Consider the following 144179-nt stretch of genomic DNA (forward strand, 5'->3'; position numbering starts at 1 on the left):
GGGAATATAGGAGGAATAACATAAGTTAGGGGAGAAAGATGATGAATTTAGTTTTGAATGTGTTGAATTTGAGGTGTCTAAGTAGAACTGTCCATTGACAGTTGGATATATAGCCCTGAATCTCCTAAGTGAGATTTGGAAATAAGCAGGTAGATGGGGGTTAATAAATTGTGATTGTCAAAGGAGAAAACATTCTAGGAGTGTTTTTAACCAATGAAGAAGTTTTGATCCTTTCCTTTAACTGCCTAGCTCTGCCACCTCTCTCAAAGGCAATGAAGAAGACTCCACTTAAAATCAGACACACCGGACCTCAAATCCTAACTGGTCTGCTTACTTAGCTCTGTGACCTGGCTCAGGCATCTAACTTCTCTGACCTTCAGTTTCCCCATCAAAGAGTTGACAACCTAACCTTAGTGAGTTGTTGTGAGAATTGTAACGTACTCCACACTGTGCCTGAAAATTTTAGCTGCTCCATCAATGCTAAGGTCCTTCTCCTTCCAGCTAGAGAAGATCGGTTGCCTCATAATTTCATTTCTTGTGTGATGCTTTCATAGACGTGATGCAACATTTAAAATTAAGCCAGGGCAACAATTTAGCTTCTGCCTATTAAATATCTCTATACAACTTGAAGATAAAATTCCAGGGCAGGTCAAAAGAGATTGTATGTACATGATGGATTTGTATTTTACTATTGTATGTACTTAAGAAAACTTAAAGTGCTTCCTGGGTCTTGCTCTTGTCTACTACTTCATAAATATTAACTCATTTCATATTAATAATAATCTTATTAGGTGCTATTGTTATTCCCATATGGCAGATGAAGAAATGGTTGTACAGATGGGTTATTTATTTATCATTGCCCATAGTCGCACAGCTAGGAGCTGGTGGAGTCAGCTCACACCTGGGGCATCAGGCCAGTCCATGCTCCTAACCACTACACTAATACATAGAAGACATGAATAAATAAAAGGAATCACCCATATTGTTTACTGTTCTTTCATCCTCATGCAGCCTTTAGTCATTGTTACTTTGTCTATTTTCTTACATTTAAAAGAATAGTAATTTGTCTCTGAGCATCTCTTTATCACTGTTAGGAATAGCAATATGTATGGAAAGTTTTAGTTAAGAGCTATTTAGAGGAACAAGTGTTTAAAATTTGTGTCAATGCAGTGCTGTCCAGAGTAACTATCTCTGTAACAATAACACTGTTCTTGTTTGTTTGAACTTTCTAGGCTCCATATAATTAATTTAAACATGAGAGAGCATGCGTGCTTTTTTTTTTTTTTTTTTTTTAAGAAAACTACTGCTTACCTTCCTCGAAGAGCACATGTAGTTTCAAAGGCTCTCACTCCCTTCCTAGGAATGAGCTGCCGTAGCCAGGAAGCACAGGAGGCTTGGATTAAAGCTTAAGGAAATTCCCAAGAGGATGTTTTTAAAGGGCATAGACCTAGGTAGGAAACAAAATATAGGCTTATTTCAATGGAAATAATTCTCCATTTAATTTTCTCCCAACGGTCTTCTAGGTCCAAGAGAGATAAGATCGTATTCACGGAAAATTGATGGATAAACAATGATTTCTTTAAAAAAGATCTGAAAACCCATGTCCGATCTCCAGTGTATATTTACTGGATGATCTAAATTTGGCACTTACATCTTTCACATCACTTTCTCTCTCTGTAAATGCATGCAACTATTCCTGTTCCCTCCCACACATTGATGCTTCAAGGATAAATGAGATCATGTTTATAGTTCAATGAGGAAAGATACTAGGTATCCTAAAAATATCACTATTGCAAAGTTCTTCCTTTCCTTGGAAATGTGTAGTAATACCACATGTATACAGTGTTGTTGAAGAATCAGATTTTTCCATAGAAGTGATTGTTTTTTTCAGAAAATAGATATTTATCCCATTCAGGACTAACAGTTTCTTTTTAAAATTTTAGCCATTTTTCCAATTTTCCAATTTGAACTTGTTGATTTTTTCTTTAAATTAATTAATTAATTCTATAATTAATATTTGTTGAATGCTTACTACCTGCAATGTAGGTAATTAATAGAACTCTTTCCTTCTGATTAAACAAAATGTATTTTATCTTTTATCAATGACCCTTCATCCATATAATTTGCTTCAAGGACAATATCAGCCAACACCACAAAGCAGCTAATGCATTTTTAAGCTACAGAAATATAAGCCCTAGACCTAAATTAAGGGAACTACTAGTTCTTATTCTACACCAATCCAGATAAACCTGGACTTGAGTCCTGGATGCACAGTATAAGAACAACACTGATAAACTGTAGTATATCTGAAAGGGGGTGACTAAGATGGTGGAAGCTGTGGAAATCAAGCCATATGGACAATTAAACGAGCACTTGCAGAAGAGAATAGTTAAGTGGAGCAATAAAATGTGACTTCAAATCTCTGAATACCTATCAGAAAAGAAATTGGACCTACTCTGCATAGTCACAGAAAAGTAAACTATAAACATAGGTAGAATTTTAAGAAGAGAGATGTCACAGTTAAATAAAACTCTACCAAAAATGAAAAGGGCTGCCTTTAAGGCTTTTGTTTACTGAGATTTCTAGAACAGAAACTGGATGACTATTGGACAGAGATTTTTGTGGAGAGGTTTCTTATGGGGTGAGAAGTTGGGCTCAAAGATCCCTAAGGTCCCCTCTGATGCTGAATATCCTATATTCCATTAGGAACCTCACTCACTGTGATAAGTTATAACAGAGTGACACTTTTCAGCCTTTTGGTGCTTTGCCTCTGCACTAAAAGGCCTCACTCAGACTGCTGTATGGTTTTTTGTCCTTATTGCTACTTTTTATAGTTCTGTCGTTCCTTGTTTTAATGTCATCCCACTTCATTCTAATTTGTTACTTCTAATATGTTGTGGTCTAGGAAAACAGCTAATAACCAAACTTATTAACATTGCATGAATAATTTAAATGAACGTCTGAAGAGCTCTCCCATGAATAAGGTCTTTGGTACATGGACTTTTTGCCATCTGTTTTAGTTCTTAAAGGTCCCTTTAGCTTTCTTCCAAGTTCTTGGGGGTGTTCTAGATTTAATTTGTCAAGTATGTGGCTTCTGGAACCTTGTTATTGAAATTCCATAAGTTTGCTAAGCTTCCTACTAATTCATAAAATTAAAAAAGAAAATTCTGAATCCATTACTGAATTTTTCCAAAAATAATCATAGGTAGTGATATACTCATCACTGAGCAAGATTTTCCTTATGTAGATAAACTTCCCCCGGACAGCTTCTTCAGAATGGAAGTCGAATTTATAACTAGACTATATAACCAAATGAAATTGATTAGAATGCTAACTACTTTTATCTCCTGAGCTGCTTCATATGGAAAGTATTGGTGTAAAGGTACAGATTCCTTTAGAATATGGGGAATCATTCTGATTTTATTGGTTTTCTTCTTAATCTTGTACTTATATATAGCAATAGTTCAAACATAACTCAAAAATATTTAATGAAAACTTATATAGCTAGCAGGTGCTCTCAGTTAAGAATAATGAAGAATATAAGATAAACATCTTATATTCAGTCGGTTAAAGCGGACGCCTTCGTCTCAGGTCACGATCCCAGGGCCCTGGGATGGAGCCCCGCCTGTGTCGGGCTTCTTCCTCGGTGGGGAGCCTGCTTCTCCCTCTCCCTCTGCCTGCTGCTTCCCCAAGTTGTGTTCTCTCTCTCTTTCTGTCAAATAAATAAATAAATAAAATCTTTAAAAAAAAGAAAAACATAATAATGTTTTATATAAACTAAGTATGAAAGACTACTTTGCCATTAAGGAACTTAATGTCTTGTTAAACAACGAGTTATAGAGCAATCAGGGAACTATCTTATCCAGGCAGGACTGGCACAGATAGTAAATGTTTTTGAAATCTCTAATGAGAAATGGAGTAGTTCTGCCTCAATACAGCAGACTCAGAGGTTAATAATAAATGTGCTCTTTCTTTAATTTGCTTTGGCCATTAGGTTAATATCGGTGCCATGAGACTTTGGCTATTATAATTTCCTATCATTTATTTGGTAAAAAGAATAATTTGGAGAGGTGTTTCAGTGACTTGATGGGAGCATATCCATAAGATATGAAGAAAACCCCAACACTGCCAATATTTGAAAACTCAAAGGGTTTATTTCCTAAAGTGTTATGCAAACTGCTGTCCCGTAACTTTTGCCGCTCCCCAGTATTGGCCAGAGGAATAATTTTAAATCTTCCAAACGGATGAAGCGGACTTCATCCCAGTTCTTCTTGGGAGATACAAACTTCTTATATATCCCCAGGTGAGTCATGAAAAATGTGTACTTGACACCCTAAACTCTGAATTGCCATCATCAGTAACACAACTGAATGGTATCTGTAATGTAGTTAATTTTCTGGGAAATATTCAAAGGCACAAAATGAACATGGCAATAAACACGGTTTTCTATTTAACTTTTGCCTATCCTCCTGGATGTGTGCTTAGAATTATATTTTCATAGAACTTGCAGATGTCCCAGACTCAAGTGCTATTTAATCTCCTTCCATAAGCAGAAGTCCTGAGCAATCCTATCCACAATTAGCTGCTTCTGGTTGCTATTAAATTGCCCCCCACAACTTATTTCACAACATTATTGTTTCAGAGCACAACACATTCTGTATGGAGTGAGAGTGCTTGGAAAGACCAATTTCTCTTTGTCATGCCCCTGCCTCTAGATAAGAATGTTTTACACTGCCCATTAGCCAATCCTGTGACCCTTTTCTTTTAGCACCTTGAGTTTGAATTAGGGAATACCTTTTACATCAAAATGGATACACCTGGGATAAAGTAAGCATTGAGTGTTTAGCCCGGATGCCCTCCCCCGCACCCCTCCCCCCACCAAAGCAGCAGAGAAGCTGCGAAGGCCACTTAGCAGTTCGTGCGCTTTCCAAAGCCCACGACCTGGAGCTGGGTTGGGGGGTTCCTTTCCTGGACCGTGAGACTCCGGGAGAAGGGGTGGCGGAGATGGGGAGTGGAGGGGAGGGTTTGTTTTGCTGGGGGATGTGGGAAGTAGGCGCTAGCCTGTTTCGCGGTTTTTTAAGCCCCTTGGCATGCCCTGACCTGATCAAGAGGGAGTCAACTGCTCTCTGGAATGTTCCGGGAGAAGGTGGGAGACTGCTTCCCAGAAGAGGCCTGTGGGTGCTGGAGGGCACCAGGGGGGTCACGCAGGGAGATGCAGGACAAGCGCCGGGAGGGGCACGAGGGAAGCTGGGGGCCGACGTGACCCGTACCCGCGGGGGCTAAGGCGGGCAGAACGAGCTGGTAGCTAGGCTTCGGGGGCGGCCCGTGGGGCCAGGAGACCCCTCCCCGGGCGCGGCGGCGGCGGCGGCGGCGGCGGCGGCGGCGGCTACCCGGCTGCGCAGGCTGCACCGCCCCGGCTGTCAAGCGAGCGCGGGGGGCGGGCAGGAGGAAGGGGTGGAGGTGCAAGGGGAGGAGGGCTGGCACCGGAGCGCCGCGGTGTCGGTGCAATAAAAATGCATCCCATGGAACTGCCCATGGAGAAGGACGGGACCGAGACGCGGCAGCGAGAGGAGGTGGTAAAAGCGGAGGAGGACGCCCAGGAGGCAGCGGCGGCGGCGGCGGCGGCGGCCGGGAAGTGAAAGGTCTCGCAAAGTTCAGCGGCTGCTGCGGGCGCCGAGCCCCGGGCTAGCGGCGGAGGAGCCCGCGGGACGCTCCGCAGGGGCTGCGCGGCCAGGCCGGCTATGGTCCGGGGGCTCCCGTCGCCCCCGAGGTGCCCGGGCCCCTCCAGGCCGGTGCGCGAGGGTCACCCCACCGCCCGGCGCGGCCCCGGCCCGCGGCTCCCTGCAGCCGGCGCCCGCTGACCGAGCCTGGCGCCCCAGGAGGGGGAAGAAATAAAGAGCCCCAGTTCTTCCTGAGGACTGTTGGCGCTTCATCCCACAACCGAGAGGGCTCAGCTCCCTCGCGCACCCGCCCGGCCCGGGTCCTCCCGGCTCGTCCCGGCCATGGGGAGCTGCGCGCGGCTGCTGCTGCTATGGGGCTGCTCGGCGGTGGCCGCAGGTGGGTGGTGACGCTGCTGGGCCCCCACCCCCTTTCCCTCGCTCTTTCTGTTCCCCACCTCGGGACTCGGGGGTGCAGGGGAGAGCGGGCTGGGAGCGCCAAGCTCAGCTCCCGAGGATGAAATGAGTGGCCATGTTCCGCCTCTTTCCCCCGGGTCTCTGCCGTTTAAAATACTATTGATTTTTTTGCAACTGCGATACACATGCCCTTGGATAACCCGATATCCTGGGTGCGTCCTGCCGGAGATACCACGACCTTGGTTTCTTTCTCGGTTTGGGCTTGTAAAAACTGCCTTTCCACTTTGTGAGGGAACAAAGGACCAAGCTCGCCATCCCCCGGCACTTCATGGCCTGAGGAATGATGGGGAGGGATGGCCCAGCGACCCTGGGCGCGCGTGGGCCGCGGAAGCTCTCTCGTGGAGAGCGATCGCCCTAGTCCCCCACCTCCTACTGGGCACGAAGGAACCAGGTAGGGACACCTGGGCGGGGTGTGTGCCCTTTCACCGCGGCAGTGGCTGGAATGCAGTGAGACCCCGGGCTGGGACCTTAGGTGATCACCCTGGGTTGCACGAGCTGGCTGGCCGCCCCTAGGGAATTGGTACCCTGGCTGAGGCTCCGTGGGAGGTCGGAGGCGGGTCTGCTCCCTGTCTCGGTAACTGGACGACCGGCAGAGGCGTCGTCAGAGGCTCTCTCCCTCCTACTCCCAGCCCGGCTTTCCTGGGCTGTCCTTGGCCACCCGTTCCTAGCGCGCCGTTTCTTTAAAATTGGGAGCCCCCCTTCTGTTCCTCTCCCTCCCCCTTGCGGGTCACCTCGTTTCCAGTTAGGGGTAAGTGCAGCTCAGGGTGTGAAGGCGAAAGAAAGTGAGGGACTCTTCAGCCATCCAATCTCTCAAACGTTTCTCGTTTGCTCTAAAAAGGGGAGTGTGGGCTGGAGGGACGGACTGGTGGACAGAGAGCACTGGCGCACTGTACCTTCCCTTCGGCTTCTTCCACTCTGCCCTCAGGGACGCTGGCACACAGTAAAGCAAAGTTTTAGAATCTTCACCCCAAATCGGGCAGACTCAGGAGCATCCTTGCTATATTTGGATAGTTACTTCTTTAGGGATCTCCAAGTATTTTGTCCACCAATTTATCTGGCTCCACAATCTTTTCTGTACTTATTACTTCGGAGGCATTTAAAATGATTCAGTACTTTCCCCCAAGGAGCCATTAGAGGGCTAAGATTTTACCTTAATTCTTCTTAAGGATGCACCCCTGCCTGCATTTATGCATGCTCCCCAACCACAGAGTGAACTTTATTAAACCTTTCCCTTTTCAAACCATGTTATGGCAAAAACATGCAAGCAATCAAGAGGTTGTAAATAAATATCACAAGGCAACTGTTTCAAGTCAAAAATACTTGTACGGGCAGTATATGATTTTCCCTGAAATGCTTTGCAGGTGAGTCATGGCAGATTGTGTGTTTGGGTGATCCTGGCCACAAGCAACTGTTGCTCCAGCTAATCAGAACAGTGGCAAACAGGAGTCCAGGCATAATGCACATCTGAAATTGACATTTAAAAAAATATATGCCTAAGGAAGCCCTTTCTTTTGGTTGCAGAGGCTATGTGGGGCTGGTGATTGTCAGTCAGCATGGGAAATGTCTCTGTTCTAGTCTAAGCTGTCATTTGGGCTTCTCCAATAGCACGGTGATAACAGTTCAGAGGTGCTCTCCCTTAAGAAGCAGAAACGTTCAATTAGCCAGAATTTGGGGTTTGACTTCCTTTTCCTTCTTTCTTTCTCTGTTTTAACTTTTACAATAGATGATTTTGCTTAAGGTATTCATAATTAACATGACAAACCCAAATTAAAGGATTAAAATACGTAGTCAGGATGTTAATAAGTGGATAATGTTTATCATTTTAAGCAATTTTGAAACCTTAAAGTCTGTTGGACCTTTGTTTGGGTGGAAGCACATGTTTCTTTAAGAAGGTGTTTTAGTTCACAGATAATGTTTAAAGGTGCTCTTAGTGGCTGCCAGACTGTAAACATTATCCTGTTAAGCAAACAGGCAACTACTATATAATCTGTCATAGGTAGAAGCACTCAAGAGGCAGAGAGCATGTCAAATAAGCTTTTCTGCCATTTGGCAGTTTAGAGAGTTTTTTTCTTAGTTATATTTACTCAGTATTAAAAATAGATATTATGCCTCTGAGCTCCAGTGGTGTCTAGTTTTGCCTCCCTAAGTGAGATTCCACTGTATATTGATTAAATATCTCGTATTGCTTTTCCTAGGGAATTTGTCCCTTCACATTTTCGGATGAAAAATATAATAGAATAAAACATTTCCTCCTTGATGCATTCTAATAAGCACTTTAGATAATGCTAAGGACTCAAATTATATTTGAAAGACTAAATTGGGTGATCTTAAAAACATTATTGTTTTGGGGGATTATTTAAGTCATGACTTCAAAACAAACGTGTATATTTCAAATATAGGGAATGTTTAGAAAGCAAAGTACTTAAAAGGTTTAGGCCCATTATCTCTCCCCCAGTGTTTCCATTTTCCTTCCTCTCACCCTTTATCTGAAGTGATTTTTATCCCTTTATGTGAATTGTGTATCTGGACATGAAATGCATGCACACACACATGCATGCTCACACACTGGTATAGACAAATGCACTATAAATGCAGAACGGTATTCGTGCTCAAATTTGATAGCATGTACTCTTTAGTGGAAGTCTTAAGCTCTTTGGGGATAACTTGACTGTTGAAGACAGAAGAGCTTTCCAGATGCGTTTGTCTTGAATAACATGGGCTTTCCCTTTCCCAGGACTGAGTGGAGTAGTTGGAGTGAGTTCCCGCTGTGAAAAAGCCTGCAACCCTCGGATGGGGAACTTGGCTTTAGGGAGAAAACTCTGGGCAGACACCACCTGTGGTCAGAACGCCACCGAACTGTACTGCTCCTATAGTGAGAATGCTGATCTGACTTGTCGGCAGCCCAAATGTGACAAATGCCATGCTGCCCAGCCTCACCTGGCTCACCTGCCTGCCGCCATGGCGGACTCATCCTTCAGGTTTCCTCGCACGTGGTGGCAGTCTGCTGAGGATGTGCACAGAGAAAAGATCCAGTTAGACCTGGAAGCTGAATTCTACTTCACTCATCTAATTATGGTGTTCAAGTCCCCCAGGCCAGCAGCCATGGTGCTGGACCGGTCCCAGGACTTTGGGAAGACATGGAAGCCTTACAAGTACTTTGCAACTAACTGCTCAGCTACGTTTGGCCTGGAAGATGATGTCATCAAGAAGGGAGCTATTTGCACTTCGAGATACTCCAATCCTTTTCCATGCACTGGAGGAGAGGTAAGAGCCCACGTTTAACTCTATGCTATAAGTAAGGTAGAAAAATGTTACCAGCCCACATTTTTTTTAAAGCATGAAGGTGTACTTGTAGCAACATGAATGAAATTAGAATTTTTCATGAGCTTTATTTGTCATAAATTATTTCTCACCCTTAGATATGGATGTGTAGTCATTTTCAAGCAGGTTGTCCACTGGCTGGGTTTGCGCAGGAATTCTAAGGTTTTAATTTTCTTAATTTTAAGGAAGAGTAGACACATGGCATCATCACTATCCTCAAGGTTTAAAGGCTAATGATTTCTTCAGTTAGCGGGACTACTTACTGTAATTCTGAAGGAACAAGAGTTACCAAGACAGCCTGTTCCTGGAGTCCATGCGTGCTGGGTATCTTCCTGAAACTGTTAACATAAATAGGAAGTAAATAAAACTAAAGCCAAGGGAGAAAAAAAATCTGTTTGTCAGAAGGATACTTTTGTATAACAGTGGAGTTTTATTGTTAAGATTACAAGAATGCATCGCAAACAAATGGAGGGTACTGTGTTTTAAGATACAAAAGTTCTTTTTGGACTCACAGTTGCAGTTTAGGGACTTCTGTCCACCCTGGGCCCAAAACCATCTCAACCTCATTTTGCAAAACAGCCTTCTTAGCTACTAGTCCAATTCCTGTATGGAATGTTTTCTCTTCGTTTCATATTTCCCCTTCCCTAAAGGGAAAACAGGTCTTTTTAACTTATATGGATATACCTAGAAAGTCCCCCCCCACCCCCACCTAGCATTATGAAAACATTTAGAGAAAACTAAATTAAGTGAAATCAGATTAAGAGAATAAAATACCATCATGTAGATCAAGAAATATGGATTCAGACGTGTGCCTGGCTGGCTCAGTCGGTAGAACTCACTCAGAGTCATGAGTTCAAGCCCCATGTTGGGTGTAAAGCTTACTTACAAAATAAAATAAATAAAATCATGTTTAAAAAATGTTGATTCAGAAAAGAAGAGAGAATATAATCTTTCTAATTCTGGCAGTGTTGTGAACACACAGACTAAATAAGTGGTTCTCAAGTAGGGGTGATTTTGCCACCCCCTGGACCCTCCCAGGGGACGTACAGCAATGCCTGAAGACATTTTTGCTGGAGGGAGGGACACTACAGGCATCTAGTGGGTGGAGGCCAGGGATGCTGCTAAACTTCCTACAGTGCCCAAGATAGCACCACTCCCCGCTCCCAACAAAGAATTCTTAGCCCTACATGTTAATAGTACCAGGGCTGAGAAAGCCTGGACTATGTGTGAGGCTTATGTCCAATGTATGTAGTACAATATCTACAAAGACCAAGGTAAGCTCTCTTTTAGTAGTCCTTTGTGTTAGTATTCACCGGCTTCCCAGATGATTGTACTTAGTAAATATTTCTTGAGCCCCTACTAGTGCTAGGCACCGTAGTCAGTGCCACTAATTCTGCCTTTGGTTTGGGGAGAGGGGTGCTTGCGAGTGGCCTAATGAAAAAACTGGTTTGGGAACTTCTTCCCCCTACTACCAAAGTCACATATGGACCTTAGCCATATTATCCAGATACTTCTGTGTGCTCTCTGCGGACCAGGCACAGTGCTGCTGGCATGGAAACCAAGTGGGATGTGGCACAAACAGCACACAGATGATCTTCCTGGTCTCTAAAGTTGGCACCTGGGTGGCTCAGTCAGTTAAGCATTCGACTCTCGGTTTGGGCTCAGGTCATGAGTTGAGGGTTGTGAGACGGAGCCCTGTGTGGAGTCTGCTTGAGAGCCTCTCTCGTCCTCTGCCCCTCTTGCTCATGCTCTCTCTCTCTCAAATAAATAAATAAATCTTTTAAAAAAAATTAAAAAAAATTAAAGTTGGCTTCATATTGTAAACCCTTGTGCACCCTGTCATGATGGACATTTTTAAAGATACCAGGACAGGAAAGAGACAGATAAGTTAGACTCATTGTTTTCTTATGTGGAGAACACTTTGTGTTGCAAACAAATGAATGGCTTGAACTCTCAAATTGCTTTGGAATTGATTCATATGCTCCTATCGGTTCCCTACATCTCAGTGCTACTGGGCCATGTGTATCTATGAAGTTGCAAAAATACAGTCTTTCAGTAACCAGATGACAGGCATGCTTGCTTAGCAAATTTCACATTGAATGTATTACAGTGGCCCAGCAATTACTTACAGATAACTAAAGTAACATTTATTTAACTTAGAGTGGAAGCAAAATCGTATCTTCTTTAAAGCCAAACTACTTATTGTCATCAAGCTTATTACATCAAATTTCAAGCAGAGAGAGACTAAAATTTATGTTACTTTGCCTTTTATATCCAGTCAAAATTTTTTTTTCACAGTAGCTGTTATTTCAGTAGACTTATAATTCAATGACAAGAAAAAAAAACCCAGGAGCCATCTGGTTCCCTCTAGAGTATTTTTGCAAGTATACAGCAAACCATCATAGAATAATCTTCCCTTCAGAGGACAGGTCTGGGAGTGAATCTTTCCCTCCTGAGTTGGAGAGAAGAAGAGAGTCTTCCTCAAAGATAAGGATCAGAGGACACCTCCCTGGAGGGGATTACTACCTATGTCTCCTGTGTTGCTGTGGAATATAAGTTAGTGCTGAGCTACAAATTAATTTTGCAGTACAACTCTCTATCTCCAATCTCCATCTTTGGAAATTGATTAGAAAAATAAGCCAATTACCCTAGGGTCAAATAAGTCGTCTCAAATTTCGTTTATTGCTTCTTTATAATATTATAGACCTGTGTCTTCCCACATTCAATGTAAGACTTCTTAGGACTTCTCTAGGTATTGTCCTACTACTCAGGCTAACATAAATATATCCCAGACTCAATTTGTTTCCATTATTCATTCCAAAATACTTCTTTGGGCTTTTAGGGCCTTAGAGAGACCTGCAGCTTCATGTCAAAGAAATCAGATACCTCCATCTTCGGAGTTGAAGGCACCAGTCGTCTGAAAGAGGACTTTTAAAAATATGGGCCCCAATGGGGTGCGTGGGCGGCTCAGTCAGTTAAGCGTCTGCCTTCAGCTCAGGTCATGATCCCAGGGTCCTGGGATTGAGCCCCGCATCAGGCTCCCTGCTCAGCTTCTCCCTCTCCCGCTCCCCCTGCTTGTGTTCCCTCTCTCGCTGTCTCTCTCTCTGTCAAATAAATAAATAAAATCTTTAAAAAAAAATGGGCCCCAAAAGCTACCCGGAAGAATACTTTTTAAAGTTAAAATCAAAGTTAATCTGCTACACAACAACTTCCTAAACTGGTCAACAGTTACAATGAATGTTTCTCCTATAATGTGTCTCCTTTGCAGGAGAGGAAACTAAGGCTCAGAGGTGAAGCGATTTACCCAACAACATTGCATTAGTTAGTTATATGGCAGAAGCAGGACTAAATCATGGGTCTTCTGACTGTAAGTCTAGTGTTTGTTCCACAAAACTATGTTCTCTCATCATTATTGACTCCCAAGAACTGCTCGCAGAAAGATGTCTGCATATCTCTCTTCTTACTCACTCTGTCACAATTTGTTATTCATTTGCATGTGACATGAAGGTGGAAAAGGCGGTACCAAACAGCTTTCTCCTGAGCAGGAGTGTCCTCTAAGATATCAGTGGTGTTCTGGGAATAAACGTTTCCACGACCAAACTAGGTTGGGAAACACTGAGTGGGTTTAGCAAAATTAACATTTGTAAATACATAAATGTTCTCATTATGTGTCCTGTGTTCCCAAGTGGGAAATATAGGATGTGACATTCCCAAACTTATGTACCCAACAGAAGAACCGTCTTTTTGCAGAACTCCAATTACTAGTTTTCAGAACCCCAGAGATCCACAGATCACAAGTTGGGAAGTGCTGGGATGGAGGTATTAATGCTCCCCAAATCCTGGTAAAAGGACAAATTGGGGAGATGTTCAAGGGGTACAAAGTTTCAGTTATGCAAGATGAATAAATTCTGGAGATCTAGTGTGCAGCAATGTGATTGTAGTTAACAATACTTCCTTGTAATTTGCTAAGAGGGCATATCAAGTATTCTTACCATACATATGCAAAAGAGTGGTAACTCTCTGAGATGATGGGTATGTTAATTAACTTGAACATGGTGATTATTTCACAATGCACGTGTACATCAAATTGTCAAATCATACTCCTTAAATATATATATATATATATGTATACACTTCTCAATTTTCACATATACCTCAGTAATTTTTAAAAAGGCACAGAGAGGCCTGGTGCTTGGCATGGTTTGACATCAAGGCTCTATGCCTATTAGGGGCTTAATCTTCTACTTAGTTGGAGCAGTAGGTAATAATAACTTTGAAGCTAAAGATGAGAGGTTAGTTAGGCTTTGGGGGGATTCAGAGAAGCACCGTTGGACCCCCTCTGGGTACAGAAAACAGAAGTGAGGAGATGGAGCAAGTCATTTTAGGCTCTGCACAGTGAGGCCTCATGCAACGGGAGTTTCAGTTGTTACTGTTCAGGAGACAGCAATGTTCCAGTGACCCCACAGTACCTCTAGGGTGATGGAGTCATCATCTCCTTCGAAGTGCGCATTGCTGCCCCTTGCTCTATTAACTTGTTGCTAGAAGAGCTCTATTCAAAATTGAATAGCAACCAACCAAACCACACGGATTTTTTTCTTTTCCCCTCTGGGGCACTATGAATATAAAACATTCAAAGGGAGGCAGCAGCACAGAGAAGCCAAGAACAGAAGAAAGCTGGTCTCAAATGAAGCCCCAGGGAAGGATTGTGTCGGCCTTATTTGCCTCTGTATGCCCAGCATGTGAGCACATTGCCAGGATCACAGTAGGCATCCAGTAAATCTGTAACTGAATAAACGAGTGTGAACAGATGAGAGAGATGACAAGTAAGAGAATATCCTTAAATGACACAGAGGGAGAAATGAATACAAGCCTTGGGTAGGGGGGATAAGATTCAGAAACCCTGGTTAACATGGAGAAGTTGAACTGGTAAAAATATGAGATAAATTGTGGTTGGGGAAAGGCAATTGAGGACCTTAAATTATGTTTATTCATTCATCTGTTCATCAAATAATTTGGGGGCTGTTACGTGTCCAGTGCCATTCCAGGTGCTGGGGATATGGTGGTGAACCAAAGAGATAAAAGTCCCTGTCCCTGCGAAGCTTAGGTACTAGGGGAGGGGGGTGGAGGGAGCACAGAGAACAAATATTTAAGTAAAATATACAGTATGTCAGAGTGTGATAAGGACCGAGAAGAAAATAAAACAAGGTAGAGGATAGGGAGTGCTAGCAGGGAGGGCTTGCTGTTCCTGAAACAGATTGAAGGATTTGTGTTTGGTGGAATAGTCAAGAACTCTGAGTTCCTGCCAAGTTTCCCTGAGCGAACAAAATCTATAATTAAGGGTCCCGTGTCTTTCAATCTGTAGATATGGAAAAATGAAGTTGTGTATTACGACAAACATCGGTAAAAATCCCTCTTGCTAGTGTTTCTTAGAATGAGAGCATTTGAAAAGGAACCTAAATGTCATCAATGGAAAAACACATGACTGATGAGTAATCTGAAGCCTAAAGGGAGTTAAATGACTTGTCTATAATTACTCAGCTGAAATCCGTGTTTCCTGACTTTTAGCCCAGTGCTATTTCCACTATACTAGTCTGAAATTCCTTTGTCCCAAGTCAGGTGGTGTGAAAGATACAAAAACAATATACATTCCTTTCTTTTGCTGTCCTTACAATCCACTGGGTAAGAGCTTGAACATGATCATTGGGGGGCTGATTTATTAAATAATATGAGATGGTTCTTGATTAATTCCCAGATACATTGTGCAAATAATATGCCTTTTGGAATCTGAGTACTCATTTGTCTCTTTGAAGGATGTCTCTTTGGCCATAGAAGAGATCACATTTTAATATCTTGTGGTAAAGTCACTGGCACAAGTGTGCAGAAAATGATTAATTAATCATGTTTTTGCAGGTATTTACATTTACAATATGCTAAGCAATATTTAGGCTTTTAGCTGAAAAGATAAATACATGAGTCGGAATGCTTTCTTTTTGGTTAGCTACTTGTTTTCTTCAATCACTGAAATCTGCTTGTGCCTGTTTTTGCAGCAGCAATGGCCATGAGTCATGGGGGCAGCTAATATCCATGTGCCAGGCATTCTGTAGCATGTACCCTACCCCTTATTCTCACAAGAACCCTGGTAGTTGGGTCCAGTACTAACCCCATTCTACAGAAAAAGAAATTGAGACTTAGTGAGTCTGAGTAACTTGGTAAGACTCAAATAAGCAATGAGCCAACCCGTGCCAGAGCTGGGATTATTAGCTTGCCTTAAAATTATTTATATGATTAAGTTTTATTATATCTAAAATTTTTCTTAAAAAGTAAACTAGCTAGTAACTGCTTTAAGTAATTTTCCTAACAAAGTTATTCATCCAGTGTATTAATGTTTTGCTTGGGAGCATATTCCTAGCTATAATTTTGTTGAACTTCCTTGAAAATAAAATGTTGTATATATTTGTTTAGAGTGTTTCGATTATCAACACCCTGGGGATACTCCCTTCCTGTAGGGGTGGGGCTAGAAATTTATAATAGCGTTCTTCAAAAAAAAAAAAAAAAGCCTTTAATTTAAAGAAAATCCACAGGGTAGTTGTTAATTAAAATTATTTAAAGAGGCTACATAAGAACAGAGAACCAACCCACAGATTAAATCAATAAACTTTGATTTATTGATTTCAAAGAGTAGACTCTTCCTCCAAAAATACCTCCTTTCTAGCTATCAAAAAAAAAAGTGTGTTAGCATCTGTTTGCTTGTTCACTTTGCATTTGTTCAATTAGGTGGTTTAACTTTGCCAGTATTTCGTTAAAATATTCTGGAAACTTTGAGAAATCAGATTATAAAATGCTGAGTTAGCAATGAATGATTCACACTGAAAAAGTAAGGCCAGACAATGAAGAGCAGACGAGGAGCAGGCACCTGGAGGTCAAGTATATTAAGGCATACAAGAGGCGCTTCCTACCAAGGCATGGAGAACCCTAGAAACCAGAATGGTGGTGGTAGGGATTGGGGGCATTGGAAGATGAGGAAAATGCATCATGACAGAGAATACAGAAGTTATTGCTTCCGATCAGTAATGAGAAGTGTCTGAAAACTAGTAAATAGAACCTCTCCCTCCTCTGCACCCCCAGGTACTCTGTGTCACTCACACGTAACCATATCATGTCCCCTCTCTCTTCTACTCCTGTAGTGTTCACTTCTGAGGAACTTTGCCCCATCTATCCTTGTATATGCCCTGTGGCTCCCAGCCCCCCAACCTCTGTACCTGGCACAGGTCTGTGCGAGGCATAACTGTCCAAAATACATTTATTGAATTGAATCATATGACAATAACTACATATAAAATAATAATTCTGTTTATTAATTATCTTGGATGTTACACATCTACTACCAAGTGCTGATCTTTTCAAAGTAGTCATGATTCATTCATTATTTCTGTAAATATTTATAAAGTGTCTCCTATATGCCAGCTACTATTTTAGGAGTTGGAGATACAGAGCAAAAAATAAAGAATTCCTGCCCTTGAGCTTACATTCTAAATGTAAGATGCTAAACAAGGTAAAGTATATAGAATGCTCAACAGTGATAAGCGTAAAGGAAAAAAATAAAGCAGGGGAAGGGGCTAGAAAGTGGGGAGGAGGTTTTTAATGTTTAGAAAGAACTCCTAGGGAAAGAAAGCCTCACCAAGACTTTTGAATAAGGACCTGAAGGAAAGCAGAAGTGAGCAGTAGACATATAGGGAAAGAGCAGAGGCCCCCAAGGAAGTGTGCCTGATGCCACCAGGACAGTGAGGAGGCTGGTGATGAAGCAGAGGGGTGGACGTACAGCATAGTAGGTGAGGTCAGAGATCAGAGACATATTTAGAGTGTGGGGCCTCAGAGTAGGTGTCAGGACAGCCCAAATTTACACCTCGATCAGCCTGTTAGTTATTTTTAGCATCCCCTTTCATTCTCCAAGTAGTCCCAATTTGGACTATAAAGTATTATAAGTTGTTATGATAAGATCACAGGTTTTTACTCTGGATGAGATTGGAAGCCATTTGGAGGAATTAAGCAGAGGGAAGAAATGGTCAATTTATTTTTCATAGGATCACTTTGGCTTATGTGTTAAGAAAAGACCAAAGAGGGAAGCTGGGAGACTGGCTAGAATTCTACTGTGATCATTCCGGCTAGATCTGACAGTGCATGGACAACGGGGAGCAACGGAAATGGTGAAAGGTAGTTGAATTCTAGATCAATTCTGTGGAGAGAGCCAACAGCCTCTGCTGACAGGTGGGATGCAGCGTGGGAGAGAAAGACAGGAGTAAGAATGCTTTTAGTCTGATCACCTGGAAGAATAAAAAAGGCCATTTACTGAGGTGCAGAAGACTCTAGGGAAGCAGATTCGGAGAGGAGTGCCAGGAGCTCATTTCGGGACACGTTGAGTATGAATTGCCTATGAGACATCCAAGTGGAGATACTGAGTAGGCAGCTGGATCTGTGAGTTTAGAGTTCAGAGGAGAGGTCTGGACTGCTATAAATTTGGGAGTCATCAGTGTAGAGGTGATATTGAAAACTATGAAACTGGATGAGATTATCAGGGAGTGCATGTGGATGAAGAGGAAAGTCCAAGGACTGAGTCCAGGGCAGGATCAAACTCAGTTCAGTGATGCTGCCATTACTAAAAAAAACACTTGCAAATCCCAAGGCTTATATGAAAACCAGTCTTGCCAGTCTGGGGGTCCAATGTTTGTTTAATTAAGACCTGGCATGCAGGGATGCCTGGGTGGCTCAGTCGTTAAGCGTCTGCCTTCGGCTCAGGTCATGATCCCAGGGTCCTGGGATCGAGCCCCGCATCAGGCTCCTGCTTGGCAGGAAGCCTGCTTCTCCCTCTCCCACTCCCCCTGCTGTGTTCCCTCTCTCGCTGTGTCTCTCTGTCAAATAAATAAATAAAATCTTAAAAAAAAATGCAAAAAAAAAAAAAAAGAAAGAAAAAGAACCAGCATGCATCAAATAACATTGACTTTCCACAGTCAGGACAGCCGATGCAAATTCTAAAATGACAGTGTGAGGGAAGTCACAGGAGCTGCAACTCTAGGTTATCAAAAGACCAGAACGAATGGGGAGAAGGAAAAGTGCTGATTGTAGACTGAATGAGGATGGAAAAGGGAGAGGGAAGAGTACTGAAGGGAAAAGTTGATTTTAGCGACCTTCAGATTTTAAGTGCCTCGTATTCCATTTCATCTTAACCTGTCCCACCCTTCACCCTCTCTGACTCAAAATTGCAGCTGCAGGAGCAATTTTTTAGAATGATTATAAAAAATTATTTTTTGAGTGCCCCTGAGCCATCACAGTATCAGAAATTAAAATGTAGCATTGTACACATTTTTTCCTTAGTGTGTTGTGAAATTTGATTTGCAGAATGCGATGGAGGGCAGCTACCTAAGGCATAGGAACTATACGGTTAATCCCATTTAAGTACATGTGTTTACATTGTCACAATTTTTAAAATGTGTTATTAATATTTTATTTTATTTTAAAGATTTTATTTATTTATTCATGAGAGAGAGAGAGAGGCAGAGGGAGAAGCAGGCTCCCAAGGAACAGGGAGCCTGATGCGGGACTCGATCCCAGGACCCTGGGATCATGACCTGAGCCGAAGGCAGATGCTTAACCATCTGAGTCACCCAGGCGCCCCTGTTATTAATATTTTAATTAATGCTCACTGTATTAATGCTTAATTATTTTGCCAAGGAGGAGAAGAGAAGCCAACATTTGGAGATTATGGTAGAATGTGCCAGTTTCTGTGCCAGGCATTTTGCGTCCATCTTGCTGTATCTCTAAGGAAAAAACTCTTTTCCTGGATGGTTTGTCTTGTTAAGGAACAAACAAAAAACACCAACCCTCTTTCTACATCATATTTCTCTTCTCTTCCTAAACTTCCTGCAAATGATAGAGGAACAGAAGCCTTTTCAGGCATCAGTTGTGTTTGCTGATGTTACTTTACACTTTAAAATTACAGTTACTAAAACAATAAAATAATTGTGAAAAATACATGCTTTCTACATGACATCATGTTCATTTGTGCTAACATTATATCTTTTGGCTGCCACTGAAAAGAGCTTCTACGTTTCAAATTAGATTGGAGAAAATGTAGTCACTCTCTTATACTGTTTAATCTCCATTAAGGTCTATTGTTTCCTTTTATTCCAACCAATCTGACCCTTTGGGGGTCTTTGAGGTTTTCCATCAATTTCTCTTGTAATCAATGCTATATTTCTCTCAATGCTATATTTCTCTGGCCCTATCTCTAAACGAAAGCAAAGGTCAATGGAGGACATTTCAAACCAATGATCTATTAGAAGAACCAGGCACCTCACTCCCCAAGAACCCTCATCTTTGTTGTTTCCCACCCAAAGGGGTGCAACTCACCTCTTTGTAAGAGTAGCTTCCTCCATGATGATTATCAAAGTTCAGGAGAATGTAAGCCCACTGGGGTTCCTTTGGGTGGAGTGTAGTGAGGAGGTATAATTTGCAAAAAAAAAAAAAATCGCAAGGTGACTGTCAACACCTGCTCCCCAATTCCTTTCCTCCCCAAGTGCGCTGTCAATTCCGGTGTGTTTTCTTTCAAATTTTCATTTCTTTCCCCAAAGCGTCTAGTTCTGTCACATCAGACCAGTTCTTTTATCTCTCCTCTGGCTCAAAATAAGAACGTGTGAAATGAACATGGAGTCTGCCCCCATGATTTTTCTCTCTGGAATCTTCTATTGCTTCTCTCATCTCCATTGCCCCCTTATGTTCCCATCACATTCCAATTCTACTGTTCACCGTCTTGCTCCTTCAGCTAGACAGCTGAACTCTGCTGGGAAAAATTCAAAACACGACAGTGCTGAGAGATGCCACTACGAATTTATGTTTTCCAGTCTAATCTGGCCCTCAAACTTCCCTGGAAATCCTTTATTCTTAGCCCTCTTTCATTCCTGGAGTGAGTCTTTCAGAGCTTCTCTCCTCTCCCTGAGATCCCTCCTCACCACCACCCCACTTCCTCTTGCTTTCAGCTAAAGAGCTTGCCTCCTACCTCACTGAGAAAATAAAAACTTGTGTGAATGGCATCACAGGCTAACCCAGAAAGGCCCCTCAAGGCAAAAGGTGAGATTCATTCTCAATTCCTTTCTCTCCCTCAGCCCGTGGCAGTCATTTACCGCGACCTGTTTAGTTCTGCTCCTGGGGTCTGTTTTGAGTATGCATGCTTCTCTCCGTCCATACACAGCCATCCTGGTGCAAACCACCGTGATTTGTCACCCGTACACATTATTGCAATATTCTTCCGAATGTTCTCGCTGTTCTGTCATGCTTGCTCTCCAATCTCTTCTCTATGCCACACTCTAAAGGGGCTTTTTAAAATCCAGAATGTCACTTCTCTGCTTAAAAAGTCTTTTGTGACTCCCCAGTTCCCCCATAACATAGTCCACATTCTTTACTGTGGCCTGCCAGGCTCTTTCCAAATGCCCTGGTCTTGCCTCTCATCACTGCCCCTTCTGCCCTCCTCCAGCTGTCCCTACTGAGCTACTTGTATTACTCCAAGGCGCCAGGCTCTCTCCCACCCTCTGTGCCATGCACACGTGCTTCTTTGTCCTGATGCTCTTCTCTTCTGTTCCCTTCCTCCAGTCCTACCTCATTCACTTAGCTCAGTTGTCAGTCAAATATTTTTTTGGATGGATATGTTGAGGGATAGATTATTCATCCCTAAGGGCTGCTTAAACTTCACCTCTTCCTGAGATTCTGGGTAGGTGCACCACACCTGTGTGTCACACAGGTGCACCCATGGCGCATGCTCACCTCTGTCACAGCATTTATCACATTGTTCTGTGAGCCCCTTAAAGTAGTTCAGACTGCCCTTTGAGACATACTATCTTAGCATCTAACATGCTGCCTGACATGTTAAATAGATATTTTTTAAGTAAGCGAACTCTGAGGCATTATTGTTGTTAATATTATCAATGATAACTACTTATTGCTTTTTGTGGCTTGAAGCATTTGTATGCAGAGTCTCTGGTATGCAGATACACTAAACAGTCTGGGAGATGACTTGCTGCATGTCCCCTAAGTTACCATTTAGGATGACAGATCCTAAGGCAGTTGATCAGTACAGTTTCTCAGTAAGGACAATGTCATAGGTTCTGTGTATTTGCAAACCCAAACCACAGGCTCTATTCCTAATCTGTGAAGGCCTGACACAGATGGAAAGGTACGAATTTATCACTACCTCTCGAAAGACAGTGAAGGGTGCATGGAAGGTTAACTGGGGGATTTTGTTTAATTGTCTATCAGTGTCATTGGAAATGATTGCATAGAGGGCCTCCTGATTATGCTTCTGCAGTGTTTCCAGCTGGGATTCTTCTCACAATCCTATGTTGGGTACAGGGGTGGTTATTTCGTGATTCTAGGAAACAGTCACCTCATGGCCACGCCTCTGGACAAACTTGGGTAGCTACTTGGTTCACTTAGAAAAACTGAAAACCTTGTTACTCCCTTTCCCTGAGAATTGCTATTTCAAGTAACCTGCATTTATAGAGTTCAAAGGAGAAACTAGCTTTGAAGAAAGAAGTTTAAATATTATTTCCTTTGACAAAACAGACAAAAATACTTTTAAAAATAAGATTTGGAAGCTACATCTCTTTCCAGTTGCCTGAAATTCGTTGTAGTATATTCCTGCCTTAAGGTGTTTACAGTCCAACTGATACTTCTTTTTTTTACGATTTTATTTATTTGGGGCACCTGGGTAGCTCAGTTGGTTGGGTGTCTGCTTTTGGCTTAGGTCATGATCCCAGGATCCTGGGATTGAGCCCCACATCACATAGGCTTCCTGCTCAGCAGGGAGCCTGTTCTCCCCCCCCCCCATATTCTCTCTTGCTATCTCTCTTTCAAATAAGTAAATAAATAATCTTTAAAAAAAGATCTTATTTATTTATTTGAGAGAGCATGAGCAGTGGAGAGGGGTAGAAGGAGAGGGAAAAGCAGGCTCCTCGCTGAGCAGGGAGCCCAGTGCGGGGCTCAATCCCAGGACCTTGATCCCAATTGAGACTTCTGAATTGCTGTCTTTTAAAGGATGACTAATAATTGAAAGGTGGAGAAGGGAATTCCATGGAAAAGTGCACATGTATAAGGAAAATCAACCCTCAGAATGGTTGGAGCCTATGGCATGGTGGGGAGTGAGGAAGGGTGAGGGATGGGGGAAAGATGAGGCTGGCCTTGGAGGATCAAGTCAGACTATAAATGGTCTAGTGTGTCCATATTTTGGACTTGAGCCTATAGGTAGTGGAGACCAATCAATAGCTCTTCTGGGTAGGGATAGCCTAATCAGCACGTTTATGAAAAACAACTCAGGGAGCAGTGTGAAAAATTCTTGGGCAAAATTTATGAGATTAAACTTAATAGTGATAAATATGAATTCCTCTTTTCAAAGATCAACTGTTCTACCACCAGAGAGGTGTGACTTATCAGCCATTCATGTGAAAAAGACCTCAGGGTTTCAGTTGACTGTAATCTCTGTATGAGTCAACAGTATATCATGACTGCCATAGAAGCTAATGTAACCTTGGGCTACATTAATAGAATAATGTTTCAAACAAAGGAGAGACTAGTCCTTCTATTGTGTTTTCTCATCAAAGCATAGCTAGAATATTATGTTCAGGTCAAGATATTCCTATTTAGAGAAAGCCAAGCAGAACTGGTGAGAGCAATTAGAAATCTCATTATATAATGAACAATTAACTTAGGATATTTTGCTTATGAGGGAGGATTTATGGATGTTCAGGAATTGCTAGCATTCTTCAGATGTTTGAAGAGGGATTAAATGGACTCTGATGCTTTCAGAAGGCAAGAATATGACCAAAGAAAGACTTTCTTAAAAACTGGATGTATCCAAGAGACAGAATTCCCTTGCATTTCTCATCCCATGAAATGTGTCAGCAAAGGTTGAGTGATCGTGTACAGATTTAAAGGTTTGTTTCAGGACTCTAGTGTCTCACCCACCTCTGAACACACAGATTATGCCATTGAGTGAGTAACTGACTAAGAAAATCCTTTACCTCCAAACCACTCCAATAGCACAGGTCCTGGGATGAGCACTGCTTAGCTAGTCACATTGTCCTTCCGGCTAGCTGGGCAACAGCCCCCTGTTTTGGTGTAAACTTTTTGGGGGATATCTCATTTTTGGCAAAGTGAATGGTCCTTAACCACTGAGCAAAAGGAAGTCACTTAGCTGTTGAAGAGAAGGGAGGCAGGGGAAAAAGAAATGAGTCCCTACTCCCTGAGTCTCTATTTTATACTCAGAGATGACATTTTATGTGTAGTTTATAATATCACTAGATGAAATGGGACAGCACAAGTACAGGAGTTGGAGACCCACCTTTGGCCCTTCACCAGGCTCTGGTGGTTGCATCTCTAAGTGAGCTCTCATCTGCTCTGTCACCACTTTAGTTCAAGCTCCATTATCTTGCACTCGAACCTCTCAATAGCCTCTCTTTTTCAGTTAGGGGCCTCAGATTCTTCATTTGTAAATTGAATCAGTGTGAGAAAGAGTAAGACAGGGCATATATAAATGTGTTTTATAAATGGCTAAGTACTATATTAATACTAATTATTAATAATAATATAATTCAATTATATTAGTGGACTTTGGGGCCAGCTTATCTGGTCATTCAGCCAAATATGTGGGTTCCCACTATGTGTCTAGCACAATACCAAGCTCTGGAGATAGAGTAGTAAGCAAAAATAGACAAAATGCATTATAAAGCCTAGGCACAAACCATTTGTGAGTTTGGAACTTTGCATATTAACACTGGCAAACTGTCAGTGTTTCCAAGAGTCCTGAAGGTATGTATTTTTGTTTAGTGCTTTTGGACAGAGAACATCAGCCTTGGTCATTTAATAGTAGATAAAGTGAATATAAAGAATTATGTACTTGGTATTAAAGCAGTAGCCGAGTCATCTTCATAGGCAAAAATGGACTGGAAGGAGTTAGATTTAGAGAAAAATGAACAAATCAGATGTGCGAAGGGCACTTCATGTCTCTCCATTCCATATTTAGTCCTACATATCTACTGTGACTCTACAGATTCTTTTTAAACTATATTATGTCAAGTACAAGATAAGAAAATAAGTTTTTAAAGATATTTTTAGATGGCAATGTTACAGTAAGACATAAGTATGAACTTAAAGTAAAATTTCTTATCAAAACTGAAAAAAATGTATCCATCTACACCTTGTTGGTATTTCAGACTCATGGAAGAATTTCCAAGTGATCCTAGTAAGAGGTTGCTCGGTAGCAAACTCAGAGTGAGCAAACAGTTAGGTTCCTGGCTCTTGTCTGGATTCCCTATTTGGACTTGCCTTCATTCTTTTGTTAACAACATATACTCTTTGTGATTTTGTGTGGCAGATTTGTTGTTAAATGATTTTAAAATAATATGCTTGAAAAAAATCTCTCTTGAGGTCCTGTTCAAGTTAAAGAATTATATTTAAAAGATTATCAATTTGCAACGCTGTAAGCAGAACTCACACACACCTGTTTTCCTAGAACTTTATAAAACATGCCCCAGGTGCCCATGGAAATTCAGTCAAGAGTTCAGTGATAAATTATTTCTGCTCCTTTTTAATTCTCCTTTTTAAAAAATCGGAGGGGGAGACGAACCATGAGAGATGATGGACTCTGAAAAACAAACTGAGGGTTCTAGAGGGGAGGGGGGTGGGGGACGGGTTAGCCTGGTGATGGATATTAAAGAGGACATGTTCTGCGTGGAGCACTGGGTGTTATGCACAGACAATCATGGAACACTACATCAAGAGCTAATGATGTAATGTATGGTGATTAACATAACAATAAAAAATTTAAAGGAAAAAAAAGTCCACTTGATAAAGCATTTAGCTACTTCTAGATGGTCTAGAGGTAACAGTGTAATTGGGAGGATATATTACCTATGGAGCTGTCCCATGGTACTGTTGTCCTCAAAGGCCATTTTAATCCCCTGGTCAGTTTCCAGCCAGTCACCTGCATTCTGCATTCAGTCATCAATTGCTTCTCTCTCTGGTGATGAGGAGAATGGCTTCTCCTTTGTTAGGAGCTATTGAATCTTTAGACTGTTGTAGCCTCTCCCACCCCCTTTTGTAACCTCAGCCTTACCTGTCAGTTTGCCTGTCAGTTTAGTTGGCATGTAACCAGAAATATTATTTTATTCATGAACTAAATAATACAATGACAGATGCTATGGAAATATGCAGGTATCACGGCATTCTATTCAGATGTCAAGGTGATCTTTTCTTCCCCTTCCCCACCTCCCAAAACAATGACATTGGAACTGCAATCTTGCCTCCCTGTTTTACCATGATTGGAGATGGGTGCACAAGAGGTTATGTGAATGGTATTCTCATAGAGAATTCATCTATTTCCTCTCATACTCATCTCCACTCGTCAACCCCATTTCTTCCCAAACTGCTATATTGTAAGTATTATAAATTTTTAAAAATCTGAATATGCTTAGGTTTACAGAAAAAACTTTGAAATACATTTGGATTAAATAAGATAAAATTAGAAAAAGGAATGCTCAGAAATTAAGAGTTGGTTTGACATCTTATGGAAGGAAAATGTCTGGAAAATATCGTCATCAGTAGCTTACACATATAAATAAAACTGAGGTCATTTGCAACTCAGCCATAGTTTAGAAACTATGTGATATAAGACACTGCAAATATTTTACCTGGAGAATTTAAGTTGATGGCTGGCCTTAAATATTTGAAGGACTTCCTTATTGAAGATAAAATAGGCTTATTTTTGTATAGGTCCAAGACCAATGTTAGAAGTTACAGAGGACAGATCCTAGCTTAACACAGAGGAACTTTTTAATAATTAGAACCATTAAAAAAATGAAACATGCTGCCCCATGAGGGTATGGGTTCTAGCAGAGAATGGATGGTTATCAGCTCTTCTAGAGGAAATGTCCTGCATTGAGAAATTTAGGTTAAATGGCCTTATGTTCTCTTCTGATTTCTAACAATATTTTGAGGTGTCTTCTAGCACCACTTCTGACAGAGCTCAGTTTTCAGGAATTAGGGGACAACTGACATCCTCTGGATTCTTGATTTTCTTATTCAGTTTTGTATCCAGAGTACCTAGCACAATGCCTGACACCATGTTTCCTCAGTTAAGTAATGGTTGAATTAATAAATAAGTGATTTTTTTTATTAAAAGGCTTAATGTAACAGAGACCTGGAATTTTAGAAACAAAAATGACACTGATGATAAGAGACACATTTAGAATTTATATTAGCAAGCTTGCAATCTATCAGTTGGAAATGCCTTTTTCTTCTCTAACGAATAAGAAAGAAGTTCTCAAAAACTGAAATGAGATTGAATTTGTTGGCCTGTTTTTCCTTAGATGTCAGAATTTCTATGTGAGCTTTTGCTCTCTAAACCCAATGATTTAAACATCCTGAAAAATTCTATATTTCTAGCTCTTCTCTAAATAACCTCTACTCTGGAGCAGAAGGAAACATAGACTAATTTTAAAGAATTTATTGTTTTCTATTTTATGAATTATATAAATTAGGGCACCAGTCTTTTAGTTGAATTGATTATAACTCACTACATATAGGTCAAAGTAAAGAAAATAATATATGGAGGGTTTTATTGCTTTTTAAGCCAGTTACTGGTCTTTATTTCTGCAAGTCTCTCCTTATCATCCAGCTTTCAGTTCTCTTCCTTAATTTAACTCTTGCAACTAATCTTTGTCAAACTAGAACTTAATGGGAAAAGGTATATGAGATTCATCTCTACTGGAAACATTTTTCATGGTAGTGATTAATCCTATCTTCAAGGTCTCTGACAAGTGGAGGACAAAGTGGCCCTAGGCTACCCAAGTACTACAGTAATAGCAAACATTTGTCTGTGGTTTATAGAAAGTTGGGAGGTCCCTTTGAAGTCTATTTGTTTGGTAGCCAGGATCTCCCCACCAGGGTAACAGTGTTTAAAGTTTGATATTTTTTTAAACCTTAATCAGGACATTTTGGTTGTCTTGAATAAAAAGTTGAAAGCACATTCTAGTGTAGGTTTGTATTATGGAAATCCCCCAATAGGCACACACATGTTCAACAAGAAAGCTAGTTTTAAAGTCAAACTCATTGCCAACCGTGGTTTTCTATGGCATCCAACTAGGAAAAGTGTTTATTTTTAACATTATTATAATATTTTTAACAAAGTGTTTATTTTTAATGCATATATACATGCATTTTAATAAGGAAGATTAATCAAAGGAATAAACAGAAGGGGATAAAAACATTTTAGGCTTTAATGTGGAAAAAAAATGGCTGAAAGCTTTTGCCCCAATGGGTAATTTCATTCGCATTTGGTCTCGTTAGGGTTTAAGAGTTGTCTTACTCTTTAAGAAGGGGATAAAAGAAAAATATGTGTTTATAGAAATGTAGATATAGTTAGGCAGACCCAGAGAATTTCTGGATATTAACAACAATTGGATATTAACAATTTGTCTTTTTATTTTTTATTTTTTAATTTTTTATTTTTTTAAAAGATTTTATTTATTTATTTGAGAGAGAATGAGAGATAGAGAGCACGAGACGGAAGAGGGTCAGAGGGAGAAGCAGACTCCCTGCTGAGCAGGGAGCCTGATGTGGGACTCGATCCCGAGACTCCAGGATCATGACCTGAGCCGAAGGCAGTCGCTTAACCAACTGAGCCACCCAGGCGCCCTATCTTTTTTCTAATGTGCCTAGATTTTATAAGTAAACTAGAGATCCAAGGATTACTCTTTTAGTGCACTTCATTTAAAGGAATATCTCTGTTGTTCTGCTGTAGGAAAATTCACTTTTACTATATGCATAAATTCACATTATGCATTAAATTACCTTGATATCACAATTAAGTGACTGAAGCATAGAAGAGTGTAAATAGCTTTGTTCTGATCATGTTGAATGAAAGCAGGGACAAAGTGAAATCCTAGGAACTTTTAATACAGTAAGTGAAACAGCCACCCAGAGCTGTTGTAATTTCATCTATTTTGGACAAAAAAGGATATCTGCAACACTATAGTTTTTGCTACTTATATACTAAGTACACCTCCAAATGCAACAAATTATATCAAAAGCAATTTCGTTTGCAAGTTTCATTTGCTCAAGCGAAAAATCTCAAGTGGGATCCTCTACCCTTTAGGAAGGAAGCGGACATGGGTAGAGAAGATATAAGAAAGAAAGAGTAATTATATTTAAGTATTCAAAGTGATCTCCTTAAAATCAGAAAAGTTTCTCCTTTTCTCTCATTTCTGATGCTTCACAAGTTGCAACATCTTAGAAGTTATCAGTTTGAAATGAGATTTCTGCTTCTTCTCCTAATGGAGAAGAAGCAGAAATAGGTAACTGCTATGGCAGTTACCTTCCCACATTAAAAAAACAAAAACAAAAACTAGAAAACCAGAAAAAAGTCTGATACAATTGTTTCAGACATTGAACAACAGGCAGCATAAGACTGATTTCTGAGAGAGGGAGAACAAACATGACAAGCCCTGTGATTGCCCAGCTTACTAACAGGGCATCTCCAAACCACAGCACAGGAAGAGGAACCAGAGTCCAGTGGTCTCATGGAGTTGAAGAGACAAGAGATCAGTGCTGAAAGAAGCCAAAGCAGCTAGGATTTGTGGGGTAGAATACTGGAGTAGAAGGTGCAGCACAAAAAGAGAGAAATCTGGAGATCTGTACAAAGATCTCCTCAAATTGTTGGCAGAATACTGAGGTGCATATGTGTGAGCTAAAACTGTATGAGGGTGGGGAAAGAACCACCAGAAAGTAATAGCTAACTGAACAATTCCTAGTATTCCCACAAGGCAGGGAATAGTTCATGTTGCTACCATCCAAAGTGGGAAGTCCTCATAATTCACAGGTGCTGTGCATAGTCCTTACATGGTCTTAGCAGTGGGATTAAATTAGCCCTAGAATAAAAGCTAGACTGGATTCACCCTAACAAAAATTTAAAACAACCACAAAAATATTAAACTGATCCCAAGTAAATTTAATTGCATGTCAGAACAAAGTCTAATCCTTCATAGAGAAATGCATCAAAATCTACCAACCAACAACATAAAATTCACAATGTCTAATGTTCAATCAGAAACTAACAGCAATGAAAATATCACTCCTGACTAGAAGAAAAATCAATTAATAGATTCACATCCAGAAATAACATAACTGGTAAAATAAGGAGATAAGGGCATTAAAGCAGCTATTATAAATATTCTTCACATGTTCAACAAATATGTTGAAGACAGAAATAAATGATATAAAAAAGACCCAAATGGAACTTACAAAGATAAAAAATGCAATATCTAGGGCGCCTGGGTGGCTCAGTTGCTAAGCATCTGCCTTCAGCTCAGGTCATCCTGGGATCGAGCCCCGCATTGGGCTCCCTGCTCCACGGGAAGCCTGTTTCTCCCTTTCCCACTTCTCCTGCTTGTATTCCTGCTGTCGCTATCTCTCTCTGTCAAATAAATAAAATCTTTAAAAGAAATAAAAGAAAAAGAAAAATGCAATATCTGAAATGAAAATGTACTACAAGGGATTAATAGCAGATGAGATTGTGTAGAAGAAAAGATCGGTGAATCTGAGGGCAGAGTAATAGAAACTATAAATTAATGAAGCACACAGAGAAAAGAGAAATGAATAAAAAGAGCATTGGTAAACTGTGGGACAATATTGAGTGGTCTAACATTCATGTAACTAAAGTCTAAAAGGAGAAACAAAGGACCAAAAAAATCTTTAAAAGGATAGTAGGCACAATTTTTCCAAACTTGATAGAAACTATAAATCTACAGATCTAAGAAGCTCCATAAATCTCAAACAAAAGAATCATAAAGAAAATCATATCAGACAGGGTTGTTAAGGTGATTCAATGAAGAAAAGATAGTCTTTTCAACAAATGGTACTGGAATAATTGGACATCCATTTTCAAGAAACAAAAAGAAAAAAGGGACCTCAATACTCAGTTCATATCATACAGAAAATTAACTTGAAGTAGACTATAGACCTAAATGTAAGAGCTGAAACTATAAAATTTCTTGAAGAAAACATGGAAGAAAATACTTTTGACCTTGAATGAAGCAACATTTCTTTAATGGCATACAAAAAGCACATACCATAAAAGGAAAATATTGATAAACCGAATTTCATAAAAATTTAAAACTTTTGCTTTTAAGACACTATTAAGAAAATGAAAAGACAAGCCACAGACTGGGAGAAAATATTTGCAAACCATATCTCTAAATATATATATTTGCATATCAGAATTTATAAAGAATTCTTATAATTCAACAAGAAGAAAAACAGCAAGAAAAAAATATGGGCAAAAGATTTGAACAGACACTTCACCAAAGAAGATGTATGTCAAATAAGCAGATAAAAGATGCTCAACACCATTAGTCACCAGGGAAATGAACATTAAAACCACAATGAGATACTGTTTACATTCACTATCAAGCCTAAAATTAAGAAGACTGACAATACCAAGTGTTGATGAGGATGTATAAAACTAACTTTCATCATACATTGCTAGTAGAGATGCAAAATAGTGCGATCACCTTAGAAAACTGTCTTGCAGTTTCTTATAAAGTTAATCATGCTCTTACCATACAACCTGGCAATTCCTCTCCTAAGTACCCATGAGAAATATCTTATGTTCTCACAATGACTTGTGTGTGACTGTCCATTGCACTTTTATTCGTAATAGCCCAAATCTGCAAATAACCCAAATGTCGAGCAACTGATGAGTGAATAAACAAACTGCCAAAATTCTTCAATCACTTCTTTCTTGCTTCCATTTCCTTGTCCCCTATTCTTTCTTGAAAGCTCTACAAACTGTCCTTTATTCCATCTAGGCTCTCAAAAGTCTTCTGTGAGCCAGCCAAACCCCAAAATTTTTCGTCGTCTTTCTTGCCTCCTCAATGGCATTTGCCATTATTAATTACATTTTCTTTCTTTGCATTCTCACTTTCTTTGGCTCCTATAACAATGAATTTTCATTATTTTCCTACATTTCGCACTGATCTTTTTTTTTTTTTGTATTATTTCTGGCTCATCTCTTCCCTTCTGACCTCTAACTATGAGTAGCCCCTAAGACTTAGCCTTTAGTTCTGAGTGTTTGTTCTGATATTCATTTCTTTGCCTCTCATGTGCGGCTGTTCTGCCCACCCTGCCCTCACTGCTTTCACCATGGTTCAGGCTCTTCCCTTTGTGAGATTTATTCTCCTGAAGGAAAGCTCTGATCATTTCACTCCCCTGATCACCTGATTAAGACCTTCAATCATTCTATAACCAAACCAAGTTAGCTCTGATAGAATGGTAATAATCCTGAACTTGGATTCCAACAACCTGTGTTCAAATACTAGTTCTGCCACTTACTAACTAGGTGACCGTGGACAAGTCAATGAACATCTTCTCAGAGTTTCTGTATCTGAAAAATAGGGATGAATAACACTATGCCATAGTTCTACTGTAAGGATGAATTGAGATAAATAAAAATACAGGCAGGTCATAAAATGTAAATCATTATTAAGCTTAAGTATGATCTTTTGATGAACATGTTAACCCTTATATGTGCCCAGCATTGGCTCTACAGCAGTGGGCAAGCAGACAAGGCCCTCTGCACATGGAGCTGACAGTCTAGAAAGGAATACAGCAATTAAAATAGACATGGCAAGTTTTAAGTCTGAAAGAAAAAAATAGGTGCTTGAAGTAGCCCATAGGAAGAGCATCTCATCGAGGCTTGCAGGGGAGAGGAATGGTGAAGAAAGTTTCCTGAATAAGATGACATTTAAGATGACACCTAAAAGATAGGTAAAAGTGGGCCAAGTAAGGGAGTGGGGCGGTGCATGTCAATGACAAAGAGGTGTCCGGGGGAATAGCATGGGTAAGGGCCAGGAAGGGACAGAGACCAAGGAGCTTTCTAGGAACAGAAAGAAGTTCAGTATGATTGGAGTATAAGGTTGAGTACAAAGAGAGGGAGCAAGAGTTGGAAGTGATGGGCAGTGAAAGCAGAGAGATTATGCCTGCAATTTCCGGCATAGATCAGGCAAACAGAAGGTATTGGTGATCCAGGATGAAGTAGAGGGTGTTCCGAACTGTGGGCCAAGCAAGTCTGGTGATAAGAAACAGAGGTGATCAATATTGGGTAGTTACCTAGGTAGACAAACAATCAGTAGTATCTGAAAGGCCCATCAATGAATCCTAGCCACTGGGCTGCATTCACTGATAGGGCTCAAAGAAGGAAGACTGGCAAAAACAAGGCAGGTCCCCAGTAAAAGGCTATTAATCCATTGTATTTACAGAGAACGGTGATTTTTCAAGGCATTTCTACATCTGATACCTTTTAAAAATCTTCACTGCATCCCTGCGAGCCAATTGGAAGCAGGTATCATTACTTTTATCAAGGATACGGTTTGTCACATCCATTACTAGAATAAAGGAGGCACTGTTAGTCCTATCCATTATTAAGATGACGAGTGGAGGTGTGATAAATCATATGTTATATATTCTTTAATCCTACATTTTAAATTTAACTTTAATCCAGGAATGGCTAGCTGTCAAACAAGTATAGAGTGGAATATAGGAGAAAAGTCATTAAATTGGAAGTCAGAAAACTGGGTTCTAGTCATAGCTCTGTCACAAACCTGTTGGTTGACCTTTGGCAAGTCACTTTACTCTGTGCTTCAGTTTCCTCTAGTTGGACTAGATCTTTGATTGGCAAGGACTTTTCTGACACTCAAATCCTATGACCATAAGTACTGAGGGGAAAGGAAAAGCTAGGATTCCAAATGTATTGGAGAATTTTATATTTTATTTTTAGCCCCAATCTTTATTTTTATTTTGGTCTTCTGTCTAGTTTCTTGTCCCTCCTTGCAGTTCTGTCACTTCCCTAGCCCCTGAAGATATTTAAGAAGCTGCCTTTCATCACTTTAGAACTGTAAATATGCCCTTGAAACATGCAAAGAGGCTTTTGTGTACTTCCAAATCGAGGTTATTATCGTACAAGTAAGTCACTTGAGTGCACTGCATTCCTCAGCTTGCTCCATTGAAAGCTTTATTAGGTTATATTGTCCTCTCTTAGAAGGACTAGTTGAGTAGATAAGACTCTCCCACTTTAAAAGGTGGGCTATCTGATGAAACAGGGTGCCTAATGTTCCAGAGTATAAGCAAAAAGGATTTCGGTCCCGCCCAAAAGACAGACACACTTCTCAAGACAAGTAGGTGCTCCACTTAAAGTGGCATAGTCAAGGACGAATGTTCTAAAATTAAACCAACCAGCTGCTCAGCTGCAGACACCCACCTGTCAGTTTTGCTATCTTCTCCTTGTCCAGTCTTCTCTCTTCATGAAACCCAAACTCCCACTCGCCACAACCCTTTAAAAGCTGAAACATCACATACTTTCCCAAAGGTGCCTATCCAAAAAAGCAGGAAGCCTGTTTCAAGAACATATTAGGGTACACGTACTCATTCAAAGAGTCTATGCTCTTTCATCTCAAATACCTACAACTTCAACTTAAATGGTGCCAACAACTGCCTTCAGAAGTCAGTTAATATAAAACCTTCCTTGTTAGTGGGGTGACAGTACAAAACCGGAATGTGTGAATCCTACTAAATTTCAGGAACTTGATATTTAATATCAAGTTTGATATTAAATAAACAGTAGATAACAGAGCTTGATAAACAGTAGAAATGGAAACAAATATATCAGTTTCCATGTTTAGGTCCTAGGTATACCATCCACCTAACAATAAACAACAGTTGTCAATGTGTAGCAAGATTCAACTGAATTAACCAGATGCTAATTGTAAACAACCACATAAAACAAATGAATACAAATGGAAGTGTTTCTCAATATACATGTTATTCTAACTGGGCTTAAATAGAGTAAGGAAGAACTGTGATTATTTTTCTTGTAGAAATCATTTTTACTGTTGAGGTGATTTGTCTTTTTATTAGATTATATTAGCCCAGAGTTCCAGGATTCCTCTCTAAGTGTGTTGCTGTCATTCTTGCAGTTGGTGTAAGTTTATTCCTGAAAATACATTATTCAAATTTGGCACTCAAAAAGTATTTTAATAATTATTAATATTAAATTCATTTTTTCGATAAAGTAAAATTTTACTAGTCATGTTGGACATGGTATAAGGTTAGCATACAGTAAGATATTTTGTAAGATAGTAGATTTATTGTGAAGTACTATGTACCTAGTATATTCTTTTATGAATAAAATGCAATTATACAAATAAATTTTATTATATTTATATTATTATTCTTATGTCACAAAATTTAAATAGACCTGTCTTAACATAATTCTATAATGACTCACTCCTTCAATACATATTTTTTTAAGATTTATTTATTTGAGAAAGAGCACAGTGGGAAGGGCAGAGGGAAAGGGAGAGAGAATCTCAAGCAGACTCCATGCTGGGCACAGAACCCAATGCAGATGAATCAAAGCATAGCATAAACATAAAAAATCTAAGATAGACAAGAAGGTTATAGTGAGGGTTTACACATTTATTAAAAGGTACAAATTACTAAAATAGAATTATTGAATAAACTTACAATATTTAGATGCCTATATTTTAAATTATTTTTCACATTTCTTAGTTTGAGATGCCAATAAGAAAACTAATTTTTTTCCCCAGGGTTTTTAGTCTAAATCTAACCATACTTCCAGCTTTATTATCAAACTTCCAGGGGACGCCTGGGTGGCTCAGTCAGTTAAGTGTCTGCCTTTGGCTCAGGTCCTGATCCTAGAGTCCTGGGATCATCCCTGGGGTGGGCTCCCTGTCAGCAGGGAGCCTGCTTCTCCCCCTCTCTCTGCCCCTTCCCCTCACTCATGCTCTCTCTCTGTCAAATAAATAAAATCTTTAAAAACAAAACTTGCAATATGTCATTTCTATGAAATTTTTATATAAAAATAAGGGCTTGGGGCACCTGGGTGGTGCAGTCAGTTAAGTGACTGACTCTTGGTTTCTGCTCAGGTCGGGGTCGCAGGGTCCTGGGATCAAGCCCCACATCAGACTCCATGCTCTGCACAGAGTCCACTTCAGATTCTCTCTCCCTTTCCCTCTGCCCCTCTTGCTCATGCTGTCTCTCTCTTTCTCTCTCAAATAAATAAATAAGTCTTTAAAAAAAATAAGGGCTTAATCCAGTTACAGTTTTATAAATTGTACTTCAGAAAAGTTAGGGTGTTTTAGATTTTAGCTCTTAGCCAATATGCAGTAATAAGAACCAGACCAACTCCACTGCCTGAAACAATAAAAAAATGGACAAAATACATGAAACAACTGTTTTCAGGTTTTAGACATCACCAGCAGAGAACAGTAATCCCTGAGAGAACAGAAGCAAATGAGGTAAGCCCTATGATTGTTCCAGTTTATTACCTAGAGAGAGCTTCCAGGCTGGGTGCAGAGAGCAGGAACCTAGGAGGAGCCTAGTGGATTTTTTAAATTAAAGAGCTGAGGGTCTGGGAAGGAAAGATGGCTAGAGTTTGCAGGGCAGAGTACCAGAAAGGAGAGCAATGCATGGGAAGAGACTTCCAGAGATCCACAGATGGTCCCTCTCAAGTCTTGAGATGAGTACTGATCAACACATTTGTATAAGAAAACTACCTGAGGCCAGAAAAAGAACTATGCTAAAAGAGAGAGGGAGCAAATCCTCAGAGGTCATGTAGGACTAGGAATAGTCAGCCAGAGTGGAAAATCTTGTAATTCAACCTTGTATGCATCAGTAATTAGAAGGGTATTGCTTCAATAAAAGGGCAGAATTAGCCCTATACTAAAGGATACATTGGTTCCAACTAACAAAACTTAAAAGCAAGTCTCAAAAGGATTGAACTATTTTCAAGTAATCTAACTGCAACCCAGAAAGAAGCTCAAGAATACAAAAATATTCAGCATTCAACAAAATAAAGTTCACAGTGTCTTGCAGCCAACCAAGCCATGCAATAAAACAGGACAATACAACTCATAATGAATATAAACATTAATAGAAACAGATCCAAAAATGACACAAATGATGGAATTAGTAGTCAAGAACATTATAGCAGTTATTATAACTATGTTCCTTATGTTCAAGAGTGTAGAGGAAAGACTGACCGTGTTAAGCAGAGTGTGAAAAATATAGCAAAAATCTAAACTAGAACTTCCACTGTTGAAAAAATGGAATGTCTGAGATGAAAAATATAAAGAATGAGATTAGTAGAAGAGATTTGTGAAGTTCAATACATAGTAATAAAAATGATTCAATATGAAACATGGGGGGAGAAAGACAGAAAAATAATCAATGAGCTGAGGAACAATTTCAAGCAGTCTAATATATGTGTAGTTGGAGTTCACAAAGGAAAGAGGAGAAAGGAAGGGAGAGAAAGGAAGGAAGGCAGGAAGGAAGGAAGGAAGAAAAGAAAAAAGAAAGAAAAAAAAGGAAGAAGAAAGAAAGGAAGGAAGAAAGATGGGCTGTAATTTTTCTAAATTTGTTTGTAACTATAAATCCACAGACCTAAGAAGTACAACAAACCTTAAACACAGAAACAAGAGGAAAACTACACCCAAGGCACATCATAATCAATTTGTTTAACAAGGAATAATAAAGAGAAGATCTTAAAGCAGCCAGAGAAAAAAATAACTCATGATGAACAAAAGAACAAATGTAAGGCTGAAACCTTTTTGACATAAACAATGCAAAGCAGTGGGGCAGGATCCTAAAAGTACTGAAAGAAAAAAAATTTGTCAACCTACAATTCTATACCCAGTAAAAATATCTTTCAAAAATTAAGATGAAATAAAAACTTCTTCAGACATAGAAAAGCCAAAAAAATAAATAAATAAAGTTCATTAGCAGCAGACTTGCATTGCAGGAAATACTAAAAGAAGTCCTTCAGACAGAAGAAAAATGATACCAGATGGATATCTGGATCCGCACAAAGGAGTGAAGATCATCAAAAAGGGGAAATAGGTGGATACATGTAAGGTACTTTTTTTCTTATTTTTAAAATATCTTTGAAAGATAATTGAGGGATACCTGGCTGGCTCAATCAGTAGAGCATGTGACTGTTGATCTTGGGGTCATGAGTTTGAGCCCCACGTTGGGGGTAGAGTTTACTTAAAAAAATAAAATAAACATAAATAAAGATAATTGACTTTTTAGAGCAAAAATACTAACAATGTGTTATGAAGTTTAAATTATGTAAAGAAGTCAAATATGTGACAACAATGGAGCAGTGGTTAAGAGGAGGAAAAGGGAGTATACTGTTCTAAGTTTCTTATGCTATATGTGAAGTAACAAATATTACCTAAGGGTAGACTGTGTTAAGTTAAAGATGTATACTATAAAGCAACCACTGTTTTTTGAAAAAGTTGCAACTAATAAAAAAGGAAGTAAAAAGGACCCTAAAGTAGTCAATCCAACAGAAGATAGAAAAAACAAAGAGGAATAGAATATAAAACAAAAACCAAGATGGCAGATTTAAACACAGCCATATCAACAATCACATTAAATGTAAAAGGTCTAAACACTCCAATTAAAGGCATAGGTTATCAGATTGGATAAATTTTTTTAAAAAGCTGCAACTGTAAGAAATTCACTTTGTTTTTTTTTTTTTTTTAAAGTAGGCTCCACACCCAGCATGGAGCCCAGTACAGGGCTTGAACTCAGGACCTTGACATCAAGACCTGAGCTGAAATCAAGAGTTGGACAGTTAACTGACTGAGCTACCCAGGTGTCCCAAGGAATTCACTTTAAATATAAAGACAACAGGGTTGTGAGATCAAGCCCCATGTCGGGCTCTGCACTCATTGGGGAGTCTGCTTGAGATTCTTTCCTCCTCCCTCTGCCCCTCCCACTGCTCTCTCTAAATAAATAAATAAATAGAATCTTTAAATACAAAGACATAACTTAAAAGTAAAAGAATGGAAAAAGATATACTATGCTGACCCTCACCAAAGGAAAGCTTATGGTAGTGGCTATATTATTGTTAGACAAAGTGGATTTCAGATCAAAGAATATTACCAGAGATAAAGAGGGACACTTCATATTGATAAAGGAGCTAATCCATCAAGAGGATATAACAGTCCTAAATGTTAATGCACCTAATAGCAAGGCTTCAAAATACATGAAGCAAAAACTGCAAAAAGAAACAGATGAGTCAATAAATACAGTGAGAGTTTTCCAGATCTTTTTCCTGGAAAAAAATCATAGAACAAGTAGAGAAAATCAATAAGGATACAGAAGATTTGATTAACAGTGTCAACTAACTTGACCTAATTAACATCTATATAACCACCAAAAACAGTAGTATACACAATCTTTTTAAGGGCATAAGGACCATTTATCAAGATAGACCATAAAGCAAATACGGATAAATGTAAAAGAATCAAATCATACAAAGTATGTTCTCTGACCACAAAGAAATTAAGTTAGAAATCAATAACAGGAGGTACCAGGGAAATCCACAAATATTTGGAAATAACATACTTTCGAATAACTTACGGGTCAAAGAAGAAATAAAAAGGGAAATTCGAAAGGATTTTGAACTGAAAATGCAACATATCAAAATTTATGGGATGCAACTAAAGAAGGTTTTGGTGGGGAAGGGAAGGCCTCAAATCAATGATCTACAGTTCTGTTTTAAGAAACTAGTAAAAGAAGAGAAATTAAACCCAAAGTAAGGAGAAGAAAGTAATAAAGATAAAAGCAAAAATGAAATAGAAAAACACGAGAGAAAGTCATTGAAAGTAAAGCTGCTTTTTTGAGAACATGAAGATTCAAGAGTTTTAAAAAACCATTAAAGAACCATTGCAGTTATGATCCTAAAAGCTTCCATTTTTAGTAAATAAGAACAGTACACCAGAAACCATGGAAAAGACCTAATATTTCTATGTGTTTGTGTGCTTGATCATGCCTGCCTCATCCATTTTCTTAAGAATATGAAAAGATCTTGTGTGCTAATGAAGAGAAGGAATCCATAAAACCATCTGAAACGTATTACATATTTTTACATAGGTATTTATACATATATGTGTGTGTGTTCATACACTTTTCATCAAGAGTGTAGAACTTGTGGTAAGAACATTTTGCTTTTTTTTATTCTAAATCCTATTCCCTATTTGGCTTCTCCTTTTTAAAAATACTATTTGGAAAAACACTTCATTCATTTATTCATTCAATGTAATTATGAAATGCTACAATATGCCAGAGACTGTGGGACATGCTGGGGGACACAGCTGTTAACCAGACAAACAAGATCCCTGCCCACTGAGAAGATTCTATTATGTGATACAGACAAGTAAATAGGCAATAACATGTACTAGTGTGAAAGTGCTGTCACGGAAAGACAAGTGCCAACAGAGTCCACAGATGGGTAATCAACTTGGACCTGAAATATTCCACAAGCTAGTAGCTAAAAAGAATTTTTTAAATGTGATAACTACATTTCTTGGGTTATTGTGATCTAATAACATATGCAATAACATTTTAGTTATGGAGCAACATGTAAGGTATGAGTTTGATACTAAAAGAACCTCTTGACTACTATGTACCTAATATTTACTTCTTATTCTGTTCATACTGTGTTAATAGTCTGTTGAAAGTTTCATATCAGAGTAAAAGTAAGACATATGGAATGCTATTTTAACTAATTCTCAGTATTACTGAGAGTTAGAAAAGAAAGAACATATAGGTAATTCTAACCTGTTTAGAACTTTTTAAGGATCTCTTTGTTATACTTGGGCATAAGAAATGGCAGAAACTAAGCCAAAAATCCAGATCCTTAGGCAAAGTTTGAGGGATTCCAGGCTTAGAAAGTAAGGCAAGACCAGAGAAATGTGAAGATTCCAAAGATTAGGTGGGAGAGGATCTGTGATTCAGAGATGTTTTTAAATTATGCATTTCATTTAAAACACTGATTTCACATTTGGAAATGTATCTTCAGGATATTATTATAAACTTCTGCATTTTAGCTATACAATTGTTCACTGTAGTTCGTTATACGGAAAAGTTGGAAACAGCCTAGATGCCTAAGAACAACAGCCTGGTTAAATAAATTATGTCATATCCACACAATGGATTTCTAACCAGATTTTTAAATAATGTAGCAGTGTTTCTCAAATTTTATTGTGAATCAGAATCATCCGGAAGGCTTGTTGAAACCCAGATTGCTGGGCCCCACCTCCAGAGTTTCGGATCAGTCAGCCTGGTATAGGGATCAAGAATTTGCATTTCTGGGAAGCCTGGGTGGCCCAGTTGGTTGAGGGTCTGACTCTTGGTTTTAGTTCAGGTCATGATCTTGTGGTCGTGGGATCAAGCCCGGAGTCAGGCTCTGCACTCAGCACAGAGTCTGCTTCAGATTCTCTCTCCCTTCTGGTCTCGCTCACTCTCTTATAGATAGATAGATGATAGATAGATAGATTAGATAGATAGATAGATAGATAGATAGCATTTGCATTTCTAACTAGTTCCCAGGTTTGATATTGATGTTGTTGGTCTGGGGGCCACACTTTGAGAACCACTGATGGAGAGTTATTTTCATTGAGTCGGAAAAAATTCACAAGGCATTGTTAAGTTGAAACAAAGCTGTTTACATTGTATTCTACATGTATATATACAGAAGCGTAGATGGGAAAATATTGTGGAGTTGGTATTATTCCTGGTTGTCTTTGGGATCTCATTGTAGATTCTTAATGTCGCCTACATTCTGAGTGACAGATTTCTCTGTAAGGAGAGTATTAGCCACTGAAACATAATCAACTTTCTTAATTTGAAAAATAAGATCAGGAAGTCCTGGTCAGTAGCACTAACAAGCTGGAATCATCAAAGCAGCCTTGGTCTTAGATCCCTTCTGTCTTTTTTTTTTTTAAGATTTTATTTATTTATTCATGAGAGACAGAGAGAGAGAGAGAGAGAGAGGCAGAGGGAGAAGCAGGATCCCCTCTGAGCAGGGAGCCCGATGCGGGACCCAATCCCAGGACCCTGGGATCATGACCCGAGCTGAAGGCAGACGCTTAACCATCTGAGCCACCCAGGCGTCCGATCCCTTCTGTCTTCTATGTCTTGTCAGGAATGTCTCTTCAGAAGCAGTCATTGACAGAGGAGCAGTGGTGGGCTCACAGATATATCCTGTTCCTGATGGGGACAAAACCAGAAGAGGCTGTTGTTACAGGAGGGCTTCTACGCTTTTTCTTACTTCATTTTAGTAGTGCCACGCAGGCTTCTTCTGGAGATGTTTGAAGAAAAACTGGGTGGGACCCAAAGGGCGACCTGCCAGAAGCTTGAAGCATCTGGATTGGCGCACTCTTTGTTTCCTGACGCAGGATAGATCCATTTCCCAGAGTATCAGATTAAGGCGTCTCCTTTCTGGAAAAAAGATTTCATGGTTTAAATTCCCGTTGACTTTTGTCTGTGGCACTTTGCTGTCTCCGTTCCAGCATGCAGTCTCAGGGGTCATGATGTCCCTACCCCGCTGATATCAGTGTGCCAACTGTGGTGTCATGCACATTGAGCACAGAGCCGCCATTCAGCTTCCACAGTCTGGGTTCAGGAAGCCAAAGAGCTTCTAAGTTCCTACAAACCTTGACAGATCTTCCTCTAGCCTTGCATGTGAGAAGCAGTTCTCAGGAGGCAGGGGTTATATGGAGGGAGGGAGAGGGAACGAGGGTAAATGTCAAGGGTAAATATGTGACAGGAACTGAGAGAGCAAACAGTTGCCACCAATGTGGAGGAAAAGGAAGGGTGGGCCACAATTTAAGAGAAGTATGCTATAGACTTTGCAGTGGAACCCTTACGTGGTTGGCACTGTGACCTTTTCCATGTCCTTGCATTACTGTGGTCAATAAACCAGGAGGTAGCCACATTATTGGTTTTATTTAGAGTGCCTCACACATTTCTAACAGAATGCCAGTATTTGGGATATTATATGAAAAATAAGCCCCACATAAAACTCACAATGGATTCATTGTTTTTTATTTTTTTAATGATTCAAATGTAAAATTATGTGGTGATATGGGCTATCCTTAAAAGAGACATTACTTCTAGAGCACTGGGTGTTATATGCAACTGATGATGAATCACTGAACTCTACCTCTGAAACTAATAATACACTGTATGTTAATTAATTGAATTTAAATAAAATAAAATTTTTAAAAAGTAAAAAGAGATGTTAGTAATATATTGACTTTTGAGTAGGTGACATATTATTTGTTGGAAAGTTTTCTTCCATATACTGTTTTCCACACTTTACATGTAAATAAATGGGGTGGAATATTGTTAAAGTTTAGGGTACAAACTTTTCCAAGTTTTGCAAGTTCAAAAATAGCTAGAAATGCAGAAACTGGTTAATGATTCAGTTATTTATAACTGTTTTTATAATACAAGTTCCTACCTCTTCCCTTCTAGTGCAATAACATGAATTCAGTGTATGAATCTGTTTAAGACCTTATAAGAGGAAGTTAAGTTATTTAAAATTTACCTATTAACTTGAATGCCAAAAACAATGTTATAGTCAACCATTCATTTACCAAAAATTTATTCAATATTGACTCTGTGCCAGGCACTGCCCAGGGATCAGTGATTACCCTCAAGAAGTTTACTTTCTAGACTGGGAAGATGGTAAATCAATACACAACTACCACTACAATGTGTCAATTGGTAATAAGTATGAAGAACAAAAATGATGTAAGGCTGCTATAAGGACTTTGTGTTTTATTCTGAAAGAAATGGGAGGTCTTTGGGTGGGGGTAGACTTAAGCAGGATGACATGATCCAACTTCTGTTTATAGAGAATCACTCTGGCTGTGGGGTGGAGAGTATCCATTGAATTACTACCCCCTCCCCCAAACTGTATTTCGTTTAGGACAGTTCTGCACCAGTGGGCCTGGAGATGTGATCCTTCACAGTTGATTCTTGCCTTTGCATACTCTCAGTGCAAAATCAGTTTCTAAAATGAAATTTTTATATCCAAAGTATTCCTTAAAGAAATTTTTTTCCTGGAAAACTACTTTTAGATACATTCTCTCTAAATGGGAGTTTATCCAAAGCCTACTTTTTAGTAATTACTTTACTTTCAAACTACTTGGTTATCAAAATATTTCTGAATGGAGTTTTAACATACCTCTTTTTTTTAAAGATTATTTATTTATTTATTTGACAGAGAGAGAGAGAGAGAGAGAGAGAGAGAGCACAAGCAGGGGGAACAGCAGGCAGAGGAAGAAGCAGGCTCCCCGCTGAGCAGGGAGCCCGATGCAGGGCTCGGTCCCAGAACCCCGGGATCATGACCTGAGCTGAAGGCAGATGCTTAATGACTGAGCCACCCAGGCGCCCTCACATATCTTTAAACAATCAAGAGATACCTAAGAATTTTTCAGGGGAGCCTTGTCTCTTATTATATAAATTAACAAGATTGTTTGAAGTTTTGTACTGTTTTTTTTTTAAACCTCCATAATAAAGTATAATTTAGTGTTGGCCTCCTTATAATACTGGTTTATGTTTTGAGGTAGTTTGGAATTCCTTTTTTATATTCATTGGTTTCCACTGGCAATGATATCCTCTTCGACCAGCCTCTACTCCCTCAAAGTTAACAGACCCATTAGAGAAGTTTGTACCACTCCAGCCCAGGGCCCCTTTTATCACCCCCATTGTATAGACACACACACACACACACACACACACACACACACACACACACACACACACACACGTACACACACACGCACGCACACACACAGCACACACGCACATGCGTGCACACACACATGCGTGCACACACAACACACACGTACACACGCGTGCACACACGTACGCACACACAGCGCACACACGTACACACATGTGTGCACACGCGCACACACACGTACACACGCACACGCACGCACACACATGCGTGCACACACGCGCATACACACGCCCAAAGTCCGTCCCTTCTGAGTCTTCCTCCCTCTGGTTTCCTCCTCAGAACTAAAGTTTTAAATTGCCTTTTGAGTCTATCTATAACATACACAATAAAAACAGTTTTATTACTTCTACTTTGCATTTAACCATACTGTTAACTAACTTGATCAGCCATTTTACTTCTCTGTATTTGGATTTAAGGGACTTCTAACTGATTTCAGAAATCAAATCCCCCTTGAAAGGACTGTATTTTTACTACTAGTAATAATATTCCAAGAATGTGCCACAGCTTAGAAGGCAGATTCAGAAAGGGAGAACCAAAGGTATTTGTAGCAACAGTGGCCCCAATTAGTTACTGATTAGTCTTCGAAAGGATCACACCTCATTTGGAAATAGAAGGGTCATCTTGATTTTGCCATCACTTCCCACCTGGTCCTCCTCCTCCTTCCTATTCTTCACCCCTAATAATCCATTCTCCTCACAGTAGCGAGAGTTATCTTTTTTTAAAAATGTAAATCAGATCACATCACTTCTCTGCGTATGACCTTCCAACTACTGTGGCCTTTAAAGGACTCTCTATTCATGATCTGTCATGTACTGGCTCCATCCTCTTCTCTGAAAACTGTCCCCTTGTTTCCTGGACCTCAGTCACACTGGCCTTGTTGTTCTTCCTTTAATAAGCCAGGCTTGATTCAGCTTCCAGGCCTTTAAACTTGCTCTTCCTTCTGCCCAGAATGCTCTTCCCAGTCTCTGTCTGGCTGCCTTCATCTCGAGAGTCAGGTCCCTGGCGGCTATTCAGTTTGTACTTATTCTGCACATCCGAACAGGCAGCACACCTGTGCGATCAAGGTCAAAAAGCCTCTTATCACTTGCAGGTGATAAAAGGTATAAATCACATCAAGCCTGTATGAGGCAAGTGATTTGGGGTTTTTGCTCACAGTCCTATATACTCACGGTAATTTTTTTTTTCTTTACAGGTTATTTTCCGAGCTTTGTCACCGCCATACGATGCAGAGAACCCTTACAGTGCCAAAGTGCAGGAGCAGCTGAAGATCACCAACCTCCGCGTGCAGCTGCTAAAACGGCAGTCTTGTCCCTGTCAGAGAAATGACCTGACTTCAAAGCCTCAACATTTTACACATTATGCAATCTATGATTTCATCGTCAAGGGCAGCTGCTTCTGCAACGGCCATGCTGATCAATGCGTACCTGTTGATGGCTTCAGACCGGTCAAGGCCCCAGGAGCATTCCACGTGGTATGTAAAACAGGTCCTCCCCTGTGAGAAACAAACCATGAGTTACCTTCAGCTTTGGGCATTGGTAATCTAAGTTCCCTCAGAGTTTGTCTGTGCTCATATAGCCCTTCCTGTTTCTCCCTTGGCTGATTCACTCTTCCGACTCCATACTCATCCTAAAAAGTGCCAGTTAACTTGTTTTTTAATCTTCAATTTTAGAATTATAAATAGTCAGGCATGATAACCAGATTCCGGGGAACACATCCATGCCAATCGTTAGTACCATGACCTTCAGATATGAAGTGTAAGGTGAGGAGCAGGAGGGGTTGGCATAATCATACTCGCGGTATTATCACACAGAGCCAGCTTGGACAGTAAATGGGGACCATTGTTGAGTTGATTTTAAAGGGGAAAAAACAAGAACCTCAGTTTAATGCCTGGTATCTTTTGCTGTCCGGCTAATAGAATGAATAATAATTCTCCTCTGTGAAGAGTGGCCTGACCCCCTGTCACCCTAAGGCAGAGTTAAACCCTCTTTCCTCTATGGTCACGCATCCCCTTGTGTTTTCCTCTGAACTTTTACTTGTCTGCATCTCTTTGGAGATCACAAACTCCCGAGGACGGGGAATGTGTGGTCTTTGTATCCTCAGGACAGTGTGTTAACTGAGCCAGAGTTAGGTGTTTGGTAGATGTTTGATTGAATGATATCAACACAGGAATAGAAAAATGATGAAAAATTACAGTCATTGTCCTCACATCACCTTCTCCTCTCCCCACCCCCATAAAAAAAGACATGAAATGGCTCAGACAGCAAGTGCCTTTTTGGGATGCACCCAGAGCTATGGCTGGGGACTGGGCAAAGAGAAGGCAAGGAGGAGAGCACTCCAATTTTTAAATTTTATATTTTGCTCTGATACTTCTGTTAAAAGCAAAAAAATAAATAAAAATTTAAGACCTCAATGTTTCCTTACTTCATTTCCTAGAGAGGAGACTTCCACATTTGTCTTTCTCCCAGCCCTGATAGAGGACAGGGCCATAAGGGACCATGAACCAGTTAGCCAGCAGAAGAGTTTGTGTTTGCTGGGCTAAGTCCCTGGGGTGCACGACAGCTTTGGGGTGACGAAAATGACCAGGGCAGCAACCAGAGTTTCAAAAACAGAAACAATGCTATTCCTTTAGAAACGAAGCTGGGGCTTCCAAGTTGGAGAAAATGGAGCACTCACCCAGCAGACACCTACTAGTTTGCAGATGCAAATGGATCTTTGAGCTAGCATTGCTTCAAATAAAGGATGGAATAATTTGTAATACCTAAGTTAATGGGGTTTAGCTATGATTCACCTAGAAAATAACCCAGATATTCTAGAGATGTGTCAATCTACTAGACCGTAAACTAGAAAGTTGGTGTGAGGTAGAATGCAATAAATGTCTGCCATTATATTTCAGTGAATGAGTGAAAGGAGACTTTCACTCAGGCTGCAATGGGCTGAGTGTTTCTGCACCTCCAAAATTCATATGTTGAAAACCTAATCACAATGTGATGGGCTGTGGAGGTGGGACCTTTGGGAGGTAATTAGGTCATGAGAGTAGAGACCTCATGAATGGGATTAGTGGCCTTAAGAGACCAGAGCACTAGCTAGCTAGCTCTCTTTCTGCTACGTAAGGATACAGTGAGCAGGCAGCAGTCTGTCACCCAGAAGAGGGTCCTCACGAGAACCTGACGCTGCTGGCACCCTGATCTTAGACTTCCAGTCTCCATAACTGAGAAATAAATTTCTTTTGTTCATAAGCCACCAGCTGGTCAAGGTATAAAGCCTGGAAAACTGCAAGCTGAAGACCAACCCCACTGGCCACATGGGCTGTGACTGTCTCCCCAAATGGATTCCTCTGTGCTTCCAGAGGCATGGCTGGCCAGGCCATGCTGTGGCACCTCCACAAAGGCAAGTACCTTCATACACTAGATGGCAGGGACACCATCAATGCCCTGGGATTCAGCCCCCACCACTATTGGCTCTGGGCCGCCACAGGCCACAGCATCAAGATCTGAGACTTGAAGGACAAGATCATTGCAGATGAACGGAAACAAGAAGTTATCAGTACCAGCAGCAAGTCAGGGCTGCCCCAGTGCTCCTCCTTGGTCTGGTCTGCTGATGGCCAGACTCTTTGCTGGCTACGCAGATGACCTGGTACAGGTGTGGCAGGTGACCATCAGCACCCCCTAGAAATATATGCCAGAGTTTTAGAAATTAAAAAAATGGCTTTCTGACTTAAAAAAAAGAATTCTATTAATTCTGCTAAATTCAAAAAGGGATAAATAGACAGAGTTAACAGAAACTTTTGCAAAAGTCTTAAAATATAACTATTCTATACAGTCTTCTGCCAGTAAGAAAGCTGTCAGGCTATGAGCCTGAGCCTCCACGTCTGCACTGCTGACCCGCCACTCCATTCTGCTACTACCCACCAAACTTCTTGCTTCCACCATGGCGTTGTGCATTCCAGCAGTGTCCTGTCCAAAATCACTGCCACCTTCCACCCCAACCTCACCAGCTGGCCTCTGCAAGAGTCAGCTCCTGGTGAGCCCATGTGGAGATGGGGCCCCAACATCCAATCCTGGGAGTCACAAAAGCCTATAAGAGAGACACCAGCAGTAAAAAGAAGAATCTTGTAGGTGGTACCTACCAATATCATGGAAAAGCCTTATGTCCTCCTAGCGTCTGGAAGGCAGAGGCCTAGATTGCTGCAAAAAATTTGAACAAACAAAATATGCCCCTTGCAGGACTGGCTGAATTTTGCAAGGCATCTTTAGAACTAATCCTGGATGAGAACTGCGAAGTGTTGGAAATTGGCTAGAATGTCACTGTGCAGACCATTTCTGGAACTGAGGCCTTAGGGATCAGAGCTAGTTTTCTGCAAAGATTTTTTAAGTTCAGCCAAGATGTCTTTCTGCCAAACCATCAGACACACCGGCATGCAGCTACAAGGTTATCAATACTATGACCCCGAGACTTGTGGCTTTGACTTCACAGGCACTAGGGAGGACATTTCAAAAATGCCAGAGCGAAGTGTTCTGCACACTCCTGCCCACAATCCCATGGGAGTGGACCTTCATCCTGAGCAATAGGAGGCAACAACAATAGCAGCGAGAAAGAGAATTCTCTACGTTCTTTGACATGGCCTACCAAGGCTTTGCCAGTAGTGATGGTAACAAGGATGCCTGGGCTGTGCAACACTTCACTGAAGAGGGCATTAATGTTTGTCTCTGCCAGTCCTCTAGCAAGAACATGGGCTTCTATGGTAAGCATGTGGGAGACTTGACTGTGCTCTGCAAAGATGCTGATGAAGTCAGAGGCGTGGAGCCACAGTTGAAGACCTTGATCCATCCCCTGTATTCCAGCCCTCCCCTCAGTGGCGCTCAGGTTACCTTGACCATTCTGACCAGCCCGGATTTTCAGAAATGGTAGTTGCAGGAAGTGCAAGTCATGGCCAACTGTATCATTAGTATGCGGATTCAGCTGGTCTCCAACCACAAGAAGGAGGACTTCTCCCACAGTGGGCAGCACATCCCCAACTATACTGGCATATTTTGTTTCACAGGGCAAAGCCTGAACAGGTGGAGCAGCTGACCGAGGAGGTCTCCATCTACATGACAGAGGTCGGCCGCATCTCTGTGGCCAGGGTCATCTTGGACAACTGGGCTACCTTGCTCATGAGATCACCAGATCACCAAGTAATTTCCCTGATGAGAGGGAACAGAGACAACTGTCCTGTCTTCAGCCTCTGCACATGTGAGATTCACAGGATGAGGAAGGATGGAGGTGATGAGTGGATCATTTCTTTCAACCACAGTGATTGAATGTGTTCCTCAGAAAAGAACATGTACTTCAACAGGGCAGAGGCATCCATAGCTGGTGTCTGGAAGTGTGTGGCTTGAAACCGAACTCTCCCCCACCTTTTTATCCACAACTTTTCTGAAATAGTTAACATGTATGAGAAAGTCCTATCCTTAAAGAACCCATTAATCATGCCATTGCAATATTGCAGAAGCTTTAACTTAAGTACCTTATGGTCTTGAGAGGTCCTTGGTGAACCCAGCATGAGACATAGCCCTTGTTAGAGGCTTTGTGAGAAGACCTAATCCTAACATTAATGGTCAGCCTGCTTGTCTTCCCATGATTGAGCAATCTTATCAACAGACCATGTTAACTGAAATCGTGTTTTATGAAAACCAGGGTCTGCTGCCACTACAGCAAGGAAAATAAAAGATATTGTTTCCTGTTTTGCTTAAGAAAAAAAGAAGTTTCGCCTTTTTAATGCTTCCAGGCATTTTAATGCTCCTCTCTTTTCCCTTATCTGTGCTGCCCTTTTCCTGAGGCACGAAGATCTATAACTAGCCTCGATTTTCATCCTGTTCTACTGGTTGATTGGTCATTGACCCCATCTTCTCGGGATTTATTTATTTGAAGAATGAAGGGCATAATTTGCTATTCATCCCATAACCTCATCTTTCTCAGCAAAGAATAGTGAGAGTGGGCAACTGCACCTTATTTTAGCGTCCTTTTCAGTGATTGTTTAATTTTCTCCTGTTGGGTTGTTGCCTCTGCCCAGTGGGACCTCATCCTTCCATTCAGTGTGGTTGTGTAGTCCATCATCTCACATCATGCGGGTAATACCAGGAAACAGGATATTCTGGACCTTGGCTTTAACTTTAGTGTGCTGCCAGCCGGGCTCAGGCTTCACCCTTGGAAAGATAACAACCATCTGCTCTAATCATGTAGACTTATTGCAGCCTGGGTTCTCTGTTATAATAAAGTTACTGCAAGGCCCCTCTCCCGGCCCCCCCAAAAGAAAACTGTTAGCCTATTGAAAGGATCTGGATAACCAAGTAAAGGGGATTATCTAGTGTTTTTTTATTTTAAAAGGATGTGGGAATGAGAAGTCTCTATCCTAGAAGACCCTATGGGATAGAAACCACACTTCCTTACTACTCTCAGGTCACTTTGAAACTGGAAGCAACTGCCTTTTAAAAGAATGCTAGTTTTGTGACATCCTGCTCCCCAATTTTCATATTGATTTCAGCAGCAGTGGTGGTAGCACCCTAGTGTTATAACTAGAGCATGTGCCAAAACCAGGCAAGACTAAGTCAAACTTAGAGCCAGGGCGGGGTAAGGGATAAGAAAGAGGCTAAGTGGCCAAAGGTATGTTAGCTTCCAGGAATCCAGTTCTATGGATATTCTTGTTGTCTCTACTCTCTTAAAATGTTTGTTTGTTTGTTTGTTTGTTTTTTAAGCCATAGCAATTGGACCAGCAGAGGTTTATGGTCAGAAATGGGAATAGTTTTGGTTTCAGATTTTTCCATCCCTAAGTGCATTTTATTTTTATTTATTTTTTTCTGGATTATAAAGGGCTGGTATTAAATTTGGATATGGTTGCCTCTTCTAAATGTGATATTCTTATTCCTAGAACTGCTCAGCTGAGCAAATTGCACATTAAAAGCATAACCTTTTGCCTAATTAATAACATGGCCATAAGGTCAATTGTCCTACATTTGTATGAACTCTATTCATTTTACATATGCTGCTATAAACAACTGGATTCATAAATTGTGCCTGCACAATGGAAAGTACCCTCTTGAGAAATGCAATTCTTTTACTAGTCAGCTTGTCATAGGTATACGTGTATAAATCTGTGTTTAGCCCAGCTTTTCTTTATAATAGTCATTCTCAGTGTGGTCCTGAACCAGCAGCACCAGCATTACCTGGGAATTTGTTAGAATTACCAGTTCTCAGGCCCTACTCCAGACCTACTGAATCAGAAAATCTAGAGATGGGGCCCAGGTGATTTCAGTGCTTGCTAAAGTTTGAGAGCTACTGCTTTATAGACTATGCCAGTTTATCTACAGCTAATATTGTTGTCAGGATGGTAATTAATTACCAAGGTCTGATTTTATGGGCTAGAATTTTTAATGGCTAATGACAGTTAATGGAAATGATACTTAGTCTGTTTCTCAAGCTCTCTAAGATTTTAGGGTCATTTTCTTTCTGTGGGAGGGGGGAGCAGAAAAAGGCACAAAGTAGAGTGCAAGTTGGCAGCCTCATTTGTCTTGAAACACTCCTCCTGTGTCTTCTTCATGCTTCCCCTTCTTCCCAGTACATTCCATTTATTCTTTACCAGTTCAGTTTTTTCCTCATCTGTTCATTTTACTGGAAGGCAGACCAGGGCAGTGATTAAGACCCTAGCTTTGGAGTCAGATCTGGATTTGATTCACCACAGCATTTGCTAAGTTACTCAGTCTCACTGAACCTCAGTTTCCCAAGAAAATAAGATCTACTTTCCATAGTTATTGTGAGGATTAGAATTATGATAGCCAGTGCCTGGCATATGGTAGCCACTGCTCACATTGCTGTCACTCTATTATATTACCTCAGCCTCTTCTACGACTTCTCCCACATACACTTCTTCCCCAATAACAACAAAAATAAATTGTAGCTTATGTGCTGTTTGACATGTTTACAAGGCTAGGGGTTTTGTGACAAGGAAAACCATACTTTGACTCCAGCCTGCTGGGATCCCAGACATTATATGAAAAGGTGATCTTAAGCTTTTTCTCTTTGCAGCTGGAGAGGACTGATGCAGTTCTCTTTTTCCTAGCAGCTGGTGATTTTACAGCTGTTGGATTGTTGGATGGTAATAAGAGGGAACGTGGAACGTTTCATTGTTTTGCTAACATATCACCCATTGCACAACATGGAAGCCTTAGAATACCATGAAGAATTGGTTAGATGCCTTGTGCTATACTTGTTAAAGTGGATTTTTCTTTTCTAATCAGAAACTCATTATAAAAGAGTATCAATATTTTAACTGGCATATTCTAAATCTAAGAGTAAACATTGAAACCATATGCAGGACCAGAAAGTGGGGTTTAAGGAAACTGTTGCTTAGCTCCCTAGCTGTGTAAGACAAATTTTAGAAGTATTTGTACAGTTTCATTACAAAAGTTTTTCTCATCTGAATCTGAATACATTTAATCATATACTTATGTTTGCACATCTCATGTATCAAGTTTTATATAGTGAGAACAGATTAAAGACCACATTTTTCATCTTTAAAAAAAATTTTTAATGTGCTATGATATAAGCCCAAAAGTAAGAATTAGAAAGCTCTTGACTCTTTGGGGTATTAAGGAAAAGAACAAGGACTTAAAAACAATAAAGACAGCAGCAATCCCAATTATTTCATTTGTCACATAAGGCTCTGGAGGAAAGGGTAATCCTATCACCAAAATGGTGCACAGTGTTTTATTCCAAATATTAACATACTATTAAGCCTGCCAATTTGATACAGTTAGTGTGAGATTATCCTCAATCCATTTCAAGGTCTTGACAATGTTCCTGTGTATTACTATGTTATAGCTTTGCCAATAGCCCCTTGGCAATGAGTAACTACAGATGCCATAGAAGGTGTACAGAATGTTGATTATACTTCATTTACTACCTTGTGTTTTCTAGTAGAAGGGCAAGCCAGTAAAATATGTTCATGGCTGAAATTGTCAGTGTTTTGACTGTAAAATTCCCAATGAATCTAGCTTATTTTCTCTTGACACAGTAAGATATACTCTTAGTGGCAAAAGTTGCCTGAGATTATTCTTTTTATTTGATGATCAGGAAACCAGAAGGCTTCAGAACCCGAGGCATTACAAAACCATTTTTGCATTCATGAAAGAATTACTTATGGGGTTCCTTTCAAAAATTCCCCCAGAACATTTACATATTTATTTATAGGCCTTTGACTATTTCACAGAAAGGTTAAATGAAACAACTGAAAGCTGAATTGCTGGTGCCAGAGCTGACATTTCTGAAAGTGAAACATAAGCCAGTATAAAAGTAAACTTGGTTCTCCAAAATATCATATTTGTTCATTCAACTGTTCATGAACATGCTTTGCAGAAAGTGAAACATCTATATTTAGGTCAAAATTAGAGCACTGAAAAGATTCAAAAATAAGTTTCTTTAACAAGTTTGAGCTGCTAGTATAAATTTGGGAAGAAACAACTTAAATTTGACATTTTTCTTGCTATAAAGTACTCTTCAAATATTCAAGGCATATCCCACTTTGAAAATTTTTCTTATGAATATTTCCTTTTCAGTGTAGCATTTTTGGATCCATCCCACAGATAGCTGGGAGATCTCTGGGTCTGCAAGGCCTAGTCTTGCAATTTCACGGCTAATATAATGGCAGGGAGGTGGGGGGGAGCTACATGGAAAGAGAAAAGCTGAGGTTACAGATAGATATCTCACTTCTGGTTCACAACCCCAGGACTCATATCTCTGTGGTATTTCATTTGTGTCTTGCCAATTTTGTAAGAGCTGGAAATGTACTTCAATTTGTCCTAAAACAATTACATTCAGTAGAAGATAAACTGTAATTTAAGTTCTTATTCCTTCTTACAAGGATTTTTAGTTATCAGACACATAAGGTTAAAATACACACACACACACACACAATATCATAATCATTCCACAAAAGAGAGAAAATTCACAGCTATTTCAAATAGTGAGGAAAACTAAGTCTGTTAATTTTGGCATTCAAAACCTTAAAACTATAACTGAAACTACTGTTATATTGTATCTTAGCAATGTAGATACCTTATGGAATAAAATAGTACATGTATGGGCAGATGGAAGGACTATAGTATTTATTAACTCATAATAAGATTTTTTTAGACATAAGGGATTCTGATATCTTTTTAGCTCTTTAGATAGAAATAAAAAAAAGCAGGAAATTATTGTTTCAAAAACTAAAATATATTTTTAACTTTAAAAGAGCTCACATATTAGAAATGGAAAACTGATTACATTTGTTCCGCTACTAAATGTTTTATATATAATATGAACAATTATGAAGTTTGTAAGAGTAAACACTGATCAGGTGTTCTTTGCCTTTTAGTTTTGCATCTCTAAGGGCACCACTACCAGGCATGCAATTTAGCTGGCTGAGTCAGCTCTCAGAATTCCTGAAGGGCAGACGTTTCTTTGTTCCCAGATAAGACCTTGGTAGGCATTAAAATTAAAGAGAAGGTGGAATCACAGTATTTCCATAGTATAGTGTGCTGAAAAGAGGTTAAAGATTGTAGTTGTAACATATTTATCTTGTAATTCTTGTTTGCAATTTAATCCAATTCTCATGTGTAAAGAAAAGGGAACTTAACTCTGAGATTACCCAGAAGTAGGAGCAGTGAAGAGACTTGTGCTCCAAACTGTGCCACCCAGGGGCGCCTGGGTGGCTCAGTCGGTTAACCGTCTGCCTTTGGCTCAGGTCATGATCCCAGGGTCCTGGGATCGAGCCCCGCACTGAGAGATAGAGTTTCTCAGACAAACAAAACTAAACTAAAGGAGTTCATGACCACTAAGCCAACCCTGCAAGAAATATTTAAGGGGACTCTGAGTGGGAAGGAAAGTCCAAAAGTGACAGTATGAAGGTAGGAAACACAAAAGCAGTAAATATGAATATTTCTGTAAAAAGTCAGTCAAGGAACTCACAGAATAAAAGGATGTAAAATATAACCACCTATACCTAAAAAATAGGGAGGAAAGGAGTAAAAAATGGGTTCAAAATTAAATGACCATCAACGTAAGATAGACTGTCATATGCAGAAAATGTTATATACAAACTTAATGATAACCACAAATCAAAAACCACTAATAAATATGTGAAGAATAAAAATAAAGAAATCCAAATATATCACTAAGGAAAACAAACAAACCATGAAAGAAAGACAAGAAAAGACTAGAAAAAAATCTTCAGAAATGACCACAAAACACATAATAAAATAGCAATAAATAAATAAATACATATCTATCAGTGATTACTTTGAATATAAATGGACCAAATATTCCAATCAAAAGACAGAGTTATACCTCAACATAATAAAGGCCATATATGAAAAACCCCCAGCTTTCCTTAATGGGAAAAACTGTGAGCTTTTCCCCTAAGGTCAGGAATAAGACAAGGATGCCCACTCTTACACTTTTATTCAACATGGTACTGGAAGTCCTAGCCACAGCAATCAGACAACAAAAAGAAGTAAAAGGCATCCAAATCAGCAAAGAAAAAGTAAAACTTGCACTATTTGCAGATGACGTGATGCTCTATATAGAAAGTCCAAAGGACTCCACCAAAAAACTACTAGAACTAATAAACGAATTCAGTAAAGTTGCAGGATACAGAATCAATGTACAGAAATCTGTTACATTTCTATAGACCAAAAATGAAGCTACAGAAAGAGAAATTAAGAAAACAAGCCCATTTATTCCTGCACCAAAAGCCATAAGATACCTAACAATAAACCTAACTAAAGAGGTAAAGGATCTGTACTTAAAAACTACAGAACACTTATGAGGGAAATTGAGGAAGGCACAAAGTAATGGAAAAACATTTCATGCTCATGGGTTGGAAGAACAAATATTGTTAAAATGTCTATGCTACCTAGAGCAATCTGCACATTCAAAGCAATCCCTTTCAAAATACCATCGACATTTATCACAGAGCCAGAACAAATAATCCTAAAATTTGTATAGTACCAGAAAAGAGCCCGAATAGCCCGAGGAATGTTGAAAAAGAAAACCAAAGCTGGTGGCACCACAATGCCAGACTTCAAGCTATATTACAAAGCTGTAATCATGAAGACAGTGTGGCACTGGCACAGAAACAGACACATAGATCAATGGAACAGAATAGAGAGCCCAGAAATGGACCCTCAACTCTATGGTCAACTAATCTTCGACAAAGCAGGAAAGAATATCCAATGAGAAAAAGTCCCTTCAACAAATGGTGCTGGGAAAATTGGACAGCCACATGTAGAAGAATGAAACTGGACCATTTTCTTACACCATACACAAAAATAAACTCAAAATGGATGAAAGACCTAACTGTGAGACAGGAATCCATCAAAATCCTAGAGGAGAACACAGGCAGCAAGCTCTTCAACCTCATCCGCAGCAACTTCTTGCTAGATATGTCTCCAAAGGCAAGGGAAACAAAAGCAAAAATGAACTATTAGGACTTCATCAGGATAAAAAGCTTCTGCACAGCAAAGGAAACAGTCAACAAAACCAAAAGACAACCTACAGAATGGAAGAAGATATTTGCAAATGAAAGATAAAGGGCTAGTATCCAAGATCTATAAAGGACTTATCAAACTCAACACCCAAAAACAAATAATCCCATCAAGAAATGGGCAGAAGACATGAACAGACATTTGTCCAAAGAAGACATCCAAATGGCCAACAGACACATGAAAAAATGCTCAACATCATTTAGCATCAGGGAAATACAAATCAAAAGCACAATGAGATACCATGTCACACCAGTCAGAATGGCTAAAATTAACAAGTCAGGAAACAACAAATGTTGGCGAAGATGCAGAAAAAGGGGAACCCTCTTACACTGTGGGTGGGTATGCAAACTGGTGCAACCACTCTGGAAAACAGTATGGAGGTTCCTCAAGAAGTGAAAAATAGAGCTACCCTACAACCCAGCATTGCACCACTAGGTATTTACCCCAAAGATACAAATGGAATGATCTGAAGGGGCACCTGCACCCAAAGTTTATAGCAGCAATGTCCATAATAGCCAAACTATGGAAAGAGCCCAGATGTCCATTGACAGATGAATGGATAAAGAAGATGTGGTATATATATACAATGAAATAATACTCTGCCATCAGAAAGGATGAAATCTTACCATTTACATTGACGTGGATGGAACTGGAGGTTATTCTGCTGAGCAAAATAAGTCAATCAGAGAAAGACAATTATATGGTTTCACTCATACGTGAAATATAAGAAACAGCACAGAGGATCATGGGAGAAAGGATGGAAAACTGAATGGGAAGAAATCAGAGAGGGAGACAAACCATCAGAGACTCTTAACTATAGGAAACCAACTGAGGGTTGCTGGAGGGGAGGTCGGTGGTGGATGGGGTAACTGGGTGTGGGCATTAAGGAGGGCATGTGATGTGATGAGCACTGGGTGTTATATGCAACTGATGAATTACTGAACTCTACGTCTGAAACTAATGATGTACTATGTGTTGGCTAATTGAATTTAAATAAAAAAAAAGATGCTCAACATCCTTAGTCACTAGGGAAATGCAAATAAAAACCAATGAAATACCACTTCAAACCCAGTAGGATGACTATAACCAAAAAGATAAGTAATAATAAATATTGGCTAGGATGTAGAGAAACTGGAACCCTAACACATGACCCATATGACCCAGCCGTTCTACTCCTTAGTATATACCCAGCTGAATTGAAAACCTATATCTACATAAAACCTGGGACATGAACATTCATAGCAGCATAATTCACAACAGCCAAAAAGCAGAAACAACCCCAGTGCCCTTCAGCTGATGAATGGATACACAGAATATGGTATATCTGTACAATGGAATATTATCCTATCAACAATAGCTAAGTTATGGATAGAGCCCAAATGTCCACTGACTGATGAATGGATAAAGATGTATATATATATACACAGTAGAATATTAGTCATAAAAAAGAATGAAATCTTACCATTTGCAGCAATGTGGATGGAGCTAGAGCATATTATGCTAAGCAAAGTAAGTCAGAGAAAGACAAGTACCATATGATTTCACTCATATGTGGAATTTAAGAAACAAAACTGATGAACATGGTGGGGGGGGGTAGAAAAAGAGAGGCAAACCATAAAAAAGACTCGTAACTATAGAGAACAAACTGAGGGTTGCTGGAGGGGATGCGGGAATGGGGGATGGGCTCAATGGGTGATGGGCATTAAGGAGGGCTCTTGATGTGATGAGCACTGGGTGTTATATGTAAGTGATGAATCACTAAATTCTACTCCTGAAACTAATATTACACTGTATGTTAACTAACTAGAATTTAAATAAAAACTTGAAACATAAAAAAATAAATGAAAAATAATGGATGCAAAGAAAGCTATGTATTTTTTAAAAAAGGAATATTATCCAAGCCATAAAAAGGAATGAAGTACTGATGCATGCTGCAACATGTATGAACCTTGAAAACATTATGCTAAGTGAAAGAAGCCAGACACAAAAGACCACATATTGTATTATGCCTTTTATATGAAATGTCCAGAATAGGCAAATCCATAAAGACAGTAGTGGTTGCCAGGAGTTGGGGAGAAATGGGGAGTGACTGCTTAATGAGCATGAGGTTTCTTTTGGGAGTGATGAAAATGCTCTGGAATTAGATGGTGGTAATTATTGCACAACATTTTGATATATTAAAGACCACTGAATTGTACACTTTAAACATAGTTAAAATTATAGATTTTATGTTACATGAATATAATTGCAATAAGAAAAATCAATAGCTAAACAGACAAACAAAAAACCCATGGCTGGTTATAGAGGAATTTTGTAGAATGAATATATTTCTTTTAAAGTCTTGGTCATTAAGCTGACTGTTTCTAAGAGCAATAGCTTTGAATGGATGGGTATTGAAGAAAACTAATTCTTCCAAAAACCTTGGCTGTTGTTTCTGGCCATATACAGATGATTACAGATTTCGTAATGACTCTGAATTCTGATAGAGTTGCCAAACAAGCTTTAGGTTTTTTTTTTTAATATGAGCATACTCAATCATGAAGACTACATTTTATAAGATTCACCTAGAAACAAGCAATTTTCCGATATGAAAAGAAGCATCTGAATGAATTAATTAATTCAACAACAAAAGACTATGGAAGAAAACATGCCCTAGCAACTGGCTTCTTGTACCACAATCAGGGGCTCATTTATCTTAAACAAGTCAACTTTTGTAATACCCTCTGTACTGTATAGAATACTGAGTGACAATCAAACAGAGCTGTCAAGAAAGAAGGAAAACAGTGGGAAATGTGAACTGGAATGAATTAAATTAAAAAAAAAAACTTTGTAAGAGAATGCAAAATAGTCTCTGACAAGGAATTTTCCTTTAAAATAACCAGAAGCTATGTGAACACATTGAGCAAGTGAATGTCAGTAGGATGAAAAGTACTTATTAATCCCCCACAGCACTTCTGATAGAATTTACCTGGCCCCCAACTCATTGTAAAAACCATCTAAATCCGAAAAGACATTGAATAAAACCCCACAAATCCTTCCTCCGTTCTCGTGTCAAATGCTGCTTGACAGATAGGTTGCTTACAAAATGAGTTCTAGTTTTTGCCTTCACTCAATTTCCCAGGTTCTTGTCTCATAGTTATTGTGTTAATAATTTTAACAGTATATTAGAAGTTATACACTGTTAATTCCACTTTTGCTTTTTTTTCTAAAATTATTAAAATTAAATAGGTACTAAGAAATTGAAAGTGATATGATCTCTTTTCCCCTCAAAGAGATTTTATCGTGAGAAGCTATTTTAGGTGTTGGTGGGAAGGGAAAAAATCCTCCTGATTACATCACTGTTCTAAGACAGGGCCTTTTGTGAGGACCCTCTTGGGAGCCCTGTTCCCTGTTCTGTCACTGATTTGCGTTGTGACCTCGGAAAAGTTTCAGTGTATAAAGACAAGTGCAAAGTGAAGTTATGAAAACAAAACTGAGATCAAATGAACAGAGATGGAGCAGGTTGAATAGCTACATAGCAACTGTCGTAGTAACTGGACACAGTGACCAGAGAGCAATTTGGCTTGAAAGAAATTTCAAATTACTTAGCTATATAATGACATAGCTTCTTACACAGTTTTGTCGAAAACTCAAACTTTGCCTAAGGACAAGAACTACAGCAAGAATCTAATGATATTTGTCAATCTTCTCTTGTTCTATATATTTTTTGTTTTTAAAGATTTTTTATTTATTTATTTGACAGAGAGAGACACAGTGAAAGAGGGAACACAAGCAGAGCAGGGAGGGAATGGGAGAGGGAGAAGCAGGCTCCCCACCGAGCAGGGAGCCCAATATGGGACTTGATCCCAGGACCCTGGGATCATGACCTGAGCCCAAGGCGGACGCTTAACAACTGAGCCACCCAGGCGCCCCTCTTGTTCTATATCTTAAAGCTGAAAAAATTGTGGCTGTTATGGAGAAGAGAAGCCAATTTGATATTATAAGGCAAGAAAGCCTTAGATACATGAAATGAACATCTTAAAATCATAGTGCCTTACTATACTGTCATTGTACACATGCAAATCTGAAACCAAATTATGCATATAATCTAGCTCTATTCACTTGTAGGATTTATCCAAATAAATATGTCTGTTGGACATACATCATTTTTAAAAACGCAGTAGTCAGAAATAATTCTTAAAACCCATTGGAAAGAAATAACAAATAGAAAACAGTTCTATGCAATGAAGTATTTTGAAGGTGGGGGGAAAATCGCATAAGTTGGTAATGGAATGATCTTATATAAGTGTAATCTTCACAAGCCTCCTGAGCATCACAATATTTAGTTCCATGCTATTTGTATTTTTATGGCAGAAATATTTATTACAGTCCCCAGAGGAAAGATAAAGTACCTGATGATACTGAAAAGAGGAAGCCAGTAGACTCAATCTTGTGAAAATATAAGACATCAAAACCCATTTGGCTATATAAAGCAAGTTGAAATTCCACTTTTAGAAGTATATGCTTAAGCAGTCTTGATAGATGGAAGAACATGTGTAGGATAAGAAATGGCAGTGTTAAAGAATACATTTTTTAAAAGATTTTATTTATTTATTTGAGAGGAGAGAGAGCATAAGCAGGGGGAGTGGCAGGCAGAGGGAGAAGCAGGCTCCCCACTTAGCGAAGAGCTCCATGTGGGGCTAGATCCCAGGATCCTGAGATCACGACCTGAGCTGAAGGCAGATGCTTCACCGACTGAGCCACCCAGGCGCCCCAAGGATAATTTTAAGAGTGAAGTCATGACTCTCGTTCAGGTATAAAATAAACACAAGTCAAAAATTTTATTTAACTCATTAGTTAATGAAGGACCAGTAAGACATTACAACTTATTCAAAGGAAAATTCAAAGAACCACACATCTATAGACAAATAAAGAATACTGAATATACTTACAGATAGAATGCAAAGCATCTTTCTCAAAAGACAGTACATTTAAACCTCTTAACCCCCTGGTAATAAATAAAAGTAATCCCTATCCCTGGACTCACAAAAAGAAGAGATTTTCTTTGTTCTAAGAAGTCATTACTCTGAAGGATGAGAGAGAATCCTACCTAAAATTACTCAAGGACCCCAAATTTAAACTAAAGTGCTCACTTACAAAAAAATACATTGTTGAGTCAATAGTACATTTTAAAACAATGGGAATGTTTTAAGACCTTCTTTCACTTGGCTTTTTAAATGAGGTTACTTTATTAACAATATTTTTAAACCCAAAAGTGTTTTGTAATTTATCTAAATTTATCTAAATTTATCTAAATACAAATTTTGCTCTTCTCTGCCCTGAAGCAGTTTCTGCCCTCCTTTATGCAGACAGGTATGTTTAGCGAGTTTGTTTTTGCTTTCTTTTGTTTTGGTTTTGACCAATCATCTAATTTTTTCAAAAGGGGCCATGATGTATGCTGAAAGATAACCCACAAAACTTGATTTTAGTTCTTACTTTAGCTGTATTACTATTTTAAAAAAAGATCTGCTGAACCACATTTTTAAACAATCTTGGAATAAATGTACACAATTTGGAGTACACAAATTTGGTAGCATTTGAAAATCTTGTGTGTTTGTGTATGCATGCTTCTGAATACTTCAACTCCTGATTTTTTATGGTAAAGAGCATGCACAATGGCACAAATAAATTGCCATTTAGATACACAAATCACAGTTTGGGGGCATACAAAATTTTGTACTTGAAAAAAATGGAAATAACCCAGCAACCCAAATCTAAAAATATATCTGAATCATTAGGTTATGTACAGTGTTCTCACTTAACCATTCTCCATAACCTAAAATACTACTATTACTGCTATTAATAACCTAAAATAATACTGACTATAAAAATCACCACACTATATGATATTGCTATCCCTGCCAGATCACATCTAATAGGCAGAGTAAATAATATAAAAGAGGTGCTGTCCACAAAGAGCAAATCTTTAATTAGAGTTCATTTACATTCTTGTTATCATCTTCATTTGTAAATTTATTCACTGGAGTTTCTGAGAAGTAAAACTTGCAGTGGCCCAGAAATGCCCCTAGGAGGCATTAGAATTTTCAGTACTCAGGTTTTACACTGAACCAATGAGATCCTTTACATGCCCTCAACTTATTCATGCCAGGTGCGGGAGATGGGGGCCAATCTTCCAGTATTCTCCTATCTCCAAAACTGCTAGGCTTCTCCCAGAGGAATAGGACTAATAATCTACTCAAGACCAGAACCCCCATGAAATGACTCACTTTGAGTCCAAACCAACCTCTGTCCTGAAGAACTCTTCAAGGACAAATTGTTTTGGAACACATCTGCTTTGTTGAGATGACACCATAAAGGGACTTGGCATACTACTCCCTAGGGTTTTGTCTGTAACATAGGTTAGGGATTAAGATGATGACTGGAGTCAGACTGCTAGAATTCAAATACTGTCGCTCTAGCAGTTACTGGCTTTTGTGACCTTAGGCAAATTATCTAAACTCTTTGAACTTCAGTTTCCTCCTTTGTGAAATGGCAATGATCATTGTACCTACCTTAGAGGGTTCTTGTGTAAATCCAAGGAGTTAATACTTATACAGTAAACCAGAACAGTGCCCAGTACATAGTGCTACTCAATATTATCTACTACTACTATTGTTGTTATTATTTATCATCATCGTTATTGTTATTATTATTCTCATTCCTCTCCATGACTGACCCATGTTCCTTAACCTTACAGATCTTCCAGAACAACTAGAAATGACTACTACAGATGAGAACATATTTACCAACATGCCTTGCCCCAATGTGAGCTAGTATACACCTTATAGGAGGCACTCTGGACAAACCTGAATGTCTTTCAGTCCTATTCTAACCAAAATCCTGCTTCGTGACAAACAATTGAAAGTATCCTATTCCCACTTCAAATGCATAACTGGTACCCTGCCTTCTTGGCAAGTTTATAAAATGGAACTAAATCCAATAACTAATATTATCAATGCTCCATTAAAATATATTTACCGAATGAAAAAAAATTAACACATATTTATTGAAAACCTATTATATGTCAGTTACTGGAGATTCGAAGAAATTTAACCCACAGTTTCTTCCCTCAAAGTGCTTACAGTCTAGTGGAGAGAGGCAGATAAACCCATAATTACCATACGGTGTATTAAATACAGTTTTCCTATGAAATTTGCACTGGTTACATTCATGTTTTTTTCCAGCCCTATCAGCCAAAGCAAGGTTCTTGGCAAGATAGAGAACATAGGCATGGTTTGTCTTTGGCTCCTTCCCTTTCACCCTAAGACATTCCCTTCCCCTCAATCAGGAAGCCACTTCCTCCTCTAGGCAACTCTGAGTCCAGTTCTAGGATTGAGAACAGATGGTTATAATCCCAGCTGATATGCTTGTTGCTAATAATTAAGGGGCAACAACAATTGCCCCTTTTGAGCATAAAAGCATTTTTGTAGGGAGCTCCTGGACCTACAATCCCATTTAAAGCTAAAGGAATGAGTTTCTACGGGAAGAATTTCAGGCAACTGGCTAACTGAGACGACAGAAGTCTCAAGGTACTGGCCAATTTTCATTCTTTAATCATAATTGTTTCTGCTCTATACCTATCTTTATTTTATTGCCTGTACTTTCTTACAAGAGCTGTTTTCTCTAGTGTCCAAGTTCAGACCAATGAACGGATTGTAAAACTTTTCAGTTGGTTGCATTCTTGCTATATATATTATTGGGCAAGGGTTTAGCATACTCAGCCTTCAACGTTTTTGCCCCATTCTGACAGTATGTTTCAAGCCCCCTTTTCCACCGAACTCGATTATTATGCTTCATATTCACCATAGAACTCCCACATCTTCTGTTAAATTAAAACATGCAAACCTTTAATGGGAAAAAGGAATATTTTATTTGTTAATGAAAAGACATGTTTTCCTCACAATGCCTTCTATTCAAAGGTTTGTGCTGTAGCATTGTTGTCTGCGTTTTTGTCCCACATAAGAGGAGCAGGCTCTTACAGCCTAGCCCGTTATTAGAATTTATCTCTTTGCATGCATAAGAAGTTCATTCTTTTAGAAGTTAATCCTTTTCTTCTAAAAGGGACATACTATCTCTTTAGAAATTAATCAGTTTTTGCCTTCACATTTTGTCTTAAATTGCTGTGTAGCATTGTTCCACTTCTAAATCATTTGTCATAGCTAAATGGAGTTCCGTGAATTGCTGCAGCTGCCTATAAGTGGGCATTTTCCTTTGGTTCATAGAATAGGCACTGTTTGCATTCTCTTTTCACAAACATTTTTTAAAGTTCCAATGACAGCATGAAAAGAAGACTCATTTGCCATTGGAATTCAAAGTTGAATGGGAAAGATGAAAATAAAATCATGTATATGTAAACGATGGCACCAAAGCACAAGAAAATCACTTACTTTATGAAATTCAAGAATTTCTGAATATTTAGCTGTAAAGTCTTTTTCCCCCCACTAATTTTCATTCTAATTTTTAGTAGGACATGAACAACAGCTGTTCCTTTCTTTCTTGGAGAGCAGTTGGGAAGCAAATTTTATCAGGCATTCCTAAAAGAATTGAATTAATGCTCCAAAGCATTAATCAGATTGATTTTTTGCTCCGTTAATTTCCATTATGGTGAATGTCTGTAGCAAGCATCACTGGATGATGAAGTATACCTTTATTTGGAAGGTAGGAGCTAGAATGATATTTAGTCTATAATTTCTTTAGTCACAAGCAGTGGGGGAAATGCAGCGGGGCAGGAAAACAGTAGGAGAAAAATAAAAAGAATAGAATTTATGTTCATTTAGGTATAGTCAGTATCAACAAATGAAAGTCTGCAGAGACTATTAACATTTACTTACTTCTTCATTTGTGTCACAAGAAGTGCCTGCAGCAAAGAAGAGATATTCTCCTAGCTCTCTCCCTTGTTTGGTTTTCAGATGATCTGGAAATGTTCTGCTTTTGTGAGATGGCAGCAAGACCCGGCCACATAAGTCTTCTTTGGTAGTTCAGAAAAGATTATGGATAGTTGCTTGCAACCAATCCGTATTCCCAACACAGAGACGCAGGCCTTAAAATCATAGAACCTTAAGACTGGTAGGACCCTAAAAGTTGTCTAAGCCAATCTCCCACCTGATATTTAAGTATTCTACAACATCTTGATAAGTGATTGTCCAACGCATATACCTCACACTGCCAATGATCCAATTCTCACAACCTTTTTTTTTTTTTGACAGAGAGAGAGAGATAGCGAGAGCAGGAATACAAGCAGGGGGAGTGGGAGAGGGAGAGCAGACTCCCCGCCAAGCAGGGAGCCCGATGCAGGGCTCAATCCCAGGACCCTGGGATCATGACCTGAGCCCAAGGCAGACGCTTAACAACTGAGCCACCCAGGTGCCCCCAATTCTCACAATTCTCACAACCTCTTGCTGTGACCAATTTACTAAACTCCAAGGTTGCAAACTACTAGAAGGTCTCCTGCCCAAAAAGGAACAACAATGAAGAAGCAGCTTTTCGAGGCAAGACCTATCTTTCAGTGATGGATGTGAAAGATAATGATTTCCTCATTTTGCCCCCACCCTAGATTCCCATGTTTGTAGCCTCAAATATGAAGAAATTGCATTTTCTCTCCTTATCTATTTGGCTCTAATATATATTTGTCACTAAAGTGCATAGCTACTAATGAGCATACTGTTCTAATGAGCATGCTGTTCCAATAATTGCTTAAGTATGCTAAAAATGACTTGCAAATAGGTTAATATTAACAACAAATAAATATTAGATACAAGTAGGAAAATTTTTGACATTAACAGAATAAAGTACTTAGTATAAGAAAGGGGGTTATGAAATGCATAGAATAACCAAAATGCCAAGGTGTACCTCTTAGATAATTAGGAGTTATATAAACTTGTTGTTAAAGTCAATTTTTCCTTTTCCAATTAGACAACCAGACACCACTCTTCTTCAGCTACACCTTAGGTACTTAATCCCATTTTCCTGCCCTTTATCTAATTCATGTTTGTGTACCAAACTAGAGCTATGTTTAACTTGTTACTAAAGTTTCCTTTTTCTGTTGGTTTTTTTTTTTCAATAAAGACCTAGTTTTACTTGCACATTTTTCACGAGCATCAAATAGTGGGTGATCTTTCAAGCTTGAACAGTAACAGTTGTATCGCTGAGGAAGGACTTCTTGTTTCAGATGGTCTAGATAATGATTTACAGCTATTTTTGGTAATTCTCAAAATGACAGCTCCTTGAATTTTTCTGTGTGCAGAAAAATTTGCTGGACTGGCATTTTTCAGACCCTGGGAGGTTCATCCCAATTCTCAGCATGTGGGAGCAAGGGAATGCTCTGAAATCTTTACTCCAGAGGGAACTGACCTGTCCCCATTTTCTTGTGATACATGTGAATGTTTGATGAGGTTTCCCTAGATGTCTGTGGCCTCCTGAGGCCTGGAATTTGTGGGCCAGGGCTAACCTAGGAGCTGGGTGAAATTACTTATAGGCCTTGGGCATTCTAAGACCAAACCTGATAAATTGACCTATAATGATAGTTTAGTTCCTCTAAAGAAAACGAACAATACTTCACAACATCTATCTTTATATTCAATAAAAGGTTGTTTAAAAGGAGAAAGAATGCTAAAAGGCAATAAAATAAGAATTAACAGCATTTTAAATTTTTGAGCATTATCAGAAAATACATGTGAGTGCCACTGGCTGTTGGAAACCATAAACTGAGGTAAAAAAGAAACAACCATAAGCTGGTGTGTGTGTGTGTGTGTGTGTGTGTGTGTGTGTATATATATATATATAACATATATATATATGGTAAAGAAATAGTAAAAGAGGAAGTAGAAGAAAGAACACAAGAGACAAGATAGGAATGAGGTAGAAAGAAGGTTTTTTTAGAAAGAAGAAAAGAAAGTGTATTTAATATACCTTTTAATCATTTCCTTACTCAAAGATCTTCAGCAGATCTTCAGTACCTACAGGGTAAATTCCAGCATCCTAAGCTGATATTTAATGTGTTCCACGATCTATTTAGAGCCCACCTCCCCAACACATGCCCTCTTTATTTATGGATTTTTCCCAGAATATTCCTTTGGATTTCTTATCTTCTTTTGTCTTTGTCCCTAAGGAAAATCCTATGTGTTCTTTAAGACACAGCCTTGAGGACTAAGAAGTTTTATACAAATAGCATTTATGGACCTTGGTCTTTACCATATTTACTTTAGACTTAACATTTTCTAAAATGCCCCCCTCAGATAGTACTCCACATAACAGCAGTGGTGAATTAGGGGTGGCTTATTCTAGGAATTCTGACTCTAATTCCATCAAATATTTGTATCCTAGGAGTTCTGTATGTGGGTTTTGTTTTTTTTTTTACAGGTTATAGAATTTAGACAATTACAAAACTACTCTTCCCACTAATTTTCATTATGCTACCAACTTCTGCCAGTGGAAATGTGTCACACAGGTAGAACTGTGTCTTCACTTTACTAAATTCTTCAACTTCGGGAGATTTTTCATATTCATTTTTTCCAAAGACTCTATTTTGCTAGAAATCGGCATCCAGCTTTTACTGAGAGCCTTTAGAGAATCTTCCCATGCCAAAGTTATCTGAAAAAGAGTTTCTATTTTTCCATCATGATAAGGAATGTTGAGTTTAAAAGATTTAATAAAAGCAGTAAGACTGGAGCATTTCTCCCAGAATATATGAAAAATCAGATTTCCAAGAGCTGGGATAAAAAGACCACTCTCCTTTTTTTTTTTTTAAGATTCTATTTATTTATTTGAGAGAGAGACAGAGATAGCAAGAGAGAGCACAAGCGGGGAGGAGAGGGAGAAGCAGGCTCCCCTCTGAGCAGGGAGCCCAACACGGGGCTTGATCCCAGCATACTGGGATCATGACCTGAGCCAAAGGTAGAAGCTCAACTGACTGAGCCACACAAGCACCCCAAAAGACCACACTCTTATAGAGCAGTAAAAATTAAATTCCTGCAGATATCCAAATTTAAGTGCACATTTGTCTTTAGAACTCACCTGCATGTGTGAATGGAGATGTATCTTACAACTCTGTGGGACTTTACATATAAACAGCTCCTAGGAGAGATAGTCACAAAGAGAAACCCAAGAAAACACTCAACACTTGGGTATTCAAGTGTATTCAAGTGTAACTCAACTCACACTTGGGTATTCCAAGACCAAAGTCAGTAAGTTGAATCTGTAACACCAGCTCAGTTTCTATAAGGAAAATTAACAAAAATTTTTGCAACATCATTGTACTCTAAGGAGCCGATCTTATCTTTAAAAAAAAATTATACTTTAATTAATCCCTAAGAACTAAAGGGACAGCTATAATTAATTTTCATTAAGTACAAAAACCTTACAATATGCAGAAATGAAATTTAGCAAGATGGCCACCAAAATCATTATTTATGAAACTTTCCAGATTATAACACTTAGGCCTCACGTGGATCATTCACAAGTAGGCTGCAGTCCTCTGGGCCCTATATAATTCCTGCACTTGAATATTTTGTGAGCATAACGTCTATAGTAGTCATATCAGACTTGGGTAATGCATAATCCAGAGTGCCTCTACCAGTGGAACCAAAGACTTGTGCTAAGAGAATTGAAAGAGAAAGGGGCTCCTGGGCAAGAAAACACAACTTACTCTGGTGTTAAATGAGGTCAAGGAGTAGTACATCAATGTACTGGTGTAGCTATTTCCAGATTTGTTGAACTCTAGGGATTGATTCCTTCTGATTCCGGCCACTCCAAGTTCATGTCATTTCTAGTAGTTCCTTTATCATTGCAGTCAAAATATTCTGGCTGTATTAAAATAAGCTTTGTTCACAGATTCTCCCTAGCCTCCTAACACCATACCTTGGTTCATTTTGTTTCCTCTTCCTGGGAAGTCTCTTTCCTTCTGCTTGTCAGATACACTGCCCGTTTTTAAGAACTAGCTTAAAACCCAACCCCCTTCCTAAAGCCCTCCACAACTGCCAATCTCTGGTAATTTCTGCATCTTTTAAATTCCAACATCCTTTTCTTTTCTTCCGTATTTATTGTCTTGTTTATCTGTAAATTTTTTCTATGTAAATCTTTTTTATCCAGCTACATTATACCATTCTTAAACACAGAAATTGTTTTGTAATGCTTTGTGTACCAAACATTGCCTAACATACTACCTATCCTGGTAGATATACATTAATTATCTGTTGACTAGTTGATATTATCTATTACTTTCATGTTAATTTACCTGTTATGCTGTTTCTCAAAGAAAAAACAAAAAAACATCTCATAGATCCAAATTTGGAAACCCCATTCTGAGCTACTTTACAAAGCTTTCATTTGTACAGTCACGACGTCATGTGTCAATAAGTGCATGTTGGTACTGGAATTAATGGCAATCCTTAGTTATTAGGGAATATTCAAGATGATCAAGATCTTAATTTTTAGAAACTGTTGGTAAGATTCAAAAAATATATTAAAATCCAACATAAAACTCTCAGATCCTAGAGAATTCTACTGACGTATTCCTCCTTGTGAGAAACACTATTTTAATAAACTCGACTACTCTGAATTGTGGGATTAAAAGAAAATCATTATGGTCATTATGACAAAATATATTCAAAGTCTTAAAAATACACGTTTTTTTGATCAGTTTTACTTCTGGAAAACACATTCTAAATAAAGATGTACACAAATAGTTACAAGGATATTTGTTATAGAACTAAAGTATAATATGTAAAAATATTTAAAAACCTAAATAACCAAAAACAGGTGATTGGCCAAATAAATTGTACAACATACAAGGGAGCCATTAAAAAGTATGCTATACAAGAATATTTAATGAAATGGAAAGATGATATCAGTATATTGTTACATGAAAAAAGAAGTTTTAAATATAATTGTATATCAGGGCACCTGGGTGACTCAGTCAGTTAAGTGTCTGTCTTTGGCCCAAGTCATGATCCCAGGCTCCTGGGATCAAGCCCCATGTGGGACTCCCTGCTCAGCAGAGGGCCTGTTTCTCCCTCTCTCTCTGTCACTCCCCCTGCTTGTGCTCTCTCGCTCTCTCTCTGTCAAATAAATAAATAAAATATTTAAAAAATATATATATGTATGTATGTGTATAATTGTATTTTTAAAGTACTGGAAATATAAACTTCAAATGTTGATTATGACATGAAATAATCATATTTACTGATTTCCAAATTTTCTACAGTGAAAATGTAGTACTTTTGTATAAAGAATTTAAAATTTTTTAAGGTGTTAAAAATTTAAGTAAATATCTAGCCAGTACCTCAGAATTACTCACTAGGGTCACACAACTGACAGTTAAGAAAAATATATTATGTAAACTTCTTTTTTTTTTTTAAAGATTTATTTATTTATTTATTTGAGAGAGAATGAGAGAGAGAGAGCATGAGAGGGAAGAGGGTCAGAGGGAGAAGCAGACTCCCTGCTGAGCAGGAAGCCCGATGTGGGACTCGATCCCGGGACTCCAGGATCATGACCTGAGCCGAAGGCAGTCGCTTAACCAACTGAGCCACCCAGGCGCCCTAAACTTCTTTTTTTTTTTTAAAGTAGGCTCCACACTGGGCGTGGAGCCCAACTCAGGGTTTAAACTCATAATCCTGAGATCAAGACCCAAGCTGAGATCAAGAGTCAGACACTTAACTGACTGAGCTATCCAGGTGCCCCTTTTATGTAATCCTCTGAATTAATCACAGGACAAACTAAATAAAGGATCTCACATCTTGACGATTTCTTTAGGAAAGTGAATGAATGTCACATGGATACAGCCAACCAATGAGATAAGATTGTGGGAAGAATATTCCTTCCCAGCATTGTTTGTGCCTCACAGCTCTTACTTATTTTTGTTTGTAGGTCCATGGAAAGTGTATGTGTAAGCACAACACAGCAGGTACCCACTGCCAACACTGTGCACCATTATACAACGACCGCCCCTGGGAAGCAGCTGATGGCAAAACAGGATCTCCTAAAGAGTGCAGAAGTGAGTACCAAGCCCACAAGACTAAAAGCCTTCTTTGTAAAGTCAACTGTCTGTGGACTCCGTGTTGTCTCTAGAAACACAGTATAAAGTGGTGGGTGACAGGCACTGTAACCTACACAAATATAGCCCATATCACTGCTCACTATGACCTCAACCATTGGAAGCAATCACTGCTTGCAAAGTTGCCAATATGACTATTTTGCCAACAATGTGTTGCCCATTTTCTTGGACACTTTGCAGGACCAGGACCTAAGCACTGTTCTTGAGAAGTTGACATAATAAAAACATGGCTAGACACAAGAGCAACTGACGATTACGGCATACAATTACCCTTGTAGCTGAGATATCGAATTATAATCATGACAATAGCTATTTCAAATTCAGTTCTCAAAACAACCCTATAAAGCAAGCAGGTGGTGTTAATCCCACTTTAGAGATCAGGAAATTGAGGCTCAGTAAGATTAAGTAACTTGCCAAAGTTAGTAAATAATAGGACTTGATCCCAGCTCTTCAAGTCTCCAAATTAAATGTTTTTTCCATAATACCATAATGCCTTTCTTTTTACTTATGGTACTTGAAATGACAAATCAGATTTGAAATTAAGCCAGTTAGTCAAGAATGAGACTGCATTACTAGGGCTAACTTCGGGTTTGAGGTTGGAGATTAGATAAGAGGGTAAAAAATACAGGAATACAAACCATTTTTTTCTTTGCAATTCAAAATGTTCAGAGAAATACACATGTCCATAACAATGTTTATACTCACAAACTTCAGTTTTACAAGGATTTAAAGGCAAGCACTGTCAGTAACATTGTGGGAAGTCTCCCGTACATAATTTGGAATCCTAATTGATTTATTTTAGTTTCTAGGAAATGTAAAGGATTTCCTCTAAGCGTAAATTTTAAATTATCTTATATTATGCTTTTTAAAGATTATGAATCTCGTCAAAATATCATAACATGTCAAGGAAACAATGAAAAAACAATAGCACAAACACAGTTGACCTCCAGGAAAAAGTCTGGATTCTTATTCTAAATCACTCATCAAGAGAATCTAAAGAATTTCTCCTAAATTCCTAGAGTGCCATTCTGCTCTTTCCACAGACACCAACTTGTGTATCTAAATACATATAGAACACAGAGACTTGTCCCTTGGTGCTATTGATAATCTTATAAATGCCTTTGAGAAATTGTTACAAAAGAAACAATGCAAACCTCTTCTACAAAAAAACAAAAAACAAAAACACAAAGAACCTAGGCTTCTATAGGAGACTGTCTTGTACTCACCAGTACATCAATAGCTGAGGAATAGTGCTTCATGAGAGACAAATCAATCTACCTGCCAAGCTACTAACCCCTGTCCACTACAAGATTCCTTCGAGGCTCATTAGAGAGCATGAATTCAGGCCTGTATCTGCAATATGAATTTTCATTTTCATATAACGTCTGACAATGTAGAGTTTTCTAAGCACAGTCAGGGGACTCTTAGTGATGACATACTGGTCCTTGGGACGCAGCAGGAATGGAAATGGTGAAGTATTACTGTCAAAGAGGGAAAAAAATGGGTAGCCACTCAAATAGTCTTTCCAAAATAAGTGTCAACCCCAGTTGCTAAGGAAACAGTCCTACCTCTGCCTAAGAAGACAGATCTACACTTTGCTGATTTTCAGGCATATCTTAAAACCTAATTTTTTTTAATTTGAATTTTTTAATTTTTTAAATTAAATAAAAGGCTCCGCCTTTTTATATGCTGTTTTGATTCTTGTACTGTGAAAATGTGCACTATTTAAAAAGCTAAAAATCAAATTAAAAACTAACACGTATGTTAATTATACTTGAATTAAAAAAAATTAGCAATCAGCTTACCCCATTTTTAACTGCCTGAATATTAGAGAACCTGTCGTTTTAAATGATTTGTTTTCCCTCCCATGCCTCTTCCCCCCTCAGCCTGCAAGTGCAATGGGCATGCTGATGCCTGTCACTTTGACATTAATGTGTGGGAGGCATCAGGTAATCGCAGCGGTGGTGTCTGTAATGACTGTCAGCACAACACAGAAGGTCAGCATTGCCAACGATGTAAGCCAGGCTTCTACCGGGACCTCCGGAGACCCTTCTCTGCTCCAGATGCTTGCAAAAGTAAGTGAACTAGTGATTACTGGGGGGGGGGGGGGGGGGGGGGAGGGGAGCTTGACTTGTACAAAAGAGATGAATCTTGCCATCCTTCATACGCTGGTCCATGGGAGAGAGGTCATGAAATTCTCAGACAGTACACTCACACACACATTCATTTCTTCATTGATAAGAGGAATGGATTGTTAACTTGTTGGGTGAAAAGAGTACAATATTCATAAGAGTAATCTCTTTTATCACTCTGCATGAAGTAAAATTGTTTCCCGTAGCACCACATTTGGGAAAACAAGAAGACAAATAAAACAGAAAAAAAGGATGATGGAGAGAGAGATATGTTTAAAATTATCTTAAGGGGCAGCTGGCTGCCGTGGTTGGTAGAACATGTGACTCTTGATCTTGGGGTCGTGAGTTCAAGCCCCACGTTTGGTGTAGAGATTACTTTAAAAAAAAGTATGTGAAATTATCTTAAGACTAAATATATGTGTAGGACGTAGGCAATAAGCAGACTCAAACTGATGAAATAAAGAGTGGTTATCTGTACTTGGGTCATTCCAGCTTTCATCTCTGCAGTGAATTTGAACACCTGAAAAACCACGGTTTTGGTGTCATTATGAATACACTTCAGCTGACACTGCCCTTATGTACCCCTGTATCATAAACTAATTTAGAACATAAGAATAATCCCCTACTCTTCCCCCAAAATACTAAATTCTTATAGAATGGATTTTGCTTTTTTGTTAGCATAGTTCCAAGAGGTTTATATGAAAAAAAGAGTAGAATTTTAAAAGATCTGCTTAATTAATGAGACATTATCTAAAACGTGACCATAAAGGGTACAGTTGGAGCTTCAGTAGATGTCCAATGTGGATGAATATCTCATCTAACTATGTGAGTAGTTATACATCTATCAACTCAGAAATTATTAGATGACAAAAAACACTCAAGATTGTTAATGGAGATTGATGAACATGCACTTCCTTTCCCCACCAAGGACTCCATGTTCTAGCTCAAAAACAGTGACAGGAAGGGAGCAATACAATGGGAAATAATCATTTAAAATCTTGTTGTTTTTTTAATTTAAAGGAAAAAATTCTGTTGCTCTTGGAAAATACATATTTTTAACATCAGATAGGTGATATCTACATGAAATTTGAGTGGGCTTGCTTGTTACAAGCTCTCTCTCAAATTGTGGAAGACAGAGGTGGCCCCACTCACTTTCAACATTGAGCTCAAAATTTCTATCTACATCTTAATATTTCTCTGAGAATTCTTTTTTATTCTTGCTCCTTGTCTGTACTCAGACTTTCATTTTAATAATCTTTGAAAAGATCTAGAATAGAAGCTTTCCCTGCTCCTTATGACTGTGTGACCCTATGCCAGCTATTAAAGCTGCTTGGACTTTGATATTTTTTCTCCCTGTAGAGTTGTAATGAGAACTATATAAGATAAAGTATGTGAGGGGCACCTGGGTGGCTCAGTCAGTTAAGCATCTGCCTTCGGCTCAGATCATGATCCCAGGGTCCTGGATAAAGCCCCCTACCCCCCCGGAGTCATCAGGCTCCCTGCTCAGCGAGGAGTCTGCTTCACCCGCTCCCTCTACCCCACCCTCCCCGCTGTGCACTCTCTTGCTATCTCTTTCTCTCTCAAGTAAATAAATAAAATCTTTTTTTTTAAAAAGATAAAGTATGTGAACTGTTTAGCACATTGCCTATTATAGTAAGCTTACCTCAAGAAATGAAAACTAGTATTAAAACAACTATTATTATCGTATATGATAGAAGGTGGGAAATAATATTACAGAGTCTCTACTCTTTATTGATCAAAAATACCTATGTCAAAGGTAATTACTTCTTTAAAATCCACAGGGCCTTAGGGAATAAATTAAAGGCTTCTTAACCCCAAGGGCTGAATGAAGGGTCTGCTTATAAAATTGCTTAGATTCACAATATATTCAGTCCTAATACCATTTTCTCCAGGATATATTTAAATAAATAGAGGGGTATGTGGTTGGCTCAGTCAGTAAAACATGTAACTCTTAATCTCAGGGTCATGAGCTCAAGCCCCAAGTTGGGCATGGAACCTACTAAAATAATAATAATAAAATGAAATAAGATTAAAAAAAAAAAGAGGGCGCCTGGCTGTCTCAGTTGGTGGAGCATTCGACTCCTGATCTCGAGGTTGTGAGTTCAAGTCCCACGTTGGGTGTAGAGATTACTTAAAAATTACTTTAAAAAAAAGATAGATGATAGATAGATAGATAGATAGAGAGATAGATAGATAGATGGATGGATGATAGATAGATATGTGTATTGCATTCTTCAGACCACTAGTAGAAATGTCTAAAAACGAGAATGTACTACCAAGCAGATAAAATAGGAAAGGAAGTTAATTTATCATTAAGTGACTTAGATAAGGTAACTATCTTGTAGGAAAACAGGCAACATTTTCAAAATACATTTTCAAAGATACAATTAAATAGCATTCACTTGAAACAGTATGTTGTACAATGTATCTAACTTACATATTTGTTCATTCAGTCATCCAATGGATATATATCGAGTGCCTGTTATGTGCCAAGTGTTTAGGATACATCAGGGAACAAAACAAAAAACCATTAAAAACAGAAATAGAAAAGATTTATTGGCAGACTTGGAGCCAAGATAAATACCTTTTTAAATTTTTGTTTTGTTTTCTTTTTGTTACTGTGCTATGTTCAAGCTATGGTTCATATTCTTACAAAATATAAAAAGGTTAACAGCTCTAGCTGTTGATATCCTAGAGAGCTCACCACTTCAGAATTTTATAAAAAGAATATGAAAAAGAAGATTAGTTAAAAGGTGACTCCTTGTTAATGGTCACTACTTATATAACTATTCTAGAGACTTGTACAAAAAAAGAATTTATAAGTTTTGGTCCCCAAACTACCAGTTCTATAAAAAATAAGCAAAATGTGAGACTGTAGCTAAAACAAACACATAAGAGAGACACAGTCTTTTCACAATGTTTAGGTGTGTGTGTGTGTGTGTAAATGTATATATGTATGTATACATATATTTATGTAGGCAAATAGTGTATATATGTGTGTGCATGTATGTTAGATCACACAAGTATGATCAGTATTGTGTTAGAGTGTATGGAAGAGAGCTCATAGGAGGAGCAGTTAACAAGAGTTGAGTGTTTTGAGTTTTGATGTAAGACCTGAGACCTGAAGTTTAATAGGAATCAACATAACATGGCTAAGGGTATTCCGTCTGGAGGAAAAAAAAAAAAAAGTGCCAAAAAGGAACAGAAGGAAGAAAGAACATGACATATTCTGAGAACTGAAAAAAATGCAGAATGCCCATAGAGGCAAGAAAGAAGGGGGGAGGGCAAGAAAAGGTAAAGGAATGAGAGTAGTAGGAAAGATGGGTGGTTGGCTGGAGATGTCCTCATCTTGGACATCTCAGTCAGTGACATGGAGCTGACTGAACTACCCACAAGTAGTTGATAATCAGCCAATAAATATCAGTTAGCATAATTTTCCTGGGCCCTGCCAAGTTGATATTTATAGGCATTATCTAAGTATTAGAAGACCAAAAGCATCAAAGCCATTTCAGTGAAAACTCCCATCAAGACCACATTAATGTATTTTTTTAAAAAAGGAAACATTACAAGGTAATTATAACAAATTTTTTCTGAATTAGTTCCTCAACACTTTAAGTTGTCATGGGATTCTGAAAGACTTGAAGATAGAAACTACTACTAATGAGTCAAACTGCTAATCACTCCTAAACAAATACCTTCATGGTATTTAATGCACCAAGTAAGGAGGTTATGAAAATAACTGATACCAATTTAGTCCTTTTAGCATAATTTGTAGGAGGTAGATGGATTAGTGGGGAAGATCTGTGTTTCCTTCTTTCCTTCTCTGGACAGCGCCCTGATCCACTGATTAGACAGCTGAGGAAGACACATCTCCATTCATTTTATGACTATTCCAGCATATGTTTGGGACAAGTTGTCTGCATCAGCTTCCCTAGCATGGATTTCTTTACTGGTACCTTCTTTCAGAATATTATTCTTTTTGTTCTTCTCTTCCCTTTTCTGAGCCAGGGGTAACTCCCAACATTTATTAGAACATCTAATCCTTTCCCCTATATTCATACTCTGTAAGGTATTATTGGATTGACAATATGTTTAGGAGAGTTTTTTCATTTTTATTTAGTAATATTTTCATATTATTGACCACCTCCTTAATGGATGTGTCCATGTATCACCTTCAGAATTATTAATTCTGATAATGAAGTTTATGATCAATAAGTTAATGTACCTAACATTTTACTTTATAAAGATTTCTTTATTTATGAGAGAGAGAAAGAGAGAGAGAAAGAACGTGCACAAGTAGGGGAAGGGACAGAGGGAGAAGGGGAGGATCTCAAGCAGACTCCCTGCTGAGTGCGGAACCCAATGTGGGGCTTGATCCCAGGACCCTGAGACGATGACCTAAGCCAAAGTCAGGAGTCAGATGCCTAACTGACTGAGCCACCCGGGGGCCCCTGTACATAACATTAATGTTACAGTGTACCAGATTTCATGCTAGATGCTGTTAGAAATATTGCTATAACTAGGACTTTTCTCCCCATTAGTTCCCACTTTTCTTTTCTGAGGAAGGTAGTATCAGGAAAACAAGTCAATATTATGATATGATATTAAAAAATTTAAACTATCTCAGTGTGTGTTTATATCAACATGTACAATGTTATTCAAAATAACAATTTTATTATATTTATTCTACTTTGCTTACCAAGGCAGAAAAGTAACCTGCTACTCAGTGTGTGGTCCATAGACCAGCCCCATTGGCATCATCCAGTTGCTGATTAGAAAATGCAGAACTTCTTATCCCATCCCAGACCTACTGAATCAAATATGCACTTTAACAAAATTCCCAGGTGACTGTATCATACTAAAGTTTAAGATTGCTTCAGAATGCTTTTCTTTTTTTTTTTTAAAGATTTTATTTTTAAGTAATCTCTACACCCAACATGGGCTAAAATTCACAACCCCAAGAGCAAGAGTCACATGCTCTACCAACTGAGCCAGACAAGCATCCCCAGAATGCTTTTCAACAAAGGTTAAATGCATCTTAGCACTTACTCTACAGTTAAGTTGGCTGGAACATCCCACTATTCCCTGAGCATCCAGATTAACCAAGCTTTGCATTTCTATTTGTGTGCATATGGACTTAGAATTTATAAAAATGAATTACATAGACATTTACTGAGAAAAAATGGGTATCTGGATAAATATGTTTCCATAGTATAACATTTTGCAAAGTTTGATTCAATGGAACACTACATGAGATGTCAATAGGAATTAGATAAGGAAAATTTTTTCTATGACCTTCAAATTTAAGAAATGGTGAATCAATCAAAGATTTCTTTCTTCAGGATTTCTCAGAGCATTTAATATGCTAATGTTCATTCTACACTTCATATAAAGCTTTGAGGTATCTCTTAAATTTAACCAAAGAACGCTTTTCTTACAGAGTATCATGTGGGACCTGTGTTCTACAGAACACACTGGAAAATACTGCTATTGTAAAGTGACGTATCTATATGATGACTTCACTTGGAAAGACATATCCTAGAAGATTCCTTCTATATATTTGTTCCTCATTTCTAAGTGCTAGAGCCTACAATTGTATATCAAGGAAATAATAAACCTTACATTTCTATCAGTGGAATAATCACAAACATAATGGTAACTAAAGCTAGCAGTCTAGTCTGTTGGATTGCCAGGGATGATTTATGGAAACATCTCTCCCTTACTTCCTACTTAATATCTTCTCAGGAGTTTGGAACCATTGAAAGCCTGAAGCAGCAGCCCAGACAAAATTTACTGGAAGTATAAATTATGCCTCAGTTTAGCTCAGGAAACACTAATTGAGTACCTCCTCTATGCCAGGCACTGTGGTAAACCACTAGGTCTATAAAGATGAAAAGGTCTTCCCTAAAAGCTCTTTAATTCTAAATGGGGAGAAATGTAAGTAACAGATTATTTCAATACACTGTGGTGATGATGATGATATAATAAATAATAGCTGACATTTGTTGAGTGCCTACTAGTCTCTGTTTACTCTTCAAAAGTCTGTATGTGTATTAACTCATTTAATTTTCACAAAAGCTCTTTGATGTTGGTACTATTATCATTCCCACTGTATGAGCAAAATGCAATGAAAGAGATACAGTGAGTATCTCTGTAGTGTCTCAGAGACACTACAGTGAGTGTCTTAGTGAGTGTCTTAGAGAAAGTGTAGGGTAGGGTGAAAGCAATTAGGGGAAGACTTGCCTTGAAGAGATGCCTTTGATACTTCTTTGGGGGCTGTTTTTATTTTATCCTCTAAAAGTACAAACACAGTGTTTGTCCTACTTCTTAATGATTGCCCTTGTTGACTTTAATGAATTGATCTAGAAAGTGAAATGAACTCATGTTATTCTTCCTCATAGAATACATTTAATATAATACTTACCTGGACACATTATTCCATTCAAGTATTGGTGACATAAATCTTGGGACTGTGTTCACAGTTAGCTCTTTGCCAAATAAACCAAGGATTTATTGGCACCATTCATGTTCCAGGCTATTTATTCCCTCCCGCTCTCCTGACAAGCACTTTGCTAAATGTTATTGTCTTTATGTATACATTTTTAATTGATGGTCATAAATTCATCAAACCTGAATAAAAAAAAGCTCTAAACCAAATCTACTAGCCAAAAGATTTATTCCTGTGAATAATTAAATCAACTCTATTCTCCCTTCCTCTTTATTCCAGCCTTAAGCAGAACCAACTGTGGGACCCAAACAATCAACTACACATTTCTGTAGCCAAGAAAGCACTTCTGAGGATTCCAGAGATGTTTGTTGTTTTAAAGCTAGTAGAGATCATTGAAACTAAATTTATTCTACAACTCAGAAAAAAAAAATGTAAAGGACAGTGCATTTAAGGTCTGTAAACACAAGGGAAAAATGTGAATCTTTCCAGCTGAATCCAGGGCTGAGAGGAGAATGGAGGCTCAACCTGGTTGGTTGCTAAGGTACAGAAGTAAAAGGGAAAATATAATTATGACTGTGTACTAAGATACTTTGAGGAATACTGTCTTTCTCTTTTAGAAGAGCAGTCTCTTTTAGAGTAACTTACTTGAAATCTTGAATGTCACTTATGTACCAGTTGTATCCTATCACCTAAGTAGATTTTCCTTTGGCAGACATATTAAAAATGTGAGAATAGGGGTACCTGGGTGGCTCAGATGGTTGAGCGTCTGCCTTTGGCTCAGGTCATAATCCCGGGGTCCTGGGATCGAGCCCCACATCGGGCTCCTGGCTCGGCGGAGAGCCTGCTTCTCCCTCTCCCTCTGCCTCTCTCCCTGCTCATGCTCTCTCTCTCTGTGTGTGTGTGTGTCTCAAATGGATAAATAAAATCTTTGAAAAAAAAATGTGAGAATAACCCCACTGAAAGTAGTGTGCTAGCTTTCTAGAGAGGGGAAATGCCCTGATTTGTAGCATTGGCCAATTTCTATGGTTTAAGTATTCCCCCCAATTTCAAGCTATCAGCTCATTTTTCAAATCATGAACTCAGATAGACTCAGACTCTACACCACAAGTGGAATGGTTTTTCTCCTTTGAATGAAGTCTTGACTCTTTCTCTGATCTCAAGCACTGCTCCAATCTAGTCATTAGTTCCCAAACCTGTCAATGGATCAGAATCACTTGGAGCACTTACTGAAAATATGAATTCTCAGAGTCCTTCCCTAGATCTTCTGAATCAGAATCTCCAACAGAAACTGAGGGCAGAAATCTGTATTTTTTTCTAAAAAACATCATTGGTGATTCTGATTCAGCCTTTTGGTCACCTGGCCAGCATTTGAGAACCATTATATATACCATTGTTTCTAGTATGAGCTCTACTCACTTCCATCCTTGGATGAAAGATTTTGAACTAATAATCATCTATAACTTAATCTACTCACTGATTTAGCCATATCTCTGACAGAAAATCCTAAAGGATTACTAAAACTCTGGCTAGACATTTTTCCTGACTCAATGATAGATATAAATGCTCATAAGCTTTCATGTCACTTATCTTTTCCACTGAAGAATGTCTAACTTAGAACCTCTGCTTTTCTCAAAAAGAAAAATATTTCTGGCAGAATTCTAAGATGTCTGTTTTTCATGTAACAGTTTCAAAATAAATACCTAGCAATTTCATTCAGAGAACTCCCTCTCATTCGTAGTATATAAATTGATTTACCATAAATGCCTCATATTTTAAAGTGCATTATTGTGTAATGAGACTGGAATTTATAATAAAATTAGCTTACCATTACACTGACAATTTATTTTTACTTCTGCATTCACACACTTCAGAACATAGCACTAAACTACTATAGGTATGTTATTGTGTTGGATTAAATAATCATTGACTATAGGTCTTCATGAAGCTCCATTTTCCCCCCAACCCCGTTTTGACACCAAAGAATATCTTAAATGTTAGATGCATGGGAAATTGGGTGTGGAATACTGACAGCTAGCTATTCCATGACACTTCTCTACAGAAAATTTCTCAGGCTTTAATAGAACACATGGTTGAAACGATGTTTGAAGAAACACTTTATAGAACAAAATTAGCTCTCTTTTTTAGGAAACAGCCAGTTAGTTCCTTTACAATAAGTTTATTGACTTTTATGTTGTGACATATTTTTAACTATTGCATAGTTTCTCTCCATATTTAAAGAAAAATCAGCAAATGGAAAAGAAACCAGGATTTATTCCCTGTCAAAGTAAACAACTTCTTGAAAAACTGACATGCCCTTCCTTCCTCCCTGGTGGGCCAAAATAAATGTAGTCAATTGCCTTTCAGCAGAGAATGAATAAAAATAAACTTGGTCCTTCTGCCCCAAAACCTAAACGAAGTGTTTACCAAGATACCATTTTATTACTTGGTTACCGTTACCCTGCCTAGCCGGCTATCTTTGTAAAGAGCTCTATCATCCATCCAAATCTATCTCTTTTATTTTTTTCTTTTCTTCTTTCTATCTTAGGTGAAAACTGCTCAACTGATGGAAACACAGTGCCTAGAGTGGGTGACTATCTTGCTGCAGACTCTCTTTCCATCCTTCACAGTCTATTCAAATATCACCTTGTTATCATGCTCCCAAGAAGAATCTCTGTGTTTCTCTGCTTGTTTGTACCTCTATTTAATAATAATTTCATTCTACCTTTAGGATGGTTATTCTTTCCCTTCAAATTGTCCCAGAAGTAAAATTTTGAAGTTAATTAAATTCAGAGTACCTTACCACAATGACACATTTAGGTAAAGCCACAATGCTTTCCACTTTTCACTGATGTACCTATGTTCCAGTCCATATCAGGAAAGGATTGTGTCCCAAGGGTCATTAAAGTATCTTCCTTATAGCAGGTTAGTGGGCTTTTCTTTCAAATTATAGTTTCAACAAAGCCACATGAATCCGTTTTACATTGTATAAACAACATAGACAACCTTGTTTTATGCTGAAAGCAATGATTTCAGCATAGAATCAATATGAAGTAACTGTTTTTGAGAAGCAAACTTTAAATAGAACCAGTCACTTGGCAATAATAGTTGGGAAACTTTAATCTCAGCTTTTAAAAAATCCAGGATGTACAACCAGAGAGTTGAGAAGTGAAAGGGATAGAAAAAAATCATATATCACAATGTAGTAATCATACTGGGACTATCCTTTAAAAAAGTCACATGACATAAATTAAAATCACCTCCCCAAAAAGGAGAAATTTTATGAACTGATGAATAATAAAAGTCAGTCACATTTGTGAAGAGAAGTGGGAGAGGTCACGAAGTTCTCTAACATGTCTCCAAAACAGCAAGTGTAATTCACTGAATAAGTAAATAATATGCCACTCTGCATTTGACGAGAACAAGCAATAAATAAACAAATAATTATGATATGTCAAAACTCTCAGAAAGCCTGGAAAATTTAAATGGGCTATAAAGAAGAGAAGTAGTATTCATTAAATGGCTACTATGGGCCATACACTGTGCTAAGCAATTTACATAAGCTATCTCATTGAGCAATCTTTAGGAGTTAGGTGGTGTTTTTGATTCTGCACTGTGTCCTGGTTGACGAAAACAAAATGAGTTTTAAAATGCAGAAATAATTGGACATATGTATTAGAACCAAAAATAATTTTTAAAGGAACTTAGACTTTTGAAGAAATTTATGGTATTGGATTTTGAATAAGACCCTGCTTACCGATGAATAGCCATGTAAAATTTGAACCTAAAGAGCTACATTTACCTTAAGGAATCTTAGTATAAGAAATATGGAGACAACTGAGGAGTGTTCCATGTAGGCCTACAGAACAATCAAGAAAAGAGAGATACTAATGAATAAATATGAAAGAGGTTGAATATTCTCAACTTAACTAGGAAACTGCTCAGGAAGAACACAACTTTCTTCACACACTCAAAAGGTGTAAGGGGACATAGGGAGTGGCAAAACATAATTTACTTCCCTAGAACAAAGAGTCGTAATTAGATGTAATTGGATGAAAGTGAGGAAAAAAGATTGATTAATGTGAAAAAAAAATTGCACTGCCAGTGAAAGGCATTTGTGGGTGGGGAATGTCTCCTACAGAGTTAGAATAAAGAACTTTTATCACAAATAATAAGTAATAAAACTCGACTGAGTGAAGCATTAAACGTAGGGAACAGTCTTGCACTGGGAAGACTCAGGATAATCTGTTCTGTTGAACCATTTCAATTTTCTGTTGTTGTTTCTATGCTTTTTTCTGTTGTGTGTGTTTTTGTTTGTTTGCTCTGTTTCTAGTGTCTTGTGATTGCAATGCTGTGGTGCTAAAATACTAAAAACGTATAAAAGAAATAATATGAGCCTTTCAGTAGGTTCCTCAACACATATTTCATGGTTGTCACTCATTCAGAGGAACATTCATTCAACAAAGATTGAGTGAGTCCCTAAAATGGGTCAGCATGGGTCCTAGGTTTTGGGGATACAGAGATGAAAGATGTGGTTTCTACCTTCTAGGCCTTCACAGTGTACTACAGAGACAGCAGGGAGGTGAAAAATCATAGAGAGATTACACTGGAGGCCAGAAGAACATCAATCATTAAGAAATATATATTAAGTGACAATAATTCATCCATTTTTTAAAACTCAACACAGATTTACTCAGTGCTTACTTTGTGGCAGGCCTATCCTATTCACTGTATATACAACAAAACAGAGTCCCTAATGCCATAGAAACAGAGTATACATTTATTCACATAAATATGTAATTAAAACCTGCAGGGGCACCTGGCTCAGTCAGTGGAGCATGTGACTCTTGATTTCAGGATTGTGAGCTCAAGCCCCACATTGGGTGTAGAGATTACTTGAAAATAAAATCTTTAAAAAACAAAACAAAACTGCAATACATTATGAAAAAAGGGGTACCATGATAGATTATAGCAGGGATGAACCACATCAATTCAAAGGAGAAGGTAGATGGGGTCAATAGGGATTCCTTATCCAAAGGAAAAAGGAGTTAGGGATGACCCAGTTTCCTGACTGGGCGCCTGGGTAGATGGTGCCTTGCGTGGATTGGGAATACAGGAGGCTTTCTTCAACAAAAAGATAATGGTGTTTGATATAACCAAATTCCTCAGAGCGAAATACAGTGTCTAAAATTACACTTAAAAGTTTTCCTGTAACGGAATTTGTCTGTACACTCAAAAGTACAAATTCTTCAGTTTTAACTGAGGTAGCAACCCAGGAATATAAAATTGGCTATTTGGCTGTCTAAGATCTTTTAGATATACCCAGGAATAAATAGTAACTGGCTCAGTTACAACTAGTAAACAGGAAAGGAAAGATACAGAAATCAAATTGAGGGTCTGAGCAGTGGTCACATAGTAAAGCATTAAAAATAAAGGGTATGACTTTTGTATTTATTTTCATTACTCTTAAAGTTTATAGAAAACATAGGAAACATACTTAAATACCTTACATTTATTTTTTTAAAGCATTTAGTAGGGGCACAAATGACTAGATTTATGCATACATGAATCTCCTTCAGTGTGGGATATACAGTAACTCAGGAGACACTGCACTTCAGTAAGCGAAAGGCAAGTCTTAATTTAGATTATTTTCTTAGTAGATTTATTCTTGCATAATTTTATTTGAAATTAACATTCATCTTGAATACTGTGGCACTAGCTACCTTTGAATGTATACATTCAACATACAATGTATATTATATTTAAAGGATGAATTAAAAAAAATGTTCCCTAGGAGAGTAAAGGGGTAAACCATATTACCTTTGACAATTGCCTTTGTTTACAGATTTTTCTTTATTTTTCCATAGTTGTTCAACCGCTAGCGAAAATAACTGATAGTAGAAGGAAAGGAGAAAACAGTACCAAAAAAGGTAGAAGACTTCATTTTATCTAACATTTAACTTTGTGCTTGATACAGTAATAACAGATCATACTGTCTCTTTTCTGTTTAGAGCTGCATCTCAGTCATTGCCCTTAACTCCAATTCTGAGAACCTCAGGGGGTAGCTCTTGAAGTGGCTTTGATATTTAAAATTCCCCATCAGATATTATGTAGGGCCTTGGCCTTTTCAGAGTAAGACAGTGTTGGGAGGCTGGGAGGCTCTGCTGAGGGAGTGGCCACTGGGCAGCCGTGAAAGCCCTTGCTTGACAAGCTGCTTCTTTCCCAGCTGAGGGCCTTGAACTTTGAGTTCTGTTTTTAGAAAAGCTAAATCAGGAGCAAATACTTTCAGGGTGTTTTGCTCCCAGTGTCGCTTTTACTAACAGAATAGCAAAAGCTACAGCCATCAGGTAATACTAAGGAGTCCTGGTGATTTTTAAAAGGGGTAAGATGCTGAACTCAACTGGTTGTTTCAACAGTAAGCTTGGCATCACGGATCACTCTGAATGAAAGGTGTGCAAACGACTCCTAGAGTTCGGGTGAAGGTAGGAATAAAGAGAAAAGGGAATGATGGTTTCCTTTGACTCCACCACCAAAAGCTTTAGCAACCCCATCAGAATAAAGGAAGCCATAACGCTCCCATTATATGTCCCTGGCCATTTTGTATTCCTGTTTACATATTTATTATGTTCATGTAGGTTGACAGCTGTGACTCTGGTCCTAGACTACATGGTGGGATATCTCCCTATAAACAAGAGGATCATAGATCATACCCTACTTTTTTTCAGTATACTCTCATCCACAAAAGGAGAGTAAGAGCAGATGGAATTTATGTGATCCAAAGAAAAGAACATGTAGTAGGAGAGTAACCTAATTCTGTAAGACAATCAAGAAAGCTGTTTGTCACCAAATTCCTCCCAGGGGCAAAGTGAATAATTTCAGCCTATTTTGGAAACCAAATTGTTAAAATTGTTTAAAAAAAAAACCCTCATATCTGCAATAAGGCAGTTATTGCTCTTTTCTCTGTGTTCCCATGCACCCTGGGCTACCTCTGTTACAACATTTACTGTCTGTAATTATGTATTTGCATATCTCTCTTGATTCACTGAAGAGTTAGTTATGACTCTGTATTCCTGTATATCTTCAGCCTCTGGTTCATGTTAACACCAAAGTTCAAAAACTCTTTGGTGAAGGTGTGAATGAATGAATGAATGAATGGTGGACTTCTAAAAACTAATATGTTGGGGTGTCAGCCTGGCTCAGTCAGTAGAGTATGCAACTCTTGATCTCAGGGTCATGAGTTCGAGCCCCCATGTTGGGCATAGACATTACTTAATAAAAAAAAAGTGTTTTAATATGGTTGGCCAGATAATAATCACAGTTACTCTCTGAGCATTTGATGCTATTAATTCTTGATATATTGCTAACTATATACAGTATCTTAATCAGGCCTCACACAGGTACCTTATGGTGTAGGTATTATTCCTCTTACTCTATCAATAAGAAAATTGAAGTGAGGAAGTTAATTTCACAAACTCTTATAAAGACTAAGCCTCATAACCAGAATTTGAACTCATCTAGTCTGATTTTAAGTTGGTGCCCTTATGAATTCTCTTATATTGCCTTTGTTTTATTTTCTGTCTTCCTAAAAGATCTTACAGGCAATTTCCGAACAAGCTGTATTGTGATTGAAACAATTATTAATTTCAGAGCCATGTAGATAAACAAGGTTATTTAAAAATGTGTTCAACCATTGTTTCATGAACAGTATGTTTCCTGGTAGAAGATACTCCAGAACAGCCCCATGTCTTAACTCTTTTCTGTAAATGCTCATAGAGGGACAGTGTTTCACACAATAGATGTATTGCTGCAAACATGTATCTGTAAATAAAATTTGAATAATATTTAGCAATTATATATTCATTATTTGAAGGGAACCTGTTGTGAAATCTTTTGTAAAAGTACCCATTTCCTTTCTTCAATCTCACCTGTTTTGAATACTTTGTATTATTATTTCAGGATTACTTAGAACACATCAGTACAGAATGTACTATTTAAAATTTGTCATTTGCATTATTAAAGAAATCTTGTGACAATATTTAGGAATTCAAAGTGATATTTTCAATAATTTTATTCTGTCAGTTTGGCTGAGAGAGCAGCAGTGGGCAAATGGTTTAGGGGAGAGGCTTGGGAGGGGTGATAAGTATTCCAATAATGAATCATTTAATATTTAGACCATATAGCTTTTATTTTTTTTATTTTTTTTAAAGATTTTATTTATTTGACAGAGACAGAGAGAGCAGGAACACAAGCAGAGGGAGTGGGAGAGGGAGAGCAGGCTTCCTGCCGAGGAGGGAGCCTGATGTGGGACTCGATCCCAGGACCCCGGAATCATGACCTGAGCTGAAGGCAGACGTTTAACGACTGAGCCACCCAGGCGCCCAGGCCATATAGCTTTTAAATATATCTAGCTGCCACTCAAAGCACCATTTTGGCTTTTAAAGACAACTCACTAGAGCTTTACCAAAAATTATAATAAAAAAAATAATTAAGTTCAGAATGATAGTATATGATAATAGTTCCATCTTTACTATAATCTGCCAACAAAAAGACAAAGCTTATGTCAAGGATTTATGTCATGCTAACTGGGTTGCCACTTCAGCAACTTTGGCCTTCATCGTAATGAAGATGTAAAAAAAGGGATACCTGGGTGGCTTAGCCGGTTAAGCGTCTGCCTTCAGCTCAGGTCATGATCCCAGGGTCCTGGGATCGAGTCCCACATCAGGCTCCTTGCTCAGCAAGGAAGCCTGCTTCTCCCTCTGCCTGCCTCTGTCTCTCTCTCTCTGATAAATAAATAAAATCTTAAAAAAATATATTTTAAAAAAATGAATATGTAAAAAAGCTAAGTGCTTGGGTTGCACTTTAGAACCAATAATCAGTAAGAAATATATGTTGGAGAATCACAACCTGAACCAGAGTCTAGGCACACCTTTTTTTTTTTCCCCAAGCAAGAAGAAAATATATTTGCATTTTGGAAGAAAATAAGAAATGTAGATTATATGTGTCAAATATTGACTGTTCCACAAACTTTCAGAGACAGGTATGCAAGCAGGCCTTGGTGTGCAGTTTGAAAAGTATGTCATGAAAAGTGTCAGTGCTGTCTGCCTGGAGCTAGTTCTGCATAGTTTCCAAATGGTATTTTTATCTTGTAATTATGTAAAAAGTCACACTGACAGAAATCCACTAGCACATGTGATAGAATCACATTCTTCTCTGGCCATTCCTGAAATGTGTGTAGGTTTTCAAGTATAAGGTAGTACAAAGAGGTCAAATCCTAGAAAGGCTTGAATTTTCTATTAGAGTAAAAGATAATGGTGGCAATAGGATGGAAGTCCAAGACATCTTTTTTCTGGCTCCCCTATCTGCTGTCATGAACCAAGCTGACTTAGAACTGAATATTGCAGTAACTATTGTTTTAGTCATCTCAAAACAATGAAATGTTTATATTTGGATTATGTGATTTCATTTAATGTCTTCACATAGCACTTTGATACATGTTGATACATTGTGTGTTACATATTATATAACTGCAAATTATTTCCTAGTTAATTAATTAAAAACAAATAACAAATCAACAATGCCTTGCTAACTTAGGAGAAATATTAGTCATTCACTTTCATAAGCTAGAAATGTGAAAATCTTCCTCAATTTCTGTTTGTCTCTCAACAGTGCCTTCTTCCTCCTCATTCCTATCATTTCAACCTTTCCTCCTGCTCCGGCATCTACTCTCTTAGTCCAGTTCCTTGTTCTCTCTCATTTCTTTCATTTCCCTGCTATCAGTCTCTCCCTACTCTAGTCTGTTTCACGCAATGCCACAAAAGTATCTTCAAAATTAAATTATAACCAGGTCATAATTCTGCTTTTTCAAAGTGTTACTTTCTATGGCTCTTCATACCCACAAGGTAAAATTCAACTTCTTGGGTTCAGCCCTTCTACAGTCTGGCTCCAACCCTAACTCTGTGGCTTTTTTCTTTTGCCTCATCAATTCCAACTGCTTTCCACTCAATGTACACTCTAAAATTCTCACACTCCCCAAAGAGGCCATGCCCTTTCACACATGACCCCCACAGCCTGGAATATCCTTCAGGTCAATTTCACAAGTGATGATGTGGGCATCTCCGATATACCAGACCCTGTTCTGGCGACTGGAAAACAAAAATAAGAAGATAAAGAGCTTTCTGTCAATGAGTGCAGAGTCTAGTCGTAAGGGCAACAGGCATAAAATGAATAATAATGATGTACTATGATGCACAGAAAATAGAGATATACACTATCTCTCAGCAAAGAGGAGAGAGTGCTACACTTGTCTGGAGGGAGTGGGACAAGGAAGCATGTCAGGGTCCAGATGGACAAGAGTAAGTCAATGCAGGAATGACAAGGGACACCAGGGCAGGAAAGAGCTTCACATTTTCAGGGAGCGGTAAGAGCTTCCACATATAATGCAGACACATAAAACTCAGCTAAAAATGGTGAAGGTGCTACATTTTGTGGTATGTGTTTTTTACCACAATTAAATTTTGTTTTCATATTTAAAATAAATGCCATGGGGAGAGTATCTAAAGACTGGGATACACACCTGCCTATCTTCCTCCTCCTTTTCAGCTTGTAAACTCCTACTCATCTTTTAGGATCAGCTCAGTTATCTAAATGACCCCTCCTTTAAAATCCCCATGTGAAAAGTAAATTCAAAATGGATGGAAGACCTAAATGTAAGACAGGAATCCATCAAAATCCTAGAGGAGAACCCAGGCAGCAAGCTCTTTGACCTCGGCCGCAGCAACTTCTTGCTAGATACGTCTCCAAAGGCAAGGGAAACAAAGACAAAAATGAACTAGTGGGACTTCATCAGGATAAAAAAGCTTTTGCAGAGCAGAGGAAACAGTCAACAAAACCAAAAGACAACCTACAGAATGGAAGAAGATAATTGCAAAGGTTTTATCAGAGAAAGGGGTAGTATCCAAAAGCTATAAAGAACTTATCAAACTCAACACCCAAAAAACAAATAATCCCATCAAGAAATGGACAGAAGACATGAACAGACATTTCTCCAAAGAAGACACCCAAATGGCCAACAGACACATGAAAAAATGCTCAACATCGCTCGGCATCAGGGAAATACAATATCAAAACCACAAAGCAATACCACTTCACTCCTGTCAGAATGGCTAAAATTAACAAGTCAGGAAACAACAAATGTTGGTGAGGATGCAGAGAAAGGGGAACCCTCTTACACTGTTGTTGGGAATACAAGCTGGTGCAGCCACTCTGGAAAACAGTATGGAGGTTCCTCAAAAATTCAAAATAGAGCTACCCTATGACCCAGCAATTGCACTACTCGGTATTTACCCCAAAGATACAAATGGAGTGATCTGAAGGGGCACCTGCACCCAATGTTCATAGCAGCAATGTCCACAATAGCCAAACTATGGAAAGAGCCCAGATGTCCATTGACAGATAAATGGATAAAGAAGATGTGGTATATATATAATGGAATATTACTCAGCCATCAAAAAATGAAATCTTGCCATTTGCAATGATGTGGATGGAACGAGAGGGTATGCTAAGCAAAATAAGTCAGTCAGAGAAAGACAATTATCATATGATCTCACTGATATGTGGAATTTAAGAAACAAAACAGAGGATCATAGGGGAAGAGAGGGAAAAATAAAACAAGATGAAATCAGGGAGACAAAGAGACTCTTAACTATAGGAAACAAACTGAGGGTTGTCGGAGGGAAGCGGGGTGGAGGGATGGGGTAACTGGGTGATGGACATTAAGGAGGGCATGTGATGTAATAAGCACTGGGTGTTTTTTTTGTTTGTTTGTTTGGTTTGGTTTGTATTTTTTAAAGATCTTGATCATCATTTTAAATGATCCCAGGACCCTGGGATCATTACCTAAGCCGAAGGCAGACGCTTAACCATCTGAGCCACCCAGGTGTCCGCACTGGTTGTTATGTGAGACTGATGAATCACTGACCTCTACCTCTGACACTAATAATACACTCATATGTTAATTAATTGAATTTAAATAAAATAAAATTAAATTTTAGAAGAAAGAATCCCCATGTGATTCCGTCAGCCTGTGTTCCCTTTTCTGTGCTCCCGTAGAATGCACAGGCCTCTTTTAGAGTACCTAGTCACAGTATATGGCAAGTTTTTATTTACTCCTCTGTTTCCCCAACAAGACCATGAGTTCCTTAAGGACTGACACCATTACTTAGACAAGCATAGATCCTATACCTCTATAAGAATTACTTGTTGAATTAAATTGTTAGTTCACGATTAATTAACCAGGTGCCAGACAGCACACTAATGTAGCCATACACTACGTGCATGATCTCCTTTTATCCACACAACAACCGTATGGGGAAGAATATGGTTCTCATTTCCATTTTAAAGACAAGAAAACTGGGATAACGAGAAGCTAGGTCTCTTTCCGAAGTCACACAGTCAGTAGTTGAGATCTGAAGCCAGACTGAAGCCAGACTGTGATTTTAATGACAAAGAAATGAATCAATAGAAGATGTTTCCAAGGGGATAAAGGAGGGAGTGGCATCTAGAGTATTATCAGTTGAGATTTAGCAGGAAGAACTGGCCTAGTAAGTGTCAGACTGTGCTATGTATCTTGCTGAAATAATTTCATTTAAAATCATTTCATCCTCGAAATTTCCATGAGACCTAGATACCCAACTGAAGAAACTGAGGTTCAGGACAGTTGGGTGCTGGTGAGAGTTCTCTTCTGGATTGTAGACTGCCAGCTTCTAATTGTAGCCTCACATCCTTCGCAGAGAAGACAGCATGGAGATTTTCATCCCCTTATAAGGGCACCAATCTCATTACCCCCCAAGACCGCATCCAAACCTCCCAAAGACCTCACCTCCAGATACCATCACACTGGAGACTAGGCTTCAACATACGAATCTGGAGGGTACAGAGTCAGTCCATAACACCATGCAAATTAAATCCAGCTTTCTTCCCATCTCAAACCTGAACCCTCTTGGCTGTATCACTATAAATTCATGACTACACTAACCTCAAGTATGGCTTTTAAAGGTGTCTGGAAATTATAATATTCACTTTCTATGTCTCTCATTCACTCTCCCACTGCCGCTCTTCATCTCTCTCACCTGATGACTTTCCTTCCTATTTCATCCATCAAATACAAGCAATCAGAAGAAAAGTTCTACCAGCTCCCACTCTTGCATTTATCCACTTTCCTGCATCTGAGTCCATATGCTCTGCCCTGCGTCCTGTTACTATGAACTGATCACGTTCCTACCGAAGGCCAGCACCTTCTCTTCTGCACCAGATCCTGTCTATCTTCCTTACTCCATTATGCTTAAATATCCCTCTAACAATGCTCCCAGCTTTCTTCTGGTCATCAATTTTTCCCTCTCTTGGATCATTCCCATCAACATCAAATCTGTTGCAATTTTTCTCATATTAAAATAAACAAAACAAAAACTCAAACCCACTTACTTTCATATCACCCTCCAGTTTTAGCTACCACCACATTTCCGTGCCCTTATAGAAAAGCTCCTCAAAAGAGCTGTCTGTTCTCATGCTCAAAGTCCTCTACTCCCATCTCCTGAGTCCTCTTCAGATAGGTTCACCACTCATCATTACAGTGAAACTGTTCCTGTCAAGACACCAATGGTCTTCATTTTGTCAAATGCAAAAATATATTCCCAATCCCCATCTTCTTGGGACTATCAGCATTTAACACAGTTGATGTTGCCTACCTGATGTTGAAACTTTGTTTAGCTTCCAGAACACCATACTCTCATGATTTTTTTTCCTTTCTGGCTAACTGCTCCTTCTTTGTCTTCTTTGCTGATTCATTCTCAACACCCCAAGGAAAATCCATTCATATTTAATGCCCTCTAATTTAGAATAAATAATGTAGTTCATTTTGCAGCAAATGTGCTTTCCTGATTTTATCTTCTCATCTGTAATTTAATTAGTTTTCATTCTCTGAGCATATACCAACTGGCTAAAGGAGGAGCCAGAGGGGTACGCTGGGTGGTGAAGGGAAACCATTTCAGGACTGATCTCTACAGATCACAGATAACCAGTTACTCATTGATCCTTGTGTGTCCTCTCTTGTAGTGTGTTCCTGTCATCCAGTTGGATCAGCTGTCCTTCCTTTCAACTCGGTGACCTTCTGTGACCCCAGCAATGGTGACTGCCCTTGCAAGCCTGGGGTGGCAGGGCCACATTGTGACAGGTGTATGGTGGGGTACTGGGGCTTTGGAGACTACGGCTGCAGGCCCTGTGACTGCGCAGGGAGCTGTGACCCACTCACAGGAGACTGCATCAGCAGGTGAATGCTCGTGGCTCTTGCTCTGTCCATGTGTCCTTCAGATTCTTTTGAAGATCTGGTAGTGATTTGGAAAATCTTGCATGCTATCAGTGCAGCAAAGATGTATTTGCACAGCTCTTTCAAGAATCTTTGTCAAACTGCAGAGTCATTTGTTCTTGCAAGATTCTAGAGATGGTCTGGTTCATTTTGCGGAACAAATTATTCTTAACAATAGGCCCTTAAAACACTATTTCTGAAAACTAAAAGGATGGCAAGGTACCTGATTAGGTTTAAGTCTCCATACATATGTTCATTTCATTCAAGTTCTAAGAGAGTCCTTAACTTCATCATTTTCTATTTTATTAGCAGCACAGACATAGACTGGTATCAAGAAATTCCTGACTTCCATTCCATGCACAATAAAAGCGAGCCAGCCTGGGAGTGGGAGGATGAGCAAGGATTTTCTGCACTTCGACACTCAGGTGAGACAATGGATATAACCAGTTATCATATTTCCAGGTCTGGTCTCGAGTAACAGTGATTTGTGACAAACCAGGAAACAACTCTTGGATCCTACCAGGGAAACTCTTTAGTTCTGAGGTTAATAAAATAGTGACACCCCTGCCCGTTAGCATAAAACTATTAAAAGATAGCCAAAGAGTATTTTAACAAGCTTTTGTTTATTTTCTGATTATTAGCATAACATTTCTAATTAGTATAGAAAATCTGGAAAATGCAAAACATCACAGTAAAAAAATACCCAAATCTCATTACCCAAACTGTTAGTGTTTTGGTGTGTTTCTCTCTCTCTAAAACATACTGTTTTACACAGGTGAGAGCTAATTGAATATATTACGTTTGGAAATGTAGAGATCCATTTAAAGGAAAAATATTCTTATAGACCTAACGAAACTTAAAATACACAAAGCTAAGTGTAAACTCCTTATGTTTATATCTTTTTTACAACTAGAAAACAAAAATAATTTTATAAAACTAATTATAAGCCAAATAACAAAACTAATAAAATTCAAAATAACACCATTAATTGAATATAAAGAATGATTTTTACTGAAGCCAAAACACTCTTTCCTACATAAATATGGTTCTTTGGGTCTACGAAGTCTATACTACTATTTCCTGACTCTATTTTCCTATGATGTTTATCTGTTCCTTTGTTTGATGAGCATGCTGTGATATTGGTGTGAATACCTGGTTTCTGTGTTGATCCTGCCTCTATTCTTCTCTTATAGAAAGTCAAGTGGTTCTGTTCAGCACCAACTTGCTCCATAACACAAACACAAATGTGGGCATGAAATCTTGTGTCAGCATTTGGTTGTAAAGGGCTCCCAAAATGATCCAAATGAAACTTACAATAATTTTTTTAATTTTTATTGGGGTATAATTGACATATAACATATTAGTTTAGGTGTACAACATAATGATTTGTGTGTATTGTGAAATTGTCACCAAAAAATTCTTTTTATTAAACATTACAAATGCCAAAAATGTATTATTAACACCCATATACACACCAGCTACTGTTAACCAAATTTTATGTTTTGCCATAATTGTTTCATATTTTCATTTCAATTTTAAAGTGTTATAGATACATTCGAAGACCTGTACCAATCTCCAACTTCACTAGCCTCCCTTACTCCACAGAATAACCACTAACCTGAATTTTGGTATTTATCATTATCTTTAATGTTTTTACTATTACTACATATATAAATAGAGTGTTTTTTAAAATTGCATGCACATGATAACTTACCTATGCCTTTAAAACTTTCTTTGATCTGAATATGTATTTTTTTTAGATTTATGCATTCTATTACTTGAATATGCCACTTTTTATTCTCTCATTATCTGCCATTTAGGATATTTCTAATTTCCAATTTTATGTAATGTTATAACGAATGTTTTCTTTAAAATAATTTTTTAAAAAGATTTTATTTATTTGAGAGAGAGAGAGAGAGCATGAGCACTGTGGGGGACAGGCAGAGGAAGAGAGACAAGCAGACTCCCCACCGAGCAGGGAGCCCAATGCGGGGCTGGATCCCAGGACCCTGGGATCATGACTTGAGCCGAAAAGAGACACTTAACTGAATGAGCCACCCAGGCGCCCCAACGAATATTCTCTTAAATGTGACTTGGTGCACTTAAGAAGGAGATTCACCAAAAAAAAAAAAAAAAAAAAAAAAAAGTTTCATTAGAGCAGGGCTGGCAAACTGGCCCTCAGACCAAATCTGGCCTGCCAACTGTTTTTCTACAGCTCACAAGCTACCTGCTCTAAGGTTTATAGTTATAATTTAAATAGTTATATTAATACCTGCATAGTATCTTTAATTTTGTCTCAGCTCATAAATCTTAACACCTTTATTATCTATCCCTTTATAGAAAAAGTTTGCTGATCTTCTCCTAGGGTAAAACCTAGCCACTGTTGGGCCACTAGTATGGTTTTTTATCAAATTTACCACATATTGCCAAATAGCTCTCCAAAGTGGTTATACAGATTTGCATCTACAAGCAAAGTATGATATCCTGTTGCTTTATATCCTCACTGATACTTTGTATTTATTTAACAAATTTTTATAAAGCACATACAAGGGGCCAAGCACTATTCTACCTCACCAACTCAGGCACAATTCAACTCATTTAATATTTTGGGGCTTCTAAAGTTAACATTATCAAATCTCTCAACTTTTGCCAATCTGATGAGTATGGACTGGGACCTTGCCATTTTAAATTGTATTTTCCTGATTACTAACAGTTTTAGTAACTTTTCATGCTTTCTTAACCATTCAGGTCTCTTTTTCTGTGTATTTCCAATTTGTCATTTTCTCACTAATTAGTAATTCCTTATAAATTCATTCATCTACCCAACAAATATTTACTGAATACCCACAATGTATGCCAGTACTGTAAATATAGTAATGGAACAGAACAGATAAAAATCCCAACCTCCAAGGAGCTTACATTCTTGTGGAGGAAGACAACTAATAATATTAATAAGTAAAATATTTAGTGTCATGTTTTTTAATATAATAGAGAAGTAAAGCAGGGAGGGAGATAATAAGTGGTCAGAGGGGCATACTTTTAAAAAAGGTGATCAAGGAAAATCCTGTGAAAGGTGACATATGAGGTAAAAAAAAAAAGAAAACTAAAAAAGTTAAGAGAGTAAGCTATACAGGTAAAAGAGGGAGGAGAGTTTAGGCAGAAGAAATAGCAAGTGCAAAAGCCCTGAGGTCAGCAAGGAGACCAGGGTGACTGGGGCAGAGTAAGAAACCACAATTTTAATACACTTTCATAGAGAACTTATGGACTCTTCAAGGACCAAGAACCCAAATTTGAGAAACACCTGTATTTGTAATTCTGTATCATGTTTTTTTTCACTTAACATAATCTTGATCATTTTCCTCATGGTTTCATTTTAGTTCACAACAGGAAAGAAGGTGGGAAAGATAAAGGAATACAAAGTAGTCATATTTATCTTTTTTAGCATTTGAAAAAGAAAAAAAATCTTTCCCATTAATTTTTGGCCTCAATGCTAAATAGTCTGAATTCTATAATTTTAACTCAACCACTTTTGGAACTTTTCTTCTATTTTACTAACACAATGATTTTCATAATGATTCAAATTTGCCTGCTGGCCAAATCTGTAAAAATCAAGTTTTTAGGACCATAGGACATTCATTAAGCCAATCATGTTACTAGGGAATTGGCGATACACCAATTCAGCACATAACGTGCTGGCATCAGAATCACTTCGAACTCACATCCATAACAGCTGTTAGGTCTGTGCTACCCCTAGAGAGTCTCTGAAATTCATCTGGAGGAGCTCCAGATAGAGGAAGCCATTGTTTGGTTTCCTGCTAAATATCAGTATTCCCATTGGGTATAGAATAGTGCTGTGCTCGTGGCACCTTTTTTAAACAACAACAAAAAAATGGTCAGTTTTTTAAGCACTATAGTTCGTTCTCAAATATATGTGCCTACCTACCTATTTACCTACCATAGTTTCTCAAACTAGAAATATAATGCACTATACCAACAAGATACCCTTAATTTCTACCACTTCTTAGGAGATAGAGAACATTAGATGTAAAATTTTTTATTGTTATGTTAATCACCATACATTACATCATTAGTTTTTGATGTAGTGTTCCATGATTCATTGTTTGTGCATAACACCCAGTGCTCCACACAGAATGTGCCCTCTTTAATACCCATCACCAGGCTAACCCATCCCCCCACCCCCCTCCCCTCTAGAACCCTCAGTTTGTTTTTCAGAGTCCATCGTCTTAGATGTAAAATTTTGCCTCCTGTACAAGTCTGGCTTTAATTAGTACCATAGAACTTGTACAACAAAACTGGCTTTAAGTAGTACTACAGAATTTGTACAAGAAAACTGGTTTTAACCAGTACCACAGGACTATAAACAATGTTCTAATAGCCCAATATTAACTAACTAGGTTTTTCTCCCCTTCCAGATTTCCTTTAAGACAACACATCTGGGTTAAAGCCTGATCAACAAAGATTCATTCAAAAACAAATTTTAGGGGCGCCTGGGTGGCTCAGTTGGTTAAGCGTTAGACTTTGGTTTCAGCTCAGGTCATGATCTCAAGATTGTGAAATTGAGCCCCTGCAAAGGACTCTGCACTCAGCAGAGTCTTGCTTGCCCTTCTCCCTCCCCCTTTGCCCCTCCCAGCCCCCCTCAAATAAATAAATACAATCTTTTTTTAAAATGATTACAATGGTAATCTTTATGAAAAAAATTTTTAATGTCTGATTTCTTAACATATGAAAAGGGAGTATTGGAAAGCAACCACAGGAAGATCTTCAAATAACGGAACTTTGTATGTTCCTGTTGGCTGAAGGACTACAAAGAAGAACATCAGTTGAGTAATAATATATGCCATTTGGAGCTCCATTAGGTTTTTTAGCACGGTAGTTACCGTACTCTCCAGCTTCGGTGGAATTATCAAAGGCTGTGGGCTACCTACTTAGGTTACTCCAATTTCCGAATGAGTAACCCTCTCTGCTATGTTTAGATTATATGCAATATTATTTAACAAATCACAACAGCTAATTTTAAGAACCTTAGATTTCTCATTCCCACTATTTAATTCCACTGTGTTTTTCCACTTACACATCTCATTCTCTGGTCTCTAGAGCAGCTTTAGTTAGAGCCGGTATGTCACTATTTGCCACATCACCATGTCTACCCAACCTCATCTCACCAGAATCATACTCTCATTTCCACGCGGATGTTTTGTCAGCAACTCTAATTCATTATATTCTCCTCATGCTAGACCTCTGTTGTTTTTGCCTAACCAGATCCATTTCCCCTTTATTCCTGCTATTTCTGCGGTAGCTCAACCCAGTTTTTCTCTAGGGAGCCACCCTTCCCCCCTGCCCAATAAATACAGTCTTGGCCAGGCCAATCAGATGTGCTCTCCCCGGAACTTAAATCTTGAGCTGAAAGTGACGAGGTCTGAAAGTGATCCCAGTTCACGATTCCGATGGCAAATCCATAAAAGGGACTGCACAACAGTTCCTGATACCTAGATCTTCGCTGCTCTCCTGATTGTCTTTTCTGAGTTCTGGTTCTTCAGCTTTTTCTCCTGTGAGCTACTCCATATCCTTTGAACAATTAAGTTAAACCACTGATTGCTACAAAAAACCTTAAGTTATACATCCCTGAAGTGCTCTCCTCCTAACTTCCCTATTTCTGTTAGTAATACTTCAGTCTTCTGTCACCTTGGCTGCAAGGTGACAGGAAAACTCCAAGTTCATTCTTAGGCTTCCTCTTCCAATCCATTGACAAGATTTGTAGACCCTAAGTCTGCAGCCTCCCTTAATATTTCTTCCTCTCTAGACCTACAGCCATCTCTTTTGTTCAGACCCACATTTTATCTGACTTACAGAGAATACAGTGGAAAGATCAGGGGCTTCAGATTCTCCCAGACCCAGACCCATCTACTTGTTAGTTATGTTGCCTTGGACAAGCTAATTAACTTCTCTGAGCCTTTATTTTTTCATTTGTTAATAATGCCTATCTCATAAGGTTATTATAGATATTAAACAAGATCATATGGATAAAGTTCCTTATATAGTTTATGGCTTGTGGTTGGCACTCATTTCAGTTACTGTTGCTGTCATCAATTTCATCAGCTTTTAACTGGTCCCTGCTTCCATTTTCTTTCCATGCCAATAATTTTTATGAGCTTTGAAAATTCCCCTTTATCAATGGACAAAATGGGGGAAGGGGAATGGGAGATACAGGCCTCCATTTATGAAATTAATAAGTCATGGAAATAAAGGTACAGCATAGGGAATACAGTCAATGATATTGCAATAGCCTTGCATGGTGACAGATGGTAGCCACACTTGTGGTGACATAGCATAACATATAACTTGTTGAATCACCTGAAACTAATGTAACATTGTGTGTGAACTATACTAAAAAAAAAAAAAAATCCCCTTTCTCTAACAAATTAAATTCAGGCCCTAACAGTCCAGGTCCTCCATGATATCTTCTACTATTCACAACTCAATCTGTACCCAAGAAAAACAGAACCACTGACTCTTCCATGAACACACCCTGCCCTTCTCTCTTACATTTCTTTCCTCACTCTAATATCTCTACATTCTTGTCAAATTTCTACCTGTTAGAATCTTAGATGAGTAAATAAATATAAAACACTTAAAATAGTGCCTGGCACACAGTAACTGCTCCTTAGTAAATGTTACCTACTTTCATGCCACTCAATGCCTACGAAATGCAATGCGTGAGGGCAGAAGGGGAGGGATGATAAAATTATATCTAATTGTTATGTAAGAATGGAAATCCTACCCCTTCTGGGTTCTAGGAATATAAAGATAAATAAGATGTAACTGTCATCCTCAAGGATCACAGTTTATTTATTTATTTTTAAAGATTTTATTTTTTATTTATCTGACAGAGAGAGAGAGAGAACAAGCAGGGGGAGCGGCAGGGAGAGGGAGAAGCAGGTTCTCACTGGGCAGAGCCTGATACTGGGCTCGAACCCAGGACCCTGGGATCATGACCTGAGCTGAAGGCAGTTGCTTAACCAACTGAGCCACCCAGGCGCCCCAAGGATCACAGTTTAGAGAGGAAGCAGATAAATCAATGAGAATGCTATGTATAGATTCTATCAAAGGCATTTTGAAAGTCTTTCACAGGGCGTACCAAATATCTGACACACAATAACTGTCATACATCACTGAAACTGTCAAAAAAATATCCTACTTATACTTCAGAGTCCATCTCAAATCCTTCTTCAGCCACGTAGCCTTTTTCCATCTTCCCAAACATGTGGCCCTCCCACCCAAACATATTGTGCCTGTCTTAGAACACTGTGTGTACACTTGCTTTATTCACCTTACTGAATTGTAAGCCTCCAGGCAAGAATTGTATATTGCTCATCTTTATAGACTCTGAAGTATATAGCATCATGTCCTACACATAAAAGGTGTTCAATAAATACTTTTAAATTGGATGGCATTACCTTCAAAAGACTGCTCGATTATTTTACTATATTTGACTTTTGCTGTGGTGAACATTAATTGTAAAAAGACAGTTGTCTTTCCTATAGTTTATCCATTCCATTGTTCCTTTCCATTAGCATGGAGTCTTAATACTGGACTATATCTATCGTAACATCAATTATAAGCATTAAAATATATCATTGTTTCTACCTCTATTTCTCCTAAGTCAATATTTTATTGAATGATAACTAATTCAATTCAGAAAGTGACTCTACTTCGTTTAAATGACTTTGTATGGTTTCTTAGTATTTATGGATTATGTTGTATGAATCACTCAAGCTTTAAAGAGTTCTACAACCTGACACCTGAAACTAATATAACACTATATGTTAATTATACTTCAATTAAAAAAAATGAGTTATGCTACCTAGATTTACTTGCTCGTTTTTTTTCCCTCTTCTTTGTTTCTAAATAACTATTTTTCATTTACTTTCTGTAGGTAAATGTGAATGTAAAGAACAGGTGTTAGGAAACTCCAAGGCATTCTGTGGAATGAAATATTCATATGGTAAGTTTGAAGTCCTTGAATGCTTATTTTTTTTTAAAGATTTTTTTTATTTATTTATTTGACAGAGAGAGACACAGCGAGAGAGGGAACACAAGCAGGGGGAATAGGAGAAGGAGAAACAGGCTTCCCGCTGAGCAGGGAACCCGATGCGGGGCTCGATGCGGGGCTCAATGCGGGGCTTGATGCGGGGCTTGATCCCAGGACCCTGGGATCATGACCTGAGCCAAAGGCAGACGCTTGACGACTGAGCCACCCAGGCGCCCCTCCTTGAATGCTTCTAAGAATCTATTCAAACCAAGTACAAAGAGTTTTTTTTTAGGAATTGGGAGGCTTAGTCTATGACATTCTCAATATATCAAAGCATTAGTCTTATATAATAATTCCAATAAAGATGCTGTTGAATGTTCTGGTGAGGGCAGGAGGCTTGTAGAGCAAAGGCAAGGCCGTCCTACTATGAGGAAAAGAAGCAAGGGAACTCTCTAGCCACTAAAATGATTCCTGTGCCAGTTTCATGTAGTAATACCAGTTTCGAGTAATAATCTGTTCCAGTTATCATGTAGTAATACTAAGCAGAAATCAGTTCAAACACTATTTCACAGTGATTAAGAGCTCGAGCTTTGGATTCAAACATATATAGGTTTGATTTCTGGTCTATCACATGGATAACTTAACCTCTCTAGATTTCTTCATCTGTAAAATAGGGATGATGCCACCTATCCCATAAAATGGGATTTTTGAAAAGCACACAACACAATATCTTTTTTCTTTTTTTAATTTTTTATTGTTATGTTAATCACCATACATTACATCATTAGTTTTTGATGTAGTGTTCCATGATTCATTGTTTGTACATACCACCCAGTGCTCCACACAGAATGTGCCCTCTTTAATACCCATCACCAGGCTAACCCATCCCCCCACCCCCCTCCCCTCTAGAACCCTCAGTTTGTTTTTCAGAGTCCATCGTCTCTCATGGTTTGTCTCCCCCTCCAATTTACTCCCCTTCATTCTTCCCCTCTTGCTATCTCCTCCTTTTTTTTTCTTAACATATATTGCATTATTTGTTTCAGAAGTACAGCTCAGTCTTGCACAATTCACAGCGCTCACCATAGCACATACCCTCCCCAATGTCTATCACCCAGCCACCCCGTCCCTCCCACCCCCCACCACTCCAGCAACCCTCAGTTTGTTTCCTGAGATTAAGAATTCCTCATATCAGTGAGGTCATATGATACATGTCTTTCTCTGACTGACTTATTTCACTCAGCATAACACCCTCTAGTTCCATCCACGTCGTTGCAAAAGGCAAGATCTCATTCCTTTTGATGGCTGCATAATATTCCATTGTGTATATATACCACATCTTCTTTATCCATTCAACTGTCGATGGACATCTTGGCTCTTTCCATAGTTTGGCTATTGTAGACATTGCTGCTATAAACATTGGGGTGCATGTACCCCTTTGGGTCCCTACATTTGTATCTTTGTGGTAAATACCCAGTAGTGCAATTGCTGGATTGTATGGTAGCTCTATTTTCAACTATTTGAGGAACCTCCATACTGTTTCCAGAGTGGTTGCACGAGCTTGCATTCCCACCAACAGTGTAGGAGGGTTCCCCTTTCTCCGCATCCCCGCCAACATCTGTCGTTTCCTGACTTGTTAATTTTAGCCATTCTGACTGGTGTGAGGTGGTATCTCATTGAGGTTTTGATTTGGATTTCCCTGATGCCGAGCGATGTTGAGCACTTTTTCAACACAACACAATATCTAGCACACACTATATGCTCAGTAACTGGCAAGAAGGAGGAAGAGGGTATATATTTGGGAAGCACTGAGATTAGCTGTCCATCCAAGCTTTTTCCCTGCCCTCTCTGTATATTCTAGACTCCTGTATCTTTCAAGTACCAGGAAAATATAGATAAAGGAAAATGTCACTGCCCTAAGACTGTTACTATCTTCAAATTCTAAATGGCTTTATGTTTACTAGTAAAGCAAATTAGATGCCTTATCTTGCCAACATATTCTTGACTAAAAAGCCTAGTATCTAAGGCTTTTTATTGTTCCATAATTCATACTGCCTGAAATACACATTACAATGAAGAGAATATTTTGAGTCATGATTTCTGAAATCAAGTGTTTAGGTTCTTGATAACATTGTACTTAATCTCATAAAAGATAAAAAAGTAAATGTTAAAAACCTCATAAATCTTATCTAAAATTACATACATATTTCCCTCCTTTCACCTGACAACTTGGCTAAATAACAGAAGAAAACTTGAAATGTATAGTGCTCAATAAAGAAAAGTTAGTTTAGAGAAAATGGTATTTACTATCAGAAGCAAAAAACATGACAATTTAGTCCAAAGGTAGTCAGTTTAGTGGAAATACCAACTGGTTTTCAATATTTAGTAGCTCTCTAATTTACAAACAACTGCACTGGCATCTTTTAATACAACTGTATTATTTTCTCCTTAAGAAAACTTGGACACGGGTGCCTGGGTGGCTCAGATGGTTAAATGTCTGCCTTCAACTCAGGTCGTGATCCCAGGGTCCTGGGATTGAGCCCCGCATCGGTCTCCCTGCTCCACAGGAAGCCTGCTTCTCTGTCTCCCACTCCCCCTGCTTGTGTTCCCTCTTTCGCTGTGTCTCTGTCAAATAAATAAATAAAATCTTAAAAAAAAAGAAAAGAAAACTCGGACATTCTTAATGATGTAATTAAATACTTTGTTCTTACTAGGTGCAAAACACCCACAGACTTGGAAAAAAATGGTTTCCCCCTCCCCATTCTCTCTATTAATGGGGAAAAAAACTTGATTCATTGTTTATTCCTTTGGCAAATATTTATTAAGCTATAAGAGTGAATAGATGAGGTCCCAGTTCTCTTTGAGCATACAGTCTAGTAGAAAAATAATAGTGAACATTTGTTGAGCATTAGCCATGAGCCAAGCACTATGCTACATACCCTTCATACATTTATCTTATTGGGGTTCCAGCCCAAACTCTACCTCTAACTAACTGGTCATGCAAATTTGGGAAGTTCACTTAATTTCTTAAAATTTGCTTCCTCAAACATAAAACAAGACTAGATGAACTTTTAAGACCCATTAAAAGTCTAAAATTTGGTGATTCTATAAAAACTGCTATCTGACAACCATATTCTCATGAATTGGGACCAGCCAATATAGAGTTCCCTCATTACACAGAATTTTCCATCAAGATATAAATGAGCATGTAAGAACTCTTCTAACAATATAGAACACTACATCCAGTGTTCCTTCGGTGTACTTTCTTCCCCACCCCAAATTATTCCACTGCTTAATCCCCAGCCATATCCAATTCATAGATGGAAGAGCAGAGCATAATACAATTGTGAGTTATAGGGAATACTGAAGCTCTGCCATCCTGTGGAAAGACAGCCACCCTAACCCCAGTCAGTTTGCATTTTTCATCCAGGGAAGAAGATTAAATAATCAATATTTAATTATTTAATCTCTTTAGAATATGTAAAATATATTCTGGCAGTAACATTGTGTTTGTTCTTTGTTGTAACTTTAATACACAGTGAACCAGAGGAAAATATAGTCAGAATCTAAATAGAAAGCATTCTTCTTCCTATACACCTTATTTCTATTTGGATTTGATAGCTAACTGTGTTTAAGACTATGTTTGTAGTAGGCAAATGACTGACAGTCTCTTAGCATAATGAAATGGGAAACAGTGGTTGAAAATGTCTAAGAAGGAACAGTACAGTTAATATAGATAAATAAGGTGAAACCAATGCAAAAGTTAGTGAGCCTAATGGTTTTTTTGAGTTTTTTAAAATTCCGGTATAGTTAACATACAGGTTTTTTTTTTTATTAGTTTCAGGTGTATAATACAGTGATTCAACAATTCTACATATTACTCAGTGCTTATCAAGATGAGCCTAATGATTTTTAAAGCAAATTTCCACATTTGCATCATCATTAGTTAACTTTTCCATTATACTCTGAAATGCATATTTAAGTTATTCCAAGTTCAAAAGGCAGTATGAAATTCTATGCATTTTGACTTTTGGGATTGTGTTGTTACAGTGATAAAAATAAAGATTTTATCAGCTCACGACAAAGGGTCTCATGCTGAGGTCAATGTGAAGATAAAAAAAGTCTTAAAATCTACCAAATTGAAAATTTTACGAGGAAAACGAACATTATATCCAGAATCGTGGACTAACAGAGGCTGCACTTGTCCAATCCTCAATCCTGGTAAGCATTAGACTTTTGTAGCTTAATAACTGCTTTGTCTCTGCTGATTTGCTCCTTGTCCTAACATTCTCTAAACCACAACTGAAATAAACTCACCAAAGAGTATCTCTCCTTTTCACCATCTGAATTCTGGGGACAATCCAAATGGAATTCTTTGAACTGACATAAAAAAATTATTTCTCTTCCACATGTTCTATAAAAGTAAAATATTTTAAAATCCAGCAATATAATATTTTCTGCCCTAAAAGAGAAGTCTCAGCTTGTACCAGTAGCATAGAAAACACTTTCATAAATTTGGATGGCACTAACACTTCATCTGAAAGCTAGGTCCTATTATGGTGCCCTGGGTAGAACTTGCTCCCAAAGGAAATTCGAATGCAAAATTCCATCTGTGCAAATAATATTGAATTAATTTTTTACAATTGCATGAGAAGCATCTGTGTCTCCTGGATAGAAAACAACTCTCAAATTCTCATCATCTTGTTTTTCATTAAATGATCATTCTGGTTTCAAATTAGAAACAGAAATTAAAACAACAACAACAAAACCACTACAGACTCTTAGAGAAACTTGAAATTAAGGGAAATTTGCATCTTCAAATGTAATTACGGTGGAAGAGCCAAGCAAGTAAGCGTGGAATTCTTACCTTTATACTCTACAAGTACACTTTCATATTGTGTCATATGCTACTTACTTCTGTCTCCTTCATTAAATTTGAGGATGGGATTTAGATTTTTGATCATAGCATCTCTAGTACCTACCATTAGTACCTAAATAATAACACAGTACCCAGATAGTAAGTTCTATTAAAACAAACATATTTTGGGGTGGATCAGTCGGTTAAGCATTTGCCTATGATCCTGGAGTCCCGGGATTGAGCCCCACATCAGGCTCCTTCTCCCTCTGCCTGCAGCTCCCCCTGCTTGTGCTTGCTCTCTCTCTCTCTCTCTCTCTCTCACCTTCTCTCTGACAAATAAATAAATAAATAAAATCTTTAAAAAAACCATATTTTTAAAAATGCTCTGTATTTCCCACATTATGTACTTGCCATCTGTTTCTTAATTGCACTGCTAATACAGGTACATAATTTATGTTCTGGATCTAATTCCTTTCAAATAAAAGTCCAGGAAACCCCAGTTATGTTCTTAAGAAGTCACTGTAGTCTTTGACTAATAACAAAGAGAAACAGATAACTGAGTGACAAAGAAAAAGGGAAACTCTCAATGAAATATTCCCCCCAACCTAAACAATCTAAAATATAAAACTCTTGACTTTTTGACTGTTGACTAATCTCTTATATCCTTTTATGCCCTTTTAATATTTTATTTAAATTCATTTAAATTTTAATAAGGAAAAGAAGACATTTTAAATAATAAATATGTTTCTGAAGAACAAATGAAGTAATCAGAATCTTAGATTTTGAACACAGGGAAATGAAGACTCCTTAATTTAAGTTCTATTTCCCAATAATCTGTGTGTAGAGGCTCTTCCTATAAGCACTTTCTATTATCTTGGCAAAAGAAAAAATAATCTGCCCAGTTTTTTAGTAAGACATTAAAAAAAAAAAAAAAAAGAAAAGCTTTGGGCATCTGAGCCACCCTCCAGGAAGTAAACTATACTTCCTCATCAGGTTTCTGCCAGAGTCAAAGAATCCACTGAGTTCATCACAATTGAAAACATAAGTGCAATTATTCAAAGAATTCTTAAAAACATGTTTACTCACTTTGAAGAAAAGACTGGAACCTGCCAAAGCAAAACCAGACACTCTTTCATTTCACTTTGTTTTTCCATTTTTACAAGTTCAATAGCTAAGGCCAAAGAAAGCTGATAAGAAAATTCGGAAACCTTACACACCAACTAGCTTCCTCTGCTACTTTATGAAAAGGAACAATCTAATTGACAACCCTGTAAATTCATTCATTCCCACATTCATACATACATTTACTCATTCATTAATCAATTTAAGATATCAAGACTAGCACTAAAGTATTATATTTTCTTTCTCTATGGAAACAAAATAAACTTTGTGCCCTCAAACATGTAGTAAAGTAGATGTTGAAAGCAAAAAATAAGAAAATAAAAAGTAAATGCTAGTAAGTGATACAACAGATAATGTTATTTTCCATGCTAATTTTTGGCATGATGCTGCTCCATAATTAATGAATTTATTCAGTATAATTTCTATCAGTTCAATGTATATTCATACTTTAAATTAATGGCAAACTCCTATAGTATTTGTTCTCTTGATAGTTTCAAAGTAAATTCATTTAAAATACTAAACTTAACAATGAAGTTTCCTAAAAATTATTTATTGTATTTTTATATGAGGATTTTATTACTTTAGGTATAATACAAACAATATCAAGACCATTATATTTTAATTAGTCCATTAATTAAATATTGGGATTCTTTTTCATGCAGATGCTAAGGTTACTCTTTAAATAATTTAAATACCTTATAACCCTTCTTTCACTTGTGCTCTCTGGTGTTAAAGTCTCTATCATTATTATCCCTTTCTCTCTCTCTTTTTTTTTTGAAAACACCATCATAGCTATGTTTAAGTTTAGGGCTGATTTCTTTTAATAATATTTTAAATAACTCCCTTATTATAGAAGCTATCACATATACATTAAAAAAATTTAGAGGAAAATTTAAAATTTCAGTTTCTTACCTCCAGAGATCCTCTCTGTTGACAGCTTAATGCAAATCTTTCAAGGTCTTTCTCTGTGCATGTACGTATTATATTTTTTAACCAAAATAAAATCATAGTATGCTCTATTCTGTAACCTACTTTATTTAGTTAGTGATCATTGCCTTCAATTATAGTTTATTCTCATATACTCTAATACTCACACTGTATTCCAATTCCGTAACTGGTCCCAAAATGTCCTTTAGAACTGGTTTGTCCTTGTCAGTGTTCAATCCAGGATCACACATTGTATCTAGTTTTTAAGACTCTCAAGTCTCTTTTACTCAAGCACAGTTCCTTTTTTAATTGTTGTTGAAGAAATAATTAGTGTTGAAGAATCCAGGCCAAGTGTCCTGTAGATTATCTTACCTTCTATATTCGACTGGTTGGTTCCTTGTCATGTCATTTAGCTTGTCCCTCTACCTCCCATGTTTCTTGTAATCTCTAAAAATATCTTGATAGATTCAAGATAAACATTTTGATTAGAATGCACTAGAGATATTGCTGGGTATGTACTTCATGTTAAATCATATCGGAAGACACATAAGACCTGGATAACCCACCATCAGGGTTGCTAAACTTGACCCTTGGGTTAGAGTGATGACAGCCTGATCTCTCCATTGGGCAGTTTTGTTTTCCCTTTTGAGATTAGAAAGTAATGAGTGTGATGTTATTTAGTCATGATACAAATATCCAGTTTCCCATTGACCGTTGATTTGATGATGTTACCACCAACTGGTAATCCTTCCTGAATCAATAATTTCATTAGAGCTTGAGAAACGATGTTTTTCTGATTCCCCTCATTTACTAGTTGACATTCTTCTGTAAGGGGATTTTCTCTTTCAATCTGGGCTATGGATTACCATTCAATATAGTTCCTATTTAAACACAGGGTAAATGCTAAATTCTTTCCTTATAACTCCCAAAGTGCTTACCTTGCAAAGTAAGTAATGGTCTTAACAGCTGCTTCAAAAGATGACAAACCAATTTTTTTCTGGATTTTTCTTTTTTGAGTATCATTTTGGAATTATGGATTTTTGTTGATTCAGTATGTTTCAATAGATACCATCATTATGTTCCTTGGTGCTCAAATTATCACAACTTTAACAAGTTGTAACCCTTTCTTGCTAGCTCCCATGTCCTTTTACAATGATCCCCATTAATCTTTGAGAGCTTCCTCGATTTTTAGCACAATAAGATATCCCATGCTACATTGTATCTTCCTGTCCTGGGCCTGCAACAGCATTTCTGCAAGAAGCCTTGTTTTCTTTGTTTTGTTTTGTTTTGTTTTGTTTTTAGTGAGATCTGTTTAATTAGAGAGCACAGTATGTCTACTATAGGTGTTCATTGCTGCTGGAGCCTTTTGTTTTTAGATCATTTCAGTGGATGAACAAAAAATATATATAATATAGTAATATGTTTTATTTTTATTTTATTAATATATATTTATATATATACATATAAACCCATGAGTTTAAATTGATATTTTCAGGTTAATTTTAACATCTATTATTTTTTCTTAAGTTTTAAAATATATGTCTCTTTATCTTGGAAAGTTCTCTTTTATAAACATAATTACTTATTTGCTCTGTCCTATAATATTAAAGAAAACTGTTTCAAAATACCAATATTGATAGTATTACAAACACCTACTGAAGGAGATTAACATATTTCCTTTTTTGATGTATAGGTAATGAGACTGTCCTTTCATTTCTGTATGTCAACCAAAATTTTTTATTTGAAGCCTGAAATGAATTTTGAATTACAAAGGTCTGGTGAAGTCTCATCTTTTTTTTTTTTTAAGATGACAAACAAACGTCCTATATTCCAAAAACACATTTACTTTCTATAGGAGATATGTGTCACTTTGTATCATTCATAACTCCTTTTTTTTCTCCTCTTATCTCACTTTTTTATTATATTATGTTAATCACCATACATTACATCATTAGTTTTTGATGTAGTGTTCCATGATTCATTGTTTGCGTATAACACCCAGTGCTCCATTCAGTACGTGCCCTCTTTAATACCCATCACCAGGCTAACCCATCCCCCCACCCCCCTCCCCTCTAGAACCCTCAGTTTGTTTCTCAGAGTCCATAGTCTCTCATGGTTCATCTCCCCCTCCAATTTCCCCCTCTTCATTTTTCCCTTCCTGCTATCTTATTTTTTTTTTTAACATATAATGTATTACTTGTTTCAGAGGTACAGGTCTGTGATTCAACAGTCTTACACAATTCACAGCACTCACCATAGCACATACCCTCCCCAATGTCTATCACCCAGCCACCCCATCCTTCCCACCCCCCAGCACTCCAGCAACTCAAAACTCTCTTCCAATATGTTTTTCCAAATGGTTGTCTCACTTTTATAAAAATCCTCCTTAATATGCACTACCATACATAGTGAGTCTCCAAGAAATACTAATTTATAGCAGTATGCTAAGTACCCACAGGATCCTTCTTTACCCTAGAAGGTAGTATAACATAAAGTAAAAATTCTACAGCTAGACAGACCTGAGCTTGAGTCAGAGTGCTACTATTCACTGGGAGACACTGAGCAAGTTTTGTAATCTTGCTGAGCCTTAGTTTCCTTATTTGTAAAACAAGAAAAAAAATACCTACTTCATAGGGTTATTTTCAAGATTAAATGAAATAATAAGCCACTTAACACATAGTAAATGCTTATTAAGTATGTAAGCCACTTAACACATAGTAAATGCTTATTAAGTACCAGCTATCACTGCCTGGGACTCCCTATTTCAACTATGAATATATAAAACCATGAACCGTGCATATAAAACCACTGAAGTCACATCTCCTCCCCCACTTCAATACATTATGATACTATAGAGCCCCTAACTTTGTTCTCTTTTAGGTTTGGAGTACCTTGTGGCAGGACATGAAGATGTAAGAACAGGCAAACTAGTCGTGAATATGAAAAGTTTTGTCCAGCACTGGAAGCCAGCCCTTGGAAGAAAAGTCATGGATATTTTAAAAAGAAAGTGCAAGTAGCAACAAAGGTATATAGCACATAATGACACTTCTCTATGTAGAAAACACAAGCTTAATGGAAAGGAGACCTCAAAAACAAAACTGGAATTTTTTAAGTGCCAAAATATATAGAAATATTCCAATGCATGGGCCTAGTCTAACCTGTCTCTTTGGGGGCCATGTTTAAATACAGTTTGTTTTATAAAGACAAATGAAAAATCCTACACTGATAACTGCCTCCTATGGGACTGATTCTGTAATTCATAACTATTCAGAGTATTTTTAATAGCAGTATGATATTTAGCAGTAATGCATTAAGAGGAGTACATCTAACAAGGACTCCTTCCAGCTTCAGATATGTTACTTCTATTTGTGCTACTTAAAGTAATTAAGGAGATTTTAAGGACTCCCCAACCCTACTATCAAAAAAAGGTTTTTCTTAAAAAAGAGCCTGCCTTTGTGTGATGTGTGTGAACTTTGGTCTATGGAGTGTTAAATGGAATCTCTCCACATGTATATACTATTTCCTTGTATAAAGCACTTTACTACCTACCACTTGTGTTGGGAAAGTTGGAAGACCATGGTTGACAGAAAGAAAAATAAAGGGCGTGTAAGAAAACCTACTGAAACAGAAGCACTGTCACTACGTGTGGACAAAAGGAAGTTGTACGTGTTAGCTCTGAACACTTGGAAAAAACCCAAAAGGAGAACATGTTTGCATATGAAGTCTCAGCTTCAGGCTAGAGGTTAGATTCCACAGATACCAGCCATGATGAAAAATTTTTTTAAAAACTAAACAAAATGAGACTTTAAAATAAGAGGAAGAAGAAATCTTAAGAGTAGAAATATGCTTGGATGAAAAGGAAATGGACTTTAAATTTTTAAAAGCTCATTTATTTGCAATGCACTTGTATACACGGCAGAAATTATTGTAGACACAGAATTTGTTTTATTTTTCTGTTTAGTATTTAAACCTGAATGTTGGAACAGTTTCCTCCTTATCTTTATTAACAGTATATGGCCATTACACTTACTCATTTTTTTGACACAGTGTATGTGATAGTTCACCAAACTACAGTTTTCATTATTACTCATATTCCGTACCCATGCACAACCACAATACATACAGTTTCTTCTGTACTTGAATATACAAAACATAAACCACAGTGTCATAAGATTAACTTCACATACAGAACATATTTTTTTTCCTGAGGTCCTGTGGACTTGCAAAATATATATATATATATTGCTCTGTTAATTTTTTATATTTCATATATGTAATAAAGGAATATGATTTCCTGATTTTTGTCTCATTTCCTGGTCAACTCTCCTAAAGATTACTTTGTCTTAATGAGGGAACTCAAACCTAATTCCTTAAATTAAGAAAATGAAAGAAGGGCCTGGTATTTCTACTCTTTTACTCTGGGGTGTGGGGATAGCATGGAAGCTAATTCGGATGGGATTAGTTTCTGTAGCCTTTGGACATGAACTTTTATCAGATGAAGTGCATTTTATACTACATTTACTTGTTAAAAAGCAATGAAAGTTCACTGTTGAAAATACAGAAAACCAGGGCACCTGGGTGGCACAGCTGGTTAGGCATCTGACTCTTGGTTTCAGCCAGGTCGTGATCTAAGGGTAGTGAGATTGAGCCCCACATCAGGCTCCATGTTTATCAGAGAGTCTGCTTGAGATTCTCTCTCCCTCTCCCTCTGCCCCTCCCACTTGTGCTTGCTCTCTCTAAAATAAATAAATAAATCTTAAAAAAAAAAAGAAGAAAATACAGAAAACCGTATCAGGAAAAAAAAAGACCTACATTTAAACCATCCTGTGATGAGAGCTGTTAGCATTTTAGTGCCTAGGCTGCTAGACTGCTTTCTACACATGTACATACCTTTTACAGAATTGGAATTATACCATACGTACTCTCATGAAATCTGCTTTTATAACCTGTAGCATGTCTTATCTTTTCCTATCTTATCCTGGTAGGTGGAATGCCATTTAGTAGGGGATGATTTACAAGCAGCTTATCAAACATGTTGATAAGTATATCACATCAAGAAAAATATTTTAAATACATCAAATATAGAATTTTCTTAACTTTCAGAATTGCCAAGGGGCCTTGTTTTCCATTTCACTTTATTTAAAATAACTATTGCCTGGTGCGCCTGGGTGGCTCAGTTGTTAAGCGTCTGCCTTCAGCTCAGGTCGTGATCCCAGGGTCTTGGGATTGAGCCCCACATCGGGCTCTCTGCTCAGCGGAAAGCCTGCTTCTCCCTCTCCTGCTCCCCCTACTTGTGTTGCCTCTCTCGCTGTGTCTCTCTCTGTCAGATAAGTAAATAAAATCTTTAAAAAAAAAAAATAAAAATAACTATTGCCCATTAAAAAGAATACAAATAATGTCTATTTCTTAAGAGTAGAAAAATGTACATAATATGTTAAATTTAAAAAATTGCAGAACAATACGTATAGTAATAACACCTGCCCCAAAACACATTTAAATATAAACAGTGGTCTAAAAGGCCCGAAAGATAGATCATAGCAGTATTTACCCCGTAAGGGAAAGAAGGAGGTAGATGTTCACTTTTTATTTTGCATGTATTTATATTGCTTGGCATTCTTTCATTGATCATGTACTACTTTTGTAATTTATTTTTTTAACAATTAAAATGTAATCAATTGTTTGTAAAGTCTGTTTAAGCAAATTTTTAACTAAAAGTTTAATTTTAACTAGTTTGCCAAATTACTGGGCCCCTAATGGGTCTTCCCATTCCTTTTTTTTTTTTTTTAAGATTTTATTTATTTGACAGAAAGAGACACAGCGAGAGAGAGAACACAAGCAATGGGAGTGGGAGAGGGAGAAGCAGGCTTCCCGCCAAGCAGGGAGCCCTGTGTGGGGCTCAATGCCAGGACCCTGGGATCATGACCTGAGGCGAAAGCAGACGCTTAACGACTGAGCCACCCAGGCTCAGTCCTTTTTAACTGGAATCTTCTTCCTTAGGTGCTCTTTCAACACCTTCTCTGGCAACATTCAAAAAAAAAAATCATTGTTATAACTGTTTCTTAATATCTTCATTCTTAAATCACCTGCAGCCCGCCAACTGCAGTTTTAATTCCTTATGAGCATCATTTGGCTTCTAAAGTAGAAAAAAAAGAAACCTATGTTCCCCACCAGTCAAAGTATGAGCAAGCCACCTCAAGGCCCCCTTCCCATTCCATTATTTCATTGTCCTGCCACACTTCCTATCTACACTTTCTCCTCCTTGGCATTTTGCAAAACAACAATCACAGTACCAAGGCAACAGAGTCAAAGAAAAATTCCATCTATGGCTTCACCTCCTTCGAGAGCTATTAGGAAAGTTTCTGCCCCCAGAGCATTATTCCCAGTACCATTGGGCTTTATTAGTCAGCAGATCAGTTGCATAATGTCCACATACCTACCCATATAATTTGCCTGAGGTCAACTCAGTCTATGCCCTCTTATTACATCACTTTCCCCATAGAGGAATGTTACTAATATTTAGTATGTGATGCAATGGAAATTCTCAATAATAGGATAATCTTTTAATAGTGTCCACCAAATGAGGTCAAATCTGTGGGGATGTGACCACGAGTCCAAAAAGCAGTGTCCTTCTGGCTATATTAAACGGAAAGCAAGGCTCGTTATGGGTAAACATAGTTCTTTGGGATACTTTGGGTTCTTGCAGAACAAATCCTTTTCTAAAGGATCAGAGACTTATCAACTCTGAAGGGTGGGAAAAGGGACCTTGAAAATTCCTTGTGCGGCCTGTCCTGTGGCCACTCCCCTGGAATGCCTGAGAACAAGGAGCGTGAGCACTGCCTGGGTATTGAGGAGTTTTGTCAGAGGCCCCAGGACTGAAATGCTTTTGTATTCATTGTTTCAATGATAAGCAGTCCCCTAACCTAACTTTATCAAAGAGCCAAAGTTACTCATGACTTATTTCCCACAGTTTGGAAGGAAAATATTTATGAACAACCTCAATTTTCAAGGGAGATTGATATGATAAAAATGGAATAGAAGTAAAAGGGTGTGCCTTGCATGACTGATGTTATTTTAAGTCTCTCAGAGAATGATTTGTCTGAGAATACTTTTTGAAAAATGATGCCCTTTACCTTGCTTTCCTACACTTTTGCCAAAGGGATTTAAACATCTCTCTACTTTTTTGAGCATTACTGGCTGTTTTTGAGACCTACAATATTTTAAATGACAAATTCCCAGATTTACTATTAGTCAATTCACATATGCTGAATAACAAAAAAAGCGGAATGTTGGTCATGAGAAAGAAGGAAAGATGCACTGGACCAAATAGATATTTCCAGAATAGAGATGCACGTTCTGTTAAGGGAGGGTTTTCGTACATGCTGAATATATCTCTGGTTTCTTAATATGTAGTCACAGGCAGATTAGCAATGAATTAATTTATAAATCCAAAAATATCCCAAGATATACTAGAAATGATCAAATCATAGTGCACTTAACTGAATAAAGGGGTGAACAGCCGCCAGACAGGGAACCTTGCTTCCCAGAAAGAAAAATAACTACCATGCAAATTCTCACAGTATGAGCAAATTGGTCTGCTCAGAAATTCCCTGGACACCTTCTTCCCTGTCAGGATACCACCAAGGATTTCAAGCTTAGCAAATAAAAAATACCACAAATTATAACACCAATAGCAATAGATAATTGAGAGTTTACTTCAAGGTGGTACTTTTCTAAGTGCTTTCTGTGTGTTATTCCCGTTTGATCCTCCTAAGCACCCCTGAAGTGTGTGCTATTATTATCTGTATTTCCTAAATAAGGAAACTGAGGCACAGGGACACTAACTAAATTGTCCAGGGACACTCAGCTTATAATTGTGGAGCCTGGATTTAAACCCAAGAATTCTACTGCCCAGAGTTCATATTTCCACCACTAAAAAGGGATTCTGGCTTTTAGAAAGGAATTCATGGGAGGTGATACCAACGCATTACCTGTTTCTTTTAGATCATAGTTGAAGGAAGAACACTGAAAGTCAGCATTTCTCTCAGTTCTCCTCCATACTCCAGCTTATAATGTATCCCATTATTCTATCCTACAATTACATAATTTTCTACTGACTTTCTCATTTTTACATTGCCATTTGGATAACACTGTTTACCATAATTTATACCAAAATGAACTAGTAAGAGTCTGGGGTTTTTTTTTTGTTTGTTTGTTTTTTTGTTTTTTTACCTTTGCTGTTCTCCTTTTGGTCTGGCATTCTGAGATCTATTTAGGCATAAGGTCTGTATGTGCATTTATCAATACCAACTCTGAATAAGCTGCTGTGAAATTCAACAGCATTCCAAGTCAATTCTCTCAGCTCTGACTTTTGCTGTGTGGAGTAATACTGCTTACAAGATGAATGAGAAGAAGTTACACCAGAGAGAGATGAGGAAACAGAAAAAAATAGAGAAAGTAGGCACTTTGTCAACCAAGGAGAGAAAGCAAGGGGCAGGACAAAAGGCATAAAGATATAAGAGAATAGGGGCATGGGACTGGCTTTGTCGGTGGAGCACATAACACTTGATCTTGGGGTTGTGGGTTCAAGTCCCAAGTTGGGTGTAGAGATTACTTAAAAATAAGATATTTTTAAAAATATATTAAAAAATATATAAGAATAAAGGAAAGCAACAGCTGGGATAGGAACCAGAGAGTCTGTTCTAGTAACAATACACAAAATATTTCAAAGTAGAATATACTCAGTTAACCAATTCTTCCATTGCTAGATACCATGATTTATGAGAGATAGTTCTGAATATTTATTACAAAATTTTTCCATCCAAGTCTCTTGCTGTTAGTTTTGTTTGAGGACACAGAAAAGCGAAAGATTATAAAGCAACAGAGAAACCTTAGGTAACTGTAATTAGGAAATTAGGAAACCATTAGTTTTATCGCATATTGAAACAGAATTTTAAATTTATCTTTTACAAAGTAAATAGTCCACAAAATATTTAATGTCAGTAAGCATTGCCTAGAGGTCTTTTTCAATATACGTACTCATAATAACAGTTATCACTTTTGCCCTTATTAGGTGCCAGGTATGGTGTTAAACTTCACATGACTTACCTCCTCAGACCTCAGTCAATAACCTTGCAGAGTCACTACTATCATTATGGAGAAACTGAGAACCAGAGGGTTAAATAGCTTGTCCACGGCCACGAAATAAGCAGCCAAGCTAGCATTTGAACCTTAATTATCCACCTTTATGACCTACTAATGCCTCTCAACTGGTGATCCTCAAATAATGTTCATAAAAATCAGCAGAAATGTTTGTTAGAAAGTAGAGTCCCAGGACCCTACCTCAGAACATCTGTTTTAGAAGGTCTGGTTGGGGACCAGGGATGGACAATTTAATAAGTACCAGAAACACTGCTCTCAACACTTTTACAGAATAGTCTCAACAAAGTCACAGAGTTAATCATTAGTTCTGGTTCTACAAATGTATCTCCCTCTGGTCATAAATCTACTTGGTCTTCATCATAATGTTATTTTATGAATAAGGGAATCATTAGTCTTGTTATGGTTACCCAAGAACTAAGATGGTAGAGAAGGGGAATTCCCTCCAGCTCTTATGTACCCTACTTCCTAACCTCGCCTTAAACAGAATTGTGAAACATCTAAATGTGTCTTTGATATCTTAGCTCCTCAATCTACTTTGGGGAAATCTCCTCCCCAGGGCTCATTGGCTTCGTACTGCTCAGAGTCTACAAGAAGATTCTACACAAGACTCTAATTCCCAATTTCCCTCCAGCCTTAAATAGTAATATTGATTTGTCAAGATGCTAACCTTGACCAAGAGACTGAGAGATTCAGAAGATAAAATCATTCTAATGAGATACTTTCTCATTTTCCCACTTTCTCCCTAACACAATGCTTTATTGATCCAAATAAACCATGCGTGTCTGCAGAAAATTTTTAATGGGAGATTCTTATGGGAATTTCAGGCACCGATGGCAGGCGGGTAGAAGAGTTATTTTTGGTCAGATGTGCCTTTCAATGCCTCATAAATCAGGCTGCTTAGGCAGCTTCCTAATTTCCATTTAGGCAGTGCCAGTCCTGCTGACACACTCGATTGTACCCCAGTCAGAGGCTTAAGAAGCAAGGAGAAAGGTGAAAAAGCAGTGACATTGGGAAAGGAAAACATGGGGGACCGCCTAACTTACCCTCTCTCAGAAATGAGGATTCAAGCCACAAATAAAATAATAAACCACACAGACTTCACATTTTTCTTTCCCATTCCTGTAAACAAGAAATAAAAGCCAGGATTATCCTTTCCTTGATAAGCATGGAGAAAAAAATCAAGGAAATGTATACAACTTGCATCACAGCAAATAGAATTCCTTAACCTCAGAAACACTCTCGTTACACACGCACTCCGACCTCTTACGCAGGGAGACTTGCCCAGCAGTGACCTTCAGCAACCTAGAGAGCTTTTTATAACATTTGAGAATGCACAACTGGATATTTTTATCAGCATGTGCTCTGCCTTTGATAAATGTTATAATAAACAGTTTGAAACAAAAACACAATGAATACATTTTTTTTAATGCAGTATCTACGAGAACACTTAATTAACAACCTCCAAAATTGTACAGGTTTCACTGAATGTCTCAGGAAAGAAGACTAAGTTTAGAAAACACCGCTCCAAGTTTTCACTTGCCCCCAAATGTTATCTAGTAGGATCAGGTAAAAGCTATTTGAGAAGTGATGTTTAAAGCCTCATATTGGCCATAGCTGATTTTTCAGGATTCCAATTCAATATCTTTATGAAATGTGTTTTCCTTTTTTAAACAGAAAATAATATAGCACGTGTGTAAAAAAACAAAAAACAATAAATACCCTACAACATGAAGAGTTCCTTATATTTTTATGGCACTAAGTAGAAACATGCCTATATTATTCTCCCATTGAGTAGGCCATCCGTTATGTAAATTCCTTACTGGAGCAACATGATTGGAGGGATAAGGGTAGAAGTAGCATTTTCAGAGTGCCCAACACCATCACAATCTTCATCTCAATTAATCCTCAGAACAACCTTTCGAAATAGGTATTGTTATCTCATTTTACAGTGAGGAATATGAGGTTAAGAAGAGCAAAGTAACTTGTCCAGGGCCAGTAACTAGCTGGTAACCAGCAGAGCCAAGTATTCAAAACAGATGTCTTACTCCAAATCCTATGCCCCTTCAGCTGCATAATACCGCTTTAAAGTTCTCAGCTTCTTTCCCAGCATCATTTGTTAGATTGTAGATCTTCATTTATTAATTTAATAATTAAATTTAGGTATTTCTTATGATCTTCCTATGCAGTGCACACTGTTCTGGGCCCTGGGGATATAGCAGTGAATAAAACAAAATCCTTATTCTCATAGAGCTCACATTCTAGTGGGGGACGACCTCCAGGAGAGAGCTATAATAATCCCTACTCTCTATCCACATTCTAGGGCTTATTTATCAGGCATTCACTGCCCTGATTTAAGAGAAATACTCTTTTTCCATCACTGAGGGAAAATTCAATGCCATAGACCCCCTCATCCTCATTGTGTTGAATGCTGTTTTCCCCCAGATGAACTGAAAGCAATAAATGACAAAATTCTTCCAAGTGAAAAGCTGTTATAATTGGATAATGACCACAAAGCAGGCGTTTTTTGTTTGTGTGTGTGTGTGTGTGTGTGTGTGTGTGTGTGTGTGTGTGTGTTTGAGTTACACTAAGCGCCTGGAGGAAAGTATCAGAATTCTTCCGCCCACCGCCCATTATGGAGCTGACAAGGTCCTGCTCTGTGCCATGCTCCTTAATTTTCATGTTGGCTTTAAAGATTTACAACAGCTCTAACACCTATGCGTGAGAAACACAGGGATCCCCAAGTGCCAAACCGTGGTGTCTGGCCAACTTTGCTCCCCAAAAGCCTGCTGGGGACTCATCTACTGGAACCAGGACAGCTCAGGAAGATTCACTTGCTTCTGTGAAAAATAACAGTGACCATAATAGAAAAAGAAATTCTAGGCATTCTTTCAAGCTGTTGGGAAGTTCCAGCACATTCCAGTTGTAAAAGAATTCAAGTCCCTCCACTCATGTCAAAACTTCAGCGCCATCCTTCTGTGCTTTGTACGTTTACTACACCAAGGCCTAGCACTTAACTACAAATCCTCTCCCTGCCTTTTTAAAATCATGAACCACAAGCTGATTCTATAGGAGGGCAATCTGGGATTTGGTGACCTATCCTCAGGCTTTGATAATCCTCAGGCAATGACAGATTTCAGAAGTTTGAGGATTCTCAACATAAAGCATTGCTAGAGTACTGAGCCAATCGTTTGTGACCTGGAAAGTTTGCAAAATATTTTATTCCTTAAGCTTTGGAAATCCACATCCATGATGACTTACAACTGTTATTGGAGAAGTCCTCACTCCTTTCAAGGTCCAAAAACCCAAATGCTCTTGTGTTTTTTTCTAGGCCCAACTGATTCCCCCAGATCACTCCTGTTTGAATCTCCCCTGCAAATTTCATTCTCCTCTGTGATTCTATTTAGAAGACATCTTACTTCTCGCTTACCTCCTGACTCTTCTTTGTCTTTTTCGTCCTCTACAAAGTAAGGAAGAAAAATATGCAGAAAAACAAAAGAAGTTGCTCCAATTATTCTTTTTTTTAAAGATTTTTTATTTATTTATTTGACAGAGAGAGACACAGCAAGAGAGGGAACACAAGCAGGGGGAGTGGGAGAGGGAGAAGCAAGCTCCCCTGATGCGGGGCTCGATCCCAGGACCCTGGGATCATGACCTGAGCCGAAGGCAGACGCTTAACGACTGAGCCACCGAGGCGCCCCTGCTCCAATTATTCTTAAGGCAAAGGGAAAAAAAAATTCTCCCATCATTAAGAAGTGTCCCTGAGGAACTTCAACTGGTACAAATTTGGCTACTGTTACCAGGAGTCAAAAACACTGACCTTGATAACATGACAGAAATAATTATTATATTCTGCAAGAGAAATCATTTCTTCACTGTGCCACAGATTCAGTATGTATTTCCTTCAATAAAGAATGCACATGCCCTCATTCCAATAACTGAGGGATGGAAGAGGGGAAAGACTAGTACAATTCAAACACTAGCAAATAGAGGTCAGTTGGGGAAATAACACAGAGAAGCAATAGTGTGTCACCCTGGGAGGAGTGCTAGGAATGAAATATAAGTAAGCATGAATGAGAGCTTGTGGAACACATTACAGAGAAAATGGCTTTAAATGGATCTACCAGCAACCTCTCAGCTTTTGAATTTCACTAGGCAGAGGAGACAGACTCTACATTGTGGTTTTAGAACTATGATAACTCAGATGCCCAGACTCCCCTGAAATCCAAACACTGCTGTCACTGAGATCTGCTTTATATGCATTACTTCACAAAAACTTGATGCTAACCTCTGAGGCAGGAGCAATTATTATTGCCATTTTAACCCGAGAGGAAAAGGAAGTTCAAGTAGACAACTAGGCCACTGTAATCCAGGTGGTAAGTGAGCGAGTGAAAGCACAAGCCCAGGTCTGAGCCCTGGATTCTGTGCTCTTAGTCATCATACTACAGTACTTCTTCCTTAATGGGTGCCTCTTCAGTCTGCAGAGGTGGCCAACTGCTCTGGCTCTCCCTGCATCTCTCTCTTCCTTCTGGTTCTCTGATCCGTTGCTGAAAAGACTTACGAATTGAGTCCTGAGACAATGACTAGGTAACTCTTCCTACAGTGAGGCTCTACCATCAATAGGCGCTTCAGCATCTCCATTCTCTTCTCCCTACTAAGGCTAAGAAATGATGACTGCCCTATAATCTTTTTATAAAAAGTCTCTGTAGCTATGAAATATTACTCGGCCATCAAGAAAAGGAAATCTTACCATTTGCAACAACATGGATGGAAACTAGAGGGTATTATGCTAAACGAAATAAGTCAATCAGAGAAAGACAATTATCACGTGATTTCACTCGTATGTGGAATTTAAGAAACAAAACAGAGGATCATAGGGGAAGGGAGGGAACAATAAAGTAAGATGAAATCAGAAGGGAGACAAAACCATAAAAGACTCTTAATTATAGGAAACAAACTGAGGGTTGCTGGAGGGGTGGGGGGTGGGGGGATGGGATAACTGGGTGATGGGCATTAAGGAGGGCAGGTGATGTAATGAGCACCAGGTGTTATATACAACTGATGAATCACTAAACTCTATCTCTGAAACTAATAATATACTATATGTTAATTAATTGAATTTAAATTTAAAAAATAAAAATAAAAAGTCACTGTGTAGGAAATGTTCTCATCACAGCTCCATTACCTAGTAGCATACCCTATAGAACAGATATGGGTGGTACTCTGATTGCCTGGAATGATACATCTGATTGAAAAGATAAATCTGATTGGGTAGCCATGATACTGGTTATACTTCTAGACCACCACCTTAGAAGGAGGGGCACCTGGGTGGTTCAGTCGGGTGAGTGTCCAACTCTTGATTGCAGTTCAGGTCATGACCACAGGGTTGTGAGATAGAGCCTTGCCTGCACTCCTCACTCAGTGAGGTCTGCTGGAGATTCTGTCTCTCCCTCTTCCCCTCCTCACTTGCATGCACATGCACTCTCTCTAAATAAGTAAATAAAATCTTTAAAAAAAAAAGGAGGGAAAGTAAGAATTCACAATAATATATTTGCTCATTTTCACATTTTGTTAATCTGTCTCTTTCATTAGATTATACAAACTTTTTGAGGTCAAGGATCACATCTGTTTTATTCACATTGTGTCCCCTGTGCATACCATAATCCCTGGCACAAAGTTGTGCTCAGAAAATATTTGTCAAATGAATAAATAGGTGATATCCCCAAATTAGAAAAGCATATCCAACTACTCCCTTTTCTTTTCTTTTCTTTCTTTCTCTCTCTCTTTCTTTCTTTCTTTTTTTTTTTTTTAGTAGACTCCACACCCAGCATGGAGCCCAACATGGGGCTTGACCTCATGACCCCTGAGATCAAGACCTGAAGTGAGATCGAGAGTCAGATGCTTAACTGACTGAGCCACCCAGGCACCCACACCCTTTTCTTTATTTATTCAATCATTCTCACTTATTGAACAGCTGCTGCTGCAAAAAAATAGCATAATGGATTGGTTAAGTACATAGAATCCAGATTCTGATGGCCTGGATCCAAAAACTGGTTCTGTCACCATCTGTGTGACCCTGGGCTAGCCAACTCACAGTGTTGTTGTGAGGATGAAGTAAATTAATACAGGTATTTAGAACAGCACCTGGCATATAATAAATCCAAGATGTTTGCTTTTATGATGATGATAATGTTCCAGGCTTCAGGACACTGGGGATACAACAGTGAAGAAGTCAGATCTCTGCATGCTTATAACTTACATTCTAGTAGGAGAAACAATTTGGGAAAATCATTACAAATCATTTTAAACACAATGAAGAAACTAAGGCTTCCCTGGTGTTGAGAAGCACACTGAGATGGAGTTTAGGAGGCAAACTGTTGACTAAGGAGAATCCTTAAAATCAGCACCTGTGGGAGAGGGGAGACGGAACTAGAAGCAGGCAGAGAGAGAAGCTGGTGGCGACACAGGCCCAACCACAGCCTCAGCCCACCCCTTAGGGAACGCTGAAGTGGAATGACCCTTCACAGTTGTCCTGACCATTATACCCCCCGCTGGGTGTGGGCCACCCTGGGAAGGGGCGTGGGCTCGCTCTCTGCCACTGGAGCAATCCCTAAAAGGGCTGACAGCTGAAGACTGCCAACAGCTGGGGCAACAGAGCCTCCACCACGGAGGCTAGGGCCGCACAACACAGTTTGCATTCCACCCAGCAGACAGGACAGTAAGGGTGAGGGGCCACCTAAAATTACATGGTGAGGGAAGACCTCTCTGAGGAGGTACTATTTAAGCTGATAGAACTATACAGTGAGGAGCCAGCAGCCATGTAAATAGATGGGCAAGAGCATTCTTAGTAAAGGAAATAGCCAGTACCATGTCCCCTAGGTCAGAATATGCCGACAGTTTGAAGTGCAAAAAGGAAGAGCAGTGAGGCCAGAGAATGGTATAGAGTGAGGTCTGAAGAGGCAGGCAGGGGCCAAAACATGAGAACCTTCAGACGTTTGGGTTTTATTCTCAGTATCGATGAGCAACAATTAGAGGGAAGTGGAAGGATTACTAAATATCTATATTTGGAAGTCATAGGCAAATGGATGATATGTCAGTTGGCTACTGCTACATAACCATTACTACCATTCAGTGGCATAAAGCAACAATAATTTTTTTTAAGCATGGAGCCCAACATGGGGCTTGAACTCACAATCCTGAGATCAAACCTGAGCTGAGGTCAAGAGTCAGATGCTCAACCAACTGGGCCACCCAGGTGCCCCAACAATAATTTATTTTTGCTCACATCTGCAGATTGGCTGGGGTTCAGTTGAGGCATCTCTGCTTCCATCTGTGGGGCCAGGGGAGTGGCTGTACTCTGTATGCCTCATCCTCCTGGGACCAGCAGGCCAGACAGGCAATGGCAGAGGCTCAAGTGAGGGAGAGGAAACATTCAAGGTCTCGAGAAAGTCCTAGGAAATGAAAATAGGCATCAAAGAGATATCTGTGCTCCCATGTTCACTACAGTATTATTCACAACAGCCAAGATAGGGAAACAACCTAAGTGTCCTTCAGTAGATAAAGAATATATCTATATAGATATAGGAACATTATCTAGCCATGAGAAAGAAGAACATACTACCATTTGTGACAACATGGATGGAACTTGAGGGCATTATGCTTAGTAAGTCAGACAGAGAAACACAGACACTGTATGATCTCACTTATTTGTAAAATCTAAAAAAACCAAACTCAAACTCATAAAAACAGAATAGAATGGCCGTTACGTGGGACCAAGGTGTGGGAGAGTTGGAGAGATGTTGTTAAAGGGTAGAAACTTGCACCTAGAAGATGAGCAAGTTCTGGAGATCTAATGCACAGCATAGTGATTAGTGTCTGCAATACTGTATTATACACTTCAAAGCTGCTAAGAGACTAGATATTAAAGGTTCTTAACACACAAAAAAGATAATCACATGAAGTGATAGAACTGTTAGCTAAATCCATAGTAATCATATTGCAATATATAAATGTATCAAATCGATACATCATATACCTTAAACTTATACAATGTTTTTTTAAAGATATTATTTATTTATTTGACAGAGAGAGAACAAGAGAGCATAAGCGGGGGGGGGGGGGGTGGCAGAGGGAGAGGGAGAAGCAGGCTCCTTGCCGAGCAGGGAGCCCGATGCGGGGCTCAATTCCAGGACCCTGGGATCATGACCTGAGCCGAAGGAAGCCGCTTAACCAACTGAGCCACCCAGGCGCCCCAACTTATACAATGTTACATGTCAATTATATCTCAATTTTTAAAAAAGTGCTGGGCACAGATATGCCTTTAATTTCACCAGTATATCATTACCCAAAGCAAGTTACATGGCCAAGACTCAGCCTATGATGACACCCTGAATTCAGGATCTGGCGGAGAGCGAAATTGGGGTCTGCCATTTAGTCCGCCACAGATGAGATCAGCCAGGGTAAGAATGTAAACAGTAAAAAGAGCCAGGCTTGGACAAATTCCCAAGGTACTTCAGCATTTACCTGTCAACCAGAAGAGGAAAAAACAGCAAGAATTTAGGAGGAGCAAGTGCAGTTGGAGAATAATTAAGAGAACAGGAGAAAAGTAAGAGAGAACAGTGTTTCAAGGAGACTGTCAGATGTTGCTGAGATAAAGAATCGGATGTGAACAGAGAGAGGACTATGGTAACTGGCAGCATGGTCCACCAATCCAGGTGTTCCATAACAGGCACCAGGACAGGTGAGAGGGTAAAACCCTGCTGTTTCATCCTGGGCTCTCAAACAGCAGGAAAGCAAATTATGTTTGGACAATAAACAAAACAAAACAAAAACACACCACTCTGTCAGGAACGGTGGGATAAGAAGTTGAGTGCTTATTCGGTTAAGGCCAGATTGTTGAAGTTCTTCAATACCTGCCTAGGGAGTTGGAACTTGGTCTTTAAACAACAGGGAATCATTCAAAGCTTTTTGAGCAGAGGAGAGAGAAATGTCAAGTTTGGGATCTAAATGCAGTGTAAGATGGATTTTAGAGAGAGGAGACTGGTGACAAAGAAGCAGGTTATCCTTGTGCTGTTACTCAGACCTCTTGCTCAGATCCTCACCTCTGAAAGACTTAAGTTCCCTAGATCAAGTTCCTGATGCTTGTTACTATTAAAATCTTTCTTGCCTGCTCCCTCCTTGCCTGGCTGACCTTAGTTGACTTATGATAACTTTCTAATCAAAATCTGGGTCCTGACCCTCTGCCTCCACCTTCCTTCTCAGCACTCACTCATTTAGAACTATATAACCTTTCCTTTTGTGTCCATGTAGGAAACTCCTCTGCCAATGGGCTTCAGATGGCAGGCAGCATGAAACCGCAGCCTGGCTTGTTCACGATTCCAGGCTGCTATTCAGACCTGTTCCCCCCCAGTCCCTGCGGCTCTCCTTCCCTCAGCCCATCCCTGCCTATTCTCCCAGAGCACACTGGAAAGTTCACAGAGTTCAGAACATGCTGGTGTCCTCCAATTTACTAACATATGCTCCATTCCTTCCCTAGTCCTCCTCATCTCAGGCTTGACCTTTGAGATACCTACCCTGGGCAAATGCTCTTGCTACTTGAAGTTCCTGTTGGCCCCTTAGTGACTCTTAGCAGGGGGATGAGGTAGGGATAGGGTGTGAGCAAGCAATGATCTTAAAAAGCAACCACTTTGTCTACTATGTGGTTCAATCTGCACCATTTCCCAAGAAGACTAAAAGGCAAATACGTCAACAAATGTCTCACATAGTGAAATATCACCATTGGTATTACATAGTAATTTGGATTGGAAATTTTTTCCTACATTCTCATGCCTGGACTTCAAACAGATCTACAGAAAGATGAACAGGTGTTGTTTATAGAACACAAGGATTACTTGAAATGAGCCAGGGTTTAAAATGAGAAGTCTTATTAGATATATGCCAGGATTCTTGTTAATTTTATAGGGCCACGTTTTTCCCTAACACATACATCTTCAATTGCTATGCATGATATTTTCCTGTTGCCAAATATTCTTTAGCTGACTGATGCTAGCAGCAAATGGAGTAAAACATAAAATTGGAAATTAGGAAGTACTGACATCAGTGTTCAAATCACAAAAGACAAGGTGGAAACAAATATTCTGCTCTAACCCTGATTTACACTGTTAACAAAAGACTGGAGTCGGCAAAATTAGAAATTGCTAACTCTTCTCGGTCACTACCATTTAGTAAAAATTTATTTCCCTGACCTCAATGGTACTTCATTTGGCCATAGTGCTCACTGGGAAATTGGCAGTGACACATGAACTCTCTCAGATTGCACCACTCCTGGGTTCTAGCTGCAGCTCCTGGCCACAGAATCCGTTTGTGATCTCTGCCTCTTCCTTCCGTCTTTGCTCTGGAAATACGGCAAAGTGTAACTATGCTGCCCACCTGATGACAGAGCAACTCAGAACTGCCTTGTTCTCACATTACATTAGGCACCTTCAGAAGCGGCTTTAACTCTGGTCTCTGCTCTCAGACTATTTCATTATGTGACTGACTTCAGAGTTTACGATACCTAGACTGAATCGCTCTTGCCTGATAGGGACCAGAGAGGAGTACAAGGCTGATGATCCATGCTATTCCCTTCATCCATACATCCCTCTAGTGGCAAAAGTCTGGTAAACTCTGATGTCCTTTGTTGCCTCAGCAGTTAGTTACAGTTCTCAGAGTGGCTCCACACTATCTTTGTCAAGAGTGACTCATGGCATTTACTCCACCAAGGATCCAATGTTGCTTGCATAGATCATATCTTATAGCTTTTCCAAACAACCTTCTTGAATTTAACTTGCATAAGGCCTTAAAATATCATAGTAGGGAAGCTAGCTTAAAGGAACACACCACAGTCACACTCAAAGCTGACCCTTGATCCTGTCATTTGGGTCTCTGAGACAGGACATGGGTCTGCTGACTCTTTTTTAGCCTCATGTCTTAAAATGTGTTTTTTGCCTTTCCTCCATGACTTCCACCTGTCCATATTACTACCCCCTGATGAAATAGGAACACGTGAGAAAACCAGCCCTGAGTATCTCTTAATTTCTCCAACATAGACCTATAACACCATGGGTTACATTGGTAAAGAAATGGAGTCCATGACTAGAGCCTGTGTCAGAGTCGTCACTTCAAATATTTATTGAGCACCTTCTTTATGCCCAATATCAAGGAGATCTTGGCACCCAGCTATTATCACTAGTCCCAACAGGTCTCCCTGAAAGCATGATTATATCACATGCTTTTCACAGCCCTCACCGCCCTCCAGGAATTATGGAGCAACACTGAGTAACTGTGGACTGTTGAATGGAGCAAGCCTGGGCCACAGATGAACCAAAAGCAGATGCAGTAGAGCTAACTCCTCCATCCCTCTTGAGTCCTCCAAAAAGCTCAGAGTAAACAGGACCTTTATGTTATGGTCATTATTTTGTGCTTCCCTCCTTTGCTTCATTACCTCCTATCTGTTGCTTAGACTGTAAACACAGACCAAATGTCAAGACACAGATAAAGTCACCAGGAAACCCAGCTCCAGGTGCCAGACCTACCTTTGTGCTTTTGGACTGTTGCTGTTTGTGTAGAGATGGCAGGGAAAAGTGCCACATGGCTCAGTGCTCCTTTGCTTCCTGCTCTGTTAGGTATTAAACCCCAGCAACCTGCTCAAGGCTCAGTCTCCCTCACTAGAGCTAACTAACTAGAACACTAACCCCCAACTTAATGCCCCGTGAGCACAGTCCTCTCCTCTTCTCTTCTTGCTTCTTCTCTTTTCTTCCCAAGATCCTGTAAGCTAAATACCATCATATAATAAGCAAGAGATGTATAATGCAGAGATTTCTCTTCTTTATAGTTCTACTCATATGGAAAAAAAAGAATTGTTGATTATCTTAACCTACACATAACTTGTAGAACAGAAAGATTCCTGTCAAATAATCCTCCCTTAATAGACTCCCTTCATTATTATAAACTAAGACATGACCTTCAAGCATTAGTACCCAGACAATACAACATTTGTGTGTTATTTAATTAGCTTATTGCTTTTGTTAATGTACATTCCTGTGGTTCTACCACTTTCCACTCAAACTTTAAAAAAATACTACATGGTATTAAAAAAATTCTTTATCAATGTATCCATACTTTTGCTTCATTTAAAAAAAATTTTTTTCCAGCCAGGATCTCTCAATGTTTTGAAGTTATCTCATAACAATGGCTAATTTATTAAGTCCTGGAAAATTATGACAACAATAAGTCTTTGTGCAAAGTTGGCATGCTGGAGATTCTTGGTTAAAAAAAAAAAGAATGTGATAGATCTACCAGAGACCACTGTCTTTCTGTACCATCTAATCCCCATTATGAAGTGATTCTTATCAAACTGGGAAGTGATCATGTGGCAGCCTAAACAACGCTGGAAAAACTAATTCAATAAATCAGAAGGGTTATTCCATGTCATCTACATGCTCAAACAAGAGGGAGAGCACATTGGCTTTAATAAATCCCCAGTTTCCAGCCAAAGGCCTTTCAGAGCTCTTGGCTGCCTGATGAGATATCTGGAATTATGAAAGTTTTTAGAGCTTAAGGAGGAAATTCTTATTTATCATAAAAAGAAGATTTGAACTGGACAAATTGTTGAATATTCTACATAAGTATCTAAGAATCATGTAATTGTCTAATAATTATTATCTCATTTTACATATAAGGAAACTAAAACTAAAAAGAGTTAAGAAACTTGCTCATAGTTGGCAGCTAGTAAATGATGGATCTGCAAATGCTAATCTTTCTATGATGTCCACATCAGAATGCAGGACATCAGAGGGGGCGCTGGTTTCATCAGTGATTCCATCTCAGTTGGTCGTCCAGCCTGGGCATGATGTATGTGACCAGATGACTCAGATTACTGGGCTAATGAGGTTGACAGTCATTTAGTGATTCAGCAAATATTACTGAGCAACTGCTATGTGTCAGGCACTGTTCTAGGTGCTAGAGATAGAGCCGTGAATAAACGGACAAAATCCCTTTTCTTTACTGAGTTTACATTTTACTGAGGGGAAACAAACAAATAAGTACATAACGTCAGGTAGTGATAAGCACTGTGGAAAAAAAGAAGGATAAGAGGAAAAGAGAAAACTTCAATGGTGGTGCTCCTCTATTTAGATGGTCAGGGAAGTGCTCTCTGATAAGAAGACATTCGAGCAAAGACTGAAGGAAATGAGGGGAGGGAGAAGAAAGTGAACCATGTCCTATTTGGGGAAAGACCATTTCAGCCAGAGTGAAGGCCCCCAAGTGAAGGACCTAAGCAGGATGCTCTGTACATTTCGGGAAAAGCACTGAAGATGACTGCATGGCTGCAACAGAGTAAGCAAAGGGGAGAGTTAAAAGAGATGAGGTGGAATGGATGGCAAGGAGGGAGACAACCATGAAAGGCCCTTTGGATCCTACAAACATTCTGGGTTTTACTCTATGTGAGATGGGAAGTCCTTGGGAGGTTTTCAGCACAGTGACATACTGGTTTATGTTTTAAGAGTTCTACTGATAATTAGCCAGTTGACTTGGATGCCTCTAGGCAGCAAGGCCCAAACTACAAACAGAATGAGTGGTAGGACAATAGTACAAAGAACATGGGCTTTGGAATTAGGCAGATCTGTGTCCAGACTTCAGGCTCCATCCCCAGCTCATTCTATTATATTTGCACTAGTTATATAACCTCTTTGAAACTCAGTTTCCTCAACTGCAACTGCTCTATAGCTATTAATTAATGAGATATGTATAAAGCACCTAAAATATTACTGTATTTTATTAGCTCTAAAAAATAAAAATAACCAACCATTAATTAATTTAGTGATTAATTACTGAATTATTTTATCATTATCAAAAATAATAAAGGTAAGACCCGGACTGGATAATATTTCTTCTCTGCTTCTAGAATAATAACAATAACAAATTAATAATGGGGAAAATAAAGGATGTACTCTTTCTCTTTAAAAAATAACTGGGAGCACCTGGGTAGCTCAGTCATTAAGCACCTTCAGCTCAGATCATGATCCCAGGGACCTGGGATTTTCTTAAAAAAATAAACAAATTAATTTAAAAAAACTTTGTATTTTTGGAGATTTTCAAAGATATACAAAATTAAAGCAAGTTCTCTAACGAGACCCATGTATACAGTTTCAGTAATGAGCATTTATCCAATCTCATTTCATCTTATTTTTTCTGGAATATTTTAAAGCAAATCCCAAATATATTTCCTTTTTTTTTTTAAGGATTTTATTTATTTGACAGAGAGAGATACAGTGAGAGAGAGGGAACACAAGCAGGGGGAGTGGGAGAGAGAGAAGCAGGCTTCCTGCTGAGCGGGGAGCCCAATGTGGAGCGCTCAATCCCAGGACCCTGGGATCATGACCTGAGCCGGAGGCAGATGCTTAATGACTGAGCCACCCAGGCCCCCCCAAATATATTTTCATTTCAACTATAAATACTTCAGTTTTTATCCCTAACAGAAAAGAGTTTTTTTTAACACAACCCAATACAATGAACATATCTAACAAAACTAACAATCACTTCTTAATATCATCTAGTATGCAGTCCATGGTCAAATTTTTCAGCTGTCTCAAAAATATCTTTTTACAGTTGTTTTGCTCAAATCAGAATCGAAACGAAGCCCATAGATTGCACTTGGCTAATACGGCTCTCAAGTCCCCTTTTATCTGTGACAGTTCCTCCTTCTTTTTTTCCTCCCATGACTTTTGTTTTGGAAGAAATTGTCATTTGAAGGATATGCTCTATTAATGACGGGTTAGTAATGTTCCCTCCACAGGCAAAGGACATCAAACCTACATATTACACTATAGACACATTCCAAGTGCTTTCATTCCAATTTTAGTATATGTGCTGCCAAAGCGAGCACTCCAAGTGCTTTCAGAGAGGAGTAAGGGGAATGTTTTCTGCTCCCAAAAGAGGAAGTTAACACTATCAACTCTTGTAGAGAAAATACACTTAATATAAGGAGATGGCCTTAAACTCTTTAAGATGGACATAAAGGACTGTCATGAAATAGACCATAAGACCTAATGGCTTTCTTCCAGTCCTAGAATTCTCTGGGACCTATCTCAGATGTGTATTTAGATGATCACCATGGGATAATAACCAACAGAATTTCCTGTTTTCTGTTAAAGAGCAATCAGAAATTTTTCTTTGTTGATAAGAAATTACAAGAATATTTCTTGTCCTAGTGAAAGGGGACAGGTCAGTTATTACTGTGAAAGCCTACACTGACCTTAAAACTGATGGCCCAATTGGATTAGCTGAGATAAATTCAACTCTGGAGTCATAACTAGAGCTAGTTGGCTTTCATCAATTCTTTCAGGTAATTCAATAGAACAATACCCAAAAGAATTAAAGGGATACTGATAAATTCTGAATGAGCAGAAGAGATTTTTTGAAATAAGAGGAAAAAAGTAAGATAAATGTAGCTCCTGTTGATTCTATATCATGATATGAGTAGGTTTTGTCAAAGGATCACTTGCAGAAGTAACTACTTCAAGATCTTGACCAAGAATTGACTTCTGGAGGCAAGTCAAAACTTAAATTTAGATATTGGTTCCCATACACATTATTTAACCATCAAATACAACATTCCTTTATAGACCTTAATAAAAGGCCAAAATTATAAATGAAGTGTTTGTATTCATTACAAATTATTTTGGACTTGGGGAATCTTTTGAAATGTCCATGTGAGTCAACATGGGGTGGGAGCTGGAAAAAGTAAGCATAGTCTCCCACTCATAGCTAATTCTGGCTCTGGTAATCAGGGAAACACAAGAGACAGCCAAGTATGGACTGGCAACCCCAACTAGCTTGTTTTGTCATTTTGTCTTTCACTCAATAATCAACCTTCCTTGGGCATTCATTAGAGTGTGACCTAGCCCTAGGTCCCTTGTGTTCTGAGTATACTAATTCTTCATCAAAATGTGAGGCCAGGAGTCTGGTTTAACACTGACATTCATTTTTAATTAAGATGGATAATTCAGAAAGATGTTATTGTTGGCAAACAAACCACAAAAGGAAATCAGCGGTCTATGGGACACAAGGCAGGATGGTGCAGAGAAAAGAGAGACAGGAGAAGAAAATAGGAGAAAGAAAGAACATTTTTGTTTTGCTTTGTTTTTAAGTATCCCAAATATCTGATGAAAAGGAAAATAGAAAAAGGAAGAAATGAAGGAAAAGAAATTATAGTGATAGACTTAGGTTCAAACATGTCTTTAAAAGTTGGCACATGTGGGGTGCCTGTGGTTCAATTGGTTGAGCATCCGACTCTTGATTTCGGCTCAGGTCATGATCTCAGGGCTGTGGGGTCGAATCCCAAGTAAAGCCCTGCATTGGGCTCCATGCTCAGCTGGTAGTCTGCTGGAGATTCTCCCCCCACTGCTTCTCACTCTCTCTCTCTAAAATAAATAAATCTTTAAATAAATAGATAAAAATAAAAGTTAGCACATGTGGGGCACCTGGATGGCTCAGATGGTTGAGCATCCAACTCTTGGTTTTGGCTCAGGTCATGATCTCATGGGTCATGGGATGGAGCCCCGCATGGGCCTCCATGCTCAGTGGAGAGTCTGTTTAAGGATTTTCTCTCTCTGCCCCCCCCCACTAGCGCACACATGCGTGCTTGCTCTCTCTAAAATAAGTAAACTAATCTTTAAAAGTTGGCACATGTAAGATTGTGAGGAAAAGCTTCAAGTCTCCTACATTCTGGGCTGATTAGAGGGAAGTGGGGAGGCGGAGGGTAGCTCAGTATGTGCTTCATATGGAGCATGTCCTTCATGACAGGAGGAGTGAAGGAGGCTCTGTCTTGGATCAGGCCTTTCTCACATAAGCACAAGGCTGAGCTGTTCCACTGGGCTTGGTCTTTGGGGTGTGGAAAAGACAAGCCCAATCCATTCAACCTACAAATGCTTTTTATAGCTATTCATGTTTGTTAAGGCCTGGAATTGATAGAAAGCAGTGCAATTTTTAATCCTTCAATTTCAAATCTCAATAGGAGGAATTTTGGTTAGATGTGACCAAGATTCTCTAAGTTGCTTTAAAAGAAAAAAAAAAACAACCCGAAAAGCTGGCGACTGATAAGGGCTGTTCCTTAAAAAAAAAAAAAAAAAGCATAATGTATTGGTTCTGTTTCTTCAAACTAGAATCACTAAGACCAATGGAAAAATACAAGAAGACAAATTTCATCTCAGTACTTAAGCAAGAACATTTTTAATGCTTTTTTTTTAAGATTTTATTTATTTATCTGACAGAGAGAGAGAGAGAACACAAGCAGGGGGAGCAGCAGAGGGAGAAGCAGGCTCCCCACTGAGCAGGGAGCCCACTGTGGGGCTCAATCCCAGGACCCTGGATTCATGACCTGAGCCGAAGGCAGACACTTAATGGACTGTGCCCCTTTTTAATGCTTTTATCAAATTAATCATGAAACTCTTTGAAGAGGTAAGATAAATGACACTGAAAATTATCAAGAAGAGATAACTTCCTGTCAGAAAAACTGAACGTGAGTGGTTTCCAACCTTTGTAGGACTATGAAGACCACTGTGAGGTTTAGTTAGGAACCCCAGGTTAGTATTTGTGCCCTAGTATCTGTTAAGAAACCATGATGACTTATGTTATAGACTTGTCCATTTAAAAATCATTAAAAGAGTAAATTTTATGTTGTTTAAAGTTTACCATAATAAAAAAAAAGAAACCATGATGACAAAATATTTAGTAGTGCTTTTGAAATAAATTTGCATTTTATTATAACAGTACCCACATATATCAGAAAAATAATATTCATTATTTCCTTTATTCATTTATTTATTTACAGAATGCCTAATGTGTCCTAGGCACTGAGGAAGGCATGGATGATATAAAAATGAATAAAAACCAATGTGGTGCCCAACCCCATAAAGCACATATAAATGCAAGACTTGATAGTTATTGATCTACACACAATGCTGTTTCACACACCAATTAGAACCCTGTCTCTAATTCCCCAGTTTCTCAGGAGTCCTGAGCCAATAGGTTGAAAACTACTGGTATAAAACAATCTCCTCTTTCGTTAGCCTTTAAATCTCTACTGTGTGATTAGAAACAAAAACCCAGGTCAGGCATAATATTTGGCTACAGATAATATGGTAAAGTATGAAAAGTTCATCCCATGCTGACTTGATCACAAGAAGACAGACTTAGGATCTTTTTCACTTAACCCAATACGCCCTTGACCAGAATAGGAAGGTGATTGATACATGTTGATTTGTCATTCTAGGTTTGGACTTTTGCTCCTATTGTACAAAAAGGAAAAAAAGAAAAGCACACTTTTATAAGTTCTTGGGAAGGAGTATTTAAGGGCATCTAAAATGGGACTATGAGTCACTAGTTTAAAATAAAGAGGTTTTGCTTTAATATCACACTCAATTTTGCTCTTGTAAAAGAATAGTCAGATAGTTAACAATTTACCTGATATCTTGGGTGCCTGCCAAGGTACTTGCTGATTTCATTCTAAAATGTGTCCTTCCAGGGGATACGAAATGAGAACGGTTCCTCTGTTTTACATCTGTATTTGATACACTTTCTTTTAAGGAGGAGTCAGGGGACCAGGGGGATTTTTCACAGTTAGCTATACTATTTGACAACAAAGAGCCTCTGAATAATTGGTTTTGTTTTTCTTCTCTACTTGGCCCCCAACTGAGCAGGCTGAAATCCTTTCCTACCTGGAGCGCTGCAGGGGGTGTGACAAGTGGAGATATTACTGGACATTTGCATTTAAAGAATTAATAAAAATTCCTCATTTGCCTGAAAGCCCCATGAAGTTTATAACCTTGACGTTCTATAACCCCCCACACTGGTTTCCCTCCTGGTATGGCCAAACAAACCAACATAAATCTGTATCTTAAAGAATGCAATTAGTAATGTGCTACTGGACCGCATACTGGAACTATGCAGTTCCCTGGCCACAGAATTTCACAAAAGGGAAACAAACAATACAGAACAATGAAAAGCATTTCCTAAGCTATATTAACCTTTAGGTCACCCATATTAATGACAACTATTCCATGTGAACATTTCTTAACTCAAGCAATCTATTGAGAACAAAAGGTCAAAACCACCTTTCTTTGACATTAACATAGAAAAACTTCTTTTCACTTATTCTTGCCTAGAAATTGATATTATTGTGCTTCCTGGGGATGATTTTCAAGGTTTAGTTTGTAAATGTACCTTCAGGGTCCCTGAGATCCATCCCTACAGTAGAACCTGCGCCCAGTCTGCCTCTGTGGTCCAGTACTTAGGGCAACACAGAAAGAGCTAAATTAGAGCTGTTGCCAAGATCATTAGACCCCTGAGAAGGGGTCTTGCCAGTGGAAAGTGACAAGTTCTACTATCAACACCCTGCAGTGTGCGAGGAACACTGGGAAGGGGGTACCCATGAAAAATTCAAGAATGTTTCCTGAGCCAAAGGAGAGAAAGGGAAGCTAGCCCTGAGCCTGGCACTGAAGAAGACAGAGAACACAGGACAATCCACAGTCCTGCTCCTCTTGTGTAACCTTAAAAAAATAATTTCTTGGAAGACAAGTGGAATCCCAAACTGGTGAGGCCAACCCAAGCACTCTCTGGAGGTGACTGGCATTTCTAGTCACTGTGTTGCTTGAGGAGGTTTGGGAAGGGGGCTGAGGAGTGGTTACCAAACATTAAAACCTGAGAAAGTCCCCAAGACCAGCAGCACCACTAGGAGCTCCCAGGGAAGTTCTGGCTGATAGGAATGATTCCCAAGAGCAGCAGGGTCACACTGTCTTGAGGGATACTGAAGTCAGTCTTTACTGGCTATTTAACATCTGGGTGTGGAGTAGGGAAGGAAAAGAATGGTCTTTTCTTTTGGGAACCCCTCTATGCTCTCAAGCCCTTTTACCCTAAACCAGGTGGATCCTTGACTCCAAAATTATTTCCTGTTTTTTTCCCCCCTGATAAATCCTTGCAGACTTCACTTTGCCACCACCTGATGTCCCTCATGAGACAGCCACTCTACTAAGCATGGCTTTCTTCATCTTGGTCACCACCACTACTCCTATTGCTCTGGCCTTGGGGATAAGGCATCACCTTCCCCCCTTTGCCACATCTTTTTAAGCATGTAACAGGTCCTTGCAGTATTTCATCACAGCAGACTACCACCTCTACTGAGACTTCAGCCAAGGTTCAAAAGTGGCCAACTGGAAGAGAGCCTAAGGTCATCTCCTAAAACGTGAACTAAATGCATTAGAATTGTCTGGAGTGTTTGCTATGAACAAGGTTAAGGGCCCCACTTCACACTTTTATTCAATTAGAATTTCTGGAAGTGGGTTTCAGATATCTGCATCAATAAAAAGCTCCCCAAGAGATAATATGCACACCAATATTTGAATCACTGGCATGAGAAGTAATTTACAACTGCTATAAGATATGGCTTCTCCCAGAGCCTACAGGACAAGAAGCCAACATTCAGGGAACCTCCATGCCTATATTTCAACCTGCCTTCATGAGGCAAGCGCTGACTCACCCCCACCACTGGTAGCGTACTGGCATGTCCATGCAGCCAAGCCCAAGCAAAAGTCCAGTAAGAGAAGAGTTCTCTCTCTTGCCTTCAGTCTAAGGCTCACCCAAGTCCTGCCTTATTTCCAGTCCCAGTAATTGCCTCTCTGAGATGAGTGACAACGGAATTCCCACTGTCCTCATGGAAACCACTACCCCCAACTCACAAAGGTATAATCTTGCTCTGAGAGTCTCACGGATATCACTTCAATATATTTTCAAAGTCTGGGTCATTCCTTTCCCAAATAACATCACAGCTCAGGCATTAACAGTCCGAACTCAGCTTCACCAAGTCTAATCCAGTTCTTTTTATAGTCTCTCCTCTGTTGTAAGATAAAGATAAGGCCTATATCCCCTTTCCTGTAATTCTCTTGGTCCTAACTCAGACTATGTAGTGAATCTTGCTTAAGTAGAACACAACAGCTCTCCCCAAGGAAAAAGCACGAACTAGCAGACAGAGGAGTCCTAATCCATACCTGGAAAAGAAGCATTTCAAATTCTTTGATTCTAAAATGGCATCAATGGTCAGAGAGACACCATCAATACAATGCAGTTTAAAAAAAACCAATATATTAAATGTATACAAAAATGTTTTACTAAACAACAGCATAAAATAACATTACGCTTTATTATGCAGTATTACAATCAAAGTTAAAGACTTTTCCTATTCCTAAACTTCTAAATCACTTTTTTTTTTTTAAGATTTCATCCATTTATTTGACAGAGAGGGAACACAAGCAGAGGGAGTGGGAGAGGAAGAAGCAGGCTCCCCGCTGAGCAGGAAGCCCGATGCGGGGCTCGATCCCAGGACCCTGGGATCATGACCTGAGCTGAAGGCAGACGCTTAATGACTGAGCCACCCAGGTGCCCCTCCAAATCACTTTTTACAGACAACATGATACATGGCATCAGCAAACTTGATTTGGCATACTTGCTGATCCTCTTTACCACCTTAAGGATTAACAAAATAATTTCAAAGCACATTAATTAAAGAATACCAGGATGTATTCTGCACTCTGCATTTGTTTTTATTTTCTTAGTTGAATTGCATATGACTGGAAGTCAGACAGCTTTCCTTGAATATTATCCAGAAAATTTTGACATATTTACTGCCTGAGTTTTTCATGATGTCTGAATCAGTCATACCAATTTTTCCTATATTTAGCAATTTTCATTGCCTTTAATTGCATTGCCAGGCCCATGATACATCACCGACAAAATGAAACAAAGTATTTGTGGGTGGCTCCCCTTCTTGGAACCTGGAAAGCATGTGGTTTTTGCTAACCAAGAAAATATGGACAGTAAATCAATCTTAGAATGACAAACTTTGCTTCCCTGAAAAAAATGTAAATCCTATAGATTTTCATGACCTTCAAATACACAGTATCTTTTCACTGCTACATGAAAGTGTAATCCTTTTTTTTTTTTTGAGATTTTATTTATTTACTTGACAGAGAAAGAGAGGGAGCACAAGCAGGGGGCAGAGGGAGAAGCAGGCTCCCCACTGAGCAGGGAGCCCAACGAGGAGCTTGATCCCAGGACCCTGGGATCATGACCTGAGCCGAAGGCAGATGCTTAACTGACTGAGCCACCCAGGGGCCCCTGAAAGTGTAATCTTTTGAAATTATTTTAAGTGACAATAAGGGACCCAAATTTAAATTTAAATATTTATAGTATTATGCAAATAACTCAACCAAAGTGACAATCAGATTATAGAAATTTCTACACATGGCTTAAGTTTCCATTAAGTAACTATGTAAAAAATTGTTTGATGCACAGCTCTGATGGGCAGTTGGCAATTTCAGAATCATTAAAATATAAAAGGTAGGGCAGTGCCAAGATACAACTCTACATGCACTATAAAGGATCTACTTTTTAACACAGGGAACACGTATAAGTAGGTTACATTTAGAAAAAATACACCATGCACATGTGCGCGTGTGCACGTGCACACACAACACACAAATCAGCTCTAGGATGTGTAAAGATTTAAATATGAAAAGCAAAACCTTATCACTCTATCTAGTGTTCTGTCAGTTGTCTTTTGCCTCTTTGGTTAGATTTATTCCTAGGTATCTTACGGTTTTTGGTGCAATTGTAAATGGGGTTGATTCCTTAATTTCTCTTTCTTCTGTCCCAATGTTAGTGTGTAGAAATGCAAATGATTTCTGTGCATTGATTTTATATCCTGCCACTTTGCTGAATTCCTGTATGAGGTCTAGCAATTTTGGGGTGGAGTCTTTTGGGTTTTCCACATAGAGTATCATGTCATCTGCAAAGAGTGAGAGTTTGACTTCTTCTTTGCCAATTCGGATGCCTTTTATTTCTTTTTGTTGTCTGATTGCTGAGGCTAGGACTCCTAGTACTATGTTGAACAATAGTGGTGAGAGTAGACATCCCTGCTGTGTTCCTGACCTTAGGGGAAAAGCTCTCAGTTTTTCCCGATTGAAAATGATATTCCCTGTGGGCTTTTCATATATGGCTTTTATGATATTGAGGTATATTCCCTCTATCCCTACACTGTGAAGAGTTTTAATCAAGAATGGATGCTGTATTTCGTCAAATGCTTTTTCTGCATCTATTGAGAGGATCATATGGTTCTTGTCCTTTCTTTTATTAACGTAGTGTATCACATTGATTGATTTGAAGAGGCTGAACCACCTTTGCAGCCCAGGAATAAATCCTACTAGGTCAAGGTAAATAATCCTTTTAATGGACTATTGGATCTTATTGGCTAGTATCTTGGTGAGAATTTTGACATCCATGTTCATCAGGGATATTGGTCTGTAAGTCCCCTTTTTGGCAGGGTCTTTGTCTGGTTTTGGGATCAAGGTAATGTTGGCCTCATGAAATGAGTTTGGAAGTTTTCCCTCTATTTCTATTTTTTGAAACAGTTTCAGAAGAAGAGGTATTAATTCTTCTTTAAATGTTCAGTAGATGGGACGGCTCAGTCAGTTAAGCGTCTGTCTTCAGCTCGGGTCATGATCCCAGAGTTCTAGGATGGAGTTCTGCATCAGTCTCCTTGCTCAGCAGGGAGCCTGCTTCTCCCTCTGCCTACAGCTCCCCTTGTTTGTGCTCTCTCTCTCTCTGACAAATAAATAAATAAAATCTTTTAAAAATAAAAATAAAAAATAAATGTTTGGTAGAACTCCCCTGAAAAGCCATCTGGCCTGGACTTTTGTTTGTTGAGAGATTTTTTATTACTGCTTCAATTTCCTTGCTGGTTATGGGTCTGTTCAGATTTTCTATTTCTTCCTGTTTCAGTTTTGGTAGTTTATATGTTTCTAGGAAAGCATCCATTTCTTCCAGATTGCCTAATTTGTTGGTATATAGTGGCTCATAATATGTTCTTATAATTGTATTTCTTCAGTGTTGGTTGTGATCTCTCCTCTTTCATTCATGATTTTACTTATTTGGGTCCTTTCTCTTTTCTTTTTGATAAGTCTGGCCAGGGGTTTATCAATCTTATTAACTCTTTCAAAGAACCAGCTCCTAGTTTCATTGATCTATTTCATTGATTTCTGCTCTAATCTTTATTAATTCTCTTCTCCTACTGGGTTTAGGCTTTATTGGCTGTTCTTTCTCCAGCTCCTTTAGGTGTAAGGTTAGGTTGTGTATTTGAGAACTTTCTTGTTTCTTGAGAAAGTCTTGGATTGCTATATACTTCCTTCTTAGGACCACTTTTGCTGTATCCCAAAGATTTTGAACAGTAATGTTTTCATTTTCATTTGTTTCCATGAATTTTTTAAATTCTTCTTTAATTTCCTCGTTGACCCAATTCATTCTTTAGTAGGATGCTCTTTAGCCTCCCTGCATTTGAGTTCTTTCCAAATTTCCTCTTGTGATTGAGTTCCAGTTTCAAAGCATCGTGATCGGAAAATATGCAGGGAATGATCTCAATCTTTGGATACCAGTTGAGACCTGATTTGTGACTCAGAATGTGATCTATTCTGGAGAATGTTCCATGTGCAATCCAGAAGAATGAGTATTCTGTTGCTTTAGGATGGAATGCTCTGAATATATCTGTGAAGTCCATCTGGTCTAGTGTGTCATTCAAAGCCCTTGTTTCCTTGCTGATCTTCTGCTTAGATGATCTGTCCATTGCAGTGAGTGGGGTGTTAAAGTCCACTACTATTATTGTATTATTATTGAAGTGTTTCTTTAATTTTGTTATTGTTAGTTTATATAATTGGCTGCTCCCAAGTTAGGGGCATAAATATTTACAATTGTTAGATCTTCTTGTTGGATAGACCCTTTAATTATGATTAGTGTCCTTCCTCATCTCTTATTACAGTCTGGTTTAAAATCTAATTTGTCTCATATAAGGATTGCCACTCCAGTTTTCTTTTGATGTCCATTAACATGATAAATGGTTTTCCACCCCCTCACTTTCAATCTGGAGGTGTCTTTGGATCTAAAATGAGTCTCTTGCAGACAGTATATTGATGGGTCTTGCTTTTTTATCCAATCTGATACCCTGTGTCTTTTGATTGGAGTATTTAGTACATTTATATTTAGAGTAATTATTGAAAGATATGACTTTAGTGCCATTGTATTAGCTGTAAAGTCACTGTTTCTGTATATTGTCCCTGTTCCTTTCTGGTCTATATTACTTTTGGGCTCTCTCTTTGCTTAGAGGACCCCTTTGAATATTTCTAGTAGGGCTGTTTGGTGATCACAAA

At 38.5% G+C, this 144179-nt stretch overlaps 1 protein-coding gene and 1 pseudogene across 7 annotated transcripts; both read left to right on the plus strand.

Moving 5' to 3' along the window:
• Positions 1–5197: 5197 nt before the first annotated feature.
• Positions 5198–114035, plus strand: NTN4 (netrin 4). Of its 7 annotated transcripts, XM_027594981.2 has the most exons (13): positions 6148–6525; positions 8869–9398; positions 45368–45646; positions 71640–71766; positions 73713–73901; positions 82973–83014; positions 86292–86354; positions 94534–94747; positions 95093–95208; positions 102738–102806; positions 106881–107051; positions 112618–112762; positions 113272–114035. In XM_027594981.2, the coding sequence occupies exons 1-12, from the start codon at positions 6180–6182 to the stop codon at positions 112752–112754; spliced, it is 2283 nt and encodes a 760-aa protein (XP_027450782.1). In that variant the 5' UTR covers positions 6148–6179; the 3' UTR covers positions 112755–112762; positions 113272–114035. The 7 variants fall into 7 exon arrangements, with proteins under 7 accessions (XP_027450787.1, XP_027450788.1, XP_027450782.1 ...); XM_027594986.2 differs by lacking the exon at positions 6148–6525 and adding an exon at positions 5198–6057 and having other exon boundaries at positions 112618–114035; XM_027594982.2 differs by having other exon boundaries at positions 6149–6525; positions 95096–95208; positions 112618–114035.
• On the plus strand, positions 48024–49411 carry LOC113921629 (annotated as a pseudogene).
• Positions 114036–144179: the final 30144 nt, after the last annotated feature.

Source organism: Zalophus californianus, chromosome 9 (genome assembly GCF_009762305.2).
Source record: "Zalophus californianus isolate mZalCal1 chromosome 9, mZalCal1.pri.v2, whole genome shotgun sequence".
Taxonomy (NCBI): domain Eukaryota; kingdom Metazoa; phylum Chordata; class Mammalia; order Carnivora; family Otariidae; genus Zalophus; species Zalophus californianus.

Coding starts and splice junctions, on each gene's coding strand:
- NTN4 (XM_027594981.2), top strand. CDS start 6,180: ATGAGTGGCCATGTTCCGCCTCTTTCCCCCGGGTCTCTGCCGTTTAAA. Junction 6,526..8,868: donor ACTGGGCACGAAGGAACCAG/GTAGGGACACCT, acceptor TCCCTTTCCCAG/GACTGAGTGGAGTAGTTGGA. Junction 9,399..45,367: donor TTCCATGCACTGGAGGAGAG/GTAAGAGCCCAC, acceptor TTTTCTTTACAG/GTTATTTTCCGAGCTTTGTC.